Source organism: Canis lupus, chromosome 12 (genome assembly GCF_003254725.2).
Source record: "Canis lupus dingo isolate Sandy chromosome 12, ASM325472v2, whole genome shotgun sequence".
Taxonomy (NCBI): Eukaryota; Metazoa; Chordata; class Mammalia; order Carnivora; family Canidae; genus Canis; species Canis lupus.
Window position 1 is genome coordinate 64,477,830 of NC_064254.1, and position 140,841 is coordinate 64,618,670.

The 140,841-nt window shown below is 46.1% G+C and overlaps 3 protein-coding genes, 1 long non-coding RNA gene and 1 pseudogene across 9 annotated transcripts; 3 read left to right on the plus strand and 2 right to left on the minus strand.

Moving 5' to 3' along the window:
* Window positions 1–21,366: 21,366 nt before the first annotated feature.
* On the minus strand, window positions 21,367–26,648 carry CD24 (CD24 molecule). Its single transcript, XM_025444683.3, has 3 exons — window positions 26,488–26,648; window positions 25,588–25,765; window positions 21,367–23,049 (listed from the first exon to the last, which is right to left on the minus strand). Exons 1-3 carry the CDS (start codon window positions 26,631–26,633, stop codon window positions 22,882–22,884), a joined length of 492 nt encoding a protein of 163 aa, XP_025300468.1. The 5' UTR covers window positions 26,634–26,648; the 3' UTR covers window positions 21,367–22,881.
* LOC112658469 (uncharacterized) lies at window positions 24,298–32,919 on the plus strand. Of its 2 annotated transcripts, none has more exons than XR_007401342.1 (3): window positions 24,298–24,753; window positions 27,966–28,041; window positions 32,558–32,919. It is a non-coding gene; the product is annotated as an uncharacterized LOC112658469 (long non-coding RNA). The 2 variants fall into 2 exon arrangements; XR_004804281.2 differs by lacking the exon at window positions 32,558–32,919 and adding an exon at window positions 29,338–30,220.
* A 21,951-nt stretch (window positions 32,920–54,870) lies between these two features.
* LOC118350383 (peptidyl-prolyl cis-trans isomerase NIMA-interacting 4-like) lies at window positions 54,871–56,009 on the plus strand (annotated as a pseudogene).
* A 4,510-nt stretch (window positions 56,010–60,519) lies between these two features.
* MTRES1 (mitochondrial transcription rescue factor 1) lies at window positions 60,520–76,410 on the plus strand. Of its 4 annotated transcripts, none has more exons than XM_025444614.3 (4): window positions 60,520–60,677; window positions 68,770–69,248; window positions 71,327–71,399; window positions 75,885–76,410. In XM_025444614.3, the coding sequence occupies exons 2-4, from the start codon at window positions 68,782–68,784 to the stop codon at window positions 76,062–76,064; spliced, it is 720 nt and encodes a 239-aa protein (XP_025300399.1). In that variant the 5' UTR covers window positions 60,520–60,677; window positions 68,770–68,781; the 3' UTR covers window positions 76,065–76,410. The 4 variants fall into 4 exon arrangements, with proteins under 4 accessions (XP_025300399.1, XP_025300400.1, XP_025300397.1 ...); XM_025444615.3 differs by lacking the exon at window positions 60,520–60,677 and adding an exon at window positions 61,284–61,595; XM_025444612.3 differs by lacking the exon at window positions 60,520–60,677 and adding an exon at window positions 63,959–64,128.
* Window positions 76,411–88,397: 11,987 nt separating this feature from the next.
* On the minus strand, window positions 88,398–120,594 carry BEND3 (BEN domain containing 3). Of its 2 annotated transcripts, XM_025444638.3 has the most exons (4): window positions 120,539–120,594; window positions 105,051–105,098; window positions 104,346–104,548; window positions 88,398–90,787 (listed from the first exon to the last, which is right to left on the minus strand). In XM_025444638.3, exons 2-4 carry the CDS (start codon window positions 105,085–105,087, stop codon window positions 88,532–88,534), a joined length of 2,496 nt encoding a protein of 831 aa, XP_025300423.1. In that variant the 5' UTR covers window positions 105,088–105,098; window positions 120,539–120,594; the 3' UTR covers window positions 88,398–88,531. The 2 variants fall into 2 exon arrangements, with proteins under 2 accessions (XP_025300423.1, XP_025300424.1); XM_025444639.3 differs by lacking the exons at window positions 104,346–104,548; window positions 105,051–105,098; window positions 120,539–120,594 and adding an exon at window positions 97,957–98,386.
* Window positions 120,595–140,841: the final 20,247 nt, after the last annotated feature.

The window sequence follows — 140,841 nt, forward strand, 5'->3', positions numbered from 1 at the left end:
CAAGGCAACCAAAGTCTGTTTCTGATTTTCTCAACCAAAGCAACTGTAACTGAATCAAATAGAAAGACATAGTATCATAAAGATACCAACTACCTCTAAATTAATCTATAATGCAATACAATACAGATCAAAACAATAAGAGAAATGGAACAAAATAATTTTCAAGTTCATTTCATAAAGTGGTACTCAACTTTGGCTACACATTAGAATCATTTAGGGAGGTTTACAGCTCTGTGTTCCAGACTGCACCCCAGAACAATTAAACTGGGACCACTGGGAGCAGGATGGTGTTATCAATGTTTATGAAATTTCTCTTTAAAAAAATTTCTATTAAAAAAAAATTTCTATTTATTTATTCATGAAAGACACAGAAAGAGAGGCAGAGACACAGGCAGAGGGAGAAGCAGGCTCCTCATGGGGAGCCTGTGGGAAGCTTGATCCCAGGACCCCGGGATCACCACCTGAGCCAAAGCCAGATGATCACCACTGAGCTAGCCAGGTGACTCTATGAAATCTTTTTGAGTGATTATGATGTGCTGTCAAGATTGAGAGCTACTTCTCTAGAAGAACAAACATGTAAGAATAGCAAGAAATTTCTGGGAAACAGAAAAGAAAAACAAGATGGTTTGTCCTATCACAAACTGAAATATATTATCAAGCTATAGTAATTAAAACAGTATAGTACTAGCACAGAACTGAGAGACAAATCAACAGAACAAAGCACATGCTCCAAAAAAGAGTCAAGTATATACAATTTAAAAATATAATAAAGGTAGTATTTAAAATCAGTGGAGGGACGCCTGGGTGGCTCCATGGTTGAGTATCTGCCTTTGGCGCAGGTCCTGATCCCAGGGTCCTAGGATCGAGTCCTGCATCCAGCTCCCTGTGAGGAGCCTGCTTCTCCCTCTGCCTGTGTCTCTGCCCCTCTTTCTATGTCTCTCATGAATAAACAAATAAAATTTTAAAAAATAAAATAAAATTGGTGGAGAAAAGATGGACTACTCCATTAATAATGTTGTGACAACTAGTTAACCATTTGAAAAAATTTAAACTATTAAAATAGATTCTAGATTAATCAAATATGAAAATGCAAAAAGTAAAACCATAAAAATATGTTTGGCTATATAGTATATATTTATCATTTTGGTAATGAGGCTGAAGATTTGGGGTGGGGGGGAACCACTCATCTGCAATTTTCAATCCATTGGAATGGGGGTTAAAATAAAAAGATAGGGCAGCCCTGGTGGTGCAGTGGTTTAGTGCCGCCTGCAGCCCAGGGTGTGATCCTGGAGACCAGAGATCGAGTCCCACATCGGGCTCCCTACATGGAGCCTGCTTCTCCCTCTGCCTGTGTGTGTCTCTGCCTCTCTCTCTCATTCTCTCTCTCTCTCTCTCTCTCTCTCTGTCTCTCATGAATAAATTAAAAAATAAAATCTTTTTAAAAATAATAAAATAAAATAAAAACATAAAAATAGATTAACTCTCCCTGGAAACTAAATAATATAATAAAAACAATGAGATATCACTTGTGGACCATCATATTGGCAAAGTAAAAACGTTTCTTGGCGATATCTGCTCTTAGCCTTAGTGTGTGGAGGTTAGACACTCTGAGTATGCATGGAAGGAAACATGGAAAACGTATAGACCCTTAATCCAGCAACTCAACTTTTGATAATATAATACAAGCTTATCATCAGCCACAACCACAAAGAGGTACACACAAAAATTTAATTGATGATAGTTTTGCTTCCATGGTGAAAAACTAAAAAGAAACTAAATGAGTGTCCTTTGAGAGGCTAAGATCTCTATACATGTGTTGACATTAGAGATTTCCATGACTCTTCGTCTTCAGTAGGATGGCCATTATTGAACACACACACACATACACACAGAGGTGTTGGCAAGGACGTGGAAAAACTGGAACCTTACTATGTACTGTCGACAGAAGTATAAAATGATGCAGCCACCTTGGAAAATGCCAAGGCATAGAACTGTCACATGATCCAGTATTTCCACTTCCACTTTGAGTATATACCCATAATAACCAAAAGCAGTAACAGATATTTGTATTACCACATTCATAACAGCAGTATTTACAAGGGGCAAAAGATAGAAGCATCTCAATTGTCCATCAGTGGGTAAATAAATAAGCAAAATGTGGTGTATACATACAATGGAGTATTATTCAGACTTCAAAAGAGAGGATATTCTGACACATGTACCACACGGGTGTCCCTTGAAATAAGCCAGTCACAAATGAACAGTTTTTGTATGATTCCATTTATATGAGGTGCTTAGAATAGTCAAATTCATAAACGCAGAAAATGGAATGGTGGTTTGCCCAGGGCTGGGGGAAGAGAGTCAGGAATAAGGAGTTATTGGTTTAATGGGTATTTTCAGTTTTGCTAGATGAAAGAGTTCTGGAGATGGATGGTGGTGATGGTTGCAGAACGATATAAATGTTCTTAATGCCACAGAACTGTACCCTTAAAAATGCCTAAGATGGCAAATTTTATGTTGTGCCTATTTCAATGCAGTAAAAAAAAAAAGATTCCCCAGGAAAAAAAAGAGAGAAGCTTTGCTTATTTATTTTGATTTCCTCAAAGTTTCTCTTTATCATTATTGGCTGGGAAATTTGCTCCTAGGTTGAGTCACTCAAGAATGGCTCTGAAACACATCTCACCAATATGCGGTAAAGTTCCCTATATGTCATTCTTCATGGTTGCTTTTATAGTTTGTGATCATCAATCATTTTTATGTGTAATCATTGTTTATAAAATAGGAAAAGCCCCTCCCAAAAAAGAGCAAAGCCTTTAAAAAACATCAAAGAAGATCCTGACACCAGGTCAATCACAAATGCAATTATGAAAAACCAGGTGGTGACATCATATCTTAGTTTACAAGTCACTTCTTTGTGGGGTAATTTTCCATACGAGAATTTTGTTTCACATTTTCTCAGCAGTTCCATTTCATTCCCAGAAGCTAGCTGCTCATAAAGAAACTAGTGGCCCAATCATGCATGCCAGGGACCCAAAATCTGAAAGGATTCACTTGGCTAGCCAAGAACACTTAACTAGAGGCGATCTGGTTTCTTTCTCAGGGCTGGAACCAAACAGCGAAAATATTTCCACTCAAAATAGAAAATGCAATCTAAAAGAAATCCTGTTCCTTCTCTTTTAAAACACGAACATAAGCGGAAACATGGAATGGAACTTTGGATTGCCTGACGTCGTGGTTTAAGACAGCAACTGCAGCATGTGTAAAACAAAATCTTAACCTGGCACTAGACCATATGACAAATACTTCATTTGAAATCTGTATCTACCAAAAAAAAAAGAAAGAAAGAAAAGAAAAGAAAACTGTATCTAGTGCAGCTGCTTAGTATAGAAGGGAAATAATGCCAACTTCTTGTCAGAAAATCAAAACACTGAGCCATCTGAAAGCAGATCAAATACCTTGCCTTAATGTCCATTTAAATATGTACTGAGGTTTTTAGACACAAAAGGACCATTGTAAACACAGGATAGGGCCATATGTAATCTGATCCCAGGGACTAGCTGACTTTGATAAAGGTCCCTGCTTGCAGCCACACTCAGCAAAGTTGTTCAAAAGCAATACCAGAAGAACAAGAAAATTCCTGGTACTAAAACCAGTTATGACGGTCTCCTCTCTGACACGTTGTGTGTCATTCTAATACAAAGTCTGTCTTCCTGAGGACGTCACATCCTCTCTTGCTGAGGTTCATGTGGACTAGTTTTGGTGATTTTCTGCCAAAGCTGTTTAACTCTGTTTGCTTAGCTCTGATATTTGGGGAGAGATTTCCCGAATAAAGGGACATGATACATTCATATTTCTGAGATTTTAAAGCTATTTTCAAATATGACACCGAAGTACTACATCACAAAAATACTAGCCGAGGTCTGCTCTACTCTCATTCTTGCAGATGATTATAAATTATTCATTCTAGTCATTCCGCTGTACATGAGCATGTATTTAGAACTGGAGTAGCACACTGACTCTAACAAATGCCAGTCCTTGCTAAGAAACCTCAAAAATCCATCCAACAGCAATCTGGAGCTCAGTGAAGGCAATGCCAATAAATCAGTTGACTAAAATAATCAATTCTTGCTATCTAGTATAGCTGAAAATGAGTGTACCTTCACAACCCAGCACCTCCGTAACTAGGAATAAACTCTGAATAATAAATGCACAAGGAGACATGTACTAGAATGTTCACTGCAATAACGTTTGTAGTAGCATAACTGGGAAAACCCTAAAAGTCCACCAGCAAGAAATTGGATGTATAAATTATTATGTAATTATATAACAGAATACTCATAGAAGTTAATTACCATTTTTGCTAACTTAGACAGCTCTTAAACACATAATTTTAGTGGCTAAAAGCAAGTTGCAGAATATTTCAGTCAGTATCCTATCATATATATAAATTTTAAGGACATATGGGCAAAACAATCAAAATCTAGAAATAAACTTAATGTCCATAAAGAGAGGACTGGATAAATCAAAACAATATATTCATACAATGAACAGTGTTGTTTAAATGATAGCATAAAGCTCTACTGTAAACAATGAAAAGGTCAACAATATTGATGTTATTTTCTTCATTTTGCTAAGGGAAAAAAGCAATATGTATGTATGATCAGCTGATTTTTGTTTTCAGAGAAATTGTGTGCATATACCTAAAAATTAACTCTGGCCATTTCTAGTTAGCAGGATAACTGATAGGCTTTATTTTCTTCCTTAAACTTTTCCACATTTTTCTGATTTTTTTTTTTTTTTTTTTTTTTTTTTGCAATTAGTATTACTTTTACAATCAGGAAAAAAAATTGCTACAAAAAAGTAAGAACAAGAGCACCATATGACAGATTTTATTTCCAAAGATGGCTGCACCAATGTACATTTTCCTCCCATATGCCTTTATCACAGTTGGACATTGACGCTGCTCCACAGAGACGCAGGAGCCCGGGTTCCTGCCCCCTGAATATGGGCCGACCTTTGTGACTTGCTTCTAACGAATAGAATGCAAAATGCCTACATTCTTTCCAAGGGTAGTTCTTAAAAGATGATACAGCTTCTGCCGGCTTGTTCTCTTTTCTCATTTTCTCTCTCTCTCTCACTCTCCCCCCCCCCACCCCCCACCCCCTTGGAACCCAGCCACCATGTCATGAATTAGCCGAGGCCCCATGGAGGGGTTTCACAGAGATGGTTTGGCCAACAGCCCAGCAAAGAGCTCAGCCAAGAGCCAGTATCAACCAGCATCACCAGATACGGGGATGAGTCCACCCCAGCTTTGAGTCTTCCAGCCATGGCCCCAGACACCTCCGTGAGTATAATAAACAGTTGTTTTGTGCTACTGTATTTTGACATAATTTGCTACGCAGTCCTAGAAGCTGAAACACACACAACAAGCAATATTACACATTGCTTAAGGCTACCTATGTGGTAAGAGCAAATCAGCTGCCTAAAATAACCAGTTCTTGCTATCTAGTATAGCTGAAGATGAGCATGTCCCTGAGACCCAGCAACTCCATGTCTACATATAAACCCTGAAAAAATAAATGTGCAATGAGATATGTATGAGGATGTTCATTGCAACAAGATAGTAGGGTCATTTGAAAAAAACCTAAAAGTCCATTGACAAGAAATTAGATACACAAACTACGATGTAATTGTATAATAGAATACTCATAGAAGGTAAAATAAGCAAATTATTCTATATACGAATATAGTGTGGATTAGAATCACCAAATTCTTTATAATAATTGCTTCTGGGAACGTGGGAGGAGAAGGGGACCAGAGACAGAGGGCCCCATGGGATTTTAGTGATGTGTGGTATTTTAATAGTGAAAGGTAAAAAGAAAAATAAATTTTTTAAAAAATAGAAAAATAAATTTTTTAAAAATATATTGTTTTGAGGCACATATGATAAAACAGTAACATTTATTCTGATTATGAAAACTCAAGCGATCATAATTGCCCATGTATTTTCCTGTATTCACTTTCTCCCCACCACACCAAAAATAAATCTAGTATTTAAATTTTAGTGGGTTTTTGGGTTGGCCTTTCTTTGTTGTTGTTGTTGTTGTTGTTGTTGTTGCTGTTTCCCTTTCTGTTAGAAACAACAACATATGTCCTTATTAAAAATTCTTCTAGGAAAAAAAAATTCTTCTACGGATACCTGTGTGGCTTAGTTGGTTAAGCATCTGCCTTCAGCTCAGGTTATGATCTCAGGGTCTTAGGATCGAGTTCCAAGTTGGGCTCCCTGCTCAGTGAGAAGTCTGCCCCTCCCACCACTTGTGCTTGCCCTCTTACTCACTCTCTTAAAAAACTAAATAAAATATTTTTTAAAAAATTAAAAAAAATAGGGCAGCCCCGGTGGCTCAGCAGTTTAGCGCTGCCTTCAGCCCAGGGCCTGATCCTGGAGACCTGGGATCGAGTCCTACGCCGGGCTCCCTGCATGGAGCCTGCTTCTCCCTCTGCCTGTGTCTCTGCCTCTGTGTGTGTGTGTCTCTCATGAATAAATAAATAAAATCCTTTAAAAAAATTTTTTTAAATAGAAAAGATTCTTCCACACAAAACTAATCATTTAAGAGTCCTGCTTAAAATCCTTGACAATCTTGACAATCCTTGAAATCTTTTTATAATTTGAAGAGGATTGGCTAAGAAAGTCACTTTAAGAACTCAAGGTATAGGGACATCTGGCTAGCTCAGTTGATGGAGCATGCAACTCTCAGTCTCGGAGTTGTGAGTTCAAGCTCCATATTGGATGTAGAGATTACTTAAAAATAGAATCTTTAAAAAAAATTTTAAGTCCAGGTGTAAATTGATACTATAATTATTTGTAAAGACCTTTCTGGATAATAATAAATCAAATTCATTTAAAAGCAACCAAGTTTTTAAATTTCTTCTATGATAAATTGAAAGTCTACTTCTCCAGTCCATATTCCGTATGAGGAACCAGTGAGCTTTAGGACAGTTTATTTCACTGTAGACCATGGTTTTGTGTGTATCATCCTGGGGAGAAATCCACCAGGTGTTTCATGAGGTACTCAGTACAGCCTACTGAGGCTCCCTGGAAGCCTGTCCCCAAACGTGCCTCCATTTAGGACCACTGGAGTCATTCTGCAAATCAAGAGAAGGACCAGATATTGTGAGAGGGTAAATTCGGGTGTCATGGAGGGTCTCCTACCTTTATCTTTACCTTTAATCTTCCATATGAACCAAATGCACAATTCTCTGTAACAGGCAGGGCCCTAAACACGGATGGCACACAGAAAGGGTGTAACTGAGCTGGACCTAATGAAGGAATTCTTTGCAAAAACAATGGCAGGGTCAAGGGAACCAAAGAGGGAAGGTGATGCACACAGTCCAGCAACAAGAAGAAGCCCGGACTTCCATGAGGCTTCGGGTGTCACTTAAGCAGGCAAAGGCCACATGGAAGACAGGCACCTCACAGGGACTGTACACACGGAGGCAGTCACTACCGTAGAAAAGCCTGAGCTCTGAGGAGGTAAACACCTCAACCCTCTCCTCCTACCTTCCATTCTCCTGCCAGTGCTTCCCAATAACTGACCCAACCAGCAGCCCGCAGCCAAGGGCATCAGGGGCTGCACCCCATACAGGGCAACACGGCAGGACACAGAGTAGGGCAGAGAAAGGCAGAGAAAGAATCCGGGGGCCAAACAGAAGATTAACCATCACGTTTTCCCCTCAGAGAAAACGGAAAGATGAGGTTATCCTAGATGCTAAGAGCATAGTTGGATTGCCAAAAAAAGTATAAGTGGCAGAGAATATGAGTGAAGATCAAATATTCTAAACCCCTAAACTTCATGTTTTGTAGATGTTAACAGATACAGACCAGTTCGTGTCTAGAAACACCTGGTTACTTAGGAAAACATTTGAAATAATGTTTGAAGTAAACTGTAAGTTAAATCACTTAATGTTTGCGCATTCTTTGGATCATAGTTCTATTAATTATTCTGTGTGTTGATTGATGACAGATGCATAGATACACAGAGATAAGGAAGTTAGGACATATATAGAGATATATAGAATGTATCCTACAAATAGGGAATATATAGGATTATATATTTTATATATGTATATATGGAGAAAACATCATATGTGTGTGTGTATATATATGTATACATATTTCTATAGATCAAAATATTAATGGCTATAGATGAGCAATTGCTAACTTCTGTGTCACAAAATTTCCAAGCTAAAATTACTGCATGCTGGTGGGAAAATAAATTGATATGACCTTTCCAGCAGACATTGAGACAATATATCATCAAAAGCCTTAAAAATGTGCACAGCAAAATTTTTAAAAATTGATAATGCCCAATGCAGGTACTCTTATAGGCTGTTAAAGGAAGTGTAAATTGGTACAACTTCCTTGGATGTCAATTTGGCAGTACCTGTTAAAATTTTTCAGGCAAATAAATAAATAAATAAATAAATAAAAATTTTCAGGCATATACACTTTGTTTTAATTTTTTTGGCATATACACTTTGAACTATTAACTTCATTCTTAAGGAATTTAATATATATACAAAATACATGTATATGAAGAATGCTTATTACATAGAAGAATGCATATAATATCACTAAATGTATGTATATACATGTGTATATATACGTATAAATATATTTGATATTTAAATATCCATCAGTAAAAGAATGGTTGAGAACCTTATCCCATTTCAGAGATCACCATCCATTCACTCACGCACCCTGGAAACCTAGTAAACAACCTGCCCCCCTCAGTGTCTAGAAGAGAGAGTTGGCTGGCACAAAGTACTTGATCAACAAATATTTTTTAATGACTCCTCCCTCACACAGCATCTCCAATCTGTTACCGAGGTGTGTTGATTTTATTTTCTAAATATCTCTCAAATCCATCCACTTCTTTTCTCTGCTGCTAGGAGTGGAGTCTATTTTTCACCTAGATTGTAAAACAGCCTTCTATGCATCTGCATCTACTGTGGCCACCTTCCAATCAATACTCAGCTGCAGTCAGGCCATCTTTCCAAAATAAAGATCTGATCCTATCACTCGCCCCCAATCCTTCAGTGGCTTCCTATTTGTGTTAGTTTGCTAGGTTGCCATAAGAAAATACCACCAGCAGAGTGACTTAGACAACAGAAATTTTTTTTTTCATAGTTCTGGAGGCTACAAGTCCAGGATCAAAGTATTGACAGGGTTAACTGCTTCTAAGGCCTCTCCCATCTCTCTTGATGGCTACCTTCTCTCTGTCTTCACATGGCCTTTCCTCTGTGAATGCCTATGTCCTAATCACTTCTTATAAGGACACAAGTCATATTGAATTAGGGCCTACCCATATGACTTCATTGTACGTTAATTATTTTTTTAAAGGTCCTATCTCCAAGTATAGTAACATTCTGATGTCCTAGAGATTAGGACTTGAACATATGAATTTTCAGGGTACACAAGTCAGCCCATATCACCATTGCTCTTAAAATGAAACTATGCCCGTGCCTGTGCTGGAGATCTTTGGTTTGTCCCTCCACACCCATGCTTCATTTGGCTTTACCCTGTCTGCCGTGTTCCTGGAAGCTTATCTATATGAGCAGCATGGGCTCCTGTGCTCTCCACTTCCAGGAGGGTTGGGCAAATGGGAGGCACCAGTAGATCTGGAGAGTGGAAAGGGGATAAAGTTGAGGATTCTTTCCCCCTGGCTTCCTCTCTACCAGGTCCCCTCAGTAACCTCTCCACACAGTGACCGAGTGGATTCTAGTACCTGTTCTTTCAAGCTTTGGTGGTTAAGGGCTCCTTGCTGGTGCTAGTGTCAAGATGATGTTTATCCTTAGTAGTCTTTACTGCCCACATCTTTGTAAAGTCTCTTCATTAAATGTCCTCAGATTACCCAATTGGATGTGTCATCTGCTCCCTGCTATGCCCCTAATACAACAGTTTACAAAATTTTTGCAAAGTTCTCTGCTCTCATCTTACACTTCTCACTCTCTCTGCTACAACCATCTAGACTTCTTTCAATTCTTCAGATAGGCCCAGCAATTTGAAATATTAACAAGCATATGTTCCTGTTATTTTAAAACTATTTAAAATTATATAAAAATGTATGTCACATTTTGTCTTACATCAAGTTCCCAGGGAAGCAGATGCTGAGAGGAGATTTGTGTGCGGGAAATTTATTGGGGAGTGCCATGGAGATCGACACCTGTGGGGCAGGGAGGGAAGCAGGACTGGACAGAAGGAACCATGGGGCTGGGACACATTGCTAATGAAGACCTCACCTGATCCTGTGGGAGCTGGAGCTGAGAGGACCCTTCTAAATTGACCAGGATGGTCCCTGGATGAAGACCAGGAGGCTAGGCCTTTGGACCTTCACATCAGCAATCACTGGAAGTGAACTGCTTCTGGGAGGGGACATTACCTTAGGCAAAGCGACTTCCTCCAGCCGACAGTGGTCCTACGAAGAGAATCACTTGTAAGCTGCCAATCGTCAAGACCCTCTGAAGCAGGGAAATGAGTCCCCAGGTCCTGAAGGGAGGATCTAGGTGGCATACCACAATATCCACCAAGAAATCCTACTCCTGAGAATTCATTAAAAGGAAATACAGGTGAAAGCAAAGAGCTAGGTACAAAGATGCTTATTAAAATATTACTTATTTATAATTTGGAGATTAGATACAATCTAAATATTTAATAATAGTATGTTGAATAGAGTTTAAATAAAAATTGGGGGAAAGAAAAGAATCCAATAATGGGAAAATAAATATACTATTTCTGAAGAATGTAACACCATGTAATGATTTAAAAGCCCTTTTGCTGATGTGACTAATCATGTGATACATTATTAAATAAAAAAGGAAGTTATAAGGGGATCCCTGGGTGGCTCAGCGGTTTCGTGCCTGCCTTTGGCCCAGGGCACGATCCTGGAGTCCCGGGATCGAGTCCCGCGTCAGGCTTCCAGCATGGAGCCTGCTTCTCCCTCTGCCTGTGTCTCTGCCTCTCTCTCTCTCTCTCTCTCTATGTCTATCATAAATAAATAAAAATAAATCTTTAAAAAAAAGGAAGTTATAAAACAACTTTGTTGAAGTATATATGCTTGCATATACATATATCTGTAACCACTCATTGGAGGAAGAGACTGGAAAAGACATCAAAATGCAAATTGTAGTCATTGACAGCAGTAGGTCTATAGGTGACTTGTAATTTCTTATTTGTATTTCTTTTTTCATATTTTTAGCAATGAATATATATTGCTTACATCAGAAGGAAACAATAAATTTGAGGATTTAAAAAATTATTGTGGTTGTAATGGCAAAGAAGAGTAATTTTTTAATTTGTTTTGCCTTGTAATTTTTTGCTTAATTAAAATTTAAATATAAGCCCCCAAAGGGAAGCATCATCATGGAAGTGTTCTGCTTGGGAGAGGGGAAGATGGGGGAAGACAAGAAAGAGTTGTGGGGCACAGTCTGTTTATTTGTCTCCTTCACCATCCACCCCACCCCATATGCCTTTGTTGGGTCCTTTCATATCCTCCTTGAAAATCGTAGGCCTCTGTGGCCTGCATCATGGATTTGTTTGACACCCCAGTTGGATATGCCATGGCTGATATCCAGCCCTGAGCAGGCTCCTTTATTTTCATGACATGATGTCCATTTTACTGTATGTTTAAATGTAAAAACGTATGCATTTGCTCTTAAACAGCAAATGGAAAAGCTATACTCTGTGATCCTGTCAGAGAAGATAACCCCAGACTCCGAGAGAGACTGTGATGGTGCAGTTGGCAGAAAGCGAGGGGTCACATGGCATGGGTCAGATACCAGTCTACTACAGGGAGACCTTGGGCAAATTACTAAACATCTTTCTATTTTGGTTTTCTCATCTGTAAAAGGTGATGATGCTACTGGTAGCATTGATGATATAGAGATGCCTCAAGTATTAAATGGATATGGGAGGCCTGGGTGGCTCAGTCGGTTAAGCATCTGCCTTCAGCTCAGGTCATGATCCTGGGGTCCTGGGATTGAGGCGTGTGTTGAGCCCTCTGTAGGGCTCCCTGCTCTCCCTGCTCAGTGGGGAGTCTGTTTCTCCCTCTCCTTCTCCTCCTCCTGCCTGCCACTTCCCCTGTTTGTACTCTCTCTCTCTCTCTGTGACAAATAAATAAATAAAATCTCTTTTAAATAAATACATATATACATAAATGAAAGGATATATGTATAAGCATTTAGAGTGATTGGTACATGGTGTTTGCCATTATTTTCTGTTCAACTCATATCAAAATCTCAGCTACAAGAAATAATATTCATGGAGAATGTTGTCTATATATTCTTCTAAACATTCAGGGTTTTTTTTTTCCCCTACAAATATTCAATTATAGAGCTCCATATTTGGCTAACACCATTTTACCTGCTATTAAAATTATAGTTGACCCTTGAACAACACAGGTTTGAACTGTGTGATTCCACTTACACACAGATTTTTTTATATAAATATTGTATGGTAAATGTATTTTCTTTTCCTTATGATTTTTTAAAGAAAATTTTTTTCTCTAGCTTCCTATAAGAGTACAGTATATAATACATATAACATAGAAAGGATGCATTAATCAACTATTTTATGTAATCAGTAAGGCTTCCAGTCCACAATAGGCTAATAGTTGGGGGGATTTTTTTTTTTTTTGCTAATTTAATTCAGTTTACTATATATATTTTTAATGACGTATAGTCAACATACAATGTTACATTGATTTCAGGTGTACAACATAGTGATTTCACAAGTTTATGCATTACGCTATGCTAACAAGTGTAGCTCCCATCTGTCACCATACAGTGCTATTACAATCCCATTTACTATATTCTATTCTATGCTGTACTTTCATCCTTCTGACTTATTCATTCCATAACTGGAAGTCTGTATCTTCCATTCCCCTTCACCCATTTTTCCTATCCCCCCTCATACCCTTCCCTCTGGCAACCATTGCTTTTCTCTGTATTTATGGATCTAGTAGTTTTGTTTGGGGGGGCGTCAAAAGTTATACACAGATTTTCAACTTCATGGTGGGGGATAGGAGCCCTAAATTCCCTTCTTATTCAAGGGTCAACTTATGCTAAAGTATGCTTTGTTATGTCACTTGTCTTTATGAAAATGCTAAGAAATAGGGGCGCCTGGGTGACTCACTCGATTAAGCATCTGCCTTCGGCCCAGATCATTGTCCCTGGGTACTGGGATCAAGCCCTACATGCTACCTGCTTGGCAAGGAGTTTGCTTCTCCCTCTCCAGCTCCCACTCCCTCTGCTTGTGCTTGTGCTCGTGCTCTCTCTCTCACTCTCTCTCTCTGTCAAATAAATAAGTAAAATCTTAAAAAAAAGAGAGAGAGAAAGAAAAAGAAAAAAGAAAAGAAAGGAAAAAGAAAATGTTAAGAAATAGACATAAGAAACTTGTTGTCCTGCTCATCACAGGGATGGTGTTAATGATGTTGACCATATTCAACTTGAAGGTGCTTCCGAAGGACCCATACCAAAATCTTTCCCCAGACCTCAGGCCTTCTTGTTTACTCACGGGTTTTAAATGCACAAGCGATTTAACTTCTGTTTCTAATCACGGCCCCTTCCTTCAATTGACCATAGTAACTATTCTGAACCTCATGACAAGCATTCTTGAATCCTGTCCATGAATTCATCGGGTTTTTTTCTACCCTTCTTTATCCTCTACTTCGAATTCCCCATGTATTTGTAACCTAGTGTATCATGCATATTTCTATAAGCTAACTCAAAATCTTTTCTTTTATTAGAATGAGACAGAGACTAAGTAAATAAACAAGTAATAAATGTGTACTGATAAAGACGGTGTTAATGATAAGACTACAAAGGGAAACTCTGTTTCCTGATTGCATTCACACCCAAGTCTCAGCCAGGGTTGTGTCACTGGTTGAGTTTCACAACCCTTGTCAAACAGTTCGAAGTTGTTGCAATCTCTTTCAAGAAAAACAACAACTATCAGTTAGCCGGTACCAATCTGTCATTAAGAGAAACCTTTTCAGAGTCCTGAAAAAAAGTGGTAGGCTGCAAAATGACAACTAAATAACAGAGCAAATGTATATAAATGCCCAGTGTCTTCTGGAGTAATGACAATGAATTTGCATGAATTGTTGTAGGCTCAGCATGGAGTATTAAGCCTAATTTCTCATGGATGGGAGAGCAAGTTCACAAAAGCTCACAGGAAAGAAAATGACAATACCATTCTGAATCACGGAATTTTTTAAGTTGGATGGAATCTTAGTATTCTAAAACTGTAAAGCATTACCAAAAAGTCCAGCCCTCTTGAAGCCCACATAGGCTTACAGGGGCCACGTAGCAAGTTTCCAGATGCAGGACTGGGCTCCGGATCTGCTGATGACAGTGTCTCCGGCACTAGGCGCTAGGCCCAGATGACTCTAGCATAAATCCACGTGTCCTTTTGGATTTGTGTAGAAATCCAAATGATAGGCTAGAGGAAAGTCACCCTACTTGTCTCCAAGCACGAGCCGCTGTGTGAACACCTTTGCCAGGCACAACGATTTGAAGCCACGGGTCAGGACCAGGTCTGACTCCGGCCCCTGCCAGCCAGCTGGTCTGAGAGCAGAGCTGCCCCAACCCACTCTCAGCCCCGTGCTTCTCAATGAGGCTGAGCTTTAGAATCACCTGCAGACCTTTTAAAAAATACCGATGACCAAACACCATCCAGACCAATTAAGATTTAAGATTTTATTTTTAAGTAATCACTACACCCAACAGGGGACTCAAACTCACAACCCTGAGATCAAGAGTCACATGCTCTCCGGTCTGAGCCAACCAGGTGCGCCCCCCACACACGACATCATTATTTTTTTAAAAAAGCTTCCCCAAAAAAATAAAAATAAAATAAAAAATAAAAACCTTCCCAAATGATGCTAATATGCAGAGTTGAGAACCATTGTTATAAATAAATAAGCAGCTTGCCTATCTGATGAAAACCGAGCAGCCCCGAGACCAGCCGGTTTAGAAATAGTCCTAACCACCTTGTCATGCTTCCCCCATGACCTAATATAGTATCAAAGGTCTGTCCCTCTCCCCAGGTACTCTGGTACTACACTATTGCTGCTGACTCTTTTGCTCACATTAATTGAGCACCTACTCCCTACATATCAGGATCAGGAGATGATCATGGCACAGTTCCTGCCTTCAAGGAGCTCACAGACAGGTCAACGCAACATTCACAGATGAATGGAAAAGAATACTGGCCAATGTTTATCAAAGACATACCAGCAACATACCAGACTCAGCTCCAAAGCTGTGTGTGTGTGTTGACTCACTTAACTTTCCCAACAGCCTGAGGAGATAGGTACCATTACTATCAAGCCCATTTACAGACAAGACTCGTGGGCCATGGAGAGAATGTTTGTGGTTACCTAAGCTCTTTAGCTAGTCACAGAGAGGCTTGGAGGCAAACTGAGGCAGCCTGGCTTTAGCATCCACACCTTTAGCCGCCACCCTGAGTTGCATGAGTGGATATATTCAAAGCCATGGAGACATGAAAAGACATTGACATTGTTCATTCAGAGAGTGGGGAACAATCCATGTGATTGAAAAGTTGGCTTGGGGCCAGTCTGTGAAAAGCCTATGCACTGTGAATGGGGGGGTCTCTATTTTCCCTTCTATAGACCAAGGGTAGCCAGCCAAACTTTTAAAGTGAGGAACACAATGATCAGATCCACATTTTACTTTTCTTTTTCAAGAATTTATTTATTTAACAGAGAGAGAGAGAGGAAAGCACAAGCAGTGGGAATGGAAGGCAGAGGGAGAGGGAGAAGCAGGCTCCCCGCTAAGCAGGGACCCTGGGATCATGACCTGAGCTGAAGGCAGATGCTTAACCATCTGAGCCACCTAGGCGCCCCCAGATCTGCATTTTAGAGAAGAGGCATGGGGTGGAAAGACTAAAAATGAAGGACAGAGAGGCAGGAGGACAGAGAAAAGAGGCAGGTCACCTAGACATTTCTGACTTAGAAGTGACAGGATTTTGTGGCTGATTGGAGATGGAGAGAGAGGAAGAAGCTCCCAGGCTTGTAATGAGAGAGACTTGGCAGGCAGGTGCTCTGAATAGAAAAGCAGTGGGTCTGTGGAGGGCAGGTAATGAGTTCAGCTTTGGACATGTTCGGTTTCCGCACACCTTAGCACCTGCCAGTTGCTGAGAGGCGTGACAGCAAAGCCACGTCAGACCCTTTGGGCTCACAGAGATATTTCTTTGCAAAATCATAAATATGGAAACTTCCTCAAGGTTCTCAAAAAAAACTGATTTTCAAATTTGGATGTCATTTGAAGAGACACTGAAAAGCACACTGTGATGGGGACTTCATTGCTTCCAAAGGTGCCATCCAACCAAAATTAGAAAAAAAAAATTCTCTTTATAGTTATGGAAGGAATCAAAAATAATCAAGCCAGCCCCAAATGAAGTTTATGAGAAGTAAAAAGCACATACTTTTCAGCTACCTAAATATTTGAGTTCTGGGTTTTTTGGGGGGTTTTTTTTGTTTGTTTTTTTGTTTTTGAGTTCTGTTTTAAGGAAAATGGTGGCACTGGGTGTGTGTGTTTAGAATGCTTAGTTCTAAATAGACTTTTCTCCTCCTAATTTTATGGCATAGTTCATATTCATCTTTTTGTCTCTAAACTGTTTGCTTTTGGGGCACCTGGGTGGCTCAGTCGGTTAAGCGTCTGCTTTCAGCTTAGGTCATGACCCCAGAGTCCTGAGATTGAGCCCTGCATCAAGCCCTGTGTCAGGCTCCCTGCTCAGTGTGGAACCTTCTTCTCCTTCCTATGTCTGCCATTCCCCTCTCTGTTAAATAAACACAATTTGAAAAAAAAACCAAAAACAAAAACAACAAAAAAACCTGTTTGCTTTTATCTACTTTGTTCAAGAGACACCTATAAAACGAATGTTTATTACACAATTTAGCCATAAATTATGACTAGTATTTACATGTGAATTTTTAAAGTATAATCCCTAAATATAATTTAGAATAATTCTCTGATAAATATAACAGCTTAGATTAGTTTGAAATCATTTTCAAAGAATAGTTGGTAAAGTAATTCTATTTCTTCCTCCATAAGCATTAATAATTACTTTTCAAAAAAAGAAAAATAAAAAATAAAAATTAAAAAAATAAAAAAATAATACTTTTCAAAAGATCTACCCAAATTTTGGATTGCTTTTCTATAAACTTATATTAGATCAAGGGTTGCTGTGATGGTCACTTTTAGGATTTCAGAGGAAAGCCCTGCCATCCTCTGCAGACAGGAACTCTTCCTTGAGAAACAAGCTTTGACTTATCACTGGGCTTTAGTAAAAACTAAATGGTAACCACAGACCACGATGCACACTGAGCTGCCCTTCATGAATTGGGTGTGGTCTAACCCACCAAAACCATAAAGTTGGGTCTACACAGCAACACTCCACTGTCAAATTAAAGTGGCATACATGACATTGGGCTTGAGCAGTCCCTGGAACAACTTACATGAAGAAGTGGCCCAATGCCCATGGCCCCTCTTCCTGAGACATTACCTTCTCTCTCCCAGCCTGCACCTATGGCTTCATGGGGAGTTCCCTGTGACCAGTGGACTAAGGAAGAAAAAATTTGATCCTGGTTTACAGGTTCTACATATTATGCAGGTACCACCTCAAAGCAGACAACTCTAAAACTCTCTCCTGGGACATAGCTGAAGGACAGTAATAAAGGGGAATACTCCAGTGGACAGAATCACAAGAGCACTGCAGCTGGTTGTTTATTTTGCTGGAAAGAAATAGCCTTTCAGAGGTGTTGCTCTATACCAATTTATTTGTGGACAACAGCTTGGAAGGAACATGATTGGAAAATTGGTGACAAGGCAGGCCAGGAAAGAGGTCTATGGGGAGACATCTTTTTTTTTTTTTTTTTAATGTTTATTTATTTATGATAGTCACAGAGAGAGAAAGAGAGAGAGGCAGAGACACAGGCAGAGGGAGAAGCAAGCTCCATGCACCGGGAGCCCGACGTGGGATTCGATCCTGGGTCTCCAGGATCGCGTCCCTGGGCCAAAGGCAGGCGCCAAACCCCTGCGCCACCCAGGGATCCCCTCTTTTTTTTTTTTTAATAATAAATTTATTTTTTATTGGTGTTCAATTTGCCAACATACAGAATAACACCAAGTGCTCATCCCGTCAAGTGCCCCCCTCAGTGCCCGCCACCCAGTCACCCCCACCACCCAGGAGATATCTCTGAATGGGAAAAGAGTGTTAAGATATTTGTGTCCCGGGGTGCCTGGGTGGCACAGTTGGTTAGGCATTAGACTCCTGGTTTCAGCTTAGGTCAGGATCTCAGGGTCATAAGATCAAGCCCTGCAGTGGTCTCCATGCTCAGCAAGGAGTCTGTTTGAATTTCTCTCTCCTCCTCCTCTGCCCCTCCTGCTCATACTCTTTCTCTCAAATAAATCTTAAAATAAATAAATAAATAAATAAATAAATAAATAAATAAAATAAAAAGATATGTGTGTCCCTTGTGAATATTCACCAAAAGATGACCTCAGCAGATGAGTGTTTTAAAAAGACATAAGTAGATGAGATGGCCCGTTCTTCGTATACCAATCAGCTTCTTTCCCTGGCCATCCCTGTCATCACTCAATGGGTTCATGAACAAAGTGGCCATGGTGGCAGGGATGGAGGTTATGCATAGGCCCAGAAACATAGACTTGTACTAAGGCTGACCTGGCTACAGCCACTGCTAAGTGCCATCACTGCTGCAGCAGTGAGTTTCCCATATGGCACCATTTCTTGATCAGCCAGGTGGAATGTTGATTACATTGAACCACTTCCATCATTTTGTTCCTCCTGAACAGACACTTATTCTGGATGTGGATTTGCCTTCCCTGCATATGTTTCTGCCCAAACATCTGTGAACTTACAGAATACTTTATCCACCATCATGGTGATCCACAATACTATTGTTTCTGATGAAGGAACTTGGCCAGTGATGTGTGGGCCCACGTCAGTGTCATTCACTGGTCTTACCATTTTCCCCACCATCCTGAAGGAATGGACTGATAGAATAATCGCCTTTTGAAAACTCCAGTTACAACTCCCAGCTGGGTGGCAACATCTTCAGGGCTAGGACTTTGAATTCCAGGAAGCTTTATATGCTCCAACTATGGTGTTGTTTCTCCCATTGTTTTGCCACAATTTGCTAATCCAGGAAACCAAGGGGTGAAGATGGGGGTGGCACCACTCACTATTATCTCTAATATGTGATTCACTAGCAAAATGTATACTTCCTATCCTTGAGATCTTCTGCTCTGCTGGCCCAGAGATCTTAGTTCTAAAGGAAGGAAAGCTTCCACCAGTAGACACAGTAGTCAGTCCACTGAACCAGAAGTTGAGACAGTCACCCAACCACTTTGAGCTCCACAAATCTCTGAATCAACAAAGGGAGTTACTGTGTTGTTTGGATTGATCCTGACCCAAGGGAAATTTTGGTTGCTACTACACAATGAAGTTTAAGGAAGAGGATGTCTGGAATAACAGATCTGTTGGGGCATCTCTTAGTACTATATATCCTGTGTTTCAAGTCAGTAGGAAACTACAACCAAATTCAGGCAAAGGTTTAGGTCACCTCTCCAGGTTGAGAACTATGACCAGCTGAAGTACATGCTGAGGGCAAAGGAAATTATGAAATGGATGATGGAAGGCAGCTATAAATACCAGGTATAGCCATGTAACTGGTTGTTGAATTGAGGACTAAGTCAAGTTCTTCCTTATGTTTGTATATATACGTACACACACATATATATACACACAGAAATAGAAAATTTGTTTTCTTCCCTCATCGTGTATCATTACATACTAACAACAGTAAACTTCATATTACATTACTTATGTAGATCATCAAGAAGAGTGAGCATGACTCAGAGTTTGCATCCTTTTCTAGGGAGAAGGTTGTTCAGGGTCATATGCAGGAATAGTTCTATCACATCAGATATAGGACCTTGTTATTGTCCTTATTTGTTGATTAAGTATGGTTCAAAGTGGAGTGTGAGTGCCAGGTTGACAAGAGGTGGACTGTATAACCATCAGTTCATGTGTCAACTTGGGTAGTCCCCTTGTTCAGCCAAACACTAATCTAGGTGTTGCTATGAAGTCTTTTGTAAAGGTTTTTAATGTCTGTTATCTATTGACTTGGACTCTCCTCTGGGTGGGCCTAATCCCATCAGCTCAAAGGCCTTAATAGAACTGGTTTCTTGAAGAAATTGTCACCTGTGGACTAGGTCCCACTCATTCCCAAGTTCCATCCTGTCTTTTCTGATAGTCCCTGACCAGCAAAAAAGATGTTAGAGATAGAGTCCAGGAATACACTAGAAGGGTCAAAGAACTCTAGAGTGTGAAAGGAGCAGATGGAAGCCATAGCTTAGGAAACCAAGGGACTTGTGAACCATAGTGCAGACGTGAAAACAGTGCCAGTAATTAAAGACTCCGGGACTTAGCACATGTTCTCCATCAGAAATGGTCCATCAGAAATGGTCCCCCAGATCTCCGCTCAAGTGCCCAAGACCATAATCACTCAGTCCATAGCCTGTGACTCACCACTCTGGCCACTTTTCCTCACAGCACTAGGTGACAGGACATACTGCTTTATCTGTCATCAGGTACATACTCTTTCCCAACCAAAGTAACTTGCCCGGCAAGTTCAGCATTCAATCTTCAGTACCCTGGAATTTAGCTGGCATCCAACAGCTGTTGAATAACTAGGGGTACTCCCTTCCTTAAGAGCTTAAAGATGACAACTTCCAAATTAACTCTTTAAATAAAACCTCCTGCTAATTGGCAATGCAAAACAGCTGAACTGTAATGTTTTGGTTGGTAAGAAAATATTGATAAGCTCTTAATAGTTTAAATAGACTCCTACAATCATGATAAGCCACAAAGTATTTGCTGCAACAGAAAAAATTTAAAATCTGGGGCACTTGGGTGGCTCACTCAGTTAAGCAGCTGCCTTTGGCTCAGGTCATGATCCTGGGGTCCTTGGATTGAGCCCCACATGGCACGCCCTGCTCGGTAGAGAGTCTCCTCTCACACAAATAAAATAAAAAAAATTTTTAAAAATTAAAATAAAATAAAATAAGAAAAACTTAAAATTCAGTAGGGGCGCCTGGGTGGCTCAGTTGGTTAAGCGTCCAACTCTTGGTTTTGGCTCAGATGGTGATCTCAGGGTCAGGAGGTGAAGCCCTGCACTGGGCTCTGAGCTGGACATGGGGCCTGCTGAAAATTCTCTCCCTCTGCAACTACCCGACTTAAAAAAAAAAAAAAAAACCTTAAAATTCAATAGATTGCTCTTTCAGCCATTTCTTTTTATTTACAGTTTGTGTTCAATGCAAATCAATTCCATAACATGAGAAGTTACTATGAATCAAAGCATAAATACACAAACACAATATACAATCCAAAACTGATGTACAGCATTCAGGGATGAAACAAAACGTAATGTTCATTCACACACACAGTAGCTTGAGATCTGTTGGATATTGTTGTTCTGGTGTAGGTTCCTAAAGATGGGAAAAATGACTTTGGTTATCAAGACTACTGTGGCCATATTAGATACTGGAACATCTAAGCATCAGTGTGTGACCATGCGAACAAAAGACCTTAGAGTGTCTATTTTTAAAAAGCTTTCTGTGCATCGAGGCAGTTGTGAAAAGATTTACTTTCCAGAATCAAGCCCACTTTAGGCTTAGGACCAGGTTCTAACTATCTAAAAATATTGACTAACAGAAAGTGTTCCAAATGTGGCTATTCTGATTCAGAGTTTTTTTTAAAAAAAAAAAGTATTTACAGAAAAAGTATAAAAGTTTTTCCGAATTTAATGTAAGCAAGCTTCCAGTCTTCACTTCCCAAAAACTTGATTTATGATTTTTGGCTCCCGCACATATTTTGCCTTTTTTAATTTCAAGATTTGTCGATTTTACCTTCAAAACAGATCATTTTTAAATTTTAAGAAGTACTCCACCTATGCAGAAATAAGCATTTTGAAATTAGTTGAAGTCAACGTACTTCTACTCTTTGGAATCAGTTTAGCTAAATGAATCTGGCACCCTTGTTCAATAGGAATAAGTGATAAGTATTTAAGCAAAATTTATTCGTTATGCTTCACAATCAGGGGTAGATTCCAATCCATCATTGCCCTGGCACATGTCAATTACTATATAAAAAATCAAATGCAATGTCAAACCCAAAGCCTCAGAGGAAAGAGTTCAGTTCCCAAGAAACAGTGATAGCTTAACAATGTAAAACTTTTATCTAGAGTACATAGGCATTAAATTAGTACTGCTGAAACAATGCATTGAGGATTTACAGTAACACCTGGAAGTTCCTTCTAATGTACATATAAATAGAATCATGGAAGCTTCTTGTATTAACCGTTTTATGGCCTTCAAGATTTAATGAACCGAATGAAAACTGAATCTGTTCATATCCCATCTTTTACATCTCGGTAAGAGAAAATCTATTCTCATTTTCAAGGTAGAATTTTACATGTCCATACTTTTTAAGCCACATTTAAAGAAATTATCTCTTATCTAATCTTGGATGTTGTCTCTTCATCTTGTACATGAAACTCCAGTAGATTTAATAGACATTCATCATCTAGTCAAACCCTTCACATGTTCTTCAAACCAATCAAATTTGGGATCCTCAACATTTTGTGTCAATAAAATAAGGTGTGCAATTAGCAGATTCAATGAAGACCTTTATTTTTCCTTGTCACACTGGATGTCTAGACGCCATTTGGATTGGGTTTAGAAGATGGGGAAGTATAGACGTTTCTTGGCCTGAGTCTTTTAACAGTAGAGATGTAGAAGGGAGAATGAGATCACGAAGAGACTGGCTGTTGACAGCAGAGCACCGCCAGTTGGTGTGGTGGTGGTATTTGCTGGATTTGGGGCAGTCGAGGTACTCTGGGAGGAGTTACTTGAAAGTGTTACAATAGTTGTTTGATTTGAATAAATCTAAAATATATAAAAAAGTTACACTGATAAATTTCCACACATCACAGCTGCCTCCCTGTACACCTACTATGCAATTAGATAGATGATATGTTCTTAAATTGCTCTTCTCCCATTATTTCCTTACCCCTGCCCTTTTAATTCTGAATTCTTGCTTAGTCCCAGTAAATCATTCTTTCAGTTTCAACACAAACTACCTACAGATGCCTAAATTACTACAAGTAGCAGCAACCAAAACTGTTCCTCGGTAACTATAACTCTCATGAGTGTGACTTTATTTTTAATTCTTTTTTGAAGAAATAAAGGACCAAATTAACTAATCTAGTTTTTGTGACCATATTGACTTACTGGCATCACAAAAAGATTTACTCTGTTCTCCCAGGAAGTGGAAGATTTTACAGTTGCATGACTCACTTGGATTCTAAAATACTGTACAATTTGTGAATTTGTAAAACGGTCTATCCTGGATTTGCTAGGTAACTTTCCCATACCCACTTAACACAGCCTTGCATTTAATTGGAGGGGACATGGGATACCCTATCTGCTCCCTGAAATCTTGAAATTCTATAGATATATACAGTCCCCGAAATGGCTACAATATGGGTTTTAAACTGAAAGATAGGAGCCCTTTCCTTGAAGCATAAAGACTTCTCCTCCAAACAACAGGAAGTCAGAATGACTTCACAAAAGACACCAAGGAGGTCTGGTGTTAAGTTTTCACCAGTGGCAGCGTCCCTGCCTGGTCATTAAGCCCAGCGCTGTGGCCAAGAACCAGGGTTCCCCCAGGGTCCCGCTGCCTGAGTGGCATCATTCCCCACACTGATTTTTCAAGTCACGAAATGCACAGTCCAGCGGGGCACGTGATAATCTCTCCTTTGTCACAGAACAAAGGCAGATGGGAGATTTCAGCTCTCCCTGCGAGGGAGGGTTTACAAGGGCTTCTGATTACAGGCAGGAGGGAGGATGTGGCAAGGGAGCAGGTCTGGGCCACATGCACATTTCGCTGCCTAGGATCCCAAGACAAATCCATCCTGTAGCAGCATCAGCTCCCTTTGTTGTAAAACCCATCATTAGGCAAATAGGGGCTTAAAATATGTAAACCCTACCCGCCACCCCCACCCTCCAAAAAAAAAAAAAAAACTAAAGAAAAATGTTGATCAAATCAAACATCTTTCCTGGGCACCTACTGTGTGCAAGATTCAGCTTGTCCTACCAGGAAATAGCACTCCCACTAAAAGGAAAGCATGAATGATATGGGAAATTATTTAAAGCGGGGCGCTGTTTGGGGACAATACCTGGTTTGGGATGCCTGGGTTATCTGTTCTCATTTATACAAAGACCCCATAGTGCAGCAGGTGACCTTTGTCACAGAGCCTAGTGCACCAAATTGGAGAATCTAAAGGTCCTGCTCCACTAACAAAAGAAACTAATGTTAATCTAGGAAATGGACATCAGACAGCAATTTCCCCACCCAAACTAGATGTGCCTCACTAGAGCCTCCCTCTTTGAAATTTCGGGGGTGTGTGGGGGGGAAATCTGGTCGGAGAGGAGATGGGGTGCGGGAGGGGGTGGGGGAGCAGCCCGGTTCCCTGCGGCCGCGCCCCTCCCCCACCGAGGAACCGCGGAAGGCTCGGGAGCGCAGCCGACCCGCAAGACAATAGGGTGCAGTTACCGGGCCGCGGAGGGGAAACTGAGGAGCGCTGCCCGGTGAGCCCAGGCCGTCGCGCCCAACTTGTCGGAGGCAAAGCCCGGGAGACGCTCCTCCCCGGGGCCCACGTCCCCACCCCTGGCCCCTGGGCGCCAGCTGCCGGGAAGACCGACCCCCCTCGCCGCCCCCCGCCCCGCTCGGGCCCCCCAGGCCCGGCTGTCCCCGGAGCCTCCGCCCTCGCGGCCGCCCCCACCCCCCGCGGGGCAGCGCAGCGCCCGGGAGCCGCGCGGACGCGAGGTCGGGTCCCGGGAGAGCGCAGCCGGGCAGGGGGCGGCGGCGGCGGCGGCGGGGACAAAGCCTGGCGGGGGGGGGCGGGGGGCTCGGGGCCGAAGCGTCCCCCGCCGCCCGCCCAGGGGCACCGATCGGGCGGCCGCGGGGCCGCGGGGGGGCACGAGGTGGGGCGCGCACCGTAAGGCGGTCCCCGGGAGGGCGCGGGGTCGGGGGGGCCACCTCGGGGGCCCCGAACCGGCCGGGCGGAGGAGGGCGGACAGCTGCGCCCCCGAAGGGGCTCGTCCCCCCTTTGTGTGCGGTGCGCGCGGGGCGAGGACGCCCCTGCAGCGAGCCCGCCGCCCTCCCGGGACGGCGCGAGGTCTCCGCGCGCCCCACAGCCGGGCCGGGGCCCCCCGCCCACGCGCGGAGGTGCATTGTCCCCGGGGCCGCGCCCCCCACCCCCACCCCCACCCCCACCCCCACCCCGGGCCGAGCGCCGCGGGGCTGTGCGTCCGCGCCCCAGTCGGCGGCCGCGGGGAGGGGGGGCGCAGGCCGGTCCCCGGGGGCCGCTCCGCCCCGCCCCCCCAGCGCCGACCCCGAGCCCCCGGGCGCCCGGGCTTCACCTGCGTGGGTAGGAGCAGCGCCAGGAGCAGCAGCCCCAGTCCGAGCCTGGCCACCATCGCTCTGCCCATGTCCGCTCCGTCGGGGTCGGTGCGCGGCGCGTGTCCCTGGCTGCGGGGCGAGTGGAGGACGCGGGCTCGGGGCGGGCGCAGGCGAGGTGGGGAGCGCGGCCGGCGGGACCTTATATACCGGGACCATCACAATAGCCGTGACGTGCTGCCGCCCGCCCACCCGCGCTCTCCCCCGCCGCCGCCCCCCGCCCCCCGCCCCCCGCCGGGCTCGGGCGCCCCTCCCTCCCTCCCTCCCCTCCCCCCGCCGCCCCGGAGCCCCCGGGGGGCCGGGCCGCGGCAGGTGGGCGGCGGGGCGCCGGCGGCACGCGGCTTTGTGCTCCGGGGCGGGCAGCGCGCAGGCTGGCACAGGCGCCCGGCGACTCCCACGCAGGACCCGGGGCGAACTCGCGAACCACACACGCCGCTCCCGGGGCCCGGCCCAAGTTCCCTTTGTTTCCCCGGACCTGCCATCTTCCCCCCACCCCCGAAAGAGACGTCCGGGGCCCCCGCGCGGCGAGCAGCCCTCGGTCCCGGGCCGGGGCGCGCGGGGAGGGGGGCCCCGGCTTGGGCTCTCCCCGGCCCCCGCCCCAGGGGAGGGGGCCCCTTCGCGGGCTCCTGGGCTCCGGGGCTCCTGGGCTCCTGGGACGCGTGTGCTCGGCCCCCCGCTTTGTGCTCCGAGCCCTGCGCCGGCCTCGCCGCGGAGCCCCGGGGCGCATCCCGGGGGCGCACCCGCCCCCCAGCCTGGGCTCCGCTCCGCTCCCCGCGCCCCTGTCGGCGGCCACGCGGCCACGACCCCCCGGGGCGCCGGCCGCCCCTCCCCCTCCAGCCCCCGCCGCACTGGGGACCCCGCACCTCTCTGGCGGCCCCTTTACAATTCCCGGCCCCTCCGGAATTCCTGGAGGACACACTTCTTGGGGCCCCGTTGCAAAGCACTTGGTCGTCATCCGCTCAAAGCCTGAGCTTTTGGGGACGGGCCTTGACTTTTCCGTCGCTGCCATTAGGCAATTTAATGAACTGGCGCAAATAGGAAGATTAGTCATTCTGCAGGTTTGAGTGGAAAATATTTTCCAGCCGTTCTACTGCAAAAACTTTAGGGCATCCAGCAGAAGTGGAAGTCATGTTACCAGTGGAATATTTTCGGTTTGAATGTTTATTGCAGGATTTAAGCCTCTTAAAGTTTGCCGGAGCGTCTGAGGGTCTTTAAAGGAGGACAACGGAGACCCAAGCTAGTAGGGTCGTGGATTTGTTGGAATCTCACCTTTCCCCAACAGTCCCGTGACAATGGGCTCCACAGTGGTGGGTCGTTGGCCCAGTGGCTCTGTGCCTCAGTGGTCAGCCTCTAACTCAGTAACTTTCCACATTCGGTATGTGCTTGGGAACACAGGAATTTCTGTCCTGCACCAGGGTTATCCCATTGTATAGAAATAACCTTCTCCAGCCTCCTGCGGTGTGAACGGACTGGGGCTCGGGGAGTGCCTACTTCCAAGGCAGGGCTCCGAGCACCTGGGCAGGTGCTCGAGAAGCAGCTTATTGTACTAAGTGGTGGTATTCACAGCATGCCTTTATTTTTATTGATCCCCCCCCACCTCCTCCCTCCTCTTATTAACTTAAGGAGCTGGACTAATGGAATGGTTAAGAATACAGGCTCTCGACTCAGAGTGCCTGCGTTCAAATCCTACTTGTGCCAGAGAAAGCCTCAGTTTCCTCATCTGTAAAATGGAGGTAATAGAACCACTCTTAATTGGTTATTAAAGAGTTACTGTGTATAAAGTGTTAGAACAGTGCCTGTCTCATGCCGGAGCTCTCAGGTGGTGGTTGCTCTTGCACGGAAGGTCCCAGGAACTGGAAAACGACTTACCTTCTTTGCAGCTGTGACTTGTGAAAGAAATAACAAGCATCAAAGAGTACCCCAAATTGGTAAGGGACTTGGGATCTCTGCTTTGTGAGCCACTTCATCACCAGCTAATGAGACTGCATAATTCACAAAGCAAGGCCCTTCACATCTGCTTAGCAGTTCCCCTGGGCATCCTATACAGGGTGTGGCCCAGAGCGTTGGCAATTCCCGATTCTGCAGGCTTAGCCCTCCTGGAAAAAGCCCTCTTGACAAATGCCCATTTCACCGGCCCAAACCTTTCCCCTGGGATTCTTTTTGTCGATGATTTCTTCATGTTTATCTGCTCCTGGTTTCCTGTACTCATTTGTCTGCTTTTTCCCTTAGCCAATAATAACTCACTCTACTAAATTGTGAATCTCATCAGTTCTCCTAGAATTTTTCTTAAGACACATGTCCAATTTCCTTTTTTTTTTTTTTTTTTTTTTTTTTTAAGTAGGTTTCACATGCAATGTGGGGCTTGAACTCACGACACTGGGATCAAGAGTGCACGCTCTGGAGACTGAGCCAGCCAGGTACCCCTCCAATTTCAATTTTTACAGAGAAATTATTTCACGGAATGATCTTAAAACCAGTTGATTCAATAAATTGAGGAATATGTGGAAAGCCATAACTTTATATTTTACTATTTTTTTCATGAGATGGCATGTGACCTAACTTTTTTATACTAGTTCTCTTATTAGTAAAACTAAGGGAGCAATACCTACAATTTCTTTTTTTTTTTTTTAAGATTGTATTTATTTATTCATGAGAGACACAGAGAGAGGCAGAGAGACCCAGGCAGAGGGAGAAGCAGCTTCCCTGCGGGGAGCCCGATGTAGGACTTGATCCCAGGACCCCGGGATCACACCCTGAGCCAAAGGCAGACGCTCAAACACTGAGCCACCCAGGCATCCCATTACCTACAATTTCTAAGTTCAGAACTCTGAGGAATAGTACAGAACCAGACTGGCACACCTTACAGTAGACTCCAGAGTCAGACCTGTATTTGAATCCTGACTCACCACTCTTTAACAGTCCACCCTACACCCATGAATTCCTCACCTGGCAAATTTTACCCGCTTCACAGGATTATGCACTTAACTGAGATAAGGTGCATGTTTAGCAGAGTGTCCACCACATAGTAAGAACTCACTAAGATGCCACTTCTGTTGCTATAGGGCATATTCATTATGGGTTTTTTTTTTTTAATATTTCATTTGTATAGCATTTGCTCTTTTTTTCAAGCATCTTTGCATGTGGCATTTTATATGTGCGGCGATGAGACCAGTGAGGTCAGTGACCTTAGTTTCATTTACATTTTTGAGGCAGGAGAAGTAACTTGTGTAAGGCCCCGTAGCCAGTTATGGTGCCTCACCTTGAAGCTAGAGCCACAGCTTCCTGACCCAGGTCCCAGGTATTCTCTACTTCGCCAGCAAGAGCGGAGGCCCTGTCTTCTCTACCTCATAGCCTCTGCACCTAGCAGTCAATCAGTATTTGCTGCTTGAATGGACTCACATTAAGGGAGCAGGTTAATTTGCTTTTTAAGGCGAACTAATAAATCCTATTTCTAGGGCAGTAGTAGAAGATATTATTTGACATTTTTAGCACTTCTCAGAAAAATGGATGTGAAATATATTAAAATCCAATAAAAGATATTCCTTCTGTGCTTTATACTAGAAATGGTGGCTGGAATAATCAAATATTTCATTTAAATTCTATTCTACAATATGGTGCTATTCTTATTTATGTTCACAATATTCTTTCCCCTTATTTCATGCCACCCTAGATTTGGCTGGCATTTAATATTTTAATTTATCCTGATTTTTTAGCTAAGCCTTGTTCTGTACTCAGGAACTCCAGTGTCGTTTCAACTGTGAGTTGACAGCGAAGGTAACAAAGTGAATTAGCGCTTCTGACTGAATAGGTTCTGAGTCCCGTGCTGGAGCTGGTTCAATCCGCTGGTGGAGGCTCCCCCTGACTCTGTGGGTACATGCTGCCCCCTGCTGGCCATAAGGACCCCCCTCAGCTCTAACTGTCAAACAATAAAAACTCCTTTGTGTTGATTTTAAAAACCCTGAATTTTTGTCTAGTTTTTTGAAAACTAGACAGAAAACCCATAAAGCTAATAAACCACGGTGAACTTCTTTAACTTTTGGTTCTTTTTTTCCCCTGTAGAGTCTCTCAAAGAAATTCTCTCAGGTCTTAAGCTCCATCCAAATAAGAAAACAAATGTAAAGTGAAAGAATTATGTGCACAGAATTGCATTTTCAGATGTAAATTGGGTAGTAGGATGCCTACCTCTAAGCATCCGGGGATTTTTTTCTTAAGGAAATGAAAAAAAAAGAAGCAGCAGCACCAACAACTCTTAATCTCCTTGGCCAGATTTTAAATTCAGTGCCCCCATTGTGTTGGCAAGGATGTGAGAAAGCAGGCCCTCTCCTCAATGCTGATGGGATTATGGAAAGGAATTTGACATCTATCAGTATTAAAAATACTTTTGCAGAAATCTAAAAGGATATATGTTCAAAGATTTGTTGCAGCACTGTTTATAACCACAAAGGATTGGAAATCAAGTATCAAAGACCCGAGGCCCAGCTATAGAAGTGACAGTATATCCGTATCATGAAATATTTTAAGTCATTTAACAGAAAAAAAAAAGAGTACTTATGTACTACAAAGAAAAAGCTCCAAGATAAATTCTTAAGTGAAAAAAAGAATTTCTGTACATACAGAACACTATGTACAGTATATTATCTGTGATTAAAAAAAGAAAAAAAACTAGACAGAAAAAGACTATTTCCACAAAGATACAGAAGAAATTGATAGCGGTGCTTGCCACCAAGGAGGGGACCTGGCTGGCCAGGGCAGAAATGTTAAGACCCATTTTTCATTACATACTGGTTTGTACTTTCTGAATTTTGTATCATTATTCATTCACAAAATATTTAAATAAAATTATTTAAATAAATTAATAACCCAATACATTCTAGGGCCTTCCTTCCCAGACTCCCAGAAAACAAGCAAGTGGAAAGCCCACCTCTGTAGCCCTAGTGGCCTTGGGATGTCCTGGCCCTCTCCAGGAGCCCTCCTTCCTTCCATCATTCACAGGCTATGGGGTGTTGTTGTTTTTTTTAAGATTTTATTTATGTATTCATGAGAGACACAGAGAAAGAGAGAGAGAGGCAGAAACACACAGGCAGAGGGAGAAGCAGGCTCCACGCAGGGAGCCTGACGTGGGGCTCGATCCCCAATCTCCAGGATCACACCTGGGCTGAAGGCAGCGCTAAACCTCTGAGCCACCCGGGCTGCCTCACAGGCTCCTTAACAAAAATTATAGTATTGCCTCATTTCATCCATCCTATGACAAGTGACACCAGTTCTCTCGGGTCCAGGTGACACATGCACAAAAGCTCTCAGGAAAAATAACCGAGCTGTAGGAAAAAAAAAAAATGAAAAATCCCCTGGCGAAGCTTCAGTCTCCTTATTTTATCCTCTCTGCAGAGCAACCAATTCGGGAGTCTGAAGGGGAAGAAAAGCTTGGGTTTGGGCCTTACTTTTGCCAGGGGAAGGCCTGAGCTGGGTAGGCTCATTCCCTGTAAGAGATCTTTTTAAAATTCCCATTCCGCTCCTGGACAGGAGATGGAGTCAAGGCCTCATAGGGTCATTAAATTCTAGGGTAAATCATTGAAATCTCACTTCTACCTCACAGAAGAGAATCCCAGGCCATAAAATGATGCTATACATCATTTGCCATTTGTGTGTGAACCCTCAATGATCCTTTGCATGAAAATAATGCAATTGGAAGAGTGGGAAGTATGTGTATTTTTCATACCTAGATGACTTTCCATCGTATTTCCATGTCTCTTTGTTTTTCCTGGTCTTTCACTTTATGTTAGGTTTAAAGCAAGCGGGTCTCTCATGCTCTAAGAGATGACTAAACTTTTAAGTGGCCGGGATAATTGGATTAAAGATTTTTATTAACCAAAAGAATGTTGTAACATATAACACAATGGTATATTTAATGAAACGTTACTCAACAATCTCGAAAGCAGATGCTGCTTGCGTCTTACCCAATAGAGTTTTAAAATGTGACTCCAAAGAAGAAGCATTCTGTAATAGTAAGCCATTAAAATAAAGCCAGATGAATTTAATTTAATTAGCTAGACTGAAGAGAGATTCTCTATTGAGAGCCATATATTTGGATCTAGATCTTGGAGTTTTAAAAAAAAAAAGTCAAAAAAAAACTTTTTTAAGATTTTCTTTTCTTTTTTTTTTTTTTAAGATTTTATTTATTTATTCATGAGAGACACACAGAGAGAGAGGCAGAGACACAGGCAGAGGGAGAGACAGGTTCCATGCAGGAAGCCTGATGTGGGACTTGATCCTGGGATTCCAGGATCACGCCCTGGGCCAGAGGCAGGTACTAAACCACTGAGCTGCTACCCAGGGATCCCCCAAGATTTTCTTTTTGAGTAATCTCTACACCCAGCGTGGGGCTTGACTTTACAACACTGAGAGCAGCAGTCACATGCTCTACTGACTGAGCCAGCCAGGCAACCCTCCTCTCAATAATCTTTTATATATTTTTTTCAGATTTTATTTATTTATTTTTAAGATTTTAATTTATTTATTCATGACAGAGAGAGAGAGAGAGGCAGAGACACAGGCAGAGGGAGAATCAGGCTCCATGCAGGGAGCCCGATGTGGGATTCGATCCCGGGACTCCAGGATCACACTCTGGTCCAAAGGCAAGCGCTAAACCACTGGCCCCCCAGGGATCCCTTTTTTTCAGATTTTAAAGTAATACATTTCCAAAATACAGGAAAGTATAATAAAGAATATCATCATATTGTACAGCTGAAACTCATATAACACTGAATTTAAAGGAAGGATATTAACATTACAGACAGCTCACTAATCAGAAGTAACCACTAATACATTTTTTAATATTTTATTTTTGCTTCCATCTATCTGTATATTTAGTTTGTTTATTTGTTTTGCTGAATTATGAGCAAATGTGCATAAGATTTTCTTTTTTTTTTTTTTAAGATTTTCTTTATTTATTCATGAGAGACCCAGAGAGAGAGGCAGAGACACAGGCAGAGGGAGAAGCAGGTTCCATGCAGGGAGCCCAATGCGAGACTCGATCCCAGGACTCCAGGATCAGGCCCTGGGCCAAAGGCAGACGCTCAACAGCTGAGCCACCCAGGTGTCCCAACCGTACAATAGTCTAATTTGACATTTGTTTCTATTATACATAACATTAAAACATCCTTATGCATGTATTCTGTTTTCATTTCTGCGTGTTTTCTTATGCTATGTTTCTAAAAGTGGAACTTTGGGTCTTGAAAATAAACTGCCAACTTGTCCTCTAGAAATTTATACTCACAACACTAGTGAGAGTGCCTGATTCACAAACCTTTGCTAAATGTGAGAATTATAGTGTCAACGATATTTTTAAATTTCATCAGAAAAAGATGTTATTTTTATTTGTATTTTCACTGTCAGTGAGATTAAGCTTTTTTTCCAGCTACTTATTAACCACTTGGATTTTTCTTCTTTTATTTTTCTTTAAGATTTTATTTATTTATTCATTAGAGACACAGAGAGAGGGAGAGAGAGGCAGAGACACAGGCAGAGGGAGAAGCAGGCTCCATGCAGGGAGCCCGACATGGGACTCGATCCAGGGTCTCCAGGATCACGCCCTGGGCCGAAGGTGGCCCTAAACCACTGGGCCACTGGGGCTGCCTGGAATTTTCTTTCTTTTTTTTTTTAAGATTTATTCATTTATTATTTTAAAGAGAGAGTCGGGGAGGAAGGGGCAGAGGGAGAGAGAGATTCTGAAGCAGACTCCGTACCCAGTCAGGGGCCCAATGCGGGGCTCGACCTCACAACCCTGAGATCATGACCTGAGCCCAAATCACGAGTTGGATGCTTAACTGACTAAGCCATCTAGGTGCCCCTGCAATTCTCCTTTTACGAATTGTTCTTTGTACATGTTGCCTGTCCACAGAAGTGACATGTCAAGAGTGAGCTCAGGCTGAGGAGACGCTGTATTAGATGTGACTTGATTAGATCAAATAGAGTCCATTATTGAAAGGATACAGAAGCAAGTTAGCACAGTCAGGCTTCAAAGCAGAGAACTACCGTATTTTCCAGGATAGTTAGGACGTGTTCCTAGCTCCTGAAATCCTCCGTGGGGGTGCATAATTACAGATGAAAAAAATCTAGGTGAATGTGGTTGAAATTAGACCTTCGAGAAGCTTAGTGGTCTCTCTCAACACCCAGACTTATATACATAAGGCTAACACAGTTCTGCTCATAAACTCCTCTGAACAGTAGAGGCCACCTCCACTGGTCCTGGAGTTATCTCTTCAATCTCACAGTTACACTACGCACAGTATGATTATAAGATATGGTACCCGGAGGCATGAACTTGGTTCCCTCAGTCACCTTCAGCCTCAAGAGGAAAACACATCCTCGTTCAAATACATTTGAAATTAGAATATTTATGATAGGTGTCATTTTTCCACATACCCTTGGGCATCAAGCTAGTAAGCCCTTGACTCTGCTCAAAGGCTCATCCTGTTTTTTTCTCATTTTATTGTCAGAGCTTTTTATTTGTTTTTATTTTTTAAAGATTTTATTTATTTATTCATGAGAGACACAGAGAGGCAGAGACATAGGCAGAGGGAGAAGCAGGCTCCCTGCAGGGAGCCCGATGTGGGACTCAATCCCAGAACCCCAGGATCTCATGACCTGAGCCAAAGGCAGACGCTCAACCACTGAGCCACCCAGGCACCCAGAACTTTTTATATATTAAAACAAAACAAAACATTTGCAGGGGCACCTGGGTGGCTCGGCCAGCTAAACCTCTTGATTTCAGCTCAGGTCATGAGCTCAGGCTCATGAGATGGAGCCCCATGTCCAGTGCAACGCTGGAGGGTGGAACCTGCTTAAGATTCTCTCTCTCCCCCTCCCTCTTCCTTTCCCCTCACATCTCAAAACAAAACAAAACAAAAAAAAACACTAGAAATTCATCTGAGTGAGGTTCTTACATGTATGCATATGACTGACCAGAATCAAATTAAGGGTAGGACTGCCAAACACTACCTAGTAACCGATCTACAAAGAACTCTACAGGATCACAAAAAGTAAAATGAGAAAGACAATGTTTTATTTATTGATTTGTTTGTTTATTTATTAAAGATTTTCTTTATTTGAGAGAGAGAGCATGAGCAGGGGGAAGGGGCGGAGGGAGAGGGAGAAGATTCCCCACTGAGCAGGGAGCCCAATGCAGGGTTCAATCCCAGGACCTCAAGACCACGACCTAAACCCAAGGCAGACGATTAACCAATTGAGCCACCCAAGTGCCCCAGAGCATGCTTTACTTAAAACTCTCCTCTCTAGAGAATTTTATATGCGGTTTGAAGAAATATTTGATAGATACTTGAATGAAATAATATCAAAACCGTTAACCTGTTTTGTTGTTTTACTGGTTAATTGGCTTGAGATAGTAGAGGACGTGTTGAGTGGTGCTGCCACAGAGAGTTCTTCCTTCTTCCGGAAATTTCTCAAACTCTCCTCTACAGGAAGGTACAAATATTTTAAACTAATATGGTTAAAGGCATACCAATTAGTTGCTCTACCCAGGGCACCCAAATGTCTCGGTTACCTTTTAGCCATTCTCAGCAACCTCCTTTTCTCTGTCCCAGCACCTTGGAGGGTTAGAACAACCTAACGTTCAGATCAATAGCTCTGGACAGCAGCAATCCTCTGGGGAGTTGCATGGGAGCACATGCCTGGAGGAAATCAGACCCTTCAGAGGGGGTATGGTTTGCAAGAGTCTCCTAGGGGCTCCCAGCTAGCTCAGTGGTTCAGTGTCTGCCTTTGGTTCAGTTCGTGATCCTGGGGTTCTGCAGGGAGCCTGCTTCTCCCTCTGCCTATGTCTCTGCCTCTCTTTCTCTGTGTCTCATGAATAAATAAAATCTTAAAAAAAAAAAAAGTCTCCTAGAATCACTAGCTACAGCATTTTAGCTTTTTGTTTTGTTTTTTTAAGTAGGCTCTATATCTAATGTGGGGCTTGAACTCATAATCCTGAGATCAAGAGTCGCATGGTCTACTGGCTGAGCCAGCCAGGCACCCTGCATTTTAGCTTTATTAATTAGCAATAAAAGAGGTAGCATAAGTTGTAAAGCATTAATCAGTAAATGGCACACATATGACACAATGAGTAAACAAATAATTCAAAATAATTAGCATTTATTCCCTGAATGTGTAGCTGCCATTGCAAATAAGTTTTAAAAATCGTGCTTGATTTGCAATTGTTTTTTTCCCTTTAATTGCATCTGCCACCTGCTCTTAATTTGAAACAAATTAAACCCTGAAGGCAGCATCCAAAAGTAAGAAGACTAAGCAGATTTCACCTTGGGGCAAAAATTATACAACAATTTCCCCCATCTCCAAAAAAGAGTGAATCATTCTTTTCCAGAAGTGATAGATTATTTTCCATTTCGACAGCATACCCCAGTAAGCGACAGGGTGATGCTAACTAAGGATGTAACAACCGGCTCTCTCCAGCATGCTGGACTGCATAAACTACATGAAATTCTCTCTTTGGAGTTCTATGCCAGTGCTGGCCCACATAAATATAATGCAAGCCACACATTTTAATTTTTCAGTTTTTTTTTTAAGATTTTATTTATTTATTCATAGAGACACACAGAGAGAGAGGGGCAGAGGCACAGGGAGAAGCAGGCTCCATGCAGGGAGCCTGACGTGGGACTCGATCCAGGGTCCCCCAGGATCAAACCCCGGGCTGCAGGTGACGCTAAACCACTGTGCCACCGGGGCTGCCCAATTTTTCAGTTTTCTAGTAGCCATGTTTAAAAATTGTTTTTTAAGAAAAGGTAAAATTCTGTCTCTGTCTCTCTCTCTGTGTCTCTCATGAATAAAAATCTTAAAAAAAAAAAAAAAAGGGCAGCCCGGGTGGCTCAACGGTTTGGGGTTGCCTTCAGCCCAGGGCGTGACCCTGCAGACCCAGAATCAATTCTCACGTCAGGCTCCCTACATGAAGCCTGCTCCTCCCTCTGCCTGTGTCTCTGTCTCTGTCTCTCTGTCTCTCATGAATAAATAAATAAATAAATCTCTCTTTTTAATAAGTCTTTTAAAATAAATTTTAAATAAATTTTTAAAAATTTAAAAAGGTAAAATTAATTTTGGTAAAATAATTTATTTAACTTAATATATCCAAAATACTATCATTTTAACATATAATCAATATTAAGCTATTATTGGGGTGCGTGGGTGGCTCAATTGGTTAAGTGTCTGACTCTTGATTTAGCCTCAGGTCATGATCTCAGGGTCATGAAATGGAGTCTGGTGTCAGGCTCTGCACACCAGGCGTGGAGCCTACTTAAGATTCTGGGATCCCTGGGTGGCTCAGTGGTTTAGCGCCTGCCTTTGGCCCAGGGCACGATCCTGGAGACCCGGGATCGAATCCCACGTCAGGCTCCCGGTGCATGGAGCCTGCTTCTCCCTCTGCCTGTGTCTCTGCCTCTCTCTCTCTCTCTCTCTCTCTCTGTGACTATCATAAATAAATAAAAATTAAAAAAAAAAATTAAAAAAAGAAAAAAAAAAAAAAGATTCTCTCTCTCCCTCTCCTCCTCTCTGCCCCAATCTTTCTCTTTCACTCTCAAAAAAAAAAAAAAAAAAAAATTACAAAATTATTAATGAGATAGTGGACAATCTTTTTTGGTTCAGTAGCCATCTATTGTAGCATTATAAATCACTACAAACAGCAGCTTACAAGAACATATTATCTCGTGGTTTCTGTGGGTCAAGAATCTGGTCATAACTTAGTGGGCCTCTGTTTCAGGGTCTCTGAGGAGACTGCAGTCCAGGTGTGAGCCAAGGCTGGGGTCTCCCCTGAGGCTCAAATGGAGAAGTATCCACTTCCAAGCTCACAGAGTTATTGGCAGGATTCAGTTCTCTTTTTTTTTTTTTTTTTTTTTTTTAGGATTCAGTTCTTTGTGGGCTACCAGACTAAAGGACTCATCTTGTTGCTGGCTGCCAGCTGGAGGCTTCCCTTAGTTCTCTGGGGTGGGTTACTTCATCAAAACCATCAAAGAAGTCAACAGAAGGAGTCTGCTAGCAAGACAGAAGTTACAGTCTATGTAACGTAATTGTGGAAATGACACCCCATCACTTTTGCCATATTGTGTTAGAAGCAAGTCACAGGTTCACCCATATACAAAGGGGAGGAGATTCCATACAGGTGTGAAACAAAGACTTTTGAGTGCTCAGAATCTGTCTACCACATGTACTAAAACTTTGAGATCCACTGTGTGTTTTCTATTTATAATACACCTCAAGTCAGACCATGTTTCAGGTTCTCAGTGGCAGTTGACTAGTGGCTACCATATTGGACAGCACTTTTCTGTAACAACTAAACCCAGAGATACTAGAATTACAGGATGTCCAAATACCAGTGTAAGCCATCATGTGTTTGTATAGAGAATTCAAAGTCAAAAGAATTGGAAGCATAAAAACACAGATTAAAAATATTTTGTTGTTTTTAATAGGTAAAGAGCTTAGTACTATCATTTAAATCCAGGGATCTCTGGGTGGCGCAGCGGTTTGGCGCCTGCCTTTGGCCCAGGGCGCGATCCTGGAGACCCGGGATCGAATCCCACGTTGGGCTCCTGGTGCATGGAGCCTGCTTCTCCCTCTGACTGTGTCTCTGCCTCTCTCTCTCTCTCTCTGTGTGACTATCATAAATAAATTAAAAAATAAATAAATCTGGATCCTCAAAGCAAGTACAGGCTAGACAAGAAGTTTTGCATTTGTTTTTACAACTTCACACTTGCCCTAGCTGATTGGGAAAGTCCTATAGGCTGAGAGAGAATGAAAGGCAATTTGCAGGAGGGCTAGGTGACCATAATCCCAGAGGGCTCCCAGGAAGGTATCTTGGTAAGTAATCTTATACTCTTCCCCGCAGTTCTTAGCAGGAGACCACGTTAGCAGTCAACACAAAGACTCAGTCCTTTCCTTGCATGACACTTTACCAGAGAAGGAGGCTCGAAGGAGGGTGGAAGATGGGAGTATTTTCCAAGAAATTCTCCAGTTTCCCACTGACTGCTATGTGAAGAGAATCTGTTCCCTCTTAAATTAATTAAACAGGAGGCCATTACACTGAGGTGGCTCTAATGCCTTGGCAGCCTACATATGCAAACCAGAACCTAAGCCTATACATGCCTCAAGGTTATGAAATTGAAATCTAAAGACAACCAATCACAGACAGCCAACTAGTCTTTTCCCAAATAAGAGAACTGCTTAAGCTATAGCCCATCGAATGATTTCCTTGCTTTGCTTCCACATCGAGTCTTGCCCCTACCTCCTCTCAGTGGGGTGCTCTTAATCACTTCCCATTTGGGGTTGCCCGATTGGAATGGATGTCTGTTTAAATAAATGCTTCATCATCTTAATGTGCTCAGTTTATCTCGTCACACCCCTGAGTGTGAGCTGGAGTCCAAAGAGGAGTGCGCAGATGGACTGTTTTCTTCACTAAAGCCTGAGTATCCCACGTACAAGCCAAGGGGCTCACTCCAGCTCCTCCCCGCTTTCTGTGCTACACAGCACTCAGTTCAAACATCAATTATATATGCAAATGTGCACTTGCTTCAGTTGTTCATGTGTGATGTTCATGCATCTGTTCTCAGGCCTTCCCCTTGCCACCCAAGAGCAGCCCCAAGCCCATCCTGACTTTTGGCTGAAATTTCTAGTCCCATCTCCCCAAATGCCTCCTCAAAGTTTCTTTCTGAATATTACCCTTTTATCTTCAATTCAACCTATCTAATAACAAATGTTAAGTGCTGGGCCAGGGGCTAGTCGGCCTGACCAGGGGCTGGGGGCATTTGGTGGAGCAGAAGCCAGGGATGTCAAAGGCAAGTCCCGTGCAGATGCACCGCCCAAGTCAGGATTGTTTCCACACGGTAGAGTGGACCCTGTGAACCTGAAAGAGGTGGTTTAATCTTCTCAGATCCAAAAGAATTATCTTGACTCTGGTAAGCTGGGGGGACTTCCATTAGGATGTCTCAGGCAGCCCAAGGTACCCCCTCCCCACCTCTGCCATTTCACAGCAAGACTCCAGGGACATCCCCAGTCCTGCTGAAATGGAACAAAGAAGCTCCCAAGTAATGGTTCCCCTGGTGACCATAGCGGATAGTATGAAAATCGTGTCCTAAATCTACATCTGTGACTCACAGACGAAATGTAAGATTCATAAAATATATATTGGAACCAGGGTGGAGAAATGATAGTGCCTAATGTGATTTTATGTGTCAAGTTAGGTAGTGGGAAGGACGATGCACTTACAAAGATGTCCTCATTCATTAAGTTCTCGTAGTAGAAAGAGTGACATCAGTTTTAAAATCGTGTGACACCGAGTATCACAGCTGTTATTACACCATCATTCTCCCCCACTCACTCATCTTTTACAAACAATTCTAAGAGGCTATGGTTTCATTTATCACCTAGATCTGAGGTAATATATTGGTAATAAATAAAATTCCAGGCCAGAAAGTTATAGACTGAATGTGTCTCCCTCAAAATTCATATTGTAGGAAAGGATAAAATTTCTTTTGAGGTTTTTGCCTAGGGCCCTTGTAACAAAAGGCAGATTAACAAGAGAAAAACCAAAAAAAAGTTTTGTTTTGTTTTTTTTTAAGATTTGATTTATTTATTCATGAGAGACACAGAGAGAGAGAGAGGCAGAGACACGGGCAGAGGGAGATGCAGGCTCCATGCAGGGAGCCCGACGTGGGACTGGATCCCGGGTCTCCAGGGTCATGCCCTGGGCCGAAGGCAGACACTTTAACTGCTGAGCCACCCAGACATCCCAAAGATGTTTGTTTTGTTTTTTGTTTTTTAACATGGATACTTCATGGATACATGGGAGACTCTCAGGGAAAAATCAGTAACTCTCAAGGAGGTGGCTTCAAATTCAGGCTTAAATACCATCTTCAGCTACATTAAAAAAAGAAGAAGAAGAAAGAAGAAGAAGAAGAAGAAGGAGAAAGGAGAAAGGAGAAAGGAGAAAGGAGAAAGGAGAAGGAGAAGGAGAAGGAGAAGAAGAAGAAAGAAGAAGAAGAAGAAGAAGAAGAAGAAGAAGAAGAAGAAGAAGAAGAAGAAGAAGAAGAAGAAGAAGAAGAATAAGAAAGAAAAGAAAGGGTGTTGGGGAGGCCAGTTACAGGGCACCTTCTCCAACTGGTCAATCTCTTGTGATTTAGAGACAACCTTCTCTTCCTGGTGCAGAGAGGGAGTCACCCTCACAATTGGGATTTCCTCTATAAATGTAAGTTTCCTTTACAAAAGTCTAATTTCTGCTCCATTTTTAGAGCTTCTCCTATGTCTGCCGTTTCTTAAAATAATCACCTCAAAATAATCCTTATGCCTAAGAGGCATATTTTGGGGTGGAATATCCTGTCATTCTTCCGTAAACTGAAACCTAATCCTCAATTTGATGGTATTTGGAGGTAGGGCCTCTGGGAGGGGATCAGGAGAGGAGGGACACATTTCTTTACAAAAGACTTTCCAGGAGCACCTGGGTGGCTCAGTCGGTTGGACATATGCCTTCAGCTCAGGTCATGATCCTGGAGTTCCAGGATCAAGTCCTGCATCAGGGTCCCTGCTCAGCGGGAGTCAGCTCCTCCCTTTCCCATTGCCCCTCACCCTGCTCCTACTATCTCTCTCTCTCTCTTTCTCTCACTCACTCTGTGTCTCTCAATGAATAAAATCTCTAGGGAAAAAAAAAAAAGGGCTTTCCAGAACTCTCTCACCCCCTCTACCATGTGAGAATGCAGTGAGAGGGCTGTCTGTACATTAGGAAGCAATCTTCACTAGATACTGAATCCACATGTCACTGAACTTCCTAATCCTGAAATTCCTAGCCTATAAAACTATGAGAAATAAATTTGTTGATAAGCCACCCAGTCTGTCATATTCTAACAACCAAGACCCAAACAGACCAAGACACAGGGTGTAGACATATCTAGGCCTGCCCTTAGACCCAGGTTAGGGAGGTTCCTGGCCTGTGCCTTACCACCTGTGCTACTGGGATGCATCTCCTCTGTGACCAGCACTGGTCAAGCCCTCAGAAAATGCTTCTCTAACATCTCTTGCCCTTTGCACTCAAGACAAAAGGCACCTGAGTACAAATGCCAGGAGAGTTAGTGGGTTGTGCCATGGCCAAAGGCAAAGACAGACATTGTTTCAGGTTGTGGAAAGCATATGAATGGCAGAAACACTTAGGTAAGAGAAAAACAAAACAAATTAACTTGTCAATTCTTCCTGACATATCGTGAGTGCAACAGGTTCTTGCATTTCCCAGGGGATTCTGAAGGTCCATTTTCTTGCTTCTCTTCATGTTCTAATTCATGGTTCTGGAGGTTCTGATGACAGGGTGGTATTCAACACAATTGCCTATAACTGCTAAAGAACATTTTGTGATATTAAATATAAATTTACGGGATCCCTAGGTGGCGCAGCGGTTTGGCGCCTGCCTTCGGCCTGGGGCGCGATCCTGGAGACCCGGGATCGAGTCCCACATCGGGCTCCCGGTGCATGGAGCCTGCTTCTCCCTCTGCCTGTGTCTCTGCCTCTCTCTCTCTCTCTGTGACTATCATAAATAAAAAAAAAAAAAAAAAAAAAAAAAAAATATATAAATTTGCATACTCATAAATTTGCTGTAATAGGCAGGATACATGATATCCATTTCTTACACTGGACACCAAACACAAGAGTTTAAAGTGCTTTGTTTTTACTGAATTATTCAATAGCTTTTACTAAATTTTCAAAAAAGATATTTAAAATGTCAGATTCATGGGGCATGTGGGTAGCTCAGTGGGTTGAGCATCTGACTCTTGGTTTCGGCTTTGGTGATCTCAGGGTTGTGAGGCTGAGCCTGCATAGGGCTCTGTGCCCAACAGCACCTGTTTGTCCTTCTAACTTCCACCCACTGGCAAGCATAGGCACATGCTTTCTCTCTGTCTCTCAAAATAAATTAAATAAAATCTTAAAATAAATAAATACATAAAATGTCATGTGTGTTTACTTTTATTAAAATGTTGATATTGGTTAATAATTTGCTCTTCTTAGTAATTTTGAATATTTTAGAAGAAAATATTATTTAATATATGTATTTCAAAAAGTTACTTTTTTAAAAAATATTTTATTTATTTATTCATGATAGACATAGAAAGAGAGAGAGAGAGAGGCAGAGACACAGGCGGAAGGAGAAGCAGGCTCCATGCCAGGAGCCCGACGTGGGACTTGATCCCGGGGCCCCAGGATCACGCCCTGGGCCAAAGGCAGGCACCAAACCGCTGAGCCACCCAGGGATTCCCCTTTTTTAAAAAAGATTTTATTTATTCATGAGAGACACAAAGAGAGAGGCAGGAAAAAAAAAGAGAGAAAGAGTCAGAGACATAGGCAGACGGAGAAGCAGGCTCCCTGTGGGGAGCCTGATGTGAGACTTGATCCCAGGACCCCAGGACTCTAGGACCCCAGGACCCCAGGATCACGACCTGAACCAAAGGCAGATGCTACTCACCCAGGTGCCCCTCAAAAAGTTACTTAATTTTTCTATGTTTTGTATTTATTTTAATATACACTTGAATGTAAACCTATTCAAACAATATTTGAACACAATTATATTTTTTTAATCCTTTAGATCATTGCCAAAAATCTTGATAACATAGTGATTTTGCTGAATTAGAAGTAAAAAAAAAACAGATTTATAGAAATATTTATAAATTATGTGTCTTTCTGGGTCTTCCCAAAAATCAGTAGCTCATTAAAAGGACATTCAGACATGTGCAATAGTCATTAGACTTAGTCATATTTCACCAACTGTCATAGAAAAGCTATTGCTTCAAGCATGTTTTATTTTTGCCATTATGAGGGTTGATTTATCAATGTGGGAAGATAAAGAAAATTTTATTTATTTGTTAGCTTGCTTTATAGTTTTTAAATACTTTGACACTTGGGATGCACCTCTCTGTGTATGCTTTCCCTGCATGTTAGTGACCTAGCATGAATTAGGTGCCTATTACTAATTCCTCAGAATTAAGAGCAGCATTTGCCTGGCACAGTTACTCACAGCAGAAATCCCTGCAGTCATTCGGATACAAGAGATGCCCTTTTAAAAATGAAGCTATTCCTGAAAATTCTCCATTTATAATCCTGATAGGATGTCACGGACATCCTTCGTAAAGTTATATACAGAAAGGTCATATATCATAAAGGGAAGAGAAAAACTTAGCAAGAGAAAGAAAGCAGATAAATTGAAGTAGACATTTTAACTGTTGTTGGAAGGACCCTATCAATGATCCCCTAATAGATAGGAGGATGAGATGTTGTTAAACTTAACAGCCAGGGAAATGTGAGGCACCCGGTGGCTCAGTTGATTGAGCATCCAACTCTTGATTTCAGCTCAGGTCAGATATCAGGGTTGTGAGATTGAACCCCAGTGGGGCTCCAGGCTGGGTCGAGCCTGCTTAAGATTCTTTCTCTCTCTCAGGACGCCTGGGTGGCTCAGCGTTTGAGTATCTGCCTTCAGCTCAGGGCGTGATCCCGGAGTCCTGGGATCGAGTCCCATATTGGGCTCCCCACAGGGAGCCTGCTTCTCCCTCTGCCTGTGTCTCTGCCTCTCTCTCTGTGTGTCTCTCATGAATAAATAAAATCTTTTTTAAAAAATCTGTATGAAGAAGACTACCTGAAATGACTGCTAACACTTAGGGGGCAAAGTTCCCCTCTTGTGCCTACCTGTGCCCACCTGGCCCTGGCACAGCAGCCATTTCATCCCTCTGTGCTTTGGCATATGCTTTGATGTGGCTGGGTGCCTTAGTCCACAGGCAGACTCCTACCCATCCTTGAAGACCTCAGCTCAAATATAACCCTCTCTGAGAAGTCTTTTGTCAAATTCTCCCAGGCCCAGCATGTTTATTTACTCTTTCTGCTTCCTTAAGGCCCTTCATATCATTACACATATTAAAACATACCATGTTGCATGACAATAGTCTGTCCTTTTGTCTGTACTCCTCTGGACAGTAGCTTCTTAAGGGCAGGGCAATATCCTAGCACCTATACTATGTCTAGAACATAGTAGGGATGTAATAAAGGCACAATGGCTGAGAGAATAATTAAGTGAACAAACATACACGGGTACTATATACCAGACAATGACATGTGAACAGACAGGTAGGCAATTAGTGTGTATCTTGCTTTATACCTCAGTGTATCTTATTTATGTGTTAGTTCAGTCTGCTGGAGACCTGAGCATTATGCTTCTTTTCTTGGCAATATCTTTGAGACACAGGAGACAAGTGAATGATTCAAATGACTTCTTTCTTTTTTTTTTTTAAAGATTTTATTTATTCATGATAGAGAGAGAGGCAGAGACACAGGCAGAGGGAGAAGCAGGCTCCATGCAGGGAGCCCGATGTGGGACTCGATCCTGGGACTCTGGGATTGCGCCCTGGGCCAGAGGCAGACACTCAACCACTGAGCCACCCAGGGATCCCGATTCAAATGACTTCTGTACGACACGTGTCAACTTATAAGATGACAACAATCACTTTAGACCAGTGCATCCGATAGAGCATTCTGCAGTGATGGAAATACTCTGTATCTTCACCCCTTAGAAAGTGGTAAGTGCAAATGATGAACTGAACTTTTAATTTTTTTTAAGATTTTATTTATTTATTCATGAAAGACAGAGAGAGAGAGACAGAGACACAGGCAGAGGGAGAAAGCAGGCTCCATGCAGGGAGCCTGACGTGGGACTCGATCCCAGGACTCCAGGACCATGCCCTGGGCTAAACCACTGAGCCACCCAGGGATTCCCTGAACTTTTAATTGATTTAAGATACTGGATGTGACTAGTAGCTACAATATTGGACACCATAGCTTTAGACAATCGCTAACCCACAAAATAGTAGGTAAGTTCTACCTCAATATAATTTTTTTGTATAATAAAACAAAAACCCCCACTAACAAGCTGGGTAATCAAGAACCTTCCTTAACCCTTCTGTGTCTCACTTTATTCATCTGTAAACCCAACAAGAGGAACTAGTGGATAGAAGACTGACAGCTCAAAACTCCATGAATGCACCTGTGGGCTCAGTTCTCTTTCTGCCACGGCAAACCCTCTGGAGGGGCAGCTGAAGGGAACAGCCCCTCCCACCCTTCCCGAAGTGAGAGGGCAGCCAAATGCTTATGCGCCCATCCAAGTGGCTTCAGGGGTTTCTGCCAGAGAGTTATAGATGATAGGTTCACTCCAATCTGGGTCAGAAGATCGCACAGAAAACACCTAAGGTCTCTGGGGGAAATCCTAAATGCTAAATCTTACAGAAGAATGGAAAAAGCTCTCATTGGTGCAACGTGATGCCCTTTCAGTTCTTCGGCTGGGGCAGGCTGGGGTAGCTTCCTTCATCAGGGATACGCCACTCAGCTTCTTTCCCTTAGGTCTTTTTGTGCCTGGAGAGTTTGATTTTGTAAATCCTGCTGTGTTTATAATCCGGTTTACTAAGCCTGATTATCTAATTTTCACCTGCAGAAAGAAAGCATTTTGGAATCTCTCATCTCCAAGGAGAGAAAAAGCCAAATCTCCTCCCCAGGTTCTCTGAGACAATGGGGCTCACGTGGGCATAACAGCTTGGAAAGACCTCAACAGCCCTTCTCTTTCTCTTAAAAGGGATGGTGGGGGAGGGTGGGGGAGAGTTGGCAACAACCACAACACCACCACCACAACACCAACACCGTGAGGACAGGCAACCCGGGATGGAGAGAAATAGAGGCGGGGGTGGGACAGGAGAGGACAGCTGCTGTAGCTCTAGGCCTGTGCTTCTCAAACTTGACTGAGTATCACAATCACCCCTGGGAAGGCTTGTTAAAGGATTACTGGGCTCTACTCCAGAGCTTCTGACTTACTACTAGGTCAGGGGCAGGACCCTAGACTGTACACTTCTAAGTCCCTAAGTGATGCTAATGCAGATAATGATCCCACTATCACACTTTGAGAACCATGCTCAAAGTCACTGCTTCAGCCTCCAGCTGTTTTTCTTGCAGTCCCTTACAGGGTTCGAGTCAGTTCCTCAGAATGAGAATATGTGTAGTGTGTGTGCTGATGGGGGGGGGCGGGCTGAGTTCTACTCTTCCCCACTGTCCGCCCCTCACCCCTCACCCACCCCCCACTTCTGTCCAGACCCAAGTGCAACAAGCCCGACTGCATGCATGGTGGCTCTGCCAGTAAGGGGATCGGTGGGAATGTCTGGAAGACCTTTCCATCATCTGTCTCCTTGGGATGGTCACGTGGCCAGCACCCTTGGCTGGAGAGCGTGCTGGCCAAGAGCACACCTATGCACAGAGGGACAGCCTTCTCCTCAGAGTATCACAGCATCCCAGCAGGACACTTGTCAAAGAAAAAACATTCCTAACCGTATTAAGGGCTTTTGACAAAGGTCTGCCTTGGCCATGTGTGAGAGGAAGTTCAGATTTTCACAGAGAAGCCATAGGGAAGGATGACTCAACTGTCTAGTTCATTGAAGGGTGTTAGAGAGACACCCTGTCTGTGAGCAACAATCTGGAGCGCATCTTTTTCTTCCTTTCTTTTTCTTTTTTAACATTTATAGATTACTTACCAACATGCCATGCACTGTCCTAAATACTTTACATATATTAACTCATTTAATTCTCAGCGTCCTTTAAGATAGATATAGGTTTGTTTGTTTTTTAAGATTTTCTTTATTTATTCATGAGAGACACGGAGAGAGAGGCAGAGACAAAGGCAGAGGGAGAAGCAGGCTCCCTGTGAAGAGCCCAATATGGGACTCAGTCCCTGAGCCAGGATCACACCCTGAGCCAAGGGCAGACACTCAACCGAGGAGCCACCCAGGTGTCTCATACAATAGATTTAGTTTTATGCCCATTTTACAGTTAAGGAAACTGAGGCATGAGGTTAAATGATAAGGTCAAAGTCACACTGCTAATTAGTAGAACCAAGATCTGAATCCAAGATATCTGGCTTCAGAATCCATGCTCATAACCATTCTAGAGAATTCTATTTTCTGTTCATCCATTTATTCATTTGTCTTGAGGAAGATTACTGACAAGAATAGAATACTTGTGTGGCCAGCATACACAGTTCCCAAGAGGAAAGTCTAGTTGAGAAACAGCCTCAAGATTATCTGTTGCTGGGTAAAAATGGAATCAAGATAAAGTGGGACGCCCGGGTGGCTCAGGAAGTTGAGTGTCTGCCTTTGGCTTAGGGCGTGATCCGGAGGTCCTGGAATCGAGTCCCACATCGGGCTCCCTGCAAGGAGCCTGCTTCTCCCTCTGCCTGTGTCTCTGCCCCTCTCTCTGTGTGTTTCTCATGAATAAATAAAATCTTACCAAAAAAAAAAAAAAAAGATAAAAGGAACTGGAAGATTTCAATGGATCCTGACAACCAGATTCATGCCCCAAGCTCCTCTTGCTAACTGGACAGGAAGATTTGTGTTGACCAGCCAGCCAGTGCTGAAGACATGGCCAACTTTTAAACCAGACTCTTAAAAAAAATAAATAAAATAAATAAATAAACCAGACTCTTACCTGAATTTCTTTCTTTTCTTAAGATTATATTTATTTACTCATGAGAGACACACAGAGAGAAAGGCAGAGAGATAGGCAGAGGGAGAAGCAGGCTCCCTACAAGAGCCTGATGCAGGACTTGATCCCTAGGACCCCGGGGTCGCGACCTGTGCCAAAGGCAGATGCTCTACCACTGAGCCACCCATGTGCCCCTATATTGCTATTTTATTTTATTTTTTTTAATTTTTTTTTATTTATTTATGACAGTCACAGAGAGAGAGAGAGGCAGAGACACAGGCAGAGGGAGAAGCAGGCTCCATGCACCGGGAGCCCGATGTGGGATTCGATCCCATGTCTCCAGGATCGCGCCCTGGGCCAAAGGCAGGCGCCAAACCGCTGCGCCACCCAGGGATCCCCTATATTGCTATTTTATAAACCTTGGTTTTAAATTGGCAATCGTTCTGAAATTTTTTTATTATTTTTTTAAATAAGCGATTAGAGTACTACAAGTTAACAACAAAGCTGTTCTAGAGGACAGATGGCATTAACTGCATTGTAAATTTATACTCTGGAACATCTTAGTTTGAGATTCTTCAAACAGCAATTGTCTTGTTTCTTCATATGACAATTAAGACTGGCTGACAGTGAATAAGTGAATTTAGCCTGGTTCTTTGTGCTGTTGATCCTTTCAGCTCTGTCTCTGACTCCCCTCAGCATTTTCCCTCAGGTGTTAAAAAGAAGACAAAGCCCATCTAATAGTGTGCCAAAGCATTGGAAACACCACTGATCTTCCCCCTTCAGGCTCCAAGCAAAGGCTTTTTACCTCGATCAGACTTGAATGGTTTATCAAAACTTCAACATTAAGTTAGTTAGTGGCATTGAATTTTAAGGTTACTAAGATAAGACACAACTACCTATGATGGCTCTTTTATTTTCCCCAATTTTTTTCCCTTAGCAGAAAAAGGAGTTTTATGACCATGCCATACGATCTGCTTCTATTCAAGCTCTAATTATAAAAGATTGAGCCATTTAAAATTGCTACCTTGTTGGTTAAAAATGATCAAATATCGGCGATCCCTGGGTGGCACAGCGGTTTGGCGCCTGCCTTTGGCCCAGGGCGCGATCCTGGAGACCCAGGATCGAATCCCACATCGGGCTCCCTGCATGGAGCCTGCTTCTCCCTCTGCCTATGTCTCTGCCTCTCTCTCTCTGTGTGACTATCATGAATAAATAAATAAAATCTTTAAAAAAAAAAAAAAAAAAAAAAATGATCAAATATCAGCAATCTCATATGGTTCAACCTAATATAAATACACATGGTAATACCTGCCATTTGCAACAATATGGATGAACCTGGAGGACATTATACTAAATGAAATAAGGCAGACACAGAAGGAAAAAAATTGCATGATCTCACTTATATTTGGAATCTAAAAGGTCAAATACACAGAAGCACAGAGTACAACAGTGGTTACCAGGAACAGGAAGGAGGGGAAATGGGGAGATACTGGAACAAAGTTCCAGTTACGTACAGTAAGTCCAGAGATGTACAGCATGATGACTATAGTTAATAATACTGCTCTGAGGGCAGACTGGGTGGCTCAGCGGTTTAGTGCCGCCTTCAGCCCAGGGCCTGAACCTGGAGACCTGGGATCAAGTCCTGCATTGGGCTCCCTGCATGGAGCCTGCTTCTCCCTCTGCCTGTGTCTCTGCCCCTCTCTCCCTCTCTCTCCCTCTCTCTCCCTCTTCCTCTCTCTCTTTCTCTCTCTCTCTAACTGTCTCTCATGAATAAACAAATAAAATCTTTAAAATAAGAAAAAAAATACTGCACTGAATAAGGGAAATTTACTGTGAGTAGATTTCAATAAACAAAATCTTTAAAAAGAAAAAAAAGGGACCCCTGGATGGTTCAGTGGTTAAGCGTCTGCCTTCGGCTCAGGGCGTGATCCTGGAGCACGGGATCGAGTCCCCCATCTGGCTCCCCGCATGGAGCCTGCTTCTCCCTCTGCCTGTGTCTCTGCCTCCCCCCACCCCCCACCCCCGCTCCCCCCCACCGCCCCGCTCTGTCTTTCATGAATAAATAAAATCTTAAAAAAAAAAAAAGATTTCAGGTGCCTTCATCACACACACAAAAATAGTAACTATATGAAATGATATGTTAATTAGCTTGACTAGCAATCATTTCACTCTGTATTATGTGTATCACATCATGGTGTTGTTCACTTCATTTTTATGTGTGTTGTACACTTTAAATACAATTTTTATTTAAAAATAAAATTTTAAAAATACACATGATAATTTTTTAAAGATTAAAAAATACACATGATATATAACTCAGTTATATAGTTGAGAAACAGCCTCAACTGTATAAGGATCATCCTGGTCCTTGTAACAATAATAACAAAAGATTTTCTAAAGGTTCCTAGTTACCTATACAATATGTACCCAATATAGGGAATCCCTAGGTGGCTCAGTTCTTTAACACCTGCCTTCAGCCCAGGGCATGATCCTGGAGACCCCGGATCAAGTCCCACATCGGGCTCCCTGCATGGAGCCTGCTTCTTCCTCTGCCTATGTCTCTGCCTCTGTCTCTCTCCTCTGTGTCCTTCATGAATAAATAAATAAAATCTTTAAAAAAAAAAAAAAAACAATATGTACCCAATATAGACCTTAGAAATTGTGGGATACCAGAGAATAAATGGTGGCAAGGGAGTGTTCATGGAAAATTAGAACAAATTATAGATTCAGAGCTTGAACATAATTACACAAAACATGAAAAGCTGCCCCTGAGGTTATTCCACAACACATGGTTCAAAGAACTGAAGATACTCCTGGCTAAGGAACTTTTCCTTTTTTACTTTACTAGTAAGCTATAATTTTTGGTTTGTCCTTCAGGCTAGGGTAGAGAACAAGTAAAAAGCACATTTATTTAAAAAAAAAAAAAAAACTGAAGCATCAGTACCTAAATATATTTGCAGAGGGCCGAAAGAATTTCTCGTTTCATATTTTGGATCACTTGCTTCCTTGCATGTTATTGGCATTGTCATCCCTATTGACTCTAAGATCCTTTTCACAGTGAACATTATTAAGTTTGTGCAACTTTGAGGGAGTAAGTCATAACTAAAATATGCAATAGATTTACTTTATGTTATGGGTAGAAGGAAAGAAGCCAGCAGTATCTGCTGCAGGTTTTTTCATATCTTAAGGCAATTACCATAGAAATCTATATTTAGATTTTTAGTAAGCATTCAACAAATTTAGTTTATTCATGATAAATCAATCTAGACCAGTGATCCCAACTGTGATCCAAAGAATGTTACTGAAAATACTTGTGGGATACAGTTAAGCTAGTCCTTAGAGGAAAATGTATACCTCTAAATGCCTGTATGAGAAAATAAAAGAGGCTAAAAGTTGTTGAGCTAAGCATCTAGCTAAAGAAATTAGAAAAAAATACAACAAGGGATGCCTGGGTGGCTCAGCGGTTGAGTGTCTCTGCCTTTGGCTCAGGGAGAGATCCCGGAGGCCCCAGGCCAGGATCGAGTCCGCGCATCTGGGCTTCCTGCATGGAGCCTGTTTCTCCCTCTGCCGATGTCTCTGCCTCTCTCTATCTCTCATGAGTAAATAAATAAAATCTTAAAAAAAAAAGAAAAATACAACAAAATAAACAGAAAGTAAAAGGAAGGCAGTGATAAGGAAAAAATAGACCAATTAACTAGAAAACACAAATATCATCAAAGAAATTTCTTAAAAGCCAAAAGTTGGGTATTTAAAAACGCTATTCAAACTGACAACCTCTGGAAACATGAATTAAGAAAAAATAAAGAGGATGTAAATAAGTACATTATCATTTTAAAAGAAAGTATTATTAACAAATTTAAGCCATTTAATTGGGAAACAATGAAATAATTCATGGAAAATATAACTTAAAACTAATTCAAAAAGAAATAGAAAGTTTGAGTAGTCCTTTTTTTTTTTAAGATTTTATTTATTTATTAATGAGAAACAGGCAGAGACATAGGCAGAGGGAGAAGCAGGCTCCCTGTGGGGAGCCCAATGTGGGACTCAATCCCAGAACCCTGGGATCATAACCTGAGCCCAAGGCAGACACTCAACCACTGAGCCTCCCAGGCACCCTGGGTAGTCTTATTAAAAAAAAAAAAAAAAAAGAAAAATAGGGCAGCCCAGGTGGCTCAGCGGTTTAGCAGCTCCTTCAGCCCAGGGTGTGATCCTGGAGACTCGGAATCAAGTCCCAGATCGGGCTCCCTGCATGGAGCCTGCTTCTCCCTCTGCCTGTGTCTCTGCCTGCCTCTCTCTCTCTCTCTCAGCCTCTCATGAATAAATAAATAAAAAATCTTTAAAATAATAATAATAGGGATCCCTGGGTGGCACAGCGGTTTGGCGCCTGCCTTTGGCCCAGGGCGTGATCCTGGAGACCCGGGATCGAATCCCACATCAGGCTCCCAGTGCATGGAGCCTGCTTCTCCCTCTGCCTGTGTCTCTGCCTCTCTCTCTCTCTCTGTGACTATCATAAATAAATAAAAAAAATTAAAAAATAAAATAAAATAAAATAAAATAAAATAATAATAATAATTTAAGAGCACCCAGGTAGCTCAGTTGGTTGAGCATCCAACTCTTTGTTTCCACTTGGGTCATGATCTTGGTGTCCTAGGATCAAGGCCCATGTTGGGCTCCTCACTCAGCAAGGAGTCTTCTTGAGGATTCTCTCCTTCTCCTTCTGCCCCTCCTCCTCCTTGCACAAGTGTGTGTGAGCTCTCTCTCCCCCTCTAAAATAAATACATCTTTTTAAAATAAATAAAAGTAAATAAAAATGATTTAATCAGTAGATTAAAAAATCTTAACACACACAGACCAAGACATACAGATATAATCTGCCAAACTTTAAAGCGCTAACTAAGATTATTCCAATCTTGTACAAACTCTTCCAGATATAAAAAGAGAGGTAACATTCCTTTAACCATTCAATGAGGCTGATATCATTGAAATTCTAAAGCTATACAAGGATGGTTAAAGAAAGGAAAAAGCCTAATTTTGCCCATAAACATAAATATGAAAATCCTAAGCAAAACATTAGCAAACATGGGGCATCTGGGTGGCTCTGTGGTTGAGCATCTGCCTTCAGCTCAGGGTGTGATCCCGGGGTCCTGGGATCAAGTCCCATATTAGGCTCCCTGCATGGAGCCTGCTTCTCCCTCTACCTACGTCTCTGCCTCTCTCTCTCTGTGTCTCTCATGAATAAACAAATAAAATCTTTTTTAAAAATTAAAAAAATAAAATAGCTTCTCTCTTCCATTAGTCCCCCCCCCATATTTATCTTCCTGCAGTTTACCAACTCCAGAAGCCCAAACCATTTTCCTTTGTCTTGCTACTTCTCCACATTACATTGCCCTTTGTTAAGATGATATATGATCCCCTGATTCTAGCCACCCCTTTGAGGTGCTCATCATTGAGTTCTCCTGTGCATATACTTTGTACACATAAACTTTGAAAAAGAAAAAAAAAAAAAACAAAAAACCTCTGGGTTTTTTTTCTCCTGTTAATCTGTCTTTTCTCAGTTTAACTTGCAAGATCCCAGTTATTGAACATAAGAGGATGAAGGAAAAGGTTTTTTCCCTCCCCTATAATTACATTAAAATAAGAAATTGGGATGTCTGGGTGGCTCAGCAGTTGAGTGTCTGCCTTTGGCCCACGGCGTGATCCCAGGATCCGGGATCGAGTCCCACATAGGGCTCTTTGCAGGGAGCCTGCTTCTCCTTCAGCCTATGTCTCTGCTTCTCTCTCTCTCACTGTGTCTCTCATGAATGAATGAATGAATGAATGAATCTTTGAAAATAAAAAATAAATAAATAAATAAAAATAAAATAAAAATAAGAAGTCACTGGGGTACCTGATTGGCTCAGTTGGGGGGAGCACGTGATTCTTGATCTCAAGGTTAGAAATGTAAGCCCCACATTAGGTGTAGAGATTACTTAAAAATAAAACCTTTAGGGGCATCTGGGTGGCTCAGCCTGTTGAGCATCTGACTCTTGATTTTGGCTCAGGTCATGATCTCAGGGTCATGGGATCGAGCCCCTTTTGGTTCTCTGAGCTCAGCACAGAGTTGGCTTTTCTCCCTCTCCCTCTGCCCAGCCCCCTCGCCCTGCTTGCATGTGTTCTGTCTCTCTTAAATAAATAAATCTTTAAAAATAAAAATTTTTTATTTTGTCCAAAAAAATTGGACAAAACAGATGAAGAAGAAACAAAAATTGCTAACAAGCAAATGAAAAGATGCTCAACTTCATGAGTAATCAGAGAAATGCAAATTAACAGCACAATGAGATAGCATTCCACACCCACTAAATTAACAAAAATTAAGAAGCATGACAATGTAAAGCTGCACTTACTAGAAAGAACGTGAACCAAATGGAAAGTCTCACATTCTGCTTGGTCAGGTAATCATCATTTTGGAAAATAGTATGGCTTATCTTAGAAAGCTGAACATATGCATACTCAAAATTCCAGTCTTTTTACTCCCAAATTGACACTCTGAAAATTTTGGATTAAATATATTTGAAAGATGGTTCATGGATACATTTTCCAATATCATAGAAAAAATAAACAAAAAATAGAAAGTAGCCATAGTCCATCAGCAGAAGAATAAAAAATAAATGATGGTGAAGGGATGATGGGAAGTGGGAGACATAGGGTTCCAGTTATAGAATACGTAAGTCACAGGGATGAAAGGTACAGCACAGGGAATATAGTCATGGAATTGTAACAGTGTTGTGTGGTGACAGATGGCAGTTACACTTGTGGTGAGCACAGCATAACATATACAGAAGTTGAACCACTATATTAGACACCTGAAATTAGCATAGCATGTGTGTCAACTGTACTTTTTTAACTTTTTTTTTTTAAGATTTTATTTATTCATTCATGAGAGACAGAGAGAGAGAGGGGCAGAGGGAGAAGCAGGCTTCATGCAGGGAGCCCGACGTGGGACTTGATCCCAGGACTCCAGGATCACGCCCTGGGCTGAAGGCAGGCGCTAAACCGCTGAGCCACCCAGGGATCCCCTCAACTGTACTCTGATTAAAAAAAAAAAAATACTGGCAGTTCAGCTGCACGTTTTGAAGGTGCCACCCAATGGAAAAAGTGATTCAGGGGAAGGGGAAGCAGCAGTGGCAGTTCTGACAAAAAGGCTCAGGGTTCCAAAGGTGGTGGCAATGCAGGAAAGGCCAGACACATTCCATGTGAAAAACAAGGGGAAATCATGGGAGCCATGGAAAAGCTAAAAGTCTGTAAAGAGATTCAATGAATGGGGCACCTGGGTGGCTCAGTGGTTCAGCTTCAGTGTTCATGTGAAATAGTCCCATCCTAAAGTCAGTGGAGGAAAACCTTTCTTTAAAAAAAAAAAAAAGGATTAATAATTAAATTGTAGACCTCATGGAATATTATGTTGGATTTTTAGTTCTTTCCTTTGAATCTATGCAAATAAATACATAACTGATTTAAAAAAAAATCATAAGCCCTTTGGCTCAGGGCATGATCCTGGGGTCCTCGGATTGAGTTCTGCATCAGGCGCCCTTGCAGGGAGCCTCCTTCTCCCTCTACCTATGTCTCTGCCTCTCTGTGTCTCTCATGAATAAATAAAATCTTTAAAAATAAAAAGAACTCAATGAAGTGGCCGCACAGTATTGTGAAAATAAAGCCAGGCAAAGGGGTGACATGGGTTGGATGACCAGACATTCCACGGTGGGACCTTTTCAAGAAGCAGCATTTGCCTTGTCTATAAGTGGGCTGGATAAGCCTATGTTTACACACCCTCCAGTTAAAATTTGGATATCATATTCTTAGGACTGAAGAGAGGAAATAAAATTCTACAAAAGACTGAAAAAAACATATATTGGCAAAAACATGGGGAAAAAATCTTTGTTTCTGAAAAAAACAAAAACAAAAATAATAAATTATGGTATACTTACACTATGGAATATTATAAGCAGAAAAAAAATGGATGAACTAAAAAAAGAGAGATGGATGAACTATATAACAACAGACAACAGACAAGTGAATCAATCTTAGAACTCTAATATTGAGTGAAAGCACAAGTCATCAACAGATAGTGTATCATGTGTGACCTACAATACATCATTTTGTACATTTCAAGAACAAAACTAATCAATATATTGTTTGGGGAAACGTGCATGTGATCTTTTTTTTTTTTAAGCTTTTCTTTTTCTTTTTCTTTTTTTTAAGATTTTTTTGTTTATTTATTCATAAGAGACACAGAGAGAGAGGCAGAGAAACAGGCAGAGGGAGAAGCAGGCTCCATGCCGGGAGCCCAACGTGGGACTCGATCCCGGGTCTCCAGGATCACACCCTGGGCTGCATGTGAATGAAGCATGCAGTGAGTTCCTCGAGTTCTGCTGGTACTCGTGTGTACATCCACGGGGAAGGCAGGTGAATGGAAAAGGCAACTACACGGAAAAGCGGGCAAGGGTATAACCTGGCAAATTAAAGAAGGGAAAATCTGCATGACCAACAACTACATAAAAAGATATTTAATTCGCTACTAATCAGGGAAAGTTTACAAATTAAAACATGCCATTTTTAATCATCCATATGACTGACAATATTTATAAATCTGATGACATAAACTATTGAGAATGGGGAAAAATATGGTTTTCCTGAGCTTGTGCAAATGTAAACTAGTAATATAAATGTAAATTAGGCCATTTTTAGTAAGATTGAAGAAAAACACGCTTATGCTAGGTCCCAGAGATTCCTACTCTAAGTAAATGCCCTAGAGACACTTTCACACAGTGATACTTCCTAAGTACCCCTCACTTCAATGTTTGACAGACCTGATTGTTCTTTAGGAAGGAAACAAATAAGCTGGGAATAATTTATATAGGAATTGCATACAGAAGCCCAAATGTATATATATATTTTTTTAACGACTTTTTTTTTAAGATTTTATTTATTCATGAGAGACATAGAGAGAGAGAGAGAGAGAGAGGCAGAGACACAGGCAGAGGGAGAAGCAGGCTCCATGCAGGGAGCCTGATGTGGGACTCGATCCCCGGGACCCCAGGATCACGACCTGAGCCAAAGGGAGACGCTTTAACCGCTGAGCCACCTAGGTGTTCCTTTTTTAAAGATTTTATTTATTTATTCATGAGAGACGCACAGAGAGAGGCAGAGACATAGGCAGAGGGAGAAGCAGGCTCCCTGTGGGGAACCTCATGTGAGACTCCATCCCCTACCCCCCACCTGGAATCAGGCCCTGAGCCAAGGCAGATGCTCAACCCCACTGAGCCACCCAGGCGTTCCCCAAATGTATATATAAACACGGAATGAATCTCAAAAATAAAGTGGAAAAAAAAGTATATCTATTCAATTTTTTAAATTAAATAATATATATCTCACTTTGTGAGATAACTAGAACACGTTACTTGTTTATATTGCTTGTATGTGGGCTGGAATGATCTGAAAAAGTGAGAAAGATTGATGATTCAGGAAGGGGCAGACAGAGCCAAAAGAATGAGCTCCTTGAGAAGGTGAGAGGAGATGGGGTGCAGAGTGGAGGGATGGGGCTTTGTAATGGATTGTTCTTAAGATATTGTCGGTGATTAGCTAACCTTGAGGCTTGGGATGAGCAAGGTGAGGCAGTAGAAAGGAACTTTCTTCTCTGGGTTAGTTTTTATCCTCTTAAAGAAATAGATAAGCAGTAAATAAACTGTAAGAGAAAATATAAGAAAATAAAAGCCAGCCTGTTACAAGGTTCAGAGTATTGACAGTAAAGCTGCTCCTCCAGCATTAAAAAAATAACTTTATTTTCTATTTTTTAAAATTTTATTATTCATTCATGAGAGACAGAGAGGCAGAGACATTGAGGGAGAAGCAGGCTTCCTGCAAGGAGCCTGATGTGGGACTTGATCCTAGGACCCCAGGATGAGGACCTGAGCCAAACACAGAGGTTCAACCACTGAACCACTCAGGTGCCCCCAAAAAATAACTTTAAATTTATCCACAGGCCCCAACTAAAGGCACCATCTGATTTATTCAACTCTTTATGTAATATTAAATATTTGAGCTAAATTAAAATTCTCCTCTTGTGGGCAGCCCGGGTGGCTCAGCGGTTTAGCGCCACCTTCCACCCAGGGCCTGATCCTGGGGTCCTGGGATCGAGTCCCACATTGGGCTCCCTGCATGGAGCCTGCTTCTCCCTTTGCCTGGGTCTCTGCCTCTCTTTCTCTCTCTCTCTCTCATGAATAAATAAATAAAATCTTTAAAAAAAATTTATCATCTTGTGATCTGAAATAGTGTAGCCCTGTTGACTGAAATGGAAATTAGGTCCACTAGGTGGTCTAAATTTGCAAAAACTGCTATCCCCCAAAATGCACTGCAGCAGGAGCTCCTGCCCAGGACAGAAAAGAATGGGATGTTTCTTTTCTTTCTTTAAAAGTAGGCTCCACACCCAGCATGGGGCTTGAACTCATGACCCAGAGATCAAGAGTCATAGGCCCTACCAACTAAATCATCCAGGCACCCAAGAAAGGGGTTTCTGTGAAAAAAATTGCAAATCACAGACATGTGTAACCCCAACCCACCCCACCCCCCACCCCCCCACCCCCCCCACCCCCCGCATACTACTTGTTAATCTCACAGAAGTTTTTAGTATTAATTAGCATTTTAAATTAAAAACTAATTTGGTTTGGGCCACCTGGGTGGCTCAGTCCGGGAAGCTTCTGCCTTCAGCTCAGGTCACATCCCAGATTCCTAGGATCCAGCCCGCAGGGGGCTCCTTGCTCAGGGAGGAACCTGCTTCTCCCTCTCCCTGGGGCTCCCCCTGCTTGTGTACCAGCTCTCTCTGTCAAATAAATAAATAAATCTTAGACCAAAAAAAAAAAAAAAAAGAACTCAATTCATCTAATGAAATGTTACTGATCGATCGATTGATTGATTGAAAGTTTTCTTTTTTCCTTTTTTTCTTTTTCTTTTTTGGGTTTCTTTTTTTTAAAGGCCAGTGACCACGTTGCGTCTATGTAGCCTATTATCACTGTATCCTTTTATCTCCTCCTGTAATCTTGTATCATCATACAGTAAATTTTGTCAGTCTGTAATACTGATAAACCCCTATTAGTGGCAGGTTTAACTACGTATCCATAACCTCCTACAAATGACTTAAACTAGTAAATACAACTGCCTATCACCCAATATGTCAACAGTATAAACTAAGTTGACAGTCGTACAAAGTTGTATCAAGTCAACATCTGAAACGATTTCTAACTGCTCAATTTCTTATTGTTCAAAATGCAACTGAAGAGCCACTCTGTGGAGCAGCGAGGAAGACTTGGAAAATAAAGTGTGGGAAACTACACACTAGTGGTGGGAAGGTGGGGGGGGGGGAGGGAAGGAGGAAGGAGGAAGGAGGATGCTCTGATAACAAAGAGGAACATATCCCTATTTTTAATTTAACAGAGCGTGTATCCCCATTGGTATTACAGGTTGTCCCTTGGAATTTCTGCCTTTGTAGTTCTTTTTATTTCTTTTATTTTTATTTTTTAAATATTCTATTTATTTATTCATGAGACACAGAGAGAGAGAGAGAGGCAGAGACCCAGGCAGAGGGAGAAGCGGGGAGCCCGACGCAGGACTCGATCCCAGGACCCGGGGTCACGACCTGGGCCCAAGGCAGGTGCTCAACCGCTGGGCCTCCAGGTGCCCCTCTGGTCCATCTTCCCAACGTGGCAAGAGGGCTGTTCCCACCAGGTCCCCGCGAGGCCGTCTTTTCGGACCGTCTTGGCCCTCGAGTCCCCGGTGCAGGACCCCTGCGACCCGGTTACCTTTCACTGGCTCCATTCTGGAAACGATGCTGTGAACTTACCTTACTTCTTACCAGTAAACTCTGGCGGGTGCGGACGCTTTTCTGGAGACAACGTCGTGACTCGCAAAGATGCTCCGAAGGCTTCGTGACCCCGGAAAACCCAAGCACGCCGCCTTAAGGTGAGCTCCCTTCGGCCACGTGGAAAGGCGCGGCGCGGGCCTCGGGGCTCGGCTCGGCCCCGGGCCGGCCCCCCCGCCCCCCCTCCGCCCCCCGCAACACCGCGCGGTCCTCCGGGGCGCGGCCTCCAGCAGGGGTCGCTGCGCCGCCGGCACCGCGCCCGAGCGCCCCGCGCGGCCCGCTCTCCCCGCGGCGGCGCTGACGGAAGGGGCGGGGCCTGGGGCGGGGCCTCGGCGGGCGGGGGCGGGGCGTCGGCCCGCGCGGCCCCGGGAGGGACTCGAGAGCGGGCGGCGGCTGTCGGTGGTTCGCGGCGCGCACGCGTGAAGCCGGGGCGCGCCGAGCGCCTCCGCCCTGCGCGCGCTGCTGCCCGGGCTCCGCGGCAGCGGCCCGCGTCCTGCCCCGAGCGCGGCCGGCCTCGGGACGCCCGGCGGACCCGGCGGCTGGGGGTCCGCCCGGCCGCCACGGCTGGCCCCGAACGCGGCCCGGCGCTCGAGGACGCAGGTGCCCAGCTGCCTTTGACCTTGAAGACCCGGGAAGGTGCGCGGCCCGCGGGGGGGACGCGGGGGGGCCACGCGGGAGGCCTCCGCGAGGGGCCGGCCCCGCCGCCGTCGGCCCCGCAGCAGCCGCCCGGGCCTCCAGCGCAGGGCACAGGCTCGCGGCCGGCAGCGGCGCCCGGCGGGAGCCCCGCGGGTCAAGGGCCGCCTTCCTGCCCTCGGGACGTCGCTGTGCTTACGCCTCTGGCCTCCCGAGGATCTCGCCGCAGACCTCCGGGCTTGCAGCGTCTTCATCGCCGCCGCCCGGCGCTCGCCGCTGTCGGGCCCTTCCCGCGATGCACGTGCTCTCGGGGCCAAGTCCAGACCTTGACGGCAGGGCCTCGGAGAGCCAGCCTCCTGCCCTGCAGGCCGGCTCCAGCTCGGGGGGATCTTTTCTGGATTCATTCTGATGCTCCATTTCTCTTGATCTTTTTTTTTTTTTTTAAGATGTTACTTATTTATTCATGAGAGACAGAGAGAGAGAGGCAGAGACATAGGCAGAGGGAGAAGCAGGCTCCATGCAGGGAGCCCGACGTGGGACTCGATCCCGGGGTCACGACCTAAGCCGGAGCAGGTGCTCAACTCGACCCCAGGGTCACGACCTGAGCCGAAGGCAGATGCTCAACTGGATCCCGGGGTCACGACCTGGGTCCCAAGGTCACGACCTGAGCCAAAGGCAGATGCTCAACTCGACCCCAGGGTCACGACCTGAGCCGAAGGCAGATGCTCAACTCGATCCCGGGGTCACGACCTGGGTTCCGGGGTTACGACCTGAGCTGAAGGCAGAGGCTTAACCGCCGAGCCTCCCAGGCGTCCCCATTTCTCTTGGTCTTTACTTTCATTCCACGGCGGCTAGTTAAGCACTCACCGTGTGCCAGGCACTGTTCTGGGCAGTTGGGATTCAGCAGAGGAAAACATACAGGTGAAGAGTCCTGCCCTTTTGGAGTTTATATTCTATTAGGGGAGACAGTCCAAAAAGAAAAAAAAACAAAAAACAGTAAACTGATAGGTGAGAGTGCTACGGCCGAAAAAAAGTAGAGCAGAGTAAGGGGAGATTGGGAGGGCAAGATGCTCATTAAATAAAATGGGATGTTGGCTCAGTGGTTGAGCGTCTCCCTTCCACTCAGGCCGTGACCCTCGGGGGTCCCAGGATCAAGTCCCATGTCAGGCTCCCCGCATGGAGCCTGACTCTCCCTCTGTGTCTCTGCCTCTCTCTCTGGGTCTCTCGTGAATAAATAAATTTAAAAAAAAATAAAATTGGAATGAGCAGACAGGGTTGAGGTGACCTTTGAGTTGAGTTGAAGAAAATGAGTTCCCTATGCAGTTACCTGGGGTAAGCGTCTTCTAGGTGCAGCTGGGACACAGACCTTACCCACCAATGTTCCTGTTGTATGTGAGGAGCATCAGGAAAGCCAGTGTAGGGGATCCCTGGGTGGCTCAGCGGTTTGGCACCTGCCTTTGGCCCAGGGCGTGATCCTGGAGTCCCGGGATTGAGTCTGGCATCAGGCTTCCAGGATGGAGCCTGCTTCTCCCTCTGCCTGTGTCTCTGCCCCTCTTTCTCTCTCTCTTATGTCTATCATGAATAAATAAATAAAATCTTTAAAAAAAAAAAAAAAAAAAGGAAAGCCAGTGTGACTGGACCAGAGGGAGCAGAGGTGGAGAGTGGCAAGAGATAAGGTCAGAGAGGGAATGGGGAGACCAGATCACGTAGAGCCGGTAACCTTTTCTCAGTGCTTTTGTAGGAGTGATCCGGTCAGTGTCCATTACTTTTTGAAAGAATCAACTGCTCTGTGGGAAGTAGACTCTAATGGAGCCTTTGCAGTATTACTGTCATCATCTATCACGGTGACCTAAGTCTGTGGTAGCAGTGGAAGTGGTGAGAGGTGATGGGATATGAGACAGGTTTTGAAGATGCAGCCTGACGGTGGATGTGGCTATGAAGGAGAGTCAAGAAAGACTGGAAACTTTTGTTTTTAGCACCTACGAAGGTGGAGTTCTCATTCACTGAGATGAGGAATGCTGTATAGCGGGAACAGATTTAGGGTTGGGGACATGTCAGGGGACCAATAAAGCTTGAGGTACCTGTTACACATCCACATGGAGGTATAAGGCATTTGCAAATTGTGTCAGGAGTCCCCAGGACCACCCCTAAGCTCATGGATTCATTAGGAAGATTCAACAGGACTTGGCTCTAGCTCATGGCTGTGATTTATCACAGCAAAAAGATACAAAGCACAGTCAGCAAAGGGAAAAGATGCACAGGACAAAGTGTGCAGGAAACGTCGTGGTCTCCCAAGAGTCCTCTCCCAGTGGACTCTCCTAGGACGTGCTTCAGTCCCCAGCAACAAGTTGTACTCCCTGGCTTTTGTATGTGCCGAGCTGGTTGGGGATGGGGATAGGGATGGGAAGGAGGCCCAGTTCCTGCCCTGAAATATCTATCAGGGAAGCTATTAGACTCTGCCTGGGGTGTTGATTGGCTTTAGTCACATAGGCACTGTCTGCCAAGCAGGTACTCGGCCTAAGAAATTGTACAAACAGTTTAGGTGCAGTGAGCAACTCCTGTCCGTTCTGAGAATGCGCATCCTGAAATCCAAGTTTCCAGATGCCAGCCAAAGGCCCACCTTTGCAAGCAGGCCTTTTTAAGGAAAGCCTGCTATGTTAACTCTTTTCTGCACAGATAAACATGTCTGGGATTTGGGAGAAAGGTCTGGAATGGGGCTATAGCTTGGGGATTAGTTGGCAGATGGGCAGTATTTAAAGCCACAGAAGTGATTAGCGTCTTGATACGCATTTGTCAAAGCCGATTGATAAAGTGAACGTAGACTTGAGAAAGAAGCAGGCCAGAAATTGAGCCCAGGGGCCCTCCAACATTAAGATATCTGGGAGAAGAGACGGAACAGCAGGTAAAGTGGGAGGAAAACCGAGGGCAAGATGTCCTGGAAGCCAAGTGAAGAGGAGGGGAGTGACCCGTTATTTCAGATGCTGCTGAGAAGTCCAACAAGACGAGGACTAACAAGTGACCTTTTGGATTTAGAAAATGAGAGACATCAAGGAGAATAGAGAACACTTTCTGAGGAGTTTTGTTGTAAAGAGGAACAAGGAAAGTTGTAGCTGGTATTTAGTGGGATTAAGAGAAGATTGGTTGGTTATTCAGTGAGAGAAATCACAGCATGCTAATGAGAACGGTCCGTTAGAAACTGAAAATCACAGTTATAACTTGCTGCTTCCCCAAGGTTCTGTTTGAGGCCACCTTTGCCATTAGAACTCTTCTCAGGCATCCCTGCTCCGGGCTTTTAGCCTGTGCTAAATCCAGCCTCCTTTGGACGTCAGCTTTCACTTCGGCCCCTGACAGCCAGTTTACTTGCCCCCATTGCCTTCAAATAGCAGTTCCTTGAGGGCAAGAACTGTATGTTTTATACGCAGGCCTCGGCTACCTGGCTGCTTGGTATATGCAGGTGAATGAGTGAAGGAGGGTCGGATGCAGTGATGGTTAGGATGCCCACTTCATTTCTGGAAAACAAATCTGCAAGTATTCACTGGCTTTTATATGTGCCAAGCTGGTTGGGGGATGGGAATGAGGAAGGAGGCCCAGTTCCTGCCCAGTCACTACCCTTAGAGTTTGGGAGATGAGAATAGTGCAAAAGACACATAACATTGGTGCAACAGAACTTTGGAAAAGGGCAGTGGAGGGCTGGGAGGGGTTAGTGGGTCCTGTGTGAAGCCCAGAAGACAGAGAAGCTGTGCTAAAAGAACAGATACATTTTTTTTTCCAGTAATAGAATCCTTTCTTCAAATGGACTATAAGGAACCCCAGTATTTGCCAGCACTGCTATTCTAGTCCAGGAGGGGGTTGAGGCCTGGTGAGCCCTCTCCTCCAACACTCCCCCCTCTGTGGTAGAACCTTGGTTCTCAGACTGCCCCGTGGCCCCGGGTGTCCACTGCTACAGATAGTCATCATCTCCAGCAAAAATTAGGTTAACGTGTTTTCTCAATTTTATGTTCATAAATTTTATCTAAACTTCAGCCTGTACCAACGTTTGCCTGATAGAGAGTGAAGCAGATCACAAAGAGGGAGTAGCTAATAAACGGAAATAATGCAGGGCTTGACATTTTGGTTATGTTAATTCTTTCCATGTGAGTATGATTTTAAATAGTTATTTTGTGCCAGTAAAAGTTTCCTCGCGTAGGTAAATGTGATGTGTTTGTGATACATACAAAGAGCAATATGATGATATCGGGGCATTCCTCACAAAAGGTAACAGTGTGGTATAAAGGCAGGACTTGGGGAGGGAAGTGAGGGGTTCCAGAGACTGCCCTAGGATGGGACAGGACTTCCCCCTCCTAAGGTGTCTCCTCTTAGGACTTCTACGTCAGGGCAGCGGTTCCTTCCACTCCTCTGCTGCTGAAACTGCCCGTTCTCTCTGGTATTGCAGTTGGTGAAAGTTGGTTTTTGTTCAAGAGAAAAAGAGACCTAAATTTCATGGTGCAGCAGAAGGAACAGAAGACTGGCAGACAGTTCAGCACGGTGCTGAAGAGCCCTGCCTTAGCCAGGGAGCCTGGGGTTGAATCCACTTAGTATTTGTGTGACCCTGTAACTGAGAAGAGCTGGTTGGAAGGAATAAGTGAATTAACAGGCAGGACCTGACCCATAGTAAACAATGAGCGTTAAGACGACTTGTCATTGAATCCTGGCTGTTCGTATGACTTAGCAGATTGTTAAATTGCTCCAAGTCTCATTTGTGGCCCTCTGTAAAGTGAGGGCCCTGTACAAAGTCCTCCCTGGAGAGGCTGCCCCTTTCATCTCTGTAGATACTTAAGGCTCTGGGAGTGTTGTTAGTTGGGGGGGAATGTGCAGCCAGGTTCTCGGCTCCCAGGCATACATATGGCCTTTGGCATAATACCTGATAGCAAAACACAATTTGCTGAAGTCCTTAGACCAGTGTTTTCAAACTTTTTTTTATTGCTATCTACATACACATTTTCCATGGTGACCCAGGGTATATGTGTATATACTTAATATATGTGTATGTGTATTTTTTTTTAAGATTTTATTTATTCAAGAAAGATACAGAGAGGGAGGCAGAGACATAGGCAGAGGGAGAAGGAGGCTCCCTGCAGGGAGCCCAATGCTGCACTTGATCCCAGGACTCCGGACCACGACCTGAGGCAAAAGCAGATGCTTAACGACTGAGCTACCCACATGCCCCTGATGTACTGTAATATTTTCTATACTTTGCAGTTTTAGTTTAGTTTTTTTTTTTTTAAAGATGTATTTGTTTGACAGGGAAAATGTGAGAGAGCATAAGCAGAGGGAGAGGGGGAAGCAGACTCCCCACTAAGGAGGGAGCCCAACACAGGGACTTGATTCCAGGACCCCAGGATCATGACCTGAGCTGAAGGCAGTTGCTTAACCAACTGAAACGCTCTGGTGCCTTTAGTTTTAGTTCTTAAGTAAAAATTTTAATGGCTTATGACCCGCAGTTTTAAAAACACCTAAAGATAGGCAAATTATCATCCTTAATGCCAGCCTTTACCTTCCGTGTTACAAGAGCATCTTATTAACCAGTCTGGTCTAGGCCCAACAGTAAGTGGTGATTTCAGCCAGGGCTGTCTTGGCCCATAACTTGGACATCAGCTGGATAAATTCTAATGAGTCTAGAACTTAGGACCAACACAGAATTTCTGAGGCTGATAGTAGAGAGCTCTGACCACTTATGGTTAACCTTCCTATGTATTTTGGGAGGGTGGGAAGGTATGAAAGGCTCTGCTTATGAGAGAATTACTTTTCTTAAAATTTTACGCTGTGAAGAACATATGTTAAAATGTTAACAGCGATTGTTGTAGAATGGATTTAGGTGGCTTGAATTTTCTTTATATCTTTTTCAAATTTTCTATCATGAAAATATGTTTCACAAATAATCATTGAAATCTTCTTTCTCTTAATTATGATGAGAAGAGTAGCAACTGCTACTTTATTTATTTATTTTTTTTTAAGATTTTATTTACTAGGGATCCCTGGGTGGCTTAGCAGTTTAGCGCCGCCTTCAGCCCAGGGCCTGATCGCGGAGTCCCGGGATTGAGTCCCACATCAGGCTCCCTGCATGGAGCCTGCTTCTCCCTCTGCCTGTGTCTCTGCCTCTCTCTTGGTCTCTCAGAAATAAAAAAAATCTTTAAAAACAAAAAAGAAAGAAAAAAAGATTCTGTTTACTTAGTTGAGAGAGCGCACACACACGCAGTGGAGAGAGAAGCAGAGGGAGCAGCAGACTCCCTACTGAGCAGGAAGCCCAATGAGGCTGGATCCCAGGATCCTGGGATCATGACCTGAGTTGAAGGCAGACACTTAACCACCTGAGCCACCCAGGCACCTCAGCAATTACTACTTTAAAAAAAATTAACCTGGCAAAACATCCACCATTAGGCAATTTTTTTTCTTTTTGGCGGGGGGGGAGGGGGGCGGTGGTTCTTAAGATCTTATTTAAGTTATCTCTACACCCAGTGTGGGGCTTGAACCCACAACCCCAAGGTCAAGAGTCACATGCTCCACCAACTAAGCCAGCTAGGCACCCCTTCATTTTTGATTGTCGTGATCCATGAAATACAAAGTCTAGGAACTACTGAAATATTCTGTTTTCTTCCTTTATCCCTGCTTCTATAAAATTTAAGGGTTTTTTTCTATGCACAGTTATTATTTATTCTCTATTAGATAGAGTATGTATAAAAATTATTCTCTTTAAGGTGCGTCAGATAGTTTCCAGTCAGTATGTTAGAGTACTCTGGATTTCATGGCATTTAAAAATTATTTCAAGTTATAGTTGTGTTAAAAAAAACAACCCTTAAGTTGTGCCTGCTTTATTTCTCAGTTAAACGCAGATTGGAGTCCCAAGAGCAGTGAGATACAGAGTTGAGCTTGTCTGTCTTGTTCATGCCAACAAAAATAAGGCCCCAAATGTTAACAAATATAACTTGGAAGTATGTGCTTTTGAGTGGGCTTACGGGTAATTGCTATTGTCAGCTTTGTAATGAATGGAAAGTAGGAAGGAAAAATCATTGAAGCCATCATCAAAGAAATCTGTCTAAAAGTATAGCCTTGGCACCATGGAAAGTCATTCACAGACTCAAGGTATGAAGATACTGACCATATGGCAGCCGTTCTCAAATTACTAAATCGTGGCCTCTACAGCCATCTTGATGTACTTGGGAAGGTTTGCTACCAATCATAAGATGGTTTCTGCCGCCTTTGAGGTAACATAGGAATTGACTACTCTCTGGCACATCAGCACCTCAGTGCCTCAGGAAACAATTACCTAGTTTGTGGGTCTCCTGGCCCCGTCCTTCTCTGCTAGCTAATGCCTCTGTTAAACAGTAGGAGGAAGATGGAAAAGGAGGTAAAATCCAGATCTGTCCAATCTGCTCATTGCTAGCTCTGATTTGCTGGGCTTTGGGGTTGAAATTAAAAGATTCTCGCTGGGTTTTGCGAAGTTGTGACTTGGTGTCCTTCCTTGTCAAAGTCAATATTGTGAGGAGGTAAAGTATGTCAACAAACAAGTCTTTCTCTCCGTGAGATCTTTTTTTTTTTTTTTAGAACTATTGTTAGGGACGCCTGGGTGGCTCAGCAGTTAAGCGTCTGACTTTGGCTCAGGGCCTGATCCTGGTGTCCCGGGATCGAGTCCCATGTCGGGCTTCCTGCATGGAGCCTGCTTCTCCCTCTGCCTGTGTCTCTGCTTCTCTCTGTCTCTCTGTGTCTCTCATGAATAAATAAATTAAAGTCTTAAAAAAAAAAAAAAGAACTATTGTTAATATTTTTCAGTAACAATCCGTATCCAAGCTAATTTGGGAGCTGGAGAAGAGGACAACCAATGTTTTCATACATATTAGTATCTAGTTCCACCTTTAGGGCCACCCTATGAGGTGAGCACAGCCGGCAGACTCACCATGGCATGTAGTTCACAGCCCTGCGTCCATGCAGACCAATATGGTCTTTTGTAGGGGAGAATAAGTATAGTACTGACAAAGTGTTCATGGTATGTATGGTTTATGTTGTCAGAATTCCAAGACACTTCGCTTGTGAAATAAAACTGAATTATTGTCTGTTTCAGGTTATATGCACCATGGCTATGACTAGTGTCAGATTGCCTGCCAGTGTTTTGAGAAAGCCAGATGCCTGGATTGGACTCTGGGGAGCGCTACAAGGGACACCTCCATATAAACTCTGTGCTTCCTGGAATCGATACTTATATTTTTCTAGTACCCAGTTAAACACATCAAATTGTAAAACATTTTTCCATAACGTTTTCTCACTGAGACTCCGAGGGCTTTTAATATCTCCAGAATATATTTTTCCATTTTCCATAAGACTTAAAAGTAATATAAGCTCTAAAAAGTCCACTAAGAAGACTCAGCAAAAGGCCGAAGAGGAAGAGGACTCTGATGAAGAGAGTGATCGTGAGATGAGTGAGCGGGAAGAGGAGCTCGAGGATGACCCCAGTGTGGTCAAAGACTATAAAGACCTGGAAAAAGTAGTGCAGTCTTTCCGGTATGATGTTATCCTAAAGACAGGCCTAGATGTTGGAAGAAAGTAAGTATGATATGCATTTTATTACAGAATCCTTAGTCTTTTTGTCATTTTAATGCAGTATTTCCGATCACTCAGCCCATATTATGGTGAGGAGCAGCCACAGATATGAGAGGACCTTCCAGGTCACCTGTTTTCAGTTATTTCCTTCTACAGATGAAAACACTCCGCAGGAAGTCAGGTGATTGCCTGCACATCCCATGTGCCATATTTCCCTGATTCTAAGACACAGTCGACTCTAAGATGAACCACCAATTTAATACCAGCTTCTTGAGGAAAGTAATGACCATGTTAGAGGTAGATAGCGACAGAAAACCACGCCTGGGTTTCACAAATGCCACTGTGTAAGAAGGTACCTTTTAGAAGCAACAGAAGCAGTGTGAATTGGTGGTAAAGAATGCAGGCTCTACAGCTAGACCCCTTGTGCCCCGAGTGAGCGTGGGCAAGTTCCTTGAATTTCCTAAACTTCAGTTTCCTCATCTGTAAAATGTAAAATAGCACTTACTTTAGAAGTTGGTGTTCCTCTGTCTAAAGCATTTAGTAGAAAAAATATATATATATAAAGCATTTAGTAGGGATCCCTGGGTGGCGCAGCGGTTTGGCACCTGCCTTTGGCCCAGGGCGTGATCCTGGAGACCTGGGATCGAATCCCACATCAGGCTCCCGGTGCATGGAGCCTGCTTCTCCCTCTGCCTATGTCTCTGCCTCTTTCTCTCTCTCTGTGTGACTATCATAAATTAAAAAAAAAAAAAAAAAAAAAAAAAAATTAAAGCATTTAGTAGGTGGAACTAGAGGATATAATGCTAAGTGAAATAAGTCAGAGAAAGACAAATCTATGATTTCACTCATGTGGAATTTAAGAAACAAAACAAGATCATAAGGGAAGGGAGGGGGAAAAGAAGACAAAAATCAGGGAGATAAACCATAAGAGATTCTTAGTCGTAGGAAACAAACTGCGGGTCCCTGGAGGGGAGATGGGGGGCGGCTGGGCATTAAGGAGGACACGTGATGAGCACTGGTGTTATGTGCAACTGGTGAATCACCAACCTCTATCTCTGAAACTAATAATACACTATGTTAATTAAATTGGATTTAAATTTCAAAAATAATAAAGCATTTCAACAGGACCTTATACATAGTAGGTACTCGATACATGTTAGCTATTATGAAGAAAATGCTATGTGTGTTCATACATAGTGCATGAAGACAAGTGGAACTTTCAAGATTTCTTGAGTATTCTTGTTCTCTCTGCTAGGCTAATATAAGAATAGTGACCCTCATTGTTCATTCATTCCTTTAGCAGTCGTTGTGTGCATACTGCATGCAAGGTAAGAATCATGGTATAGATAATATATTCAGAAAGATTTCCATGTGTAATTTATACCTTTATGACCTAATTTAATGGCATAGTTTAATTTTTTAACTCCATGAAGCTTAAGGACTCATAAAGGTGACTGAGCCTATAAGCATCCTTGTTGAGATTTACCGAATGTTCTCTAAAATCTGGCAAACTTGTAAAGGTGGGGGGGGGGGCTTTCTCTTCCCCAGAGAAGTAGCTGCTGCTGCTGCTATTATTAAGCAGAACCCCAGATGTTAATCACCTGGAGTCAGAACAGCAAGAGAAATGCGTACTGATTTTTGTCAGCATCCTCTCCTGGTCTAGTTGCCCTAGCGATTACATTAAGATCAGCAGCTGCTGGATTGGAATTTCCCCAACCTCAGACTAGCAGAGGATTTTTTTAATGGCCTCACCGTACTAGTGGTGCCTGGTTTTCCTCTCAGAGCCCAGAGCCCTTTGGTGGTCATGAATCACGGGAGCCCTCGCTTTGCCTGGGGTGCCGCAGGAGTCAGGTGGAGTACCCCAGGCCCTGACAAAGCTTACCTGCCTGATGATACCAGCACATCTTTGCAGCGGTTCAGCATCTCTTCAGAAGCGCACCGAGCATGGAGATTTTGTGGACAGGCTGGTCACTGTCAGAATAAGCATTAATGGCAGGTGTTTTTCTCAAGCTTGTGTAATTGTTCTGAATATATTTCTATTTCAAAGCATTTGACTTTTTTTTTTTTTTTTTTTTTTAAAGCAAAGTGGAAGATGCATTCTACAAAGGTGAACTCAGGCTGAATGGGGAAAAATTATGGAAGAAAAGCAGAACGGTGAGCCATTATGACAGCCAGATATTTTTGTCCATTGCTGTGCCAGTACTCAGTGCCACCCGAGTTTCCCCTCAGGCTGCTTACGTGGGGACATCAGTGGCTCCTTGTGTGTATCTGTGTTACCCCCTTGGCAACTCCCCATGGGCCTGGTCAAGCCGGTGAGAATCACCAGCCAACTTCAGTCACACAAACCACTTGCTCTTTTGCAGCTTTAATGACTCGAAGATAAAGCTTTCCCTTTTTCTTTAAAATTATAAGATAGGCCACTATCACAACTGGTAAAAATCCATCTAACTTCCAAGTCATTAGCCCCATGAAATGCTAATAATGAGACTGAAAAGAAACAGTTGGTCCATGTAGAAGTTTCTGGACTGCTGTTACCTGAGCAGATGTGTGATTCTATTCGGTTCAGCAGTCCCCGCCGCACCCCCCCCCGCCCCCGCATTTGCTATGTGCCCTGCTCTGTGTGCCGAGCAGTTATCAAAAAAGATTCCCCATTTTCTGACAGGCCCATAGTAAGACTGTTGTTAAGTGAAAGAAATCAGATACAAGAAAATGTATTTCCAGTATCCAGTGTTGTTACAATAAATCATATATATATGGTATATGTATATATGTATCATATGTATGTGTATATGCATATATACACTTAAAATTACATGTTTTGTCAAATAAGTTGCATATATACATGCATCTAGTATTTATCTTTGGGGCATTTTATGGGTTCTATTTTCTTCATTCTTTGTGTTTTCTGAATTTTTTTACAAGTATAGATCACTTTTATAATTGGAAAAATAATAACGATAGTAAAAGTTAAAGCACAATAAAAAAGCGTATGACAGAGACTCTTAGAAAGTTTGGAAGACACAGACACAGGAGGCATTAGCAGACACAGTCTCTTAGCGTCTAGGAAAGAAATGTTCCAGGGAAGTTCGACACACTTGTGGAGATTGCTTTTAAGCTTGTTTCATATTTCACAACAACCCTGGGGCTGGAGGGCTTGAACTACATCCTTTTGCCCTGGGACGGGGTGGGGGATGTGAGCTGGTGGCCACAGATCCCGGGGAGCACCGAGGCTTTTCAGAGCCCTCGATCTCTGGGATCATACAGGTTTTTCGGGCTAAACGGACAGGAGGGGGTGGGGAACCCGCCAGTTCCTGGCTCACGGTGGAGTCCAAGGTCCACGATCTGGGATGGCACCTGAGCTAGCAGGTTCGGCGTGCCAGTCATTGCTCCCGGGAGCTGCAGGAAATCAGGCACTGATTTCCACACCTGCCTCTGGAGATCAGGCTCTTCTCGGCCCAGAAGTGCTTTTTCCGGGTTGCAGCCCTGCCCCCTCTCCTCAGGCGAGGTGTTCCCAAGACGAGCCCTGCTCTCCATGCACCAACTTCTGTGCCGGGGCCTCATTTACAAACACCACGAGTCTATTTTTCGCCCTGTGCTTTGAGATATTGTTAACTACAGTCTAATTGCTGCTGCTTCATTCTGCCTTGGGTGTTCCGTTGTCTGGGCTGCCTTCCAGATTTCTCCTGAGGGTCAGCAGAGGAAGGGGCCAGTGTTAACACTCGACTGCCTTGTTACTAGGAGGCCTGTAGCCATAGTAACTGCAGCTAAGGGGAGATTTGAAATGTAGATATTTGGAACAGCCCGTAATCCCAGCCAGTTTTGCTTTGTGTCTGCTGTGCCGTCTCCCACAGCAGAAAGGACAGGCCCTTGCAGGGAATAAAGGACGCCTCCCCTTCCGTGGCCTGCTGCACGGGGCTGTGCCTCGCTGCTGGCGCTACAGGATCAGGCAGTTTTCTGATGCCCCGGCTCTAACCCCCCTCCTGTAGCAGAGCAGAGCTTCTCTGTAAACTGTGAACCAGGTGCTGGGTTTCTGCTGATTTAGACAAAGGGTATGTAGAGCCCGAGTGTGGGGACTGAAGCTTCCTACACTCTTCTCTCCCTGGGATTGACTGGCTAGAGGAGAAACATTCCTTTCCTGTTCTCTGCCTTAGAAGTAAGCTACCAAAGGGATCTGCTGCTCAGCTACACGCTAGCCTGCTTTTTTAAGGGACAGATATTACTCACACAGTACATCTGTGAAGGGATATCCAAAAAGGGTTCCCTTTTCTGTGTATCCTTTTATACCTTTTATATTTTGTATCACAAGCATTTGTTACTTATTAAAAAGTGAATTTTAATGAAATAAAGTCATGCTGATGGGCAGCCCTGGTGGCTCAGCGGTTTAGCGCCGCCTTTAGCCCAGGGCGTGATCCTGGAGACCCGGCATCGAGTCCCGCGTCAGGCTCCCGGTGCATGGAGCCTGCTTCTCCCTCTGCCTGTGTCTCTGCCTCTCTCTCTCTCTCTCTCTCTCTCTCTCTCTCTGTGTCTCATGAATAAATAAATAAAATCTTAAAAATAAATAAAGTCATGCTGAAAAATATAAAGCAGAGTTCTCAAGCCTTGTATTTCTGTATATCTGGACATCGATTGTAAATGTCCACACACGTTGGGCCAAATGGTCATTTTTGTTGTTGTTGAACTCTTAAGAACTACAGGAGGACAGTGCCCCTAGATGATGCCTGGGTCAGCCCATGCCTCAGACCCTGGGGGAGAAGCAGTCTGCATGCCTCCTAGTGGAGTGAGCCTTTTTGCTTCTCAGCCCAGAGGGAGAAAGTTAACGGTTTATTTGTTTTGTTTTGTTTTGTTTTGTTTTTTAAGTTAACGGTTTATCTACGTGAGTTTCATGTCTAGCTGCTCTAAGCTGCCTGGGTTGACCAGTATGGCATTGTGGCAAACGTGTGTATTCCCATGTTGTGGACGACTGAGTATTGAGCCCTTGAATGGGTGACAGAACGAGTATGAGAACGAGCTTGCCCTGGTGAGGTCGGGATGTTTTTTAACAGCATGAGTTTGGGATTGCCTCAGAGAGTATTAATTAGAAAATAAGGTAAAAATGGCACCATACTTCTTTTTTTTTTTTTTTTAATTTTTTTTTAACTTTTATTTATTTATGATAGTCACAGAGAGAGAGAGAGAGGCAGAGACACAGGCAGAGGGAGAAGCAGGCTCCATGCACCGGGAGCCCGACGTGGGACTCGATCCCGGGTCTCCAGGATCGCGCCCCGGGCCAAAGGCAGGCGCCAAACCGCTGCGCCACCCAGGGATCCCGGCACCATACTTCTTAAACAGAAACCCTCCAGTAGGCTTTTTAAATGGCCCTGTGTGCCCACTTAGGGGTTGCTGCCCGCCTCCTTGGAAGCAGTGTTGAGTGGTCTGAGATGGCCCCAGTCATTCCTGGCTTGTGTTCTAGTAGAAGCTCCGTATGGCACCTCCATCCATTTAGCTCCTTCCTGAGTCACTGGGCAGATCCCCTAGAATCCTGAGCTGTCAGGACCAGGTCTCCACCATGGGCTGTCCCTGCCAGTACTGGTATGACCACCCTAGGACATGTCCCACACTGCTCAGCCCAAGGCTCCTATCTGGGCAAGAATGGGTTTGACTAGCCCTTTGAACCCACTAAGTAAGTCAGCATCCAACTTGATCCTCTTTTCTGTGACATTCCACCTTTGTGAATTAAGTCCTGTCTACTTAATGATGTGGCATCACTGGGGTTAATCAATGCTGGAAGAGGAGTTTCTTTACCATTTCTCTAAGAGATACAGCCAAGCGTTATTCCACAGGGACTAATTTTCAACAGACTGCCCCATCCCCAATTATGTAGCTCATCTGGGATGAAATCAATGAAAAGTCATCCTGGAAATGGTTGTCTCAGTGCTGGTAATCATTACTATGCACATACTCTAGATCGTGCCCTGTTTGTCTCTTGTCATTGTTACCAAAACAAATGCCTCCGTGTGTTTCCTTCAATCACCCCGTGGCGGTATTTGAGCCACACCTCACAGGAGCTGCCCATATAGCAGCCAGCTGTCTAGGTCTGATGAAAGGACACAGATGCTACTGGGCAAGGGTGTTGGAGGCATCCTGAGTGAGGCCCTTTCACCTGGAGGCACTAGGGAGAAGGGACGCCTTCAGAGGAGTCACTGCCTTTTCTCACTTGCTCCTCTGGGTAATGATGGTCCCCTGATAAAAAAAAAAAATCAAAGTAACAGTGTTTAAAAAAAAAAAAAGTAAAAGTGTTTGCAGGCCACCTGGCGTGCTCAGTCAGTGAAGCATGCGACTCTTGATCTCAGGGTCATGAGTTTGAGCCCCACGTTGGGTGTAGAGATTACTGAAAAAATAAACTTAGGGCAGCCTGGGTGGCTCAGCGATTTAGCATCACCTTCAGCCCAGGGCCTGAACTCGGAGACCCGGGATCGAGCCCCACGTCAGGCTCCCTGCATGGAGCCTGCTTCTCCCTCTGCCTATGTTTCTGCCTCTCTCTCTCTCTCTCTCATGAATAAATAAATAAAATCTTTAAAAAAAAAAATAGACTTAAGTCTATTTGCATTGGCCTGCGTTTCCCAAGATGCAATAAAGGCTGACTTTTCTTTTAATTTTCAGGTGAAAGTGGGAGATACATTGGATCTTCTAATTGGAGAGGATAAAGAAGCTGAAACAGAGACAGTCATGAGAGTTCTCCTGAAAAAAGTGTTGGAGGAGAAAACGGAAAGTGAAAAGTACAGAGTGGTCCTACGCCGGTGGAAAAAGTTAAAGTTGCCTAAAAAGAGTATGTCTAAATAAATGGATTGCTTTTCACAGATAAGGCTGCTTTCTAGTGATGGGAGAAAGGGCCGGCTTCAAGAGGACATTTTTATCAAAATAAAGTTCTCTTACCTTCACTGGAATCTGCTGAGCTGTTTTAGGGAAATTGGGATCCATAGCTTGGAGACACTGCCCATGGCCTGGATTCTTCTCCAGGGCTTGATTTGTGCTCATTTTGACCTCGTTTTGGCCTCGTGAGCGTGAATGAGATGTGTGCTGAATGAACTAACCCCAGAGAGGGTTTTAATGACTAGCCTGCTGTTTCCCACATTAACTACCTCGGGAGTCTGTGTAAAATAAACTGGCCTTGTTGTTTGTGCTTTCATTTCAGTTTTATCCCTGTTGATCAGCTTCCCTGGGTTTGGGCTTCTTAAGGCAAAACCAAGCAAAGTCAGGGTCACCCACTGGAAGACTCCTTTCTCCACCAGCCCTTCTGAATTACCAGCACGTGAGCTTTAGTTCCCTTCAGTTTGTCTTCAGAAGTATGGATAAGTAAAGTTGTTCCAACTCATTCCAAGTGGGTTAGTTAGGGCCCATTTAAAATTAATTGCTGAAAGCATTGTTAAAAGAAGGAAGGAATATATGACACAGGCCTTCCATAGCCCACAAAACCTGAAATATTTACTATCTGACCCTTTATGGAAAAGAATGTGATGACCCCTCCCCCTTGCCCCAGTTTAGGGTAATAAGCTAAGAGTTTAATTTTCAGGTGAAAGATTTTAGTAGTAGGTTGCAGGGGAAACAGATTTTATCAATGAAGAGAACAAAGACCAATTCTAATTCTCAAGAAAGTGTTTGTTATAAAAAAAAAAAAAAAAAAAGGCGAGGGGGACATAGCCTAAAAAAATACAATATTAAGGGCTCCCTGGGTGGATCAGCAGTTTAGCATCTGCCTTCAGCCCAGGGCGTGATCCTAGAGACCCGGGATCGAGTCCCACGTCAGGCTCCCTGCATGGAGCCTGCTTCTCCCTCTGCCTGTGTCTCTGCCTCTCTCTCTCTCTCTCTCTCTCTCTGTCTCTGTCTCTCATGAATAAATAAAATCTTTTTTTTTTAAAAGAAAGGACACATCATCTAAGAAAAGGGCTTCTGCAGAAATAAATTGGTTTGTAGGAACAGTCTCCTAGCACAAGAAGGGTCAGCTCAAATAGAGACCTGTTAGATAGATGGTGTCATGGAAGAAAGACCGGCAGTATCTGGGTCCTTTTATTTGCCTTCCGGGAATTCTTGTGAATTCAGGTTAACTGACAGTGAAGGGAGACTTGTGTGGCCCAAAGCACCGGGATGTCTGGGCTCGTGAGTCTGGAAGTCTTTAACACCTTGGATTTCAGAAGACTCCAGAAAATCGATTTTTATTTGAAAGCTTAAGTAAGCTCTCAGGAAGAAATACTACATACAGTGCAGAGCAACAGAGGGAATTTTTCTGTTTTACCGCTTGTTAATTGGGCTTCACCAGTAAAAACAATATGTTTCTTTTTAACGTGAGTCAGTTATGAATTATAATTCAGGAGATTCACATCCTTCCTTTTTCTCATTTCCTTTGCCTCTCCACGTCTCCCACTCTCTTTCCCTCCCTCCCTCCCTCTCTCCCTCTTTTCTCTTGACTTCTCTTTGGAAACTTCCAGAAAGCCGCAAAGTCCTGTGTGGTGAGGGGCAGCAGGACCTCCTGAGGGGTCAGGGCTCCTGGTTTTCAGGCTCCGTGTTGCCATTAGGAAGTTGGGTTACCTTGGTGACGGTTTGACCTCAATCTCTCGGAGCTTCAGCTTCCTCGTTGGTCAAATGGGGACAAGGGTCCTAATGGCCCTACCTTGTCGAGCGTTCAGAGGAAGGACAAAATCAAAATGCGTTGTGTGAGGTAAGAGGAGCCTTGCTAGCTACGGAGCAGAAAAAGCCACTTGAAAGGCTTCTCGAAAGTCTCTGGGTAATCTGTACCTCCGCCCGCTGCTTGCAGTGTTTGGTGGCTCACTCCAAGGCCTCTCTAAGAAATCGAACTAAGGAAAAACACATCTAATGGAGAATGTTGGTTTGGTGACAGCCCGTGCAAAAACACGTCTCAGTTGTCTACAGTGCGAGGAACTTGGTACATATTTATGAAATTGAAACAAAAGCAATTCCTGAAGATTCATGGAACTCTCGCAAATCACTCATTACTTAACCTGAATGACAATGTCTTTGTAATGTCACCGTGGCCTCCTCAGTGGAAATCAAAACTTGAGAAGATTATGATGAAAAGATTATAAAGACGTACATATTTCTAATGCAGTGGTCCTCAACCAGGGGTGACTTCATGCCCCGCCTCCCCAACCCCGGGGGACATTTGGCCATGTCCAGAGACATTTTGGTCGTCACAAGGGACAGGGGCATGGAATGGATAGGGACCAGTGGTGCCTCTGAAACCCCGCAGTGGCCAGGACGCCCCCACCGCAGAGCTCTCTGGCCCCGGATGTCAGGAGGGACAAAGCTGAGACACCCTGCTCTAAGGCAATGACGAGGTGGTTTTTTTGTTTGTTTGTTTTTTTCAAGTTCTGATATGTTGGTGTAGAGGCTGATCTGGTCCTTCTACCAGTGATGATGGTTAATTCTTTCAAAGAACTAGCTCCCCTCGAGGAAATACGATGCTAATTGCCTTTCTCTGCCAAACAGCACTTACTGCCTTCCCTGGAAAAATATATAGGTGGCCAGGCAACCGTTCCATTACCTTCTTTTTAACGTTCTGTAGAGAAAAGTAGACATCTGGGGGATATATCTTAAGTCAGAGTTTATTTGGTCAGCAAGACTGGGGAGATGGAAACCTAACTAGCACTTTCTAAGAAGCTGCAAAGAAATCTAAGATTTCCGGCACATCTAAGATTCCTGCTGGGGTGCTGGCTACAGTCTGTGAGCCTTCTGAAGGATGCAGGGGATGTCAGGCAAGTAGAAGGACACTCTCCTGTCATCCTGCCTTATCTTGGTCACCCATATTTTGGCTTTCAAAAAGCTACTGTCACGTTATCAGCCCGCTCACCGACAGTCCCCGGGGAGCCCACTCCGGAGAGCAGAAAGCGCATCCCCCAGGCTGCTTTCAGCGAGTCACACAGGGAGCCCGAAATCCCCCACGGTAGGATTTTTCACCTTGGAAATCGCAGTCGCCACAACTCAGCATTTTATTTTCCCGTTGGAGAGTCATTTGTTAAACATTTACCAGCACACCAGGGGGCGGGGCGGGTACGGATGCACACCCGTCAGGTTTTCCACTGGGAAATGCCCGGGCACAGTAACCCACCCGCCACGTTATTTTTTCTCGTCTTCTGTTCTGTGGTTCTGTGTCCTCCTCCCATACTTGGACCAGCCGTGCCAACGCATCTCACGTGTGTCTTTCTGTCTGCATGCGTTCTTAAAAAATGTGTTAGGCCGTTCCATGCACACTTTTTTTTTTTTTTAAGATTTTATTTGGAGAAAAAAAAATATTTTATTTATTTGGGCAGCCCTAGTGGCTCAGTGGTTTAGCACTGCCTTCAGCCCAGGGCCTGATCCTGGAGACCTGGGATCGAGTCCCACATGGGGCTCCCTGCATGGAGCCTGCTTCTGTCTCTGCCTCTCTCTCAATCTCTGTCTTTCATGAATAAATAAATAAAATCTTTAAAAAAAAGGATTTTATGTATTTACTTTTTTAAGATTTATTTATTTATTTATTCATGAGAGACATAGGCAGAGGGAGAAGCAGGCCCCATGCAGGGAGCCCAGTGTGGGATTCAATCCCGGGACTCCAGGATCACGCCCCGGGAGGAAGGCAGCGCTAAACCGCTGAGCCACCCGGGCTGCCCTGTGCATATGTTTTATTTTTTATTTAATTTTATTTTTGTGTGTGTGTGCGTGTGTGTGCACATGTTTTAAATGTCATGCCTTGGGCAGCCCCAGTGATCCTGGAGACCCAGGATCAAGTCCCATGTCGGGCTCCCTGCCTGGGGCCTGCTTCTCCCTCTGCCCCTCTCTGTGTCTCTCATTAATTAGTAAATAAATAAAATCTTTTTTAAAAATTAAAAAAAAATGTCATGCCTGGCGTGACTATAGAGCTCATTTTGCATCTTGATTTTTTCACTCAGTGGTTAAGACCCACGGACGGCACATCTAAGCGGTGGCTTCTCGCTGCTGCGGAAGGCCTGCGCGTCCCCCACGCCGGGCCTGCCCGCGCCCCGGGACAGCGGCAACACACAGAAAGGCCTGGGGACGGAGCCTCGTCCAGCCCCAGCAGCAGCCAGCTCGCTTGCTTTGGCCAGTCGAACAGGTGCGGGGATCCGGCTCCAATCCTCTTGGCCTGCTGCTACGGGACCATCTAGCGCCGGAATTTCCCTGAAAGTCCTGAAACGGGATGCAGCTTTCTGAGACTGCCCCTGTCCTGTTCCTCTCAAAGGCCGGCTTGTTTGTAAAGGGCTTTTCTTTTGTTGTCCATCATTGGCCAACAGACCAGGCACATCAAAAGCAGGCTGGTGAAAGTGGGATTTTGCAAGGTCTTAGGGACAGGGATCCCTCACGGTGCACTGGACTCTGCGATAGAGATGTCAATTGTACTCAATGGGCCTTCTATCCTGGGACTTTATGTTTTGGGGGAGAGAGAGAGAGAGAGAGGGAGAGGTGGGGCGAGCCTTAAGCACACTCCACCACCAGCAGGGAGCCTGGCACGGGGCTTGATCTCATGCCCCTGAGATCATGACCTGAGCCAAAGCCAAGAGTGGAATGCTTAACTGATTGAAACACCCCAGCGTCTCTCCTGGGACTTTATTCTTTTTTTTTTTAAAGATTTTATTTATTTATTCATGATAGACACACAGAGAGGCAGAGAGAGAGAGAGAGACACAGGCAGAGGGAGAAGCAGGCTCCATGCAGGGAGCCTGATGTGGGCCTCGATCCCGGGTCTCCGGGATCACACCCTGGGCTGCAGGCAGCACTAAACCACTGAGCCACCCAGGGACCCATGGGACTTTATTCTTGAAGCTGGTGAGGCCCTCCCCAAAGGCAGATAGGTGAAGCCCCAGAAAGTGCAGTCGGGGTGGATGAGCAAGTGTCCAAGGGGGGCAAGTGCTGTTTAGCGGCCTGGACCGCTGTACCCCTTCCTAGACCCCCGCTCCCAGGGTTACTGTTAGATGCTTCCCTCCCCACACAATACATACCGTTTTGTTTAGGGTTGTAGGGGAGACCCTTGCCCTCTAGATTCCGGGGCAGATGTGCTCAAGGAGAGGCCACGATGACAGCAGCGGTGCCACCTTCAAGCCGCACGGCCAACGTCAGCCTGAAGAGAGGAGGCCGGTCACCGGGGGCCCTGCCCGCCAGAGGCCCAAGCCGCCCGCGCCCTGGCCGCGCCCACGCTGAGCCTTCTGCTCTGAACCAAGGAGACGTGGGCTCCACACCGCGTGTCAGGAGCAGCAGGAGGGGACACCGGGGACCCACTCTGCGGGGCTCTGCGGCCAGCACGCCCAGCCTCTCCCCGTCCGCTTCGGTCTGGAATTCGGCTTCCAGGGAGGGACGGTGGTGTTGAGGGGTTGGCCACCAGAACCTTCTGTCCAAGGCCTCTTCACTACCGACGGATGAGCTTGGGCTTGCTGAGTCAGGGAACGGGGCCCAGGAGCTACCCGGGCTGGCACAGGCATTTTTGCGGAGCCAATGAGCTTCCCTTGGAGGCAGAGAGATGCTTACCGTAGCCTGTTCTGGATCCTGCATCGAAAGGTCTCCCAGGCCATTGGCTCCCACGGGCAGGTCCAGAAGCTCGGGCCGGCCAGTCAGCAAAACCCCAAGCTTTCTAGGCAGAGAGACGGTGGAATTCACCGCAGCCAGCCACCCACGAGGCAGCCCTGAAACCAGGAGCACGGACTCTGGGGTCAGCCTGGCCCCTGCCAGCTGGGACCTGGAGCAAGGCACTCCACCCCTACGAGCACCCCCAGATGTAAAGTGGGGGGTACAAACGGGGTTTCTGTGATAATTAACGTGCGTCCAGTCCCTAGCACATTCCTAAGGCATCTCCGGATTCAGAAAATGGGAGATCTTACAAAGACCTGAGCTCCCCGTAATTTAAGGGCCCGCTGTCACTTCTGACTACACGGCTGTCACACTCTAGGAGCATCTGGGTGAGCTGTGGCATTATATGCCCTCAGCCTCTGGCAAGGACAGAGTTCACCCTCTGGACTACAAACTTGATTTAGAAGAACGAATGACTTCCTACTCCTTAAATAAAACCAATGTGGGATGCCTGGGTGGCCCAGCGGTTGAGCGCCTGCCTTAGGCCCAGGGCGTGATCCTGGGGTCCAGGGATCGGTCCCGCATCTGGCTTCCGGCATGGAGCCTGCTTCTCCCTCTGCCTCTCTCTATGTGTCTCTCATGAATAAGTAAATAAAAATGTTAAAATAAATAAATAAATAAATAACTTACTTAAAAATAAAATAAAATCAATGAACAGGCTTCCCCCTGCAGAAACGCTCGGGCAAAGCCACCACGTTTGGCCGGTGCTCCTCAGCCATGATGCATTAGCGTTTGTAAACCCGCTTCTTCCCACTGACCTGAAAAGCTAAGATCTAGTTTGTTGCTAGTTTAGAAGCAGTTTTATTTGACCACAACGGGAATCCATTTATTTCAGCCCAGATCTATTTCGAATAATCAGAAAAGCGCTAAGCCTTCAGTTTTCTGTGATCTACGCAGCCTATTTTGTGAAGTCACGAGTGCGGCCGTGGACCAGCAGCACCTGGCAACTTACTAGAAATGCCAATTCTTGGGCCCCATCCAGGCCTCCTGAAGCCGACTCTGGGGATAGGGCCACTGGTCTGACTTAGCAAGGGCTCCGGTGGTCCTGACCCTAGCGGATGCTGATGGGGCCTTACCCAGGTCCCCTTCACCAGAGCATCCACTCCCTAGCCGCTGAGGGCCAGCTAACCGCTCACAGCGGCCCTTCTGGGCCTCAGCCCTTGGCCATCCGGCCAGGAGAGCTGCCCTTTTCCCTGGGGAAGACCTCTGACGAGGACCAACCAGCCCCTCTGCCTCACCTGGGCCTAATTCTGCCCAACAACCCATATTTTAGAACTTTCCAGTATGGGGAATGGAGCTAGACTGCAGTGGAGACCCTCGCCCTAGCTCCTGGCCTTCCTGGCCCTGCTGACCCCCGGCCCGCCCCTTCTCCTGAGAGCAAGGCTATAACCTCTCTCTGGCCCCTGCTGCACCCCCTGCCCCGCTTCTCCTGTGAGCGAGCCTACAACCTCTGCCTCAGGCTCTGCCCCTAGGGAATCTGATCCATGGCAGTTGCTTTCACAAACTCTTCCCACATTTGCTATTACCAGAACGTGGCTACCACAACCACCAGGGAGCTCACACACGGCGATTCTAAAACCAGCACACCCATACCTAAGGTCCGACAGGTTGGAGCTCAGAGGGTGTGGGTACTAAGGGGCACCACTGACTTGCGCGTGGCTGTGGCTCTGACTCCGAGTCACGGCTCAGGGGACGTTCGGCACTTGGGATGCGTGGGGCGTAGAACCAGGCAGGTCTAAACCCGGACACGGCAATTGGCCAGCTGTGCGAACTCGAGCGGGAGACTACCTGTGGGCGTCCTTACCCCAAAGCAAGGAATAAAGGTTCCAAGACACGGAGGTTATAGGAGAATCTGGTAGATGGTCTATTCACCACTCAAGGCCGAACCGTACTTTTCTTAATAGGGACAATTATGGGACTTACCTCACAGGGTTTCGGGGACGATTATAAGGTAGAGCTCTCAGCAGTGTGGCCGGCGCCCGGTGGCTACTCCAAGAAGGTGGGGTGCCATTCCGGCCACTGGGCGGGGAGTGTTCATCCCTTTCCCACCATTGGTGGTGATGGGGGGTTACACTGACGTAGCAGCTCCCTCTGGAGTCCACGGCACCTCCCCATTCCAGCGATCATTCTAACTAATTTAGTGTGTGGTACTTATCTCCAAGAACTAGATTTTAGAAGTAAGCTCACGTATGTTGAAATTCTCGGTGACGTACCCACAGCCAGAATTAAAGAATGGAGTCTTCCCTCCAGTCTTGCTCAAACTTGTTCCTCCAGCCCCTGACCAGCCCCAACCTGCTGACGAGGCTCACACACCGAGGTGTCAGGATTCACAACTAAGCAAAGGGTCACTGGGGAAAGTGTTCCAGTCACAAGCTGCAAGTTTATGTCTTTGGGACCGTTGGCCAAAAACAATGTTTCTCTGCCAGCTGGAGATATTTTTACTACGAGTATCAAGTAATTTATAATTAGCCAAAGGGAAGAAGAAAAAACATGCATCCTTTTGTTATCGGCTAATAATATGTTAGCTTTGAGGAACTAAATCCCATTTGATCCCAAGTGAGGAGGAAAAAAAAAAAAATGAGTGAAATGAAGCTCTGCTCGCTTGGCAGAGGGCTGGCCTGGCACCTAACCAGGAAAGGTATGAAAAGGTCAAATGCACCTCCCACTACGTGGCCAGGAAGTGGTTTGTGTAGAAAAGGGCTAGGATTTATTTGGCGACTTCTCAGTCATTCAGCTGTGGCCAACTGAAATCCTGTGAGCGGTGCCCCTGACACCCAGGGTGTGGAAGCCTGAGAGGCCGAGACGCACCCCCCCCACCCCCCACATTCACATCCTCCCCTGGGAGGCACTGAGGAGGCCACAGGGAAAGACACGTAGACCAGCGCAGGTTCCGAGAGCCCTGGGCCCTAAGAAAACAAGAGGTTACGAAGACCGTCTTTTTTTTCTATTTTTATAACATTTTATATAACTCATAAAACAGTGCTTGTATAAAAATTCACACAAAGTTGCTAGAGAGCATACAATTTCCAAAAATGTCCTGGGTTTGTTTTGTTTTGTTTTGTTTTTTGTTACATTCAGTTTTCTAAGGATGCACTCAAATCAATGGTAAGATGCAGACATTATGCGGTATTTCATTATCTTTGGTAAAACTATGCTCATTATTTTGTCTCCTCACAGTATTAACTCTGATATCCACTTTGTGCAGGGTCTGCTTTCACTAGGATGTCAGAAGAACATTAAGGCTGGATCTACACGAGGCAAGTATTTCCAAATGGCATTAACAGCCCCTTGGCCCCCACCTCCACTTCCTACTGCTAGCCACACAGCCGGGCAGGGGAGAGATCGCAAGGACCTCCAAACGGGGGTCTCAGGACCCCTCTGCAATCAGACAAGAAGCAAACATTTGGGGGGGAAGGTGGAAACTGAGGCCATCTCTAGAGGAACCCCAGTGGCCATGCTGCGGCGAGGTCAGGCCAGTGACTTACCATTTAAACGGCGAAGCCTTTCACCGCTAAGTAGATCCCATTGGTTGGTTGATGATTGCTGCCAACGGTTACCCCCTCCACCCAAACTTAAAAAAAAAGGAAGATCTGGGGCCAACGCTGAAGGGGGAGGGGCACACTAACGCCCATGACACTAGACACAACTTTATTCCCTGTCAAACATTTGTTGTCATGTAGACACAGCCAAAGTGAACTGAAGCAGGATTAGAACACTTAGTACATTCATGACTACCTTCATACATTCTTTTAAGACTTACTAACGGAGAAAACGAGGGTCACTACCACCTATTGTGACTTGCTATTTTACTTAACATCAGAATGTGTCTGTGCTAATTCTTTAGTCCTCTGGATACAAAGGGGAAAAAAAATAATCCAAAAACAAGCAAGTAAAACCCAGAGTTTAGATGGGGAGGAGGATGGGGTTTACCAACACATTTTATGGAAAATAGTAAATTTTGAAAACAAAAGTTAAGTATCTTGTACTTCTATTGCTTCACATAAAAAACTGCCCTGGAGCCCACCTGTATGGCTGGAGAACTGAGGACACCATACAGACGGACGCAGGAGCTGCAGGTGTTTCCTGATGAGACGGTCCAGAGGGACAGGAAACAACTCCCAGAGTGTGTCCACCTCTCTTCACTGAAAGGGACTCTAAGATTTGGGCCCGGGGTGGGGTGGGGTGGGGTGGGGTGGTAGGTGTGGGGGAGTAGGTGGGGTGAGAGATGGGTTGGGTAGGGGGAGGCAAGGGACAGGGCGGGTGGGGGGGAAGCCCTACACAGGAAAGGTATTAAGGAAACCACCAAAATGCAGTTTCCAAAAACTGAACATGCTCTAGGTTGTGAAGAAAACACATTTCATTCCTAGAACTTGTTGATTTCTCTGACGTGGGGAGACAGGACTTTTTATTATTAATAAATGATTGTGCTTCTGAAGTTGTAGGGTCATAGTCCACCCTCTAGAAAGCAGGGCAATTTTCACATGGCTTGGAATCCTCTCGGACACATCCTAGAGACCAGGACAAATTCCACGGCACTCTCCAACCACGACAGGGCTGGCGGGCGAGAGTGCCACTGCCGTCTTTGGGTAGGGCGTGTGCACGCACGCGCAAGTGTGTGTTGGAGAGACTAAGGCATAGAGAAAGGCCCAAGTGGGGGGAGGGGGGGGAGTTTCCTGGCTGCTCTAGTCCCTTCTTTCCAGGCACAAAGAGGCTGAGCTCCTTATTCATGTAGGTCCCCTTCGTCCCACTTAAGTTTTTTAGTAAGAAGAAATGTGTGTGCACATGTGGGTGTGTGTGTGTGTGTGTGTGTGTGTGAGACAGAGTCATTAAGTCCCTGTGCATTTCTAAATTTCAATAATTTAGGTCTGCAGTTTCAACAGAAATAATCTGTAAATGACATTTAAAAGCAAATTTACTAAAGTCAGATTGGCAACTTTACATTGCTCAAAATCCTGTCATTAAAAAAAAAGAAAGAAAGAAAGAAAGAAAGAAAAAGGCCCTCTGGGTGCAGGCAAAATTCACAGATTGTTTCTATTATTTCTGCATTTTAAGGTAGCAAAACATTAAGCCACTAGGTTATTAAATCTGCAACATTCCACAAGGATTTCAGGATGACCCTGTGTGGTTCAGTTCATATTCTAAGTTTCTGGGATGAAGTGTTCAGTTTGAGTTACACGGTTTCCTTTCCCTCTTAGGGAGCTGGACCCCAAGATCAGGTAGGTAAAAAGTACTGTTTCTCAGGACTTGACCTGCTGGGGAATTTGCTGACGGGATGTCCTGGAGAGTACGCCACTGGCCTGGAGCAGTCTGACCTTCCCCAGCAGTGAGGAAAGAAGAGAGGTCTGACTCCAAGGCCACGGGACCGGCCAGATGTAGGGCAGCAGAGCTTTGGGGGGGGGGGGTTGTGAGGGGACAGCTGAGTGGATCCTGGGAAGGGACAGGGGAGCCCCATTTGAATGACCTGTGACCTTCCAATGCCAGGTATCCCCAAGAGGGCCCAAGGCCTGGGCTTGCCCTGAGGAACAAGGATGTGCTATTGACGGGAGGGGCCAACACTGAGGCGTGGTGAAGCCACCAGACAGCTCCCAGAACCCGGGTGTTGCACAAATACACACACGGAAAGTAAACAGCTCTGGAGAGCCCAGAGGGGCCCCTCCTTCAATCAAACAAGAAGCCAAATATTCACACACACACTGTTTTTCAAGGAAATGTGTCCGCCCCGCCAAACAGCATCCTTGTGTAGAGAGGGAAGGGGGCAGTGGAAGGACACAGCTCAGAATGACATCGTGTACGTGTTTCCACGTCTATCTACATTCATGTCATCATCATCATCATCATCATCATCATCATCCAGTGTTCTCGTCTACAGAGAGTGAGCACAACATTCTACCGACATGGCAACTAGGAATAGGCCAGGTCGCGTGAGTGGGCCCCTTCCTCAGCACCGCAGCGGAAGGGAGAATGCAACCATGGTGGGAAAGGACGTCACACTATTCCATCCCCTCTACTGCCATCCAAGGGGCATCTTGACTCTTCCAAAGTCGGATGTAAAAGACAAGGTCAGTAAAATCGGTCTCTATGCCACCCGGAGCTATTATTAGCCATCATGCAGGAACATGGCATTTCTAAAAATTTCATAAATCTGAAACCATCTTTAAAAAAAAAAAAAGAATCCCAGCAACTGAAGTCATCTTACAGTACTTCATCTCCAATATTTAAGAGATAATTTTTCTAAGTAAAGCGGCCCCCAAAGAGCCCACTGATTTCTTTTTTCCCCTTAAAAAGGGTTTCTTTTTAATTAAAAAAAATTTTTTTTTAATAAAAATGGAAGATGTAAAATGTGGGAAGAGGAACGGGAGAGAGGAGAGCTGCTGAATATGCATTTGAAATCGCAGGGGGCAGGGGACGCCGCCAAGGGGAGAACCCTACTCCTGAGGCCCCTCTACTCTCCGGGCTCAGCGCCCTCCCCGGCTGCGGCTGCCCCGCGGGGACACAGGACAGGAGTCGGGAGGGGGAGAGACCAAGCGCAGGGCCTCGCTCACTTGTGGCTGGGTGGTGTTCACGTGTGCAAATGGACTAAGCCGCTCCCCACGGACATAAGGTGCGCGTCTGTGGACACCGTCCTCGTGCTCTAAAAGAACCGCCGGGTCCCCGGGGGTGGGGGGGCCCCCCCCCGCCGGTCACTTCTCCACTTTCTTGGCTTTCTTGAGGATGTCGCATTTCTTCCTGTTGGGGCGGCGGCACCGCTCGTCGATGCTCGGGATGCACTCGTAGTGCCACACCTCCTCCATCTTCTCCACCGGGTACACGGCCTCCACGTAGTGGCGGATGAGCCGCAGGCGCGTGGGGTCCAGCTGCTTCTTGTTGCAGGCGCCCGAGTGGTTGTACTGCAGCCGCAGGTTCTCGGCAGTGAAGAGTTCGGGGAAGAGCCTGACCAGGAGCCGCGCGGCGAAGTTGCCCACGGAGAGGCTCTGCTGCACGATCTCGCGCACCTCCTTGTCCGACAGCAGGTACGGCGAAGGCACCGGGAAGTCGGGCGAGGGAACCACCAGCTCGTCCAGGGGGATCTTGCAGAAGTCCTTGCTGCTTCTCTCGGGGGGCAGCGGGGGCCCCTCGAACTCCTCTCGGAACCTCTCGGGGTTGATTGCATAGCTCGCCAGGTCCCTGCACTCGGGGCCCGGCACGTGGACCTTGCGCTGCTGCTGGTAGGAGCGCCGCTGCTCCGTGTCCCGGCGCCGGCAGCGCTCGTCCAGCTTGCCCACGAACTCCAGCGTCCACACGCGGTCGTTCTTGGCGCGCGGGTACAGCAGCTGCACGTAGTGGCGGATGAGCTTGATGCGGGACGGGTCCAGCTGCTTCTTGCCCAGGGAGCCGCTGCAGTTGTACTGCTTGCGCAGGTTCTCGTGCGTGAAGAGCTCGGGGAAGAGGTGCACCAGCAGGCGCGACGCGAAGTTGCCGATGGACAGGCTGCTCTCGTAGATGCTGCGCAGCTGCTCCTTGCTGAGCAGGCGCTCGGCGCCCGGCACCTCGAAGTCGGGCTGCGGGATCTCCAGCTTGTCGAAGTCGATGGGCACCAGCCAGATCTTCTTGGACCGCCGTCCGGGCCGCTCGCCCTCGAAGCTGTCCTCCACCTTGACCACGGAGATGTCGTCGGGCAGGCTGGAGGAGTCGTAGCAGTCGTCGCGGGCCGCCTCGCCCTCGCTGCCGCCGTCCAGCGCCAGGCCCTCGAGCTCGTCGTTGAGGCGCTGGGCGCACTGCTGCAGCCAGGCGTCCTCCTCCTGCATGTCGGGGAAGTAGATCTCCGTGTAGTTGCGGATGATCTGCAGCCGCTGCGGGTCCAGCTCCTGCTTGCCGCCGTCCCCGTAGCAGCTGAACTGCTCGCCCAGCTTACGGTGGTCGAAGAGCTCGGGGAAGAGCCGGTGCAGAAGGAACACGGCGAACTCGCCAGGCGACGAGGCTTCGTCCAGGAACTCGGTGAGGTCCTGCGTGTCCACCACGTGGTCCGAGGCGATGGTGCTGCTCCGCTCCAGGGACAGGGCCTCCTCCTGGTCCTTGCTGTCCAGGAAGTGGCCCGCGTCCACCTGCTCGGCCTCAAAGAAGCCGGGGACCTGGCCGCCGGGCTGGCTGTCCTCCATTTCCCGCTGGGCCCAGAAGCGGCTGAAGAAGTCGTTGAGCTGCGGCAGGCACTCGGCCTGCCACACGGCCGTGTCCTTCACCGACGGGTAGTAGACCTCCACGTAGTTGCGGATGAGCTGCAGGTGCAGCGACTCCAGCTTGCGCTTGGCCGCGAAGCCGCACGCACTGCAGCCGCGGGAGAAGTCCACGTCGCTGAAGAGCTCCGGGAAGAGCTGCACCAGCAGGCGGCAGGCCAGGTCGCCGCCCGACAGGCTCTGGTCCACGATCTGCTTGAGCTCCGCCGCCGTGAGCTGGTACTCGGGGGGCGGCTGGAACTTGGCCACCATCTCGCTGGGGCTCACCTGCTTCTTGATGCGGCTCACTTCCAGCGACAGCAGGTCCACCTTGCTGTGCAGCTGGGACATGTTGGAAGAGAGCGTGTTGAGCATATAGAACATCTTCTGGATCAGAAAGTAGATGTTGGGGTCCCCGTCGCTGGCCGCCGCCGCCCCGCCCCCACCCCCGCAGTCCCGCTTCTGGGGCTCGTTCAGGAGCCGCAGCGGGGACGGGCTGTTGCTGGCGTTCGCCTTTTCAAAGAGCTCGTAGGTGCTGAGCCCGTCCCCGGCCGGGGGGTTCTTCTTCTCCATGATCTTGTGCGAGATGCCGTACAGAGGCTTCTTGTAGGACGGGGCGGTCGCGTCGTTGCAGGGCTCCTCGTCGCCGGGCCACCCCATGCCCGGGGCCTTGCCCCTGCCCGCCGGCTCCCCGTTGCCCTGGCAGGGCGAGCTGTTCTCCCGGTTGCGCATGCCCGCGAGGAGCGCCTGCAAAACAAACGGGGTGTTAGGCCGCGTGTCAGGCCACCCTCAGGTCCTACCCAGCCCAGGGCCCAGGCCCAGAGCGGGGGGGGGGGGGTGGGGGGGGGGGGGCCTCTGCAGCGCCAGAGCTGCACAGCCCATAGCGACCGCTGCCCCCCCAGTTCGCCCCTGGGGTTCCTGGGAACCCGAAGGCTTCAGCTTCCTGTGGCTTCTCCGACCTGGGCTCCGCGGCTGGCTCTCAGGTGGGGACCGTGAGCCCTGCCTGCAGCAGCTCCGGAAAGGACAGCTCCCCAGGTGCCAGGCGGGGAGCACAGGCCAACCCCAGCGCTGCCTGCAGGGACACCTGCGATTGGAACACGGCTGGCCCGGATCGTCCCAGAGCCCGCGCAGCTGTGGAGCGCATGAGGTGACCGGGTCCCCGGGCTTCTAGGTGGCTCTCTGCAGCTGGTCCGGCAGCCACTCTCCAGGGGCGCCCCAGCGTCTTAAGGCAGCCACTGTAGGTAATGAATTAGTGCCTCTCCAGGGGTCCTGGCCGGGTACTAGCCAGCCTTGCTCAGCAAAGGATGGTGAGAAAATTAAACTCCACAAAACTGAGTTCGGGGACTACTTCCTCAGCTCACCCCAGCACCGCAGGCGCACTCTGCAAGTCCACTCCTGCTGGACTCCCAGGGCACCCCCAAATCCCCTTTAAAGACCTCAAAGCTTGAGTCCAAGCTCCAGCACCAGCTAGCAAATCACCTTGGCCCTTTGAGAACCCAGAGTTCTTGTTGCTTTCACCAGTGGTTTCCCCTGTTGCCAGGCCCCCTGAACATTTTAAGAGGCTTATTTACGTATATATGGAAAAGTGCTGTTCGACACACGCCCAAAGGCAACTCAATGGAGAAAAGATAATCTTTTCAACGAATGATGCTGAACAATTAGATATTTATATGTAAAAACAAACAAAAACTTCCATCATACGTATACCATATAAAGAAATTAACCCAAAATGGATTGTGGACGGGGGCATCTGGGTGGTTAAGCCTCTGCCTTTGGCTCAGGTCATGATCCTGGGGTCCTAGAATCGAGCCGTGAATCAGGCTCCCTGACCAGCGGGGAGTCTGCTTCTCTCTCTCCCTCTGTACTCCCACCTCACACGTGCTTTCTCTCTGTCCTTCTCTCTCAAATAAGCAAAATCTTTATTAAATTTTTTTTAAGATTTTGTTTATTTATTCATGACAGACAGTGAGAGAGAGAGAGAGGCAGAGACACAGGCAGAGGGAAAAGCAGGTTCCACACAAGGAGCCCGATGTGGGATTTGATCCTGAGACTCGGCCATCACACCCTGAGCCAAAGGCAGAGACACTCAACTGCTGAGCCACCCAGGCGCCCTAAAAAAAATTTTTTAAACCAGAATACATAAAGAACTCTCAAACTCAATATTGACATACAACCCAATTAATGACTTCAATAACCACTTCAAAGGACATATATAAGTAGCAAATAAACATATAAAGATTATTAAGATATTAATAAGTTGCAAATTAAAACCCACTGGGAGATCCCTCATCATCCCTACCAGAATGGAGACAAACAAAAAGACAACACCCAGTGTCGGAGATGTGAAGGAACTAAAAGTCTCATACACTGCTGGTGGGGACATAAAATTGTATGACCACTTTGGAAAACAGCTGGTAGTTTCTTAAAAAGTTAAATATACACGGACCATATAATCTGGTATTCCATTCCTAGATATTCATTTACCAAGCAAACAGAAAACACATGATCATACAAAGACTTGTACACAAATGCTCCCGGTAGCCCTATCTGTAAACACCCAAAAGCTGGAAACCCAGAATTTTATCAATACACAGATAAACAAACAGCGTTACATTCATGTAATGGAATACTACTCAGCAGTAGAACTGATACAGTACTCACGAGGACTCTAAAAATAATTACGCTAAAGGAAGCCAAACAAAAGAGGCCATACTGCAGGATTCCATTCATGTAAAATTTTAGAAAATAAAAACCTACCAATACTGTTGGAAAGCAGATTATGGTTTCCTGGGGGTGGAGGAAGGACGTAAAGGAGCCTATGGAAACTTAATCGTAGTTCGTGATTCATGTTTATTATCTTGATCATGGTGATGGGCTCACACGTCAGAACTTATCAAATGCTACTCTTTAAATATCGTGCCATTCACTGTATTTCAGTCCTAACTTAATAAGACAGCTTAGTAAAGCTGTTTTTGACAGATGTTAAACTTGACCCAAAAACTTATTGGAAGGTGTTTTTGAGGCTTTAATTAAGAAGAGCTGGGATCCCTGGGTGGCGCAGCGGTTTAGCGCCTGCCTTTGGCCCGGGGCGTGATCCTGGAGACCCGGGATTGAATCCCACGTTGGGCTCCCGGTGCATGGAGCCTGCTTCTCCCTCTGCCTATGTCTCTGCTTCTCTCTCTCTGTGTGTGTGACTATCATAAATAAATAAAAATTAAAAAAAAAAAAAAAAGAAGAGCTAACTGGCGAGCAGCGGTGGTGCAGGGGAACGACCACACAGGGCTGAAGCACAAAGTGTTTGCTTTCACGGACAGGTGTGTGTGCCAGGCAACTGCAAAATTGATAAAGAACAAAGTGCATCCTTTGGAGGTTTCCACACCCAGGGAAAAATGTGGTTGGAAAAACGGTGGCCAAGGCTAGTGCTTCTGAAACCCTAATATACCTATGAATCTCAACTGGAATCTTGCTACAATGCAGATTCTGGTCCCTAGGCCTGCATTTCTTTCTTCTTCTTTTTTTAATTTTATTAATTTTTTTAGCAATCTGAACAACCAACACGGGGCTCGAAGTCCCGACCCTGAGATCAACAGTTGCATGCACTTCTGATTGAGCAGGCAGGCGTCCCTGGGCCTGCCTTTCTAAAGAGCTCTCTGGCGCTGTGGGTCCTCTCTGAGTAGCCAAGGCCTGGAAGACAGTGTCTGCTCTCACTCTGTCTCATCCAGGCAGATTCAATGTCATGTCTAAGTCTTCGGGGAACTAATGCCAGCACAAAACAGTACGTGACGTGTTTTTCTCTTGTGGCCTAAAAAGGGTAGGGAGAAGAGACAGTCCCAAGAGACTAGATTTATAATGGCAGGTGAGCAAGACAGTGGTGCCAAGGTCCATCTTGGAAGGCCTGCCTTTCTAAAGAGCTCCCCTCTATACGCAGGTCTAGATGAAAACAGAGACCGAGGCCACATAAACATGTAGGACTTTGATCTCTCTCAACCACCCACATGTTGTATTTCACTTTGTATTTTAAATTAATGAACTACTTCCTGGTCCCTCATTTTTTTTCCCCCAGTCTTTTAGATAATGGAATAATCTGACTCATGCAGAGACAGGCTGATTTTTCTCCTGCCTCTCTGTTGATAACAACCATGCAAAAAAGAAAAGCTACTTTACTCTGTAAGAACCTGAAGATAGAGGAATTTTAATTATGCCATGGAGCTGGCCAATACTTTCCTTAGGGTTTGTTTGTATAAGCAAATGAGGGTTCAGAGGCACCTGGCCCTCCTACATCCCTCCTCCTCCTCAAGAACAGAGGACCAGGGGCCTGCTGGGGGCAGGGGGGGCGGGTCGTGAGAAGCCTACCCCCGTGAATGGCCTGCCCTGCCACCAGAGACTCTCCCACCTGGGGTCTCCTCACCCCACTGCCTGCAACTTCATCACACTGTGTGACTGCTGACGTGATGGGAGCAGGCCATTCCCAAGCCCTTCCCCACCCAGCACCTCGCGAAGTGCCTGGGACACAGAATTGCTCGGGCACGTTTGTCAGCCACATGCACGGATGGCTAAAGCAGGCCAAGGTGTTCTATCATTCTCACATCTAAGAAAAGGGAGCTGTTCGGATAGGCCATGAGCCTTATGAAGAACACGTCTGTAGAGAGGCATAAAAGTGTGGGTGAGATCTCAGCTCCGGAGGTCCTCCGTGACCTGGGCCAAATCAAATGATTTTTTTGTGCCTCGGCTTCTAGACACTCAGGCGTAAAGGACAGGAGGTCTCCCGGGGTAGTTATGAAGACGCAATGAGATCAAGTACGGAAAGCCCTGTCTGAATCAGAGTAAGTGCTTAATAAATATTCACTGTTAAAATATAATTATTACTAAGCAATGCTACTCCTGAGCCAGAGCAGAGGTAACACACAGGGCCTTTTATTAAACTAGTTGTAAAGAAAAAATAAATAAATAAAAATAAACTAGTTGTAAAGATTACCCTCAACCAGTACACAAAAGGACTTGCCTACCAATACAAGGCATCAGGGTAAGTCACTCATAGAAGGCACTTCTCGGGGATCTGTTTGCCCCAAAGGCTGTGGGGAGGGGACGAGTACTGGACACTGAATGAAGGTGGGGTTTTAAGCTCTTTACATATCTTTTGTCCTGCCTTTCTGGCAGAAGACAGAGGATTATGAAGGGAGGAAGACACACACACACACCAGAAATCTGGAGAAAGGGAGGGATGGAGATAAAAATCTTTACCCCAAACACAGTATGTCTGGAACGATGGATGGATCGTGACCCATTTGTTGGTTCATAACCAGGAGAAGAAAGAAAGAAGGAAAAAGGCAGGGAGGAGGAGAAAAAAAAAAAAAGAACAGAATTGAAAAATACCAGGGTGCATGGCATATAGTAAGAAAACGAGGGAAAGTTCTATTTCGTTTCTGTGTATTTACGTACAAACCCACGTATGTGAGCTGTATTCCTCTATCAGAATCTGTGACTGTGGGGTCACAAAAGCAGGGCCCTGATAGTTCAAAGTGCCTTGCTTGCTAATTCCCGTAGGCCGTAAATTAAATGTGAGCAACTTAGTCACCATTAAGTTCAATTACACCAAAGTAATTTTGGAAGTCCTGTGGCTCATGAGATTACCATGAGGTTTTACCAATATAGAGGAATTTGAGTTTCTAATGGCAATCGCTAAAAAAAATCATAAATACATTATGAGTCGTTTTAGAAAAAGGGTCTTTGCTTTACAAGTGATCCCACTAATACATTTAAAATGAGATTCTGGGGACACCCGAATCTGGGCTCAGCGGTTGAGCACCTGCCTTCAGCTCAGGGCGTGATTCCAGGATCTGGGATCGAGTCCCACATCAGGCTCCTTGTGGGAAGCCTGCTTCTCCCTCTGCCTGTGTCTCTGCCTCTCTCTCTCTCTGTGTCTCTCATGAATAAATAAATAAAATCTTTAAAAATATGTGAATAAATAAAATAAGATTCTGTCAGAGGTCACCAGAAACATCCAATGCAGCAAAAGTGCCACATTCTAGACAGAGGTCTGCCCCAATTAATATCCAGTAAGGAGAATAAGTACAGGGAAAATTTTCTGGGTGAATGGTCGGAATGCCAATAACAAAGAGAAGTCACCGCTCTCCCCCACGTTCCTACAGCGGGCAGAAGGCCAAAGTGTATCAGAACTGGAAATCCCCTCTAAAACTCTCACTGTTCAGGATCATTAATAAAAATATTTCAGTTTCTACTAAGCATGTTAGAAACACTGCCATCAACTAGAAACATTGTTGGCTAACTTGCTTGAATAAAATATTAAGTTAGAGTCCCAGTAGAGGGCAACATTCCTCACTCCCAGAGACCTTAGATACACAATTCCACACAAAACACAACGGAAGCACCAAAGAGAAGGTTCTTAGATATCCCGACGCTGGTGTCCTGTCAACTCAGTGTTCCAATTAATTCCGCAAACGCTGCCAAGGCGACAACGGGCTGGCTGCATTTGCTGCTGATGATAAAATCTCTGCTCAGCTGTCTAGGAGTATCAAGAAATCTTTAAATCTGTGCTACTTGGCACTGGGTGTCTGGCTGACACCATTCCCAATTCTCCGAGGCTCATCTTCCAGCCATATGGGAACTCTGCAGCAGAGCTCAGGCTCTGCGGTGCCAGCATCTCTCCTGGGTTGGGCCAGGGCATTTCATTCTACTGCTAGCACCCACCCTCAGGCTCAAGAGGCGATGATGCCCAAATTCCCTCTGCTGGGGAATATGGACAAAAAGAGAGCTTGTTGGGCTCCAAGTGAGGGTAAAGAGGCCACTTAGGGGAGATTCCATGCGTCCCTGCCCAGCTACATCCCAGGGACTGGGTCACCAGGGAGACGCTCCAAGCATTAAACATCTTGCCTCGTGACTCCAAATCCAAGCAGTCACTGAATTCAGCTCGACAAATGAGGAGTGGCTAAATGGTGCCCAGAGAGTCGGCAAACTGGAACACCAAGAAAGCAGCACGTCTTCCAGAGAGTACGCAGTAGAGAATTCATGTGGCATCAAGGCCAACCCAGTGAATGGGCTCCTGGGGCGGGTGTGGGGGGGTGGCATACCTCTGCCCCTCCCCCCCAGCTCCCACATGAATGAATAATCAAGGCAGAGGTGGTGCTTACCTTTTTCACTTTCAAGAGAATTTTTCTCTTTACCATTACCATCATCAAACGACCAGACACAGTTAGCACTAAGGCCTGGAAAGCTCTCTACCTGCCAGAGCCAGGAAACAAATAGTACGAAGTGCCCAACATCTGGCAGGCACTGTGCAAGGCTCCGGGGACACGGAGGACAAGCCAGACAGTCCCTGACCTCATGGCATTTACCCTGTGGGTCATCCTTATACTGTTAACAGATGAAGAAATTGCCCTGATGCCTGAAGAAATACAAATCTGGGAGATAAAGCAATTACAGTGGAGAAGAGACAGGCCAGGAGTGGAGCAAACCGTCAGGCCAGGACGCCTTCAGAGACTTCTCCCCACATCTTACAAACACCGCGCAGCCCTGGGGGCCACCAGCACGGGTGGAACTGCCCAGTCTGAAACCAAGCAGGCTTGCGAGAACTAACTTTCCTGAGCCTCGAGAAAATGGGAATGGCACAGCACCTCTCTGCTGCGGTTGTTACAGAAATTATTTTGAATCTCCAGCTGGTAGCAGAGCCACTGACGCTTAGGAGGTATTCGGTATGTTTGCACTGAATGAGTGAGATGACATTTCCATTCTCCAGTTGGAAAAACAAAACACAGTGACACTCTAGCATTAAAAACAAACAAAGAAATGAAAAACCCCAGGAGAACAAAGCTAACTCCTGCCTGGCGTGCAGCTCTTGACGATTGCCCCTACTTCCGTGAACAAAAAGATGATTACCAATAAAAATGTTGGCTACTCACCTCCCACATCTGCTGTATTTGGCCATGAAGCCTTTTCCAGTGGAGGTGCCAAGTAAGTCTTTATACAGCCTTTTGTTCGGTTTTTTGAGGGAGGTTTTAGGTTTCTTCGAAGTATTGTGCTAAACGTCACTCTCAACAAGTCGTCAGCACTGACAGGAATCTGAATATGATGTACCTTTGGCATCAAGGTGACCACTCAAATCCTACCCTCCACCCTTCATCCTCTTCCCTTTTCCTCGGGCTCAGGGGAGAAGATGGAAGGTGGTCTATGTCCTGATGTGGCTGGGGTTCGGAATCAAGGGCGCCAAGCCTGGGGTGTCCTAAGGGGTGTCAGATGGTCTCCCTTGGCAATTCCATGCCATTTTGGTTCTGGTAAGTGTGGAGGGAGGCAGGTGAATGCTGACACAAGGGGGAGGGGGAGGCTGGAGATGGGGACTGCGAGGCCGTTCTGAAGGCTGAGCTGGGGCAGGCCCTGTGCTGGGCTCCCTCACACACAAGAAACCAATGTGAGGTAACTATGGACTCTTCGTACAGGCTGGACCAGAGGAGGTGGGGCTCGCCTCCCCAGGCGCAGGGAGTGAGTGATCCCAATCACTCCTGATACTTCGCACCAGGAACAAGGCTGCCCCACTGGATCCTGGCACTTTAATATCTATGCCTGACTTGTCGCATCTGTCTGGTAGAGCTATTACTTCTCTCATCACTGGTTTGTCTTTTGGATTAAACAAGGAATGGTGCCATTTGTCAAGAAGGCACTCGGTCACTGGTCATAAACTTCTCTTCCACTTTTTTGGGTTAGCGCTTGTTTCAGCCTCCTGGATCCTCTTGTTTCACTCGGGTAAAAAAGCCACATACGTTGCCCCCAACCACCACCTGCATCCTGCCACCTTATATGTAAGAAGGATCAGAGAAGATTCGGGGGGAGAAGGACCAAGGGCTATTCACTGTGAATTAGAACTAGTGCCATTTTGAAAAATCAACATATACTAGAATTTCATAAAACTGATGGGATTGTTCTAAAATCCCAAGGGTTGGGATCCCTGGGTGGCGCAGCGGTTTGGCGCCTGCCTTTGGCCCAGGGCGCGATCCCGGAAACCCGGGATCGAATCCCACATCGGGTTCCCGGTGCATGGAGCCTGCTTCTCCCTCTGCCTGTGTCTCTGCCTCTCTCTCTCTCTCTCTGTGTGACTATCATAAATAAATAAAAATTTAAAAAATAAATAAATAAATAAATAAAATAAAATAAAATAAAATCCCAAGGGTTCTGAGGCTATTGATTTACTGACACATCAACTCACACAGACTTTTAAAAGGAAATACTGCCTTGAATTCACATGACACCTTTCTACAAGGACCTCAAGAATTTCAAAAGGTTTATACTTACATATATTCTTTTTGCAGAACAGGAAGGAGTGCGTGGATATCTACTTTACCTTATGTATAGTAAGGAGAATAAACAAAACTAGTGAAACCCTCAAAATAAAATCCAGACTTAACATGTCTTTTCCAATCTAAAATCTAACAGGTTAGAACTGCCTGCTATATCCAATCTACTGAAAAGTAAACATAAATGCCCAACTAGAATATGTAAATTGGACGAGTAATACTAGAAATATTCAAATACAGTTTGGTTCCCTTTTCTCCAAACGTGTCAGAGTTCCAGGATGATGCCTGAAGTCCCAGCTGAAGCTTGCTGCCTCACCAAACTGAGAGGCCTCTGAAACCTTCCCATCGTTTATACGATGCTCAGGGAAATCCCTCCACCGTGAACCTCAATTGGGTTCCAGCCCGATGCTTCACATACTGAAGGAGTCAACTAAAATACATTATCAGAAGAAGCTTCTCCTTCCCTCTCTACCCCCAAGAATGCGAGGACACTCCGTCCTCTGTGATGCCATTCCAACAAAACCATACTGAAGGAGAGGATAAAAAGGGGCTCCACTGTGCAAGGAGACAATGGGACCACCTCAGATGGTCCACAGAGGCCACACTCCAGCCTCTACACGGTCAGAATCCCTTCCTGGGGTGCTTGTTGTTTCTTACTGTGGTGGACTTTTATAAAAATGACAAGAGCTGGGCAGCCTGGGTGGCTCAGCGGTTTAGCGCCGCCTTCAGTCCAGGGTGTGATCCTGGAGACCCAGGATCGAGTCCCACATCGGGCTCCCTGTATGGAGCCTGCTTCTCCCTCTGTGTCTCTGCCTCTCTCTCTCTCTGTCTCTCATGAATAAATAAATAAAATCTTAAAAAAAAAAAAAATGACAAGAGCTGCCCTAGCCTTATGTGAGAGCCTCTTTGCAATGTGAGTTTGTTGTTCCTACCGTCGTGGGTGGGGGGAGCCTGTTCTTAGGCCCTCTGTGTCCAGGCTGGCCCACGGGACTTGCTCTGACCAGTGGGACATCAGCACACGTAGTGATGCAAGCAGAGGTGTGAAGAGCATCTGTGCTCCGGAGCCTGGCCTCTCTTGCTCTTAGAACTCTTGCATGGTACGTGAACAAGCCTGGACTAGCCTCAGGGGACCCGGGGGATGGAGAACATGCAGGAAGGGAAGCTGCAGCAGGCCGAGCAGAGACCCCAGACACGACAGTGGGGCCATTCCAGATCGCCCAGCCCCAGCTGTGTCAGGCCAAATCAGGAACTATCAGCCGACCCACAGAACTACAAATATAAGCATAGCTATTTTAAGCTGCCAAGATTTGGGGTGGTTTGTCACATGGCAAAAGTGAACCAATACACTCAACTTTGTGTTCCATTTCTTGAACTCTGGCTTTACTTGCAAACTTGAAGGAGTCTATAGAATTGGTCCTAAGTAGAAATGTAATGTGACACACAGAAAAAGACGTTTTCAGGAGTTTCTTTAGGAACCTAACCTAGTGCTTCTCAAACTAACTCAACACTTGCAGGATAACCTTGAGGCATCGAACCCATAGAAAGACTACAGAGGGCACTAGGTTTATGTATATGGACAGTCGGTGCGGCACTGCTTGCAGTAACACGGGAGTGGGAGACATCTATGTAGCAATTGTTAGGAGAAAGGATAATCAATTATCCTGTAATAAGGACTCCTGGGTGGCTCAGCAGTTGAGTGTCTGCCTTCGGCCCAGAGCATAATCCTGGAGTCCTGGGATCGAGTCCCACATCGGGCTCCCTGCATGGAGCCTGCTTCTCCCTCTGCCTGTGTCTCTGCCTCTCTCTCTGTGTGTCTCTCATGAATAAATAAATAAAATATTTAAATAAATTAATAAATAAATAAATCATGCTGTAATATAAAACATAAGAAAAAATGGTTACTTGTTTCTCTTTTTTCTTTTAAAGGTTTTATTTGAGAGAGATGAGTGAGAGAAAGAGAGCACACGAGCTGCTGGCGGCGGGGAGAGGCGGGGGTGGAGCTGAGCAGGAGCCCAACATAGGGCTCGATCCCAGGACCCTGAGATCATGACCTGAGCCAAAGGCAGACATCTAACCCACTGAACGACCCAGGTGCCCTGGTTACATGTTTTTCAAACAAGCTATTCTACTAACCATCTTAGAGCTCTCATTCTACCAGTATGCATCTCACTCTGCCATCAGAAGTCTGAGATTTCATCTGCAATCATCACTCACTGCACTGAAACCTGCTGTCCACACATAAAACTGTCCCCAGAGTCACAAGTCACACAGCAAGTGGCTGGTGTGGGCAGCCAGAGTCAAGGGTGGGATATCCACAATTAATTTACTTAAAATGCTCATATAGTTATAAAAAATTTCAACTTTTTTTTCCTAGGTGGGCATTACTGATTTTTTAAAATGTACTGTTGGAATATGAGTCATGGTTGTTTTGTTTTGTTTTTATTTTATTTATTTATTTAATTTATTTATTCGTAAGAGATACAGAGAGAGAGGCAGAGACACAGGCAGAGGGAGAAGCAGGCTCTATGCAGGAAGCCCGATGTGGGATTCGATCCCGGGACTGCAGGATCACGACCTGAGCCCAAAGCAGATGCTCAACCACTGAGCCACCCAGGCGTCCCTGAGTCATGGTTGTAAGTGAAAACAACCAAAATGTCTTATCAACTGATGAACAGATGAACAAAATGTGGCATATTTATGATGGAGTATTATTTGGCCATAAAAAAGAAGTGAAGAATTCATCCAGATGATCCTTGAAAATGTTATGCTGAACCTTGAAAATGTTATGCTAAGTGAAAGACATAAAAGGCCACATATTCTATGATTCCGTTTGTATGGAACGTCCAGAATAGACAAATCCAGAGGGACAACGTAGACTAGTACTCGCCAGGGACTGAAGGAGAGGAATGGGGAGCGACTGCTACTGGGTACAGGGGTTCTCTGCAGGGTGATGAAAATATTCTTAAACATTATTATAGTAATAGTTGTAAAACTCTGTGAATATACACAAAAAAACCCACTGAATTGCACAACTTAAATTAGTGAATTGCATCGTATGTGAGTTATATCTTAATAATTCAATAATTGAGGGGGTGGCACCCAGGTGGTGCAGTCAGTTGGGGGTCCAACTTCTGGTTTTGGCTCAGGCTGTGATCCTGGGGTTATGAGACTGAGCCGGACATCAGGCTCTGGAGTCTGGGAATCCCTCTTCCTCTGCGCCTCTCCAATCCTGCTCACTCACTCTCTCAAATAAATAAATAAAATAGATCTTTAAGGGGGGGAAAGAAAAGCTGTTTGGGGAAAAAAAACCTCAAATAAATAAAGGTATCACTCAATGATCCATAATATAGAATGTAGGCTGATGCTCATTATAATATAAACATGCATATTTAAATCCTGGTGAGAATCTTAATCTCATTTTGCTTATTATAGCAAATGATAGTTTTACTTATTGAAGACTCACTCACTAAATCTCTAAAATCCATGTACTTCCAATTTATTTGGATTTGCCCTAGCATCTAATAGTTTCTTGGGTTTTTTTTTTTTTAAGATTTTATTTATTTTTTCATGAGAGACACAGAGAAAGAAAAGCAGAGACCCAGGCAGAGGGAAAAACAGGCTCCTTGCAGGGAGCCCAATGTGGGACTCAATCCCGGGACTCTAAGATCACACCCTGACCCAAAGGCAGACACTCAACCGCTGAGACACCCAGGTGTCCCTAATAGTTTTAATTCTTTAAAACAAACCAGTAACAACCCAAAGAGTGCCAGGCTGATGCTCCATGGTGTTCTGGCTAATGAAAATGAGATTGAAAATGTGGGCTCTCTTGGACAGTCAGACAGCAGTTGAATTCCTCTCTGGGTCTCTCAAAGAGCCTGTCAATCTATGTTGGAGAGCTTGGGAAAATGTCCTTCTAAGAGTTTAAGGTGTAGACTACTGGTCCATGGGGAGGTGCAGAGGTGAAGCATCCTAGGCCAGAACCCCGATACCCCAAGGCTGCCTCTCTCTCCTTGGTCTTAACTGTTCTTGTTTCCCACCTGGACTGCTGGTTGCTAGAGGGGGTCACCATGTCCAGTTCTGTTGTCTTTCTCTCTCTTAGAATTTAGCCAAGTTCAGGGTGGTACAGTGTCCAACTTCCGGTTTCAGCTCAGGCTCATGAGATCGGGACCTGCATGAGGCTCCATGCTCAGCTTAGGATTCTCTCTCCCCTTTCCTCTATCCTTCCTGCTCGTGCATGCAAGCGCACATGCTCTCTCTCTCAAATAAATAAATCGTTTTCTTTTTTAAAAAAGAAATTTAGTCAAGTTCAATGTAACCAGCAGGTGATGAGAAAAATAAAGTAAATTCATACATAAAAGTATAGGCTAGGGAGTAACAGGTATGTTACAAAAGAATTCTGCTGGGCAGCCCGGGTGGCTCAGCGGTTTAGCACCGCCTTCAGTCCGGGGCGTGATCCTGGAGACCTGGGGCTCCATGCATGCAGCCTGCTTCTTCCTCTGCCTGTGTCTCTGCCTCTCTCTCTCTCTCTCTGTTTCTCATGAATAAATAAATAAAATCTTTAAAGAAAAAAAAAAGAATTCTGTTTACAAAAAGATTCACTGAACAAGTTCTCCTAATATAAAAGATGGGCTTGATTCAGGAAAAGACCTCCCAACCCTCAACTTTTCCAGGAATCTGTGTACAGTGTGTACTGTGTAAAATGCAGTAGGCCTTTCTTAACAGTCCTTCCTAGCAAGTGGAGCAAAGCAAAACAAAGAACTCAAAAGCAGGTTGCACTGTGCAGACTCCCCTAGTCCCATAATGAATCCAGACATATATAAGAATTCTAGCTAGAAAAGACACCTTCTAGAAATTTAAGCCAAGGATGGGACAGCTGAAATGAAAGCTTTCTCGTGCCCAAGGGTTTAGCAGTCGCCTAGATGCCCACAAGTAGAGAGAGAGAGAGAGAGAGCGCATCTGAGGGTCAGAGCCCAAGCAAACGGCGGAAGGGGCTGGGCCCTCACCTCGGGAATCAGCCGCCGCCTCTTCACGCTGGGGACAGAGTCAGGCTGGCCATCGCCACCCGGCTGCTTTCGCTTGCTGGAATCCTGGAGGGCAGTGAAGACGCTGTCCAGAGGGTGCTTCTCGGAAGACCTGGAACTCACTGAGCAGTCCAGGGCAGCATCTTCGGCCTCTGTCTCCACTTTCACAGTGTTATTTTTTAGAACTGTGGCAGAGAAGAAATAGGGCTCAGTGGGAAAGACCACTGGGCCGCTCGGAGATTAGCAGGGTTCCCGGAGCGGGGGGTACTTGCGGGCTGCCCTGTGACACTATCACTCAGAAAATAGAGTCTAGTCACATTACAACTGCACTTTCCAACCTAGCGATGTTTATCTGACCGTGTTAGTGCTAGACAGTAAAACGACCCTGCAAGAACTTTTTGGTCAAAACTGGTTTTAAGGTCTTTTTGGGGGAAAGACAGGAGATGGAGAGAAAGAAACAAATACTATCTTTTAAATGATACTTTAAAAAAAGTAACTCTGGAAAGATACATAAGACATTTACAGCAGGTAAGTACGGGCAGAGGGGGATGGGAAGCAAGCATGAGAAGAGGCTTTCTATTGATTTTTCACTCCGTAACTTTTTATATTTTTTAACCATATCGTGTATGACCTAATAAAAAATATTAAATTAAAATTACTTTTTAAAAAGAAGCTTTTTTTTTTTACCTTCTTCTACATCTTCACTGAATTCAGTTGAGTTCATCTTCTATTCCACTAAATGAAAAGACAAAGACAAAGTCTTGATTTATTGCTTGATTTATTTCTTAATTTTCCATACCCATAAGAAATTCCCTTCCCCTCCCAACCCTGGCTCTGGGTAATGGAAGGTTAAGCTGATACTGTTCCCTCACATCATGGAAAACTGCATCCTCTCAGTGTTTGCCTGCAGTCGCTCAGAAGCAGCCAGGCCTCCCGAACACCCTCTGGGGGGACTTCTCGAAACTTCACGCAGAACGCGTCTTAAAGCATCAACAGAGTCACTTTCAGACCGAGGGGGGAACGTTATTTGAGAAAATCAAGTCTTACAAAAGACCCAAGTTCGGGTGATCTCCTGTGGGTCCCTGCTTTCTAAATTCCAGCCACAGAATGAAAAGGCTGGCTGAGGATGTAGGCCGAGGCTCCTCTGGACACGAGCGGGTCATGAGACTCCAGGTGTTCCAGAAAGACCCACGCCGCCCCAGATGGCAGCCAACAGTCACATGGCTACTGAGGATTGGAAGTGTGGCCAGCCCAAATGAAGATGTGCTGGAAGTATAAAAGTACACTCTGGATTTCAAAGATGTAGCAGAACAAACAAAAAAAAGTAAGATAATCTTTTTTTATGCTGATTATATGTTGAAACAATGTCAGATTTATTGGGCTAAATAAAACTTTTATTATTAAAATTAATTTCACCTTTTCTTGTAATGTAGCTACTGGTGATTTTAAAATTACGTAAGTGGCTTACATTCTATTTTTATTGGATGGTACTGGTCTAGCCCTTCCTTCCAAAGCAACAAGAAGAGTCAGTGTGGGTTTTTAAAACTCTCGAGCTCCACATAATCTGGTCCAAACCCTTCTTCTTACCGATGAGGGAATGAGAGAGGAAAGGGGCAGGGGCGCCACAAGAGAGCGAGGGGCACTGTAGGGGCTCCAGGGTCCAGTGCAGAGGCAGCCCTGACTCTCACTCCCACTGCCCCAGACAGAATGGAACGGACACCATGATCACAAGTGGCATTAAGTCTCTGAGATTCCCCATATTACATAACAGCATCCATAAATAGTATAAGGAGTAAATGAGGTAGTGACGTTGGAAAACACGGACAGCCGGCACTATTGCCATTGAGTTGCGGTTCCCACGACTGATTAAGCTGCCTACAGATACTAAGTTCCCATTTTGCTTAAGCATCAGAGGAGAGCAGGACTAAGAAGTATCTTTTAAGAAATTTCTAGAAGGAAGAGGGATGCTATCTACAAAGTCCAGTAAACTATTTACCAAATACCCAAAAGATGGTGTGCGGTCCCTTGTTCTAGATGGATGAATGAGGGGGTGGGGTGCAAGAGACAGTGACCGAGTCTAGGTGATCTATGCACGCAATAACAACTTCAAAATTCACTAACAGCAACACACATATAGTGCTTATGATGCGACGTGCTATCCTCAGAGTGTCACAATGACTTTATAACAGGCATCGCTACAGGACTAATTTTCGGAGGCACAAGAAAATATACGATTTATTTGAAAGTGCGATTACACTGAAAATAATTCCTGTTTACCAAATTATCTGCTATCTGAAAAACGTAACACACAAGATGATGTTGAGAGAAAACAGTAAGTCAGATTCAAAGGTCTGAGAGCTATTTTACCAACAGTGAATCTTAGCAAATACAATTTCCATTAAATTCAAGGAAAAAAACTTGACATCTTCCCCCAGGGCAGGGGTGGGGTATGAGGGGGGGGGGGCACTGGCAGGTAGGCAAAGTGTAGTCTGCAGACAGGAAGGTGGCCAATGCCAGGGAGAAGTTCAAGTGTCCGGACCCGCAGCCCAGACAGGAGGCTTCCCAAGGGAATGCACTTAGGGCCTCGCCTGCCTGCCAACCGCCCTTGGAAACCCTGCCACACGGCCCAGAACCCACTCCCTGAAATCAAGAGCAGAGGGGAGACGCAGCAGAGCAGACGGGCAGGACCGAGTGCGGCTTCTCAGACAGGGTTCGGCGTACAAAACAAATTACTCTCTGGGGAGAAGTGGTGGGAAAGGGAGGAGAAGGCGGACGGCTTATGTGGGGGAAAGAAAGGGTCAAGGTGAAAGAAACCACAAAGACTCAGCTAAGCAGACAGCATTAAAAGGACAAGCAAATCCTGGAGGAAAACAGGTGTCGATGAAAAAACCACAGCACAAGAACCACAGTGCTGAGCAAGGCCAGCCTGGCCATCTAGTATTTTATCTACCCCACTGCGCTTTCCCAGCGAGCAGCATGGAGCTGGGGCTGGGCTGGGGCTGCGGGGGTGGCAGGAAGGGTATTCTCCAACCCACACCACGCAACACAGCACTTGCCTTCTGACCGTCCCATGTCAGAAACTGGGGAAGGAGGAGCACACATCTGAGCCACCCGTGGGTGCGCAGAAAGCCAGAAGGGGAGCTGGCAAGGCTCCCAGTGGCCAGCTTCCTGGGCAATCAAGACACCCAGAGGGTAACTGCTTTGGGGCCGGAGTCACCTTAGACCAGTGAGCGATGCTAGGTTAGCCCAGAGGTAACCCAGACCACACAGCACGGGGACCCCTTCCCACCCAGCCAGCAAAAGCAGCCCAGCTCCTCGGCAAGCTGGGGAACCTCCCACTGGCTAAGCCTGAAGAACTCACAACGCATCTGATCGTGCGGCGGGGACAGGAGCGAGGGTCCTCGGTGACATCAGCTGCCCACAAACCGTGAGCCAGACGCATCGGCCACTTCATGGACGCTGCCCTCTCACCCAGAGCTATTTTAATCCCAATTTTACCAATAGAGAAACCAAGGGCATACCCCTTAAATACAGACAATGCTTATGTGTCAACTATACCCCAATGAAAACAGAAAAAGTTATTTTTAAATTATCATTTTGGGGGCCCCTGGGTGGCTCAGTGGTTGAGCATCTGCCTTGGGCTCAGGTCGTGACCTCGGGGTCCTGGAATTGGGTCCCGCGTGGGACCCACGGGGAGCCTGCTTCTCCCTCTGCCTGTGTCTCTGCCTCTCTCATGAATAAGGAAAATCTTAATAAAAAATAAAATATCATTTTGATTATGAAAATATACTATTCGAATACCGAAGGGGCAGAGGGGACACAAGGCAGGTGACTTGTCCAGTGTCACCAAGCTGCTAAGTGGCAGGAGGAGGGTTCAAAAAGAGTCTATGTGCATCTCCACTCAGCCACCTGCAGTGGAAATCACGAATCCTCCTCCTTCTGTTAAGGGTCTTCTGATGAGGGATCCCTGGGGGGCTCGGCGGTTTGGCGCCTGCCTAGGGCCTGCTCCTGGAGACACCGGATCCAGTCCCATGTCGGGCTCCCTGCAGGGAGCCTGCTTCTCTCCCTCCCTCTCTCTCTCTCTGCCTAGGTCTCTGCCTCTCTGTGTGTCTCTCATTAATAAATAAAATCTTTTTTTCTTTTGTTAAAGGCTCTTCTGATGGGCACCGGCGCCCGTTTCCACCGTGGATCCCTCTGCCCAGCAGCAGCGGAACACCCGGACCTGCCCTCGCTCGCAGGCGGCTACCTGGAAAACCAGCCGGTCCCATGCAGCGCGCAGACTGTACCCCACCGTACAGAAGGGGTGCTCCGGGAGGGGCGTGTGGGCACTTCCCGGCGTCCCCGCGCGGGCACAGTGGCCGTGTTGGCGTCCCGCCGGGTGGACCGGAGAGGGCCGCACACCGCTACCTCCGCACGCGGCCACCTGCCCAGACGATGGTGACAAGGCTGCTCAGGCGGCGTGGACGCCGGGCCTGCCACAGGAGTTCCGTTTCTCCCGTAAGCGCAGGTTACGCAGGAGTCACCAGCCAGCACGGCCACCGGGCCGCTGGGACTGTGACCCGCCCGGCCTGCGGGGCGCTGTCGCCGGCACACCCTCTCCTTTCCAGGATGCTCTTATTTCTCTTACCACGTCTCACAAACTGCGGCCTTAACCTTAACGACGCATCCGCACGGCCCGGAGAGTCAGCTTTCGCCCCCAGCGGGTGGCTGTCCCCTGCCGCGAAAACCCCTGGCCAAACCCAAAGGGACAAGTGTCAGTGGGCCCCGTGCAGCCAGCTGCCACCTGTGGCTAAAATACCACAGGTTCTAAGACGTCCATGACCTCTTGGGGGGGAACTCTCAAACGGAGCCAGTCTCCAGGGGTTAATTTAATTACTGAAAATGTTCATTTCTTTCTCTTTTTTTTAAACCAAGCAGCCTAGGAAGCCTCAGGCTAAGTGACTGTCATGGGTACAGAAAGGTTTCAATGTTGCACAGCTCGGAAGAGTGTATGTGATTTTATTAAAATGCCTCAGAGCCTCTGCTCTCCTGCCCGGAGCCAGACGGGCAGTGTTCGACTTTGGGGGGGGGGGCATGACCCCGGCAGAGAAGCCTCCCGTTCACAAGAAGCACAAAAAGGGAGGGTAATTCCCCAAACGTTGAGAAATAACAACACACAAAAAAATAATAAATAAATAAATAACAAGACGCTTTAGCCACTGGAATATCAAATTACAAAGGCAAAGTTGCTCAGATTGGCCACTTCGATGCACTACATGGGCAGGGCCTCTGCAGCTCCTGGGGGGGTGGGGGGGGACAAGGGCGTCTGCGAGGACAGGCGGGGGTCTGGGGGGCAACGAGCGGGAACCAGTGCCCCTGGGACAGAACGATTCCAGGAGATGCCACAGAGAAATGCAAACGGGGAGAAGGTTCACGAATTACAGGCCATCGATGCCCATTTGGGGAGCTCACCTTAAGAAGGGAAGACGCTTGAAGTCCTTTTTTTTTCCCCTCCCTCCCTTTGGACTGGAGAACCGAAGGCACCAGAAACAAAATCCCGAAGTACAAAAGGACATGCGGCTTAAAAGCCCACTGTCCCCGGGTCCCCAGGAGCCTCTGGGCAAGCGCGGCCGGTGCTGGGGTGCTGGGGTGCTCGGGGGCGGTCCTGCCGCAGGGGGACCGGTCGGCGCCTGCACCTGGGCCGCAGCCGCAGCCTTGACACCACGGACATTGGACATTTTGAGAATCAGCTTGGTCTTTTCTTTTTTTTTTCTTTTCGGAAAGCCAGTTTACGAGTATATTCAAGACCCTTGGAAGGGTTCCGTGAGATGAGAACGGTTTTTATACCCACTGCGCTCTCGCTGCCCCTTTCCTCTCCCGCGGAGGAGAGCTTTCCAGAGGCTACAGGACATGGTATTTTGCAAAAGACTGACCTCCGAGGCCGACAGGCAAATTCAGCTGTCTTCTATGAGGTCCGATATTCAAGAGAGTTGCCAAGAACGTAAACAGCACAGGGGCGCCTGGCTCGCTCAGTCAGCCGAGCCTGTGACTCTTGATCTCGGGGTTGTGAGTTCAAGTCCCACATCAGGTGTAGAGATGACTTTAAAAATAAATTTTTTTTTTAAGATTTTATCTTTATGAGAGACACAGAGAGAGAGAGAGAGAGAGAGGCAGAGACACAGAGGGAGAAGCAGCCTCCATGCAGGGATCCCGACATGGGACTCGATCTTGGGTCTCCAGGATCACACCTTGGGCTGAAGGCAAGTGCTAAACCGCTGAGCCACCCAGGCTGCCCAAAATAAAATCTTTAAAAAAAAAAAAAAAAAGAACATAAACAATACCAATCTTTTCACTAAGATTTTTTCTTTGGAGGGGAAGAATAGTTACCTTTCATTAAAATATTAATGTTACCTTTCATAAATTAATAAGTTACCTTTCATAAAATATTAATCCATTAAAATAATATTTTATTATTGACACTACCTTTTAATATTATGGTTGTTTTTAAATGACTTTTTAAAAGATTTTATTTATTCATGAGACACACAGAGAGAGAGAGAGAGGCAGAGACATAGGCAGAAGAAGCAGGCTCCCTGCAGGGAGCCCGATGTGGGACTGGATCCCAGAACTCCAGGATGACGCCCTGGGCTAAAGGAAGGCGCTCAACTGCTGAGCCACCAGGGGTCCCTGTTTTTAAATGATTTAACAAATATTTAAACACTTCTCCATTTTAATTTCTTTAAAAAAAATTTTTTTAAAGACTTTCATTTATTCCTTTATTTAGAGAGAGAGAGAGAAAGCATGCAAGCAGGGGGGAGACACAGATGGAGAGAATCCTAAGCAGACTCTGCACTAAGCATGGAGCCCGACATGGGGCTCAATGCCACGACCCCGAGATCACGACCTGAGCGAAAACCATGACCCGGATGCCCAACCGACTGAGCCACCCAGGCGCCCCTCCATTTTACTTCCAGCACAGTAAATATTGACAGATATAACCCATATAAGCCAAGGCTCTTGGGGTCTTCAGTGATTTTTTTCAGCATATAAAGAGATGCTGGAACTGGAAGGTTTAGGATCCTGTTCCTTCTTTTTCCACTTAATGTATCATGGAAACTCCTCTATCACTGTTTTTTCTAGTTTGAACTAGAAACTTTGAACTAGTTTCTAGAAACTAGAAACTGCTTCCCCCCGGAAGCAGACTGGGTGACAAGGACCCAGAGTGAGTAGCTTCTCTGGGAGGGGACGGTGAGGGCCACGGTAGTGTGCTTCCGTGGGGAAGGAGCGCCCCGTGTACAGGTAGGGCTGAGGGCACTAGAGGGGCGGCCCCCTGTGCCCATCGGGGCCAGCTCCCGGGGTGCAGGCGCACTATGCCATTCTCTGGGACCCCTCTCCCCACTGCCCTGCACGCTCAGAGGAGAATCCATACTTTACACTGTGTAGAAGATGCCGCGTGGAAAGAACTTTACAGTAAACTAACTTCTCTAACAATCCTATGAGGTAGGGACTCCTGTTGGTCTCATTTTACACGTTTGGAAACTGAGGCACGCTTTTAGAGACAAAAAGGACCTTGGAGACGATCTCGTTTCCCACGTCTGGGATCCCAGGCTCAGGAAGGCTGGGAACATGCTCAAGCCTCCCTGCCCGGGGCTCTGGGGAGCACACCCCCCACTGTGTGCCAGCGGGGGCACTGTCCTCTGCAGGGGACGACGGACCACACAACTTCTTTACAGGGACTGATCGCAAGCAATCCAAGTAGAGACAGAGGGCCTGGATAAGGAAGACGGGACTCTGGGAACCTCTGTCAGAGGGGAGGATGGGTCAACTACTGTAAGATAAAAGTAACAGGAAGGAAAGAGCACTCAGAACCCCAAGGTTCGGAGATATTACATTAGGGTTTCCATAACAACCATAACTCACTCAAATCTAGTAAACACGGGCCGCCTGCCACAGCTGCGCAGCCCACCAATGCTCACCGTTTTGCAACCTGGATACAAATAATTTCCAGCTCTGACATATACTTACCAGACTTTTCTCTTTTGCAGGGTGGGTAGAGGAGAGAAATAACATTAAAGCAAATTCTAGGGGGAGAAAGAATCTACTTTGAAAATAACTTTGTAAGGGACGCCTGGGTGGCTCCGCCGCCGTTGAGCATCTGCCTTTGGCCCAGGGCGTGACCCCAGGGTCCCGGGGTCGAGCCCCACCTCCGGCTCCCGCATGGAGCCTGCTTCTCCCTCTGCCTGTGTCTCTGCCTGTCTCTCTGTGTCTCTCATGAATAGGTGAATAAAATCTTTAAAAAAAAGAAAAGAAAAACTTTGTCAATGTTTAGCTGGGCAAATCTTGATCTTTCTCATCACCTTCTGCTTATAAGGGCCTATACCCAAATCCTTCTGTCACCTGCGGAGCCTCAGGCACTTGGAAGTTCTGATGTGCAGCGGCCACACTGAGGAAGGCAGAGGATCTCAGGCCAAGCGCAGGCAGGAATGAGTGTTAGCCTGAGGGTGGAAATCCTGGTGCAGAAGCCCTCCACAGCCATCAGCTGTTATTATTTACTGATAAACACAAAAGTTGCAGAGAAAGTGGGAGAGACAACAAACTGAATGTGACCTGGAATGAGATTCCCCACAGATCACCATTGTTATTTCCATTATACAAAGTTAGGAAGTCAACTTCCACACATTTTCTCAACACACGAATTCGACACCTCAATTGACAGAAGAGCTGAGCATTAAATTATGTGTAAAGATTCAAAATCAATTGTTCATTACAGGGCCAACCCAGTCAATAATAACATACTTCAAAGTTCGCTGGGGATATGTCAACTGCGTAATTAAAAACTGCCATAAAGCAGCTGGAAGGAAATATGCCAAAATGTTAATCACCTCCAATTAGGAGATTATGGATGATTTTTTTTCGTAAGATTTCCTTCTATTTTCCAAATGTTCTACAGTGGGCATCCAGTTCTTTGAAAATGAAAAAGAAACTTTCAAAAATGAAAAAATAAGAAGTATTACAATATGAAAACAGCACAGGCCCAGGCTATATTCTAACTTAGGCCTACAAACAACTAGATGCTAGTTATGTAAGATCAAATCATTTTAACTTTTAAACATTTAAAATGCTGATAATCTAAGAAACGAGAGAACAACTGACAAATCAGGAAAAACCTTTCATTTCATAACTGTCTCTGAATTATTGCCTCTGAAGGTAGAAAATGCTCCTCAGTGTAGGGAGGAGAGATTAGGAAAAAGTCTCAGCTCATAAGCCTGGGTGTGAATAAGAAGGTGAAGAGATCAGTTCTGAACCATAAGGAAATGTCATTTCCTAGCGGGTATATTATAGGCTCGGAGATTTGCCCGATACTTGAAGGGTTTTCAAAATAAGGCCAATTTTATGGGAAGAAAAAAAAAAAAAAAAAAAACCAACAAGACCAAAAAACCAGAGCACGGTCTTCTGAATCAGGGATGGAAGGCCAGGTCACTGGAGGGTTTGTGGCTGGCTGGGGAAACCAGTGGACTGGCCGGAAGCTTAGCAAGTTCACCAGGGCAGGGGCCTCCCTTTCGGGGTTTCTGTGCTCTGCATGACAACTGTTAAACGTGGCCCTTTCTTCAGCCTGTTCTCTGGTGTCCGAGAGATGTTCAGACCCGCCTCTGGGATCCTCCTCCCAACTCCTCAAAACTGGCCCCAACTGGGCAAGCAGAGGCCTGCTCTGAGGGGCCTGGCTGCAGGGACAAGCAGCGGGACGTAGAGGGGAGAGGGCAGGTCGGGAGGTCTGCAGAGCTGAGGAGCGGCTGAGCCAGAGAAGGGAAGGTGTGCTGAGGGCACTGGTTCAGGTGGGTAATAAGGACCTGACTTGGGGAATCCTTGTTGAGAGCTGAACACAAGCCACAGCAGGGAGAGCGGGGGTGACCTGGGGTGGGGACTCCTTGCCAAAGCCCCACTGCCTTTACAGGGGCACGGTCTCCTCCCTGAGTGTCCCACAGGTGTGCAAAGGACAACGCGCTCCCGTGCTGCTCAGCCGGGGCTGGGAGTGGCCAGGGGTCCTCTCCAGCACGTTCCTCCCGGAGAATCTGCGCCCGTGGGAGCAGGGAGGCGCCAGGGCCTGCGGCCGGCCAGGGCTCGCACAGGACCAGCAGCGGCCCAGAAATGGGAAGTACTTGGGCTTCCTGAAACCTCGAGGTTCGGGGCGCAGCCAGCTGACTCAGGACTCCGGCCCTCTCCCTCGGAAACGGCCGCCGAACGCGGCGCAGGCCACCGGGCTGAGGTGTGGTCCGGAAGACCAGGCCCCTGCGGCCCCGATCGGATCCTCCGCACCTCCCAAGGCCCGTTTCCAGAGCAGGGAGGCCAACTCTCCCCGGCGGCCCAGAAGAGCCCTGGGCTGGGAGCCGGAGACCCCGCAGCCGGTGGCTCAACAGTGTCGCCTCACACAAAGGCTAACGCCGAGGAAATACGCTCGGATCCGTTCCGAGGTAACCTGCGGAAGACACACTCAGGACTTAAGTTTATGGTCTAACAAAAACTCACCTCATCCCTTTCACAGCCGTCACAACTGATCTGACTTTGTGACACTCGTCATAGTGATTTTATTTATTTTTTAAGTGTATGTATCTTTTTTTTACGATTTTATTTATTTATTCCTGAGAGACACAGAGAGGCAGAGATAGGCAGAGGGAGAGGCAGGCTCCCTGTGGGAAGCCTGACGCGGGACTCGATCCCGGGACCCTGGGATCACACCCTGAGCCAAAGGCAGATGCTAAACCGCTGAGCCACCCAGGGATCCCCCAAGTGTATGTATTTGAGAGAGAGAGAGAGTGAGAGGGAGCAGAGCAAGCGAGAACATGAGTGGGGGGGGTGGGGGCAGAGGGAGAGGGAGAAGCAGACTCCTCGCAGGGCAGGGAGCCCCAGGTGGGGGCTCGATCCCAGGATCCTGGGATCAATGACCTGAGCCAAAGGTCACTGACTGAGCCACCCAGGCGCCCCTGTCAAATCGACTTTAAAAATTAAGCACAGGAAAGGAGGACAACAGCTCACATTCTGCAGTGCTGGCTCCTCGGTCTGTTTTACATATTAACCCACGGAATCCTCACAAGAGCCCTCTGATTTTGCAGGTGGAGAAGCAGGGAGAGCAGCGGAGAAGGCATCAGAGAAAGCAAAAAGAGGGAAGGAAGCAGGGTGGACTCAGGCTCCTCATTGGAGCCTTCCAGAAAGAGCTGGACCAAATGGGGCAGGGCCATCCCACACTCTGCCTCCTGCCTTCCCACTGAGCGCCGGTTTGCAGGCTGGGCTCTGATGCTGAGCAAGCCACCTGGCCAGATGGGCCCTTGGACCACCAGAGTAGGGACAAGTGCAGCTGATCCCGAAGAAAAGGGAATTCCCTACTGAACTCTAGGGTTAGAAAGATTCGGGTTAAAACCCTGGCTCCGCCTCTGTTCAGCTTATTAACACCCGGGACAAGTTGCTTACCAGGCCCTGGTTCTTTCTTCTGTAAAATGGAGCTCAACACACTACACTACCCCGAGAATTTTTGCAAAAACTACAAAGGAGAAAATGACTGGCACATTGCATTTAGTGAATGTTATCCGATATAAACCTTTAAAAAAAAAAAAAGAAAAGATTTTCAGAGTCATCTTAACAGTGGATATATTTTAAAGCTGCAAAATTAATATGGCTCAAAGCTTTTAAAAGTTTAGTAACTTAAAATAAAAGTTTAGTAATTTTTCTTTTAAATAAAAGGCACAGCAAAACTAACTGGAAGGGGATGGAATCAAATAAAATACTCTCCCTAAGGACAGAAGGAATGTTCCCATGCCATCTGCTCTTGCGGGGCTCGGGTCTCTGCGTTTACAGGACCGGCTGGGAGTCCTGGGGCTCTCAGAACTCGGCCCTCTTGGCAGTGGCATCCTGCCCCTGGGACTTGCAGGACATGTTTGCAATTTGTTTTTATTTTTAGACACATCTGCAAATGCAGTCTGAAAAATACCAGTCCTCGCAAAAACCAGGGCAATTTTCCCCCGAGTGTTCTAGAGCTGTAATTGTTGCTGCCTTCCTTAGAGCACAACCACGTCTTCCAGCATGCCTGCCTGCGGTCCGGCCTGAGCGTGACTGCGCGTGACGCCCTCCTCGGCTAGGCCATGGCTAGGCCGTTACCGTTAGCACCTTCCTGGGGCCCAGGAGGGGTCCCTTCCTCAGACATCAACCTGTAAGAGGCACCAGACTTACAACTTTAACCTGGGCACCCAGAAGCTGGGGCTCAAGGAGGAAAAGAGGGCCAGCACACCCCAGCAGTCACCCATGTGACTGACTGTACAGTGGTGACTAATTTTCCTAGGAGGTACAAGCTGAGTTTGCTCTGTACTTCCCACTTTTTCGAGTGCATGGTCTTGTGACCACATGAGCTAATTAGAGGTGGGGCAGAGTCTGGTGTAAATACCCCCCCAAGCCCAAGCCTCCGGCCTTCCATTCACCAGCTTCCATGCTCAAACCCACGGCCAGGGGCCGGCTCCACTGGAGGAGCAGGTGACTCTCCAGCTCTGGGGTGTGAGCTTGAGCCCCAGGTTGGGTGGAGACAGGACTCCTATAAATAAAAACTTAAAAATTTAACCAATAAGTAATTTATTCAAACTGAGCAATCAGTGCCCTTATAGATACTGATGCAACTGCATTTCACTGCCCACTGATACTGAAAATGAGAGGAGCGGGGCCACTGGTAGAGAACAAAAAACTAAGAGGATTGACTTCAAAACCCGTGTTTCAAGCTGGATTGAAAAGGAGGTGTGGGCAGGTTACCAGGTGAGCTGCTGAGAAAAACTCAGCGCTAAAACAATCACTCGGGGGCGGCTGGGGGCTCAGTCAGTTAAGCGTCTGCCTTCGGCCCAGGTCATGATCCCAGGGTCCTGGGACCGAGCCCCATGTCAGGCTCCCTACTCGGCCAGGAGTCTGCTTCTCCCTCTCCCTCTCCCTGCCACTCCCCCTGCTTGTGCGCTCTCTCAGTCAAATAAATAAATAAAATCTTTTAATAAATTAGTAAGTAAAACAAAAGTAAAAGGTCCGATCACTTAGTGACTAACACGCCAGGCATGAACCACCACTCCAAGTAAAATAGCACCTCTCCTGTTTGACATATGGAAGGCCCGATGCCAGCACGGAACACTCTTAGCATGGCATGTGGGGGTCATGTGTGGCAGCTAGTTCCAGAAACCACATGAGCTCTGAGCTGAAATAATGTTGCAAGAAATACTGGGGAAGGCGAGGGGTGGGGGAGCGCAAGAACAACTGTCCAATCTGAACCGGGAAAGAAACAACAAGACCAAAGTGATGCTCACAAAGCACATAAAATATCCCATTTGGGGGGGTGTGTGTTTTTACGTGACATTAAATCTTATTAAGGGGCACCTGGGTGGCTCAGTTGGTTAAGCATCTGCCTTTGGCTCAGGTCATGATCCCAGGGCCCCGGGATCGAGTCCCGCATCGCATCTGGCTCTCTGCTCAGCGAGGTGCCTACTTCTCCTTCTCCCTCTTCCTCTGTGCTCTCTCTCAAATCAATAAAATCTTTAAAAAAACAAAAACACTGGGGCACATGGGTGGCTCAGCTGGTTGGGCATCTTCCTTCAGCTTGGGTCATGATTCCAGGGTCCTGGGATGGAGTCCCCACATTGGGCTCCATGCTCAGTGGGGAGTCTGCTTCTCCATCTGCCTCTCCCCCTGCTTGTGTTCTCTCTCCTTTTCAAATAAATAAATAAAATCCTAAATATATATATCTATGTCATACAGTAAGATTTCCTCTCTGGGGGGAGGGGTGCACAGTTCTGTGAAAGATAACCACATATATACATCCCTGTAACCACCAGCAAGGGGAGGATACAAAGTCCCATCAACCAGAAGATCAATTCTACAAATAATTCCCCAAACTTCCTTTAGCCGGCAGGTAGCACAATGAATAATAAGGGGAGCAACTATAATTCACCACCTGTCATCACAATCAGGTGCCAGGAAAAAAAAAACGCTACACCCCAACCTCCCATACACTAAACACCAAGTTATTTTTGCTGGTTGGCTAGCAACCTTCTTGTGTTTCTCCATTATAAAATTCTGAGGTATTTAAAAGACACATCCCCAGATTTTTCATCGTGGTGTCAATTCAATTCATAAAAGCTTCTTGTTTCCTTCCTCATTGCTTCAGGGGCTTTTTTTTTTTTTTTTCAGTCAGTTCTAAAAAGCGGCAGGTGGGACGTGATGCAGAGATTACATTTTCACCTAATCAAATCTGTCAGGGTTGATTCTAATTTTTCTCTTCGTAATTATTACACACTCTGCAATTCCTCCGCTCCTGCAAAGGATGCTTAGGAACCTGGAAGTGACCAAAAGGGGGACGGTATTGATAAATGGGGCAACGTGGTACACCCATCAACAGGTTATTGGGATGATCATCCTACTAGGTCCTAACTGGTCCCTCTTCTTTGCTGTAACTAAAGGGAAGGTCATAAAACTTTTGTTACATTACTTCATGGAGGGAATAGGTGTCTCCAGTAAAATAAGTAAGTACATATTAAAAAAAAAAAAAAAAAACCCACATTCAGTGGTGGGAGTTTTTACGTGACCGATATTAAATGCTCTGGTTTGATCCGTGAATCTCATTTCAAGGGCCACGCGGACCCCAGGGGACCCCCGGGCAGGGGTGGGCTGCACCGGCCCCGGCCTCCTTGTGGAACCCAAGAGGCTCTCCACTCCTCTGGCAAGTGTTTACTGAGCACCTACTGCACCATCAGGCACCGGGTTAGTGGCTGGGGATGCAACGCGGGGAGGACGCAGGAGTGTGCAGGCGCCTCTGCAGGGAGGGCGAGGGCCTGGCGGGGTCCTCTAGGGTGATATGAAACCGTGAGCTACGGACGGGTGATTAACCAAAACAGAACAAAAACCGAGGGGGTGGGGGTGCGGATAACAAAAGAACCTCCTCCTTTCCTCTCTCAGACACCCCAGCCGGCGGAGAGCTCACTCCCTGGCCTCAGTTTCCCGCAGCCACAGCTCCCCGGCGCGGCGGCCCGTCACAAGTCCCTTTGGGAAGTTGAACATTAGCAGCCGCGCCCCGTGCACCTCGCCCGGTAGCCGGTGCGGGATGGGGGGGGGGGGGACAGGGTCCCAGCCGGGCCACCTGGGCCGCCGCCCTCTCACCCCCGTACAAACACCTCGTTAAATAAAGCAGAGCCAAGGCCCCCCCCGGGGGAGCTGCAGCCCAGCTCGCGGCCGGGCGAGGGCAAAGCCTGCGTGGGAACCCGCGTCTGCAGCGAGAGGGAAGGGGGCGGCGAGCAGCGGCGGGCGCCCGGGCTGCACCCCGCGGGGCCGGGAAGGCCTCGCGCCAGGCCGGGTGCGCACACCCAGGGCGCCGGGCCCGCCTCCAGCTCCCGGGCAGCGGGAAGCGCGAACCGCGCCGTGGACGGCCCGGGGCGGGGGGGGGGGGGGGGGGGTGCTGCGCCCCCTGGCGGCGGGGCCCGTGCCCGCCCGCTCCCGGCCGCCGCCGCCGCCGCCGCCGCCGCCGGCCCAGCTCCATTTGCAGACTCGGGAGGCAGCGTCCCTGCGAACGGGGGCTCCTCCGGCCTCCGGCTCCCCGCTCGGCGGCGCCCTCCAGTCCCCGCCCCCTGCGCCCGCCCCGACACCCCCTCGCACACGCCGAGCCGCGAGCCCCGCCGCAGCCCCGCCGAGCCCAGCGCCGGCTCCGCCGAGCCTTCCGGCCGCCGCGGCCGCTCCATCGCGGCGCCGGGCGGGGGTGCGGGGCCCGCGCACGGCGCGAGTGGGGCGGCGGCGGCGGCGGCGGCGGCGGCGGCGGCGGCGGCGGCGGTGGTGGAGGCGGCGGCGGCGCGGGCCGTTCCACTCCGCGTCCCCCCGCCCGCCGGCGCGCGCTGCCCGAACGCCATGGAGCCGCCGCGCTCCGCGCTCCGAGCGGGCACAAAGGGGCGCGCGGCACAATGGGCGCGGCGAGCCCGTGGGGCCCCGGCGGCCCGGCCCGGCCCGGCCCGCGGGGGGGTGGGGGCGCCGCTCCCGGCGGGCGCGCTCCGGGCGGCCCCCTGCGCGCCCCCTGCCCGGCCCTGCCCGGCCCTGCCCCGGCTCCCGCCGCCCCGGCCGCGGCCCCCGCTCCCGCCCCCGCCCCCGCCCCCGCCCCCGCCCCGGCACGGGCGCCGCAGCCCGGTCCGCGCCGCACTCACCTGGGGCGCGAGTTGTGTACTTCGCCGAGCGGCCCGCGCCGAGGCCGGGCGCCACGTGGGGGTGGGGGGGTGGGGGGCGCGGGCCGGGGGCGGGGGCGGGCGGCGCGGCCCGGGAGGCGCTGGGGGCGGCGGGAGGGCGCCGTGTATTTTCCCCTCTTTGTGTGTGTCCGTGCGCTGCGCTCTCGCGTGACGTGACGGGACTCCGTGTGTCATTTCCGCACAAGGACACAGGAGCCCCCGCTGCAGTGGAACCACAACCCCTCCGCCCCCACCCCGCCCGCCCCTCCCCTCCCCCTCAGCGGGGCACACGCGGGACCGGCGGCGGCGGGGGCTGGGGCGGGGGCGGGGGCTGGGGCTGGGGCTGGGGCGCGCCCCGGGGACCCGCCGGCCCCGCGCTCGTCGGGCGCCGCTGCACGTGGGCCCGCGCGGGGCGGGGGCGGGGCGGGGCGGGGGCCGCGGACCCACGGCGCGCCCCGGGGCAGCGCGGCCGGCAACGTGCCTGCGCGCCGCGTGGCCGCCCCCCGCGAGCCATGGCTCCCAGCGCGGTGGCCCAGCCCCGAGGAGTTGGACCTGAAAAGCCTCTTTTTCCACTTTTTTTTTTTTTTTTTTTTTTTGCCCCTCCGCGGGACGGCGACTGTGCGAGGCGTCTCCTCCCCTCGCGCCCGCGTCCCTGCCCGGTGGGTGGCAGCCCGGCCGTGGCCCTCCCCTCCCCTCCCCTCCCCTCCGGGCGGGGGTTCCCGCGCCGCGATGCGCACAAAGACCTGGGGGCGCCGGGACCCCGCACCCCACCCCCTCCGGGGGGCCCCGGCCCGGCCCGCCTGCAGCCCGGCGGGGGCGCGGGAGACGCCGGCCCTGGCCACTGCCCCGGGCGGGGGGGCCGCCCCCCGGCGGGGGGGGGGAGCCCGAGCCGAGCCGAGCCTCGCAGCCCGAAAGTTTCGGGGTGTTTGAGGCGGACGCGGCCCGAGGCTCCGGAGCGCGCGCTCGCAGCCCCGAGCACGGAGCGGCCGCGGGGTGTCCGCGGTCACGAGCCCCCCGCGCGCTGGGCCGGGGCCGAGCCCAGCCTCCCCTCCCCTCCCCTCCCCTCCAGCTCCGGGCGCCGTGGGTTGCAAGTTGGCCGACCCGAAACCTACCCCTCGGGCATTCTCTGAAGTCCCGGGGACTTGCAAGGGGTGTGGCGTGTGAAGGTCAGGGAAGCCCGATCCAGCAGTTGAAACCACGTTTACGTGTTTGGCAAACAATGAGGATGTAGGTGTTTTGTGCGTGTGCGTGTGCGTGTGTGTGTTTTCCTAACTCTTTTAATTTGCCGGTCGGAGTAAAAAATATAAAAAGAAAAATGCAAATGGTCCCATCTGCTGCTCACAGCTGACTGGCTGCAAGGGAGGACCATGTGGCCCAGCCCCGCGCGGCCACCGAAGGTAGTAGAATGGATTTTAAAAGAAGGCAGATGCCGGCTCCGTGCAGCCCGGTGGCGGGGACGCTCTGAATGCCGCAGACTTCGGGATTACCGACTCCTCCTCCCGGCCACTCCCGTTGGGGATTCGGTCATTATGCAAGTTTCCTCCCTTCGGGGCTGAAATCAAAAGACACGCGGTTATCTGAGACCTTGGAGGAACTCCGTGGAACCTTCTGGAGCTGCATTTGGATAGCCCCATTCGGAGAGGAGTCAGGACTAATTGCTATGCAAAATTAGCAAGCCTCCGGGAGTAACCGAGCTCTGCATCCAGGGGGTGCTTTTATAAAAGAATCTATACGTGCTCAGTGTCATTCAAAACAGGATGATGAAAAGAATGGGGCCGAGATAGCAGCCCTTCAAATTCAAAAGACTTGAGACGCCCTATCTACATTTTAAAATAGGGCGGGGGGAGGAAGGGAGGAGGACCGCTCGGGGGTGAATGGTTAATTTATACATTCCCAGAGGACGGAATGGAGGCGCTTCGATTTCTGCCGGGAACTTGACTTTTTTGCACTCGCACATTAAATAACACGTATGATCCACTGCCTCGCTTGACTCGCTTAACAGATACAGCAGTTGTAGTCTCACCTTCAATGTAATGTGACAGTTATAATTAGAATTTAAAGAGTATAAATTGCATTTCATTAGTTCGGTTTTCTAGGATTTCCCAGTAGAAGAGTTAGGAAGACTTAAGAGCAGCGTTTAAGCTCACTTTGCATTTTTAAACCGCTCTGCAGCAGTGGTTTAAAAATGTAAAATGACCTTGTTACGTTTTTACAAAGGGGATTAGATGAGATGGGTGTTGTGAAGAGCTGTGTCTTTGGCCAGCCCTTCCCGGTAACAAGTGAGGTGTTTAAAGATAAATAATAAAACAGTAGAAATAAAATAAGAGAAACCAACAGTTGTTTTGTGCATATCTGAAACCAAGGATTTTTTTTTTTTCAAATGCAGTAATTGTCTTAATAAATAGCATCCATGACGAGCAGAGGGCTTACCTTATGGCTGACATTTTAAAGCATCTCTCTTAGGAAAGGACAAAGTGACCTTGAGTGTTATTGTAAATTACATATCTTAATTTGCATAACTCGGCCGCTCTACTTAACAAAGTAAACTGTCCCTTCCAAAAGAGTTATTAACTGAAATGGATATCATTGCCATCTAGGAAGGGAAATCGCCCGCCTTCAAAGGGTTTTGTAGGTTTTTTGTCCTGTTGTGTGGGAAAATCGTACATGAAGGTGAAAACAGCACCTGCACTGGAATAGTTGTATCACACTTATTTTGGAGGCTTTAAAAAATAATAGGTCTAAAAAAAATAATAGGTCTGAAAGTGCGAGCAGATGAAAGTGATGCCTTCTGAAAAAATAAGAATGAACATGGAGTAAGATGGGGAGAAGAATGAGGCATGAAAAACCATTCTTGCTCAACATGACCCTAAGAAGTCAGTAGGGGTGACGGTTCCTGGTTGGTGGGGATGTGTATAAAGACCTGAAAAAAAAAAAAAAAAAGAAACCCTGAATTTTAGATATCTGCCTGATTGGAAATTTCTTAATTATAAATGCATTTTTCAAGTTTTCAAATTAGAGTTGCTGCAGTTGATCTAATGAGCTCGTTTCCAATTTCACCTGAGTCCAATGCAGCAGGGGGGAATCGGCTACTTGGCCATAGAAGGATTCACATAAAACAGTGTAACAACTCAAAAGGAAAATTATTGCACAGCATTTAATGAAGAATGGGATATATATAATGTAAATATATATATTTGAGAGTGGCAGACAGATAGGCATTAGGTTTCAGATATCTTTTAACTGCTATTCTAAAGGTTTCTGTCATCGCTAAAATATATTTATAGTTGCCAAGACAATATTTAGTAGGGCTTTCTTTTTTCTTCCTCGGTAGTTAAGTCTTAAAACAACGCAACAGATTTCACTGTTACTTGTGAGACATTTCCACTTTATTTCTTGCCTGCTGGATGTATAATTTTGCCAACTCTTCCACTTCAAACACAAGTAGCTGACAGATCCAGATTCCATGAATACTGACAACAGAAAAGTAAGAAGGATAAAAAGTGGGACCACGTATTAACTTTTATTAAATAGAATTTATGGAAAGACACACCTTGAAAAATAACTTGCAAAACTGGCTTTTGTTCAGGGAAATTAGGCTCTGGGAGTTCAGCTTAACCCCTAGTGTGCTGGGGAAGAGGGAAAACTACCCTCCGTGGAATCCAGGGCTGGTAAACGACCCCAATATGGGGGGGAGGGGGGAGCTTAAGTTTTGAATGAAAAAGCTGCAGAGAATTCGTGCTGGGCAGTTCTTCTTCTGTGTTGAAGGACTGTTTAATAATTCATAGCAGGTTTGAGATTTTAAGCACCCAACATAGCCATTAAGATCTGATTTTAGTTGAATTTCTGGCTTGCACAGTAGGATTCTGCAAAAAGAAATGTTAGGAAGAGCGAAAATTGCTGTAATCCCGCTCTCGATTTCAAGCCCTTGAGAAAACAAATGCCAATCTGAACTATAGCTCATTCTCAACCCAGAGCGCTGGCTGGAGGCGGTGCAGACACCAGGGCCCGCACACCCAGAGGGGCGCCCAAGGGCCTGCAGTCAGGAGTCCCCGCGACGACCACACAGCTGCGACAGGCAGGAAGCAGGGAGCAAGAGGAGGCTGCTTTCCCAGCCAATCAGAGTCCATCAAAAAAAAGAAGAAAAAGGAGACAAAACTATTCTAGAAACTATTCTAGTGCCAATTTTCAAGAAATTATTTCATGCTGTGGGTCAAGACTCCTTAAATGAAATGGTGTATATACATAGATACGCACACATATTTGGTCTTATTTGACCTAAAATGTTTTCTGTACAATGAAACACCTCATAGAAATGAACCCGAAATCCAGTGAGTCTACTTCTAGGAATCCAACCTGGAGAAATACCCAACCAAAGCTACATCTACAAGGATGTTCATTGCAGGATCATACTTAGCACAAAAAAAAAAAAAAAGAGAGAGAATTTGAAAAATTGTTAAATAAATGACATGCTATGACATACTGTGTAGGCTTTAGAAAGAAAAGCACTCTTTTTTTATGGATACGGAAGCGTAGTCTACGCCGTATTATTGAAAAAAAGGAAAATTGGAGATCTGTTTGAAAGAGGGCTTGGGCGGCCTCCATTTTGACCTCAAACTTTCCAGAGGGTTCTTTTTTCTAGTTTGTCTCTTAGCTCAGGGGGAAGACCCTGAGGGCAGAGCATCCCTTGCTGGGAACCAGAACTACGCCCTGAAGCCATAAGGACCGCCCAGAGCCTACAGAGAATTGACTCCAGGACAAGGATCCATTTGACCTTCACTGCCTGCCTGCAGGTGCCCGCCCACCTCTGCCCCACATTTCCCATATATAAACCTTATATAAGGAGTTCTGGCCCTTTGGAGACAGTCTTGGAGAGGCTAGTCCACTTTCTTCCTGCTTTTGGCCTCACTGAAATAAATTCCTTTCTTGTTCAGGGCCCCTGGCTGGCCCAGTGGGAAGACCATGCAACTCTTGTGCTGGGTCATGAGTTTGGACTCCATGTTGGGTGTAGAGATTGCTAAAAAAATAAATAAATAATAAATAAATAAATAAATAAATAAATAAATAAATAAATAAATAATCTTTTCTTGTTCCACCACCACTTGTTTCTCTGCCTTTGGGTTTTGTCAGTGGCGACTGGCTCAGCCTGGCCTGTTTGGGACCCTGGAGCCAGTGCTCTCACATCCCGGTGTGCCAGGCTACATATGTATTATATATTTAAAAAAAAAATATATATATATATATAATATATATTTCAGTGTAATTGAAAAGATCTGGAAGACATGGGGGGCCCCGGTTTCCCCTGAGGTGCAGGATGGTAGGGAGAAAAGAGGGATGTTTGCTTGTTCGAATTATACCTTTGTGTAATGTTGGATTTTGGATTTTATTCCCCCCCCCCCCGCCCCCCCTGCATCCATTGCTTTTACAGCCCTTTACCGCCTCCCGCAGATTAAAGCCTGAGTCGTCACCGTGGCCTACAGGGCAAAAGTCACCCTGGAGTAGCTAAAAGTCATGCAGAGCTGGTGTGAGAGTCTGGATTTACTCCTGTCACCGGGGTCCCCTTTATCTACATGTTCTTATGACTTATAGAAGAAAAAGAGAGAGATCTTAATAATAATGCTCCAATAAATAGGGCATTTGACTACAGAATCCATGGCTCCCTTTCCCCAAGCTTCTGAATTCTCAGTCCAGTATTTTTTTTTTTTTTTTTTTAAGATTTTATTTAGGGGCACCTGGGTGGCTTAGTGGTGGAGTGTCTGCCTTTGGCTCAGGGCATGATCTCGGGGCCCTGGGATCGAGTCCCGCATCTAGTTCCCTGCATGGAGCCTGCTTCTCCCTCTGCCTGTGTCTCTGCCGCTCTGTGTCTCTCATGAATACGTAAGTAAATTTTTTTTTAATATTTTATTTATTTATTAGAGAGAGAGAGAGAACGAGTTGGGGGAGGAGAGAGGGAGAGGGGGAAGCCGACTCCCCATTGAGCAGGGAGCCCAACAGGAGACCCAGGGCTGGATCCCAGGACCCTGGAATCATGACCTGAGCCGAAGGCAGATATTTAACTGAGCCACCCAGGCGCCCTCAACCCAGTATTTTAGAGAAGTAACTGTGAATATATCTAAGGATTTCCCTAGAATCATGGCACATTAAGGTCTGAGAAATAATAAATGCCAACTTCTTGATTATACCAATAAGGAAGCTGAGGCAAAAAAGGAGAGGTGGCTTGCCCAAGGCACGTTGGTTTCTGGAACCATGTTTTTGGGTTCCTCTTTCTGACTTCTACCAAAGGCCAAACAGATTAAAAAAAAAAAAAAATCAGAGGCCACAAAAAAGTGAAATATCCAAGGTTTATGCTTCACGGAGTATATTTATTCAGAACAGCAGCCCCTGCCTCCAGCCTCATCCTTCCATTAGCAACTTGGATCTCTTCCTCGAGGGGCCTCGCCAATCCCAGGTGCAGGCAAGAGGCCCCTGCTCTCTCCTTCCACGGTGCCTTTTCTTGCCCTGTCATAGCAGCTGACTCTGATCTCCCCCCCAAATCCATGTGTTGAAGTCCTAACCCCCAATATATCTCAGAAAGTAACTGGATTCCGAGAGAAACTCAGAGAAGTAGCTAATGTTAGACGAGATCACATGGGTGTGCCCGGGTCCAGGGACTGGTCTCAAAAGCAGAGGGAGAGTCACCAGCCATGCACACGGAGAAAAGGCCATGAGGGGACAGGAAGGGAAGGTGGCAATCTGTTAGCCAGAGAGGGGCCTCAGGAGAAACCCAACCCTGCTGGTACCCTGATCTTGGACTTCCGGCATCCAGGATTATGAGAAACAAAGGTCTGTGGTTAGGGCCTCTGGGTCTGTGATGGTTTGTTAGGTAGGGCAGCCTGAGCTAAAAGGGACACCTGCGCACAGAGAGCTGTAAGTGCCTTTCTGTGAATCCTGGAGGGCAAGGAGGGCAAGACCATGTCCCAACACCCCATCTCCCGGCATCTGGCTCTGTGCCTGGGCCAGTCGATTCTCAACACAAGGATCTGGTAAAAGGATAAATGAATTGCTGTTAGAGACCATGTTCCATTCTTCATCCTTTCTTTTTCCTTTTTTTTTTTTTTTTTTTTTTTTTAAAGATTTGATTTATTTATTTGAGAGAGAGAGAACCACGAGCAGGGGCAGGGGCAGAGGGAAAGGGAAGAGCAGACTCCCTGCTGGGCAGGGAGCCCGGATGATGTGAGGCTCCATCCCACAAGTCCAGGATCGTGACCTGAGCTGAAGACAGATGCTTAACTGTGCCACTAAGTCATTCCTTTTTTTTTTTTTTTTGCCCACCACATCCTTTTTTTTAATAGATGAAGAAACAAAGGGTCAAGCATTAGGAGCAGGATGAGTCCTACAGGGTCTATATGAATGGTGCCTCCTGGAAATGTTGCTGTACCTTCTATGGTGTTCTAAGGGAAGCAGCTGATTCACAGTAGGATCTCCACCCCAGGTCTGAACCCAGCCCCCAGCCCCAACCCAGAGCTCCGTGAGGCTCACGGTCATACAGTTCTTCCCATCATTGCCTCGGTCTGCTCAGGCCGCCACAGCAAAATACCACGCACTAGGGGCCCTCGATGACACAAGTATATTTTCACCCATTTCTAGAGGCCGGAAGCCTGCGATCGGAGTGCCAGCCTGGCTGGGCTCTGGGGACAGCTGTCTTCCCGGTTTGCAGACGGCTGGCTACCTTCCCGCTGTGTCCTCACCCGGTGGACAGGCAAAGAGCAAACTCCCTGGGTAGTTGTTCTTAGAAGCGCAGGGGTCCTCTCACGAGGGCCCCACCCTTAGGACCTCATCTCAGCCTCATCACCTCCCAAAGGCCCCATCCTCAAACAGCATTACACCGGGGGTTAGGGCTCCAGCATAGGACGGAGGGACACAGTTAGTTCATAGCAATAGCGCTTGCACATTTAGTCACCCAGTGGGCCTTTGATCACGGATCTGAGAGGAGTGGAACAGGTATATCGCCTCCTCCCAACTCTTGCCGGTTGTTTTGTTTGTTTTTTGAAGATTTCACCTATTTATTCAGGAGAGACAGAAAGAAGCAGAGACATAGGCAGAGGGAGAAGCAGGCTCCCTGCAGGACCCGATCCCAGGATCCCGGAATCCTGACCTGGACCAAAGGCAGACGCTTAACCACTGAGCCACCCAGGTGCCCCAATTCTTCCTATCTTTTTTTTTTTTTTTAATTCATGAGAGACACACACAGAGAGAGAGAGAGAGAGAGGCAGAGACACAGGCAGAGGGAGAAGCAGGCTCCATGCAGGGAGCCTGATGTGGGACTCGATCCCGGACTCCAGGATCACGCCCTGGGCTGAAGGTGGCACTAAACCGCTGGGTCACCCGGGCTGCCCAATTCTTCCCATCTTTAAACAGATTTTTTAAAAAAACGTCCAGAGAGATTACATGGTTTGTAACTCATTCTTTCATGTAACAAATAATTATTGCAGACCTAGTGTGCACCAGGCTCTAGGTGCATGGGTGGCAACTGGCACAACCTGCTTTACATCCTAAGTGCTAATTCTTCTGCTGTTTTCCAATTAAGACTAGTCATCTCTCAGTTGAATGACACAAACCAAAAATAGTGCTGAGTAGCTTAGAATTTAATCTTTTCCTTTCAGAAAATTCCATTCCACTCTAAGACACATAGGAGTGCTAGGACACCCCCTTCCTGCTCAGGCTGGGCATTTCTACCTCCTCTGCTGGTGCTTTTTTTTTTTTTTTTTTAAGATCTTATTTATTCATTAGAGACACAGAGACACAGGCAGAGAGAGAAGCAGGCTCCACGCAGGGAACCCGACGTGGGTCTTGATCCTGGGACTCCTTGATCACAACCTTGGCCAAAGGCAGGCGCTAAACCACTGAGCCACCCAAGGATCCCCCTGCTGGTGCTTTTGAGGCTTCTATAGTCCCTGGCAGTGCCTGTTCTTCCTTCAAAGCTTCCTCTGTTGTGTTTTCACCACTCTCTTCCCTGCCAGAGGTAGTAGCACCCAGGTCTATGCTCCCACCTAGGCCTCATTTGCAGACAGCCCTTATCTCAGCCTAACTGGTCGGACTTGGTTGTACTGTTATTCACGCCTTCCATGCCACACTTGTACTGGACTCCACGCTGCTTCAGAATGTGTGTCACACCTTCCGTGGCCTTCCACAGTAGCTATCGCAGGTGGCTCTTCCCGGCTGTGACCCTGACACAGGCACTGGATATTCCGGCCGACTGGACTGGGGGCGAAGGCTCGAAATGTGAGTTCAAGGCTGCATGGGGATGATGACGCCAGGCCTTCCTGAGGGCCCCAGACCTGCTCAAGAAGAGGACTCTGAAGTGCATGATGACAAAGCCACACAACCGAATCTTCTCTTTTAAAAAAAGTATACAGAGGGGGCGCGTGGGTGGTTCAGTGGTTGAGCATTTGCCTTCGGCCCAGGGTGTGATCCCAGGGGCCCAGGATCAAGTCCCACATCGGGCTCCCTGCGTGGAGCCTGCTTCTCCCTCTGCCTGTGTCTCTGCCCCTCTCTCTCTTTGTGTGTCTTTCATGAATAAATAAAGTCTTTAATAAATAAATAAATGTTTTAAATCTTCCCTTTTATTTCTAAATATTTATTTATATAAATTTACACATATTAAATATATATATATATACACACACACACACATTATATATATAAACTATACAGAGGTGCCTGGGTGGCTCAGTTGAGCATCAGACTCTTGGTTTAGGTTCAGGTCATGATCTCAGGGTCACTGGGATCAAGCCCAGCGTCAGGCTCTGGGGTCACCAGGAGTCTGCAGGAGATTCTCTCCCTCTTCTTCTCTCCCTGCTCATGCACACCCACTCTCCCTCAAAAAAAAAAAAAAAAATTTTTTTAATTATAATAAAAAAATGAAAAATATACAGGTTGGATGGTGTTTTTCTTTCCTAGGGTAGGGCCGCCATAACAAAGTACCACAAACTGGGTGGCTTAGAACGTCAGAAATTCAATACCTCACAACTTGGGAGTCAAGAAGGCCAAGATCAAGGTGTTGGCCAGGTTGGGTCTTTCTGAGAGCTGGGAATGAGCTTCCAGAATGAGCTTCCAGAATGAGGTTCCAGACCTCTCTCTTAGTTTCTGGTAGCTTCGGGTGTTCCTCGGCTTGTAGATGAAATTCTCCCTATGTCTTCACATCGTCTTCCCTCTGTACGTGCCTTCTCTGTGCCCAAATTTCTCCTTTTTATATTATTTTTTGAAAGATTCATTTATGTGAGAGAGGGACAGCGGGTGTGCGCATGCATGCGTGAGGGAGGGGGAGGGGCAGGGAGAGAGCTCCTCATGCAGACTCTTGCTGAGCGCAGAGCCCAGCGTGGGGCTACATCCAATGACCCAGGAGCTCATGACCTGAGCTGAACCAAGACTTGACACTCAACCGACTGAGCCACCTCGGTGCCCCCAAATTTCTTTTTATAAGGAGGCCAGTCATATTGGATTGGAGTCATCCTAATGGCCTCACCTCAACTTGGTCATCTGCAAAGACTCTTTCCACATAACATCACATTCCCAGGACTTCAGTGCCTTTTGGGGGATACACTTCCGCTCATCAAAGATGGGGAAAAGGGCAGCCCGGGTGGCTCAGTGGTTTAGCGCTGCCTGCAGCCCAGGGCGTGATCCTGGATCCGTGGCCGTGGCTCAGGGGCATCTCCTCGGCCGGGCCTGCCCCCAGCCACCTTCTGGAAAGCTCCCCCAGCCCCGCTCCTGCCCGCCGCCCCTGCCCTGGAGCCTTGTGCTTCCGCCCCAGATATTTTGCCCATGGCTCATATCATCCCCTTGAGGGGGCTCCTGCCTTGGGGAACAAAAGCTTGGGGGCGATTTCAGCTTTCTGTTCCATCTCCCGCCTGCCCCAAGACGACAAACCCAGATGGGAACTTCTGCTGGGAGGCGGGGAAGAGAAAGGGGGGAGACAATAGGAGAATAAAAACAGAGATTAATCTCTCAAAAATATGGTCTTGCTCAACATTCTGATTTGAGGTTATCGATAAAGCGGTTTCAGAATTTCTGTGGCTTCTAAGGAAGCGCTAGGAAGGGTCTCCTAGGAAGGAAATCCCAATTCAGCCAATTAGATTCCATTTTTTCACAGTAAAATATCAGTATCGAACAGTGTCTTATTTTATTTTTTTAAAGATCAATATATAAATGACCACATTTCTTTCTTTTTTTAAGATTTATTTATTTATTTATTTATTCACTCATTCATTCATTCATTCATTCATTCATTCATGAGAGACACAGAGACAGAGAGAGAGGCAGAGACACAGGCAGAGGGAGAAGCAGGTCCCACACAGGGGGCCTGACGTGGGACTCGATCCCGGGTCTCCAGGATCACGCCCTGGGCCGAAGGCAGACGCTCAACTGCTGAGCCACCCAGGCGTCCCCAGTGTCTTCTTTATAATACTATAATTAATATCTACTAGTATAGTACCTTGTTTTCCTGATTCTGCCATTGGCAATTTCTGAACTCAATAATACTTTTTTTTTTTTTTAAAGATTTTATTTATTTATCCATGAGAGACACACACAGAGCGAGAGGCAGAGACACAGGCAGAGGGAGAAGCAGGCTCCATGCAGGGAGCCCGATGTGGGACTCGATCCCGGGTCTCCAGGATCAGGCCCTGGGCCGAAAGCGGTGCTAAACTGCTGAGCCCCCTGGGCTGCCCAATAATAAGTTTTTTGGAAAAAAAAAAAGAAAAAAGAAAAAGTTGTATCTTGAAGGTTTAGCCATTGAATTAATGTAAACACCCAAGACTGTTATTACTGAGCTGTCATTGGTTTAAAGGACTAACGTTATTACTGAGCCATTACTGGCTTAAAAGACTAAAGCAATGCAACCCTTGTTCTCTGGGAAGATGATAAATTTGGGGGCAGAAAGTTCAGACTCAAATCACCTTTGTTTCATCATTTTCTTGGGTGGTAGGAGAGAGATGCTGGTCTCACTGTGATACTGATTTGAGTGGGCAGGAGTGGGGCAGGAATATTAGAAATACGCCAGATGAAAATCCTTCACATAAACGAACTTATTACCCTCCTGACCTATATAATCAGCATGGAGCAAAGAGGAATCATTGCCCTCTGGAACTCGCATGTGTGAATTTGAGGGGAAAGGGACCAGAGGAATCCGATAATCTACATTCCCTGCTTCCCTCTGAACATCTCACAGTAGAAATCAGAGAGGCGTGAGGTTACTTTTCTTTAATAAAATTAAAAACAGGTTTTTTTCTTTTTTTTTTTTTAAAGAAGGAAAGTATTAGCACCAGTAGAAATGTAGAAATAAGTGGCATATGCATGGTGGCAGGGAAACTCATAACAAGTTTTGGGACAGATAGGGCACTTATGTTGTGATTCTCTAAGACTCAAACATTTGGTGTTTCCTGAATCCTCTTTCTGGAGATACTGAAGTTTTCAAACGGTATCTATCACAAAATATGTTGCATCCAAGTTGATACCCAATGGTTTAATAACATTTAAAATGTTAAGAAATTAAGACACACCAGAGGTACAGCTCATGTGGCCATGCAAAATCTTTGTATGATGCTTGTTGCAACCCCAGCTTTGAGCAAGTAAACTTTGTACTTGTAGCAACTGCCATTTATTCGGCCTTGACATTAGGTAAGTAAATTATTTCAGTGCCAAAGGGATCTCTCGTCTAGGCTGGAGTAAGTGAATGTGTTTTCCCAATGGCTACGTTCCCAGAGAATTTTTGCAGGGACAGAATTTGGCTGATATCGATCGTGGAGAGAGGTAGGGGAGGCCATTTAGTACCTAAATTGGGGTTGCGCACCCATGCAGTTGGCAGGAGGTGAGAACTCTTTGGAAGGTGGCCCGACTGGTTTCAATGTGACAAAAGCATTCAAAATTCGACAGATGTTTATTGAACACCTACACCTGCAAAGCTTTGAGTCCTCTGGGGAATTAAAAAATGGTAAGTCAAGCCCCTGCCCTCACAGAGATTTCAGTCTACCCAACGAATCGACGGGGGGACCCTGAGAACTATAATACAGAGTGGCCCAGAGGGAGACTCCAGGGACGGATGGGTGAGGAGGAGCAGGCCCAGGAAGGTTCCCTGAAGGACAGGCTGGCCAGAGAGGCTGCAGGACGTTGGAGGGTGATTGTGACCCAGGCGGGCCCAAGAGAGAGAAGCGTGGGCAGCAGCGCAGCAGGGCACGGCAGGCCGGATTTGGGAAACTAGAAATAGCCTTTTTGAGCAAAACACAGAGAGCTGGGAAGTTCGAGTCCAGGCAGAGGTAACCGGGGAGGCCTGAACCACAGGTAGCGCGGGCAGGTGGAGGCCTGCGCTGGTGCACGCCACCAACCTTCGGGAGCCCCACGCCCAGCTCGGTGCCGGACAGTTTCATCGATGACACACGTGACCCCTGGCAGCCACAGGCCAAGAAGAGCCTGATCTCCAGCAGTTAGCTCGGCTGCTCTGGGCGGTGTCCGGCTCTGACTCGGGGCTAGTGACCCAGCCGAAGGATGCCAGGAAGAGTGCCGGGGACACAAACAGAAACAACCGGTAAGGGACCACCACCCCTTTACCGTCTTGCACCTCCGCGCAGATTTTTTTTTAATCAATTTTAAAAAATATTTTATTTATTTATTCATGAGAGACACACACAGAGAGAGGCAGAGACACAGGCAGAGAGAGAAGCAGGCTCCATGCAGGGAGCCTGGTGAAGGACTCGATCCCAGGACCCCGGGATCATGCCCTGAACCAAGGGCAGACGCTCAACCACTCAGCCACCCAGGCGTCCCCTCCACGGAGATTCTGAGAAGCCAGTTTGTGTTTTCAGGGGGCACATCTATAATACTGGAACAGGGCCACATATTTCTATAAGGAAAGGCTGCCCACCCCCGCCCCAACCTGAGAAATTTAACAAAGACATAACCAAAGTAAGTTCTGAACCTGTTGGGTAACTAAGAGATCATCGACAAAAGGAAACCATAAATTTAAATGTTCATGGCATACGTATAAAGGGGTTAATATTCTCCAGATGAAAATTTCTCCCTTTGCAGGTCTTCCTTTTTTTTTTTCCCTGCTTGAATTTCAATTAGTCTCAACCTAATAAAGGCTTTTTATAGCCAACCAGAAACACTTGCGGTAATCAAAGGCTTTAAAGAACATAGTGCTACTATGCTGTAAGCATTCAGGGGATCCTTCATAAGCACAGTAAAACCCCGTGATAATGCACTCAGCAAAAGCAAGCATAATTTTAGATATAACACAGAATTGGCAACTGGCTCCTATTCTGGGCTGAGCGAGTGCCCGTTTGAGAACAGGACAGGGATAAGAGTCAGGGGTGGGGGTTAAAGTTCTATGGGGGGGGGGGTGGGGGGGATATAGGGGTCTTGGAGTGGACGCCAAGGTCATGAAGGTGAAGGAAAGGCATGCAGACTTGTTTCAGAAAAAGAGGGGAAGAGTGAGTCTCTGGTCCCCGGTATTCTCCAAGGTAAATCTCTGAATCTGGTCAACTACCTGGGACCTTTCTGGAATCCCTGATGCTATCCTGCTGCCTCTGGACTCAGAATTGTCCCCAACTATGTTTAAATTGGAGCCAACCACCACCACCAGGTGGCACCAAATCACAGCTTTGTCCGGATGAATTTAGCTATGGCAGCTGGACTCCCAGAATTCCTCACCAGCTAGCTCCACACTGGTCATTTTGTTGTTAACCTCACAAAACACCGTGACCTTACTTTCACATTTTTGAATTCTTTGGCTCTCACTTATCCAATTACAGTAGGGTTTTACTGAATTAATTCATGATAACCAATAATCAGGGCAGGTACTCTCTTGATAGACTACAGATCAAAGGAGACTACCTTAGACATTGTGCTGGTGTTTTACATACATTAGCTAATTTAATCCCCTCAGCAACCTATGACATTTGAGTAATATGAAACCACCACACCTATGGGCCAAAAGTTGTCAACTCTGGACATCTTCACATAGTTTAATCTGATAGTTATTATTAAAGTATTCCTTGAGTGCTGAGTTCTATATATACCTCATAGCTTGAGCTTATTAACTGCATTATTTTTTTTTAAGATTTTATTTATTCATCTCACACACACACACACACACACACAGAGGCAGAGACACAGGCAGAGAGAGAAGCAGGCTCCATGCAGGGAGCCCGATGCAGGACTCGATCCAAGGTCTCCAGGATCACACCCTAGGCTGAAGGCAGTGCTAAACCACTGAGCCACCCAGGCTGCCCTATTAACTGCATTATTAAAGAATTTCAGGGATCCCTGGGTGGCGCAGCGGTTTGGCGCCTGCCTTTGGCCCAGGGCGCGATCCTGAAGACCTGGATCGAATCCCACATCGGGCTCCCGGTGCATGGAGCCTGCTTCTCCCTCTGCCTATGTCTCTCCTCTCTCTCTCTCTCTGTGACTATCATAAATAAATAAAATAAAATTAAAAAAAAAAAGAATTTCAATAAGTTTATATGCCTGATCTATCAATTTCTGAAATGTGTGGCTAAAATATTTTAACTAAAAAAAAAAAAATAATAAAATAAAATAAAATAAAATATTTTAACTATAAGATTTATCCATTTTTCCCAGAATGTTTAAAAAGTTGTTTCTTTGTATATTTTGAGGTTGTATTGTTAGGTGCATACATGTTTTTGATGTTCATAGTTTCTTGCTTTATTCCTTTAATCAGCATATAACATCCTTCTTTGTCTCTTTTTTTTTCCAAATATTCTAAATTGTCAGCTATTAATTTTTTTTCTCTTTTTTCTTTTGGTTCACATTTTTTTCCATCTCTTATTTCAAACTTTTTGTGTCTTTTAAGTTTCTCTTTAGACAATTTATTATTGGATTTTACTTTTTAACCTAATCTGATTGTTTCTGTTTTTAAGATTTATTTATCTATTTGAGAGAGGGAGAAAGAGAGCGTGCAAACACAAGCAGGGGTGGGGGCAGACAGGAAGGGGAGAGAATCTCTAAGCAGACTCTCTGCTGAGTGTGGAGCCTGACACAGGGCTTGATCCCAGGACACTGAGGTCACAACCTGAGCTGAAGTCAAGAGTTGGACACCTAATCGACTGAACTACCCAGGTGCCCTTCTAGGTCTATTTTTTAATTAGTCAAATTCATTTAAAAAAATTAATTCTAGTGAGTTAACGTACAGTGTTTGGTCAATTTAATTAATGTATATTATAATTCATTGCAATATAAGTACTTATTTCTGCCATTTTATTTTATTTTTTAAAGATTTTTTTAATTTATTTATTCTTGAGAGACAGAGAGAGAGAGAGGCAGAGACAGAGGCAGAGACAGAAGCAGGCCCCATGCAGGAAGCCCAATGCGGGACCCGATCCCAGGTCTCCAGGATCATGCCCTGGGCTGAAGGCAGATGTCCATCCGCTGAGCCACCCAGGCTCCCATATTTCTGCCATTTTATTCTACATTTTTCATTTACTACACATCTTATACTTGTTCCCCCCTCTTTTTTTTTTTTTAATTTAAAGATCTTTATTTATTTATTCATGAGAGACAGAGAGAGAGGCAGAGACATAAGCAGAGGGAGAAGCCAGGCTCCATGCCGGGAGCCTGATGTGGGACTCAATCCTGGACCTCCAGGATCATGCCCTGCGCGAAGGCAGATGCTCAACCACTGAGCCATCCAGGCATCCCTATTTCTCCCTTTCTGTATTTTTTTTAGAGCGGGAGGGAGAGACAGAGGGAAAGGAAGAGAGAGAAAGAGAGAGAGAGAGAGAGAGAGAGAGAAAATCTTAGGTAGGCTCCGTGCCCAGCACAGAGTCTGATATGGGGCTCAGTCTCGCAGCCCTGAGATCATGTCCTGAGCCAAAATCAAGAGTCAGACACTGAACTGCCTGAGCCACCCAACTGTCTCCTCTTTCTGTATTTTTTAAAAATCAAGGTATAAATACCTTAATATTATTGGTGTCAACATAATGATTAGATTTTTTTTTTTTTTTTTTTAAGATTTTTTTTTTGGGATGCCCGGGTGGCTCAGTGGTTGAGCATCTGACTTCGGCTCAAGGCATGAGCCTAAAGTCCTGGGATCGAGCCCTAAAGTCATCGGGCTCCTTGTGAGGAGCCTATTTCTCCCTCTGCCTATGTCTCTCTCTCTCTCTGTGTCTCTCATGAATAAATAAATAAAATCTTTAAAAGAAAAAAAAAAGGTTTTAAGTAATTTGTACATCCAACGTGGGGCTTGAGCTCACACCCCTGAGATCAAGAGTCACGTGCTCTTCCGATTGAGCCAGCCAGGCGTCCTGTGATTAGATATTTATGTATACAGTTAATCCTTGGAGAATGTTGGGGGTAGGGGCACTACCCATCACAGTTGAAAATCCATGTATAAATTTTGACTCCCCCAAAACTTAACTATTAATAGCCTCCTGCTGACTAGGAGCCTTACTGGTAACATAAACACCTGATTAGCACATATTTTATATGTTATATGTATTATATACTGTATTCTTACAATAAAGTAAGCTAGAGAAAAGAAAATCGTAACAAAAACACCAGTACTGTATTTATGGGAAGAGATATGCATATAAGTGGATGCACACAGTTCAAATCCGTGTTTGAATACAGGGGACAACTGTATTGCAAGCTGATCGCCACTGTAAGTTTAATTAACATCCATTATGACACATAGCTACAAAGTTTTTTCTTTCTTGTGATGAGAACTTTTAAGATTTATTCTTCTAGCAATTTCCAGATATGCAATACGATATTATTCACCAGTTTCCATGTTGTGCATTACACCCCCATGACATATTTATTTTATAACTGGAGGTCTGTACATTTGGACCTTCTTCACCCATCCTGCACCTCCCTTCCCACCCCTCACTCCCCCCCCACTCCCCCCCCACACCCACCCCACCCCCGGCAACCAGCAGTCTATTTTCTGTATCTAAGAGTTCCAGGTTTTGTTTTTTAACATTCCACATATAAGGGAGGTCATGCAGTATTTGTTTTTCTCCACAGATTTTTATTTTTCTGGCTTAAGTGTTGAGCATTTCAATCTGCCTGGAATCTGTTACTTCAAAGCTCATGTTCTCTTTGTTGCACCACAGCACGAATTAGAATATCAATGGAACCTTAGAAACTTCTCATCTACCCCATTGGATCTAAAACTGGAATATATGTGAGAATTACTTGGAAGCTTTTGAGAAATTGTTATTCCTGGACCTCACCTTCAGAGATTCTGGCTCCGGCTGTCTGGGTAAAGACCTGATGCTAATAACACAAGCCCCTGGTTTCGATGCAGGTGGTTCACATACCACATTGTGGGAATATTCTTACCATCAAGCCCCATAACTTTCCAAATGATAAGCTTTATGCTTGTCTTTGAACTTTAAATATTGGTTTTTAAAGATATACTCCTGTGTGTGTGTGTGGGGGGGAATAAAGATACATGCCTGGGCAGGTTCTAATCATCTTTATCTAGATCTCTTTCACCTTATATTGTCTTATATGCCTAATAAAGTCTGTAGACCTACTTTAAAAAAATTTTATTTAAATCCTAGTATAGTTAATACACAGTTTAATATTAGTTTCAGGTATGGGACGCCTGGGTGGCTCAGCGATTGAGCATCTGCCTTTGGCTGGGGTGGGGGGGTGTGATCCCGGAGTTCCTGGATGAATCCCATGTCGCGCTCCCTGCATGGAGCCTGCTTCTCCTTCTGCCTGTGTCTCTGTCTCTCATGAATAAATAAACAAAATTTTAAAAAATAATTAGTTTCAGGTGTAAAATATAGTGATTCAATGCTTCCATACAACACCCTGTGCTCCTCACAAGTGCACTCCACAGTCCTCATCACCTATTTAACCCACGCCCCCACTCACCTCCCCTCTGGTAACCATGTTTGTTCTCTATGACTAAGAGCATGTTTCTTGAGGTACCCAAGTGGCTCAGTTGGTTAAGCACCTGCCTTTGGCTCAAGTCGTGGTCCTGGGGTCCTGGGATCGAGCCCCATGTCAGGCTCCCCACTCAGTGTAGAATCTGCTTCTCTGTCCCCCACCCTGAGCTCATGCTCTCTTGAATAAATAAAATATTTTTTTGAAAGATTTTATTTTATTCATTCATGAGAGAGAGAGAGAGAGAGAGAGGCAGAGACACAGGCAGAGGGAGAAGCAGGCTCCGTGCAGGGAGCCCGACGTGGGACTCGATCCTGGGTCTCCAGGGTCACGCCCTGGGCCAAAGGTGGAGCTAAACCACTGGGCCACCAGGACTGCCCAAATAAATAAAATCTTAAAAAAGAAATCTGTTTCTTGATTTGTCTTGCTCTTCTTTCTCTTTGCTCATTTGTTTCTTAAAATCCATGAGTGAAATCGTATGGTATTTGCCTTTGATTCATTTTGCTTAGCGTAATACTTTCTAGCTGCATCCATATTGTTGCAAATGGCAAGATTTCATTCTTTTTTATGGCTGAATAATATTCCATTGTAAAATATACATTTTCTTCCTTTTTTAAAAAAAGATTTATTTATTTATTTATGAGAGAGAGAGAGAGAGGCAGAGACACAAGCAGAGGGAGAAGCAGGATCCATGCCTGGGGCCTGATGTGGGACTCGATCCCAGGACTCCAGGATCATGCCCTGGGCCAAAGGCAGGCGCCAAACCGCTGATCGACCCAGGGATCCCCAATATACATCTTCTTTATCCATTCAGCAATCAATGGATACTTGGGCAGTTGCCATAATATGGCTGTTGTAGATAATGCTACTATAAACATAACGGTGCATGTACCCCTTTAAATTAGTATTTTTGTATTCTCTGGGTAAATACTCAGTAGGGCAATTGGATTGTAGGGTCGTTCTATTTTTAACTTTTCATGGCAACTCCAGACTGTTTTTCAGAGTGGCTGCACCAGTTTGCCTTCCCACTAATAGTGCAAGAGGTTTCTGTTTTCTCCACATCATCACCAACACCTGTTGTTCCTTGTGCTGTTGATTTTAGCCACTCTGACAGCTGTGAGGTGGTATCTCATTGTAGTTTTGATTTGCATTTCCCTGATGATAAGTGATGTTTAACATCTTTTCTTGTGTCTGTTGGCCATCTGTATGTCTTCTTTGTCTAGACTTACTTTCATAATCTGTATTCTTCTAATTAGAATTTGCAATCCACTGCTCCTTTACTATCTATTTGACTTGCTGTGTTATCATTATAAAAACATACATATTTCCTTTATTGACCATTTACTGTCAACCTCTATAATGGATGCAGTCATAGGGCATTTGGGCACTCAGCCATTTTA

Bases quoted from the DNA above. Each gene is read 5' to 3' on its own strand.
- MTRES1 (XM_025444611.3), top strand. From the start codon at position 64,160: ATGGTTAGGATGCCCACTTCATTTCTGGAAAACAAATCT. The intron at 69,249-71,326 runs GTAAGTATGATA...TTTTTTTTAAAG, and splicing joins GGCCTAGATGTTGGAAGAAA to CAAAGTGGAAGATGCATTCT. The intron at 71,400-75,884 runs GTGAGCCATTAT...TTTAATTTTCAG, and splicing joins TATGGAAGAAAAGCAGAACG to GTGAAAGTGGGAGATACATT.
- CD24 (XM_025444683.3), bottom strand. From the start codon at position 26,633: ATGGCAGCGACGGAAAAGTCAAGGCCCGTCCCCAAAAGCTCAGGCTTT. The intron at 25,766-26,487 runs GTGCGGGGTCCC...CCGGTATATAAG, and splicing joins GTAAAGGGGCCGCCAGAGAG to GTCCCGCCGGCCGCGCTCCC. The intron at 23,050-25,587 runs GTGAAGCCCGGG...TATATATTTTAG, and splicing joins CGCTGCTCCTACCCACGCAG to ATTTATTCAAATCAAACAAC.
- BEND3 (XM_025444638.3), bottom strand. From the start codon at position 105,087: ATGAACTCAACTGAATTCAGTGAAGATGTAGAAGAAG. The intron at 104,549-105,050 runs GTAAAAAAAAAA...TCTCTGCCACAG, and splicing joins CAGTGAAGATGTAGAAGAAG to TTCTAAAAAATAACACTGTG. The intron at 90,788-104,345 runs GTGAGGGCCCAG...TTTGTTTTGCAG, and splicing joins GGCGGCGGCTGATTCCCGAG to GCGCTCCTCGCGGGCATGCG.